This window comes from Hemicordylus capensis, chromosome 2 (genome assembly GCF_027244095.1).
Source record: "Hemicordylus capensis ecotype Gifberg chromosome 2, rHemCap1.1.pri, whole genome shotgun sequence".
NCBI classification, from domain to species: domain Eukaryota; kingdom Metazoa; phylum Chordata; class Lepidosauria; order Squamata; family Cordylidae; genus Hemicordylus; species Hemicordylus capensis.
Genome location: NC_069658.1, coordinates 276536345 through 276663683, shown reverse-complemented (window position 1 = coordinate 276663683; position 127339 = coordinate 276536345). Strand labels below are relative to the sequence as shown.

The 127339-nt window shown below is 44.9% G+C and overlaps 1 long non-coding RNA gene across 2 annotated transcripts; it reads left to right on the top strand.

The window, feature by feature from the left end:
• The first annotated feature begins 62243 nt into the window (after nt 1-62243).
• On the top strand, nt 62244-125255 carry LOC128346166 (uncharacterized). Of its 2 annotated transcripts, XR_008316817.1 has the most exons (5): nt 62291-62325; nt 113650-113701; nt 121254-121340; nt 124060-124174; nt 124571-125255. It is a non-coding gene; the product is annotated as an uncharacterized LOC128346166 (long non-coding RNA). The 2 variants fall into 2 exon arrangements; XR_008316816.1 differs by lacking the exon at nt 113650-113701 and having other exon boundaries at nt 62244-62325.
• Nucleotides 125256-127339: the final 2084 nt, after the last annotated feature.

Below are 127339 nucleotides of genomic sequence, written 5' to 3'. Positions count from 1 at the left end.
CCCAGAATGGGCCCCAAATAGCCCAAAAGTGGCTGGTTGAGACCGGGGTGATGGTGGGGAGAGGGGAACCTCAAGAAAAACCCCTCTCTGAAGCCATGGCAGCATCCCCTGAAGCCCTGCAATAGCAATGAGTCCATCTTTTTTTGGTAAGGAAATAAATAATTTTTGTCCCGCCCGCCCATCCCCTCCAGGAACTGGGCCCAGACTGGTTCGGACTCAAGCCAGACCAGACCTGGCTCTAGTGTGCACAGAACTGAACCGGACCCAGTTTGATTAGAGTTCAGTTCTACTCAAACCAAACTGGTTTTGCTGGTTTTCTGCATACCCCTAGCTGATCCAATCTTATATAAGTAGCTGAGTTTGAATACAAGTTTGAAATATGAGGTCGTGTACAGACTTGCCAGTTTTAAGGTTGTTATTTTGTCTCAGAAACCATTACACATTTGACCCTACATTGTAATAAATAAGAAACCACTGAAACTATTGCACAAGAATAAAGTTATTTTCTTTGGTGTGGAACTTTAAAAATGTTTCAGTTCTGTTTACTTACTTCTCTGCACGTTACAACCTGGGTGCAATACCAAAGTTAGTGTTAGAAACCCAAATTAGGATTTAATTTGGTAGCAGCAGCATGATAAATAAATAAAGGATGTAAAACAAATCAAAGGTTCACAGTCGTATTGTTTATTTTAATATCTATATATTTTAAACCTCGGGTCCTGACAACAGGGGGAGTGAGTGTGGCACCAGGGATGGAACTTCTGGATGCGCTTGTGACAGCGTACATGAGTATGTGATCCTTTTAGAAAATGTCTGAAGAGGGCTATACAGTTCTCTATCCATGGGTTATGTTGTATATTTTTAAATTTATATCTTGCTCCACCCCATTGGCTCAGAGCAAATTTCTGCAGTTTTCTAGATGTTATTAGACCTGTGTCCAAGGGCTCACAATCTAAAGAATTACTGGCTTAGAGAGCAGAAGAGACCAAATGAAAAAACAAGTTGTTCTAGTAAGAACTAATCTGCCTACTTTCTTTTCACAGTCCCTACAACTGGACTATTTTTGAACCACATTTGGTTCATATTGGTTAGACAGTCCACAAGTTAGCCCACTTGCGCCTCAAACATTCATGCATCTTGAATCGGGGTGGATGACATCGTCACAAGTTCTGCCATTGAGGCATCCCTATGTGTCCCTACATCTGTAGCAAATTTGCTTCAAATCAGTTTGGTGGTTCACAAGTTAGGCCACTTGCACCTCAAACGTTTATGTGTCTGCCATCTTGAACTGACCTTGTCTGCCAGCATTCCGCCAGTATTCTTTGACCTTGTCATAGGACATAAAAGTTCAGATAATACCAAGAAGTGTGAGAATTAGTAAACATAGGAACATAGGAAACTGCCATATACTGAGTCAGACCATTGGTCTATCTAGCTCAGTATTGTCTTCACAGACTGGCAGTGGCTTCTCCAAGGTTGCAGGCAGGAATCTCTCTCAGCCCTGTCTTGGAGAAGCCAGGGAGGGAACTTGAAACCTTCTGCTCTTCCCAGAGCGGTTTCATCCCCTGAGGGGAATATCCTCTCCTAGACTCCTTGGTCCGTGTTTCAAGACGGGTCGGGTGGGTGGCCGACATCGCTGCGGACCCCGGGCGCCCGGCGTGGCACCTCCCTGCCCGGCGGCGCGGCGCAGTCGGGGCGCACTGAGGGCAGTCCGCCCCGGTTGGACAGTCGCGCCGGGGGCGGGGGGGCCCGTCCCCCTCTGAGGAGGGCCCCCGCGCCGCCTCCCCTCGGGGGAGGGACGGGGGGCCAGCGGGAGGAGGGCGCAATGGTGGTCGTCTCCCTCGACCCCGGGATGCGGCGAGGGCTGCTGCCCGGGGGCTGTAACACCCGCCCGGGGACCCCGTCCCCCCCCCGCGAGGGGGGGCGCAGGGGCGGGCAGGCCACCTGCCCAGCCGAGGCCTTCCCAGCCGACCCGGAGCCGGTCGTGGTGCACCGCCGTGGTGGAAATGCGCCCGACGGGGGCTGGGGCCGTCCGGGCGGCGGTCCCCTCCCAAAAAAAGACTAGTCAAGTGCAGTAGTGGGAAGGGGGGAAAGAGAGAACAAGTAGATCAATCTGTAACTGACTGTGAACAATCAATTGAAATAACCCACTACCTTCGGACCAGCCCTAGCAATATTTAAAAATGATGCATCCTTTGTGAATAAATGGAAGGCTATAAATAAGAATAAGTGTTCATTAGATCTCATGACCTGGATAACAGAGTATTCCACACAAGAATTCAGAAAATTTGATGATATTAAGGACTGCGAAGAGATTCTCAGTAAGAAAATGGGATTCTTACTGACATGGATTTTCAACACATGTTGAAAACTATGGATAAAAAACTATAGCAGTATTATGAAGAATTAAAAAGCTTTACGTTTAAAAATTTAGAAGAGATGAAGATGACTACATAAAGGGTAAGGTGTATTATGGACAGAAGAATTTAATATTAGAATTTTTTTTTAAACCAGTTCAATTTTGTGATACAGCCAGTATACCATCAGATTTAAATTCCGAGGATAGCAGTGAAATACGAGATCAGAAAAAGTGAGTATTAGCAAACAGTTCTCAAAAAACCAACTAGGCCAGGAAGGCATTTTGAGAAGATCTACCAGAGCCAGGAGAGAAGTTTGGAGAATGAAGGAAAAAGCAACATAGTTTTCAACATTTCTGATTCCAAGTTGACTCATGAAGAACGGTAAGTTTTGTTCCTACTAATTAGTATGATAATTTCAGGACTAGGATAGATATATTTCAATTGATCCAATTAATCAAGTTACAGTATCATTTTGGTCCGTCAGAAAATATGAATGTCAAAGTTTTAAAACCCAGATCAACATTTGTTCCACAAGTACAAGATACCAGCATCCAGACATTCGAAAGAGTTTTCTTGAAACATATTCAGAAATTAGAACAGAAGTAGCATAGGAATAAGGAAAAATGACCTATAAGCAACATCAAGCTATTTCATCCTTACAGGAAAATGCCTCTATAATGATCAAAGAAACAGACAAAGCGGGAGGTATGGTGGTCATGAACAGAGTAGATTAGTGTAAGGAAATAGGAGACACTGTTAAGTGATCAAAAAGAATTTAAAAAAATAGAGGAAGATCCAAGCAAAAAGATAAAAATTTTAATCAAAATTGGTGTTCAAGAAGCCTATGCGTTAGGGTTCATAGATAAACAGACCAAAGACTTTTTGCTAGTGGATGAGTATAGAATGTTTTTTATATCATGCCAAAGTTACAAAAAACAGGTTCCCTCCTCCAGGATGTCCAATAATATCTAGCTATGGATCCTTATTAGAACCATTATCTGAGTATTTAGACTATTTTTTGCATCCTTTTGTAGAAAGTTATATAAAAGAAAGAAAGTCTTGTTTATATAAACAAGAAAGTTATATAAAAGACACTCATTTATCAATATTATCAAAAATATAAAAAGTAAAGAAAAGCTTCTGATGTGTACTATGGATGTTGAGGCTTTCTATATGTCTGTACCACATGAGGGTGCAGCTGTAGATCTACTACAAGAAACCTCCTACCCATTTTCTCCTGGATCTACTAGACATCCTTTTAGAAAAGATTTATTTTAGATATGATCAAGAAAAATATTTGCAGTAGCTTCTTGGGTCATAGCAAATTTATATATGTCTAGGTTAGAATCTAGGAGTATATTGTTTAATCCAGTGATTCTCAAAGTTGGGTCCCCAGATGTTATTGGACTTCAACTCCCATAATCCCCAACCAAAGGCCACTGAGGCTGGGGATTATGGGAGTTGAAGTCCAATAACACCTGAGGACCCAAGTTTGAGAATCCCTGGTTTAATCCATAAAGGTAAAGTGTACCGTCAAGTCGATTTCTACTCCTGACGCCCACAGAGCCCTGTGGTTTTCTTATGGGAGGTATATAGATGATGTTTTCATCTTATTTGAAGATAATGAGCAGGTTTTCCAACAATTTATGATACGGATTAATACAGTAGATAGAATGCCCAACACAGTTCAATGTATAAACTATAATGTGAACATTTAATAGTATTGAAACAACATTGCTATGAAAATTCCTATAAACCTAAATAGGCAAAACAGAGATCCATATGAATATGTCCTTCCCAAGTAAAGTAATAGATGAAGCTCTCCAGGTATATCTTCAAAAAGAAATTTTTTTCATAAAATGCCAAGTCACATCCTCACAATATGATAAAATACTGTTCTCAAATGAAATAAGTTCCAATTGGAGTGTGCCATGGAATCAGAACGTCTTTATGGGAGTACATATGAAAAGTCAAATGCTGAGTTGTCGTTCCACCAGTTATAAAATTCTTTTCTTCATATGAAATAAGTGGAGTGCCAATATGAATCACATACAAATCTCCATAACAATGTTTAAAATGCCAACTGTGATTCTTATTGGCACTTTGATATATCATTTATTTAAGTATCTTTTGATACGATTTTGAAATGTACAAACAATGAAATATTATATGCTATTTTGATTGTATTATTCATATACTAGTATTTTTAAGCCCGTTATGATAACGGGCGCTAGCTTTCTATCCCGTCTTTTCTGTCTCTCTCTCTCTCTCTCTCTTCCTGTCTCTTTTTCCCCCCCTTGTCCCCTCTCTCTTTTTGTTTTTTGTTTTGTTGTTGTCTCTGTTTTTGTTCTTCCTTATTTTGCTTTCACTTTTTTGGGGGGGGGGTGTGTGTGGATGAATAACGGCCAAAATGGCCCATGAGAAGGTGGCCGCCCCCGCCTATCGCCCTCCCACGCGCCCAGCTGCCGGAGCCCACCTTACCCGCTCCAGCCCGAAGGAGAAGAGAGGAACTCGGGAACAGAGCTATTCTCTGTGTTAAGCTGCTGCCCATACTGTCGCAATGGACGCAATAGGCGTCCTTTGCGTCCATAGTGGCAGTTTGAGCAGTGACTTAGCATAGAGAGGAGCTCTGCTCGTGAGCTCCTCTCTTTTCCCTCGGGCTGGAGCGGGTAAGGTGGTCTTCGACAGCTGGGAGGGCGATAGGCGGGGGCGGCGACCTTCTCATGGGCCATTTTCGCCCTTAATCTTTTTTGGGTGGGGAGCGGGGAAGGTGATTTTGGGCAGCTGGGAGGGCGGGTGAGCAGGCGGCGGCGGCTGTGAGTGGGCGGGGGCCTCGTTGGCGGCTTCGCCGCCACCTCGCCCAGCTTCATTTTGGGCAGCTGGGAGGGTGGGTGAGCAGGCGGGGGCGACGGCTGTGAGCGGGCGGGGGCCTCGTTGGCAGCTTCGCCGCCACCTCGCCCAGCTTCCCTGTCCCCCGTCTCGGTCTTCCCCCGTCGCCATTGCCCTCGCCTTTTTCAGGGCGGCCGCTTCTGGTTGCCTCGGCCTCCTCTCGCCGTGCCGCAGCTCATGGCCGAGGCGGTGGCTCTGCCGCCGCCTCGGCCACTTTCCCCCGCTGCCACACACCGGCTAATGGCCGCCCATGGCTGTGGGACACTGGTGTCTGAGGTCCTGTGTCCCTTGGGCTCTTCTGGGCCTGCGCTTCGCGCAGGCCCAGAACAGCCCAGGGAGGCAGGGACGTAGATCCCCAACGTTCCAAAGCCACGGCCACTCACTTAGCCTTTTATTATATAGGATGTATATATCTATACAGAAGAATGGGATTACTCCATTTTTCTAGTGGATGACATCATCACAAACTATGCCATTGAGGTGTCCCTATGTGTCCCTACAATTGTAACCAATTCAGTTCATATTGGTCCAGGTATTGTGAAGTTGATAGGGGGAAGCACACACACACGGAATGCAGGGTGATCTTATAAGTCTCCTGGAAAGTGGGCTAAAAATGTCACAGGCCCACATGCTGCACAAGGCAACATGGCACTCCTGATGAGCTGCTGCTGCTGTGCACATAGAAGCCAGCCCCAATGGGGTTGTGCAAGATAGCAGTTGCATAACTACTTAAAGTAGCAGACCCACACTTCTGCAGCTTTGTTTCCTAGGTAAGTAGTGCTGTGCAGGTCCCCTGTTTTAAGTAGTTGCACAGCTGCACTCTTGTGCAAGGACTGCCTTCCCTGCCACTGCCAGGGCTGGCTTCCACATGTGCAGCAGCACTGGCCAACTCAGAGTGCCGACATTGCCTTGTGCATCTTGTGGGCCATTGTAAACAAAATTGGTTTCAAAGAGTGGGAGAAAGAGCTCAGTCCCAAGTATGGTAGCGGTAGTGTCTCTAGAACTGTGAGCAGGAGATAGAGAGATGTTAGCTCACAGGTTCTGGAATAGTCCTGCTCTTCAAGCAGCAGCACCAGCTACAAAAGGCAAATGTTGGAAAAGGTGCTGCAACATGAAATGTACTGAGTGAGGAGCAGAGCAAAGCTTATAACACTATAACTTGGAGTCATCCGATATAATTGACAATAGAGTCCTGAAAGGCAAACAAAAATGCATCTTTACACACAACATATAATTAGCAAATATAGCATTTACTGCCACAGGCTTAGGTAATGACCAGTAGCTTAGATGGCTTAAAGCAGGGATTTAAGAAATTTGAAGATCGGTCTACCGCTCGCTATAAGTCATGATGGATTCATGTGTGGTCTACAGGGGCAGTATGCCACTGATTATCCACTGCTGAGGGGTCACTGTGGAGAAGAACTTCATGTCCTGTGGGGTACTTCCCATGAGTCTGACCTCTGTGGGAAACACGATGCTGAATTAGATGAACTTTTGTTCTGATCTAAAAGGGCTTTCTTTAGGTTCTCAGGTTGCTCTAGTTTTGTGTTTTTCATTGCATTGTACATCATCTTGAATGTCATCAGACAAAAAGCCACCTAGCACATTTTATACATAAATCTTGGGACATGTGAAACCATAGCAAAAGATAGGAATGCCCTTCAGCGTCTTTTGAAAGCCATGCCCTCATTAATGTGTAACTAGTGTCAAACCAACCTCACATCTGAGTTAAGGAGAAAAGGTGTTCAGATCAGATGGTGTGCCATTTCAGGCAGGCTTCTGATCTTAGATGTGAAGCGTTGACCCTTCAGTGTATGATCGACATCCTAAAGAAACATTCAGATGCATCACCTTTGAGTGTGACAATGTAGTTCCACTTCCACTTTAAGAGAATGGCTTCAGCCTTTCTGAGCAATTATCAGCTATGCCCAGGCTGCTTTCGATAATAATACCACATAACACAGGAATGATAGCGACTCTGATGAGAGAGCTGTAAAAGAAAATAGAACCTCACTTCTGCAAATCGATTCTGCAGGTTTCCAATTTCCCCATTCAGTCTTGCTAGGGGCTGTGAAATTGACCAATGCTATATAAAAATGAAAGTGGAGGAAGAATACCACTAACTCCTACCTTGTAGCAAATGACATTCTTGTAGATTTGTCCTTCTCAGCCAGCGAGCCCTGCTTGCCTGAATCCCTCACTGTTTCATATCACCAGCTGTAGAGGCTGGTTGGATTAGAGTCCAAAATGAAGCAAGGAAATGGTGAGTGGTGTCTAATATAGATATGGATAATTTAATCTCAGGTTTCAGAAAAGAAACTTTTCTTCTCACAGTAGATTACTTTTGTAATGCCTTCTATTTGAATAGGAGGAAGAAGAAAAAATCTAACTAAGGCATGGATTTAGATATATGCTAACCTACAGAACTAAGCATTGCTTTGTTTCTTTATTTCTTTCCTTTGCTGAGGATTAGCCCATTGTTACATAAAACTTCCCCTACCCATCCTTCCCCTGATTTGTTCCTTATTCCATTGTCCTCAAGTTACTGTGCATTGCGACATGTTAATTAAAACCAATCAGCCAATTCTAGTCAACAAAAGATATATCATGTATTATTGCTCATATTAGGTAAGTACTTGGAATGGCCCCACATTTTACAAGACAAGTGTATCTGCCACAGCAAATATAACAAGTCCGAAATACAGCAGTGTTTGTAAACACCCATAGACACATATCGGGAGCAGTGGCCCATTTCCCCTCACAGGTAAATCTCAATTGGAAGTGAGCAATCCCTATAATTTTTCTGCATTTCCATTATCTTGTAAAATGAAACCAAGGGGTAAAAAGAATGATGCAACTACTTGAAATCATTCCATTATTTATTTTATTTTTATTTTTACATTTTATATCCCGCTTTTCCTCCAAGAAGCCCAGAACAGTGTACTACGTACTTAGGTTTCTCCTCACAGCATCCCTGTGAAGTAGATTAGGCTGAGAGAGAAGTGACTGGCCCAGAGTCACCCAGCTAGTATTATGGGTAAATGGGGATTTGAACCTGGGTCTCCTCGGTCCTAGTCCTTTCCCAGTGCCTTTTCCATTATTGTATTTCCATTTCACCTCCATCTTGGGAGGGGATACAATCTGGACTGGAAGACAGTCAAACAAATCTAATGCCAGCAGTGTTGAGATACACAAGCCTTAGCCTTGCTACCTCAGCAAATGATGATAGCAATGTCAATGTGTTACTTACAGGTTCACTGGGACTTGGAGAATCTTCATTGCTGGCAAAAGCTGAGAATTTGCTCAGGGAGAACTACTACTGCCAGGGAGGTCCTTTCAGCTGCCCTCTACTGCTGCCCTGAAAAGCATAGCCATGATGTGTGAAAAAGTAATATTTACTAGCATCTTGCCTTCTGCCACTAAGAGAAGCAAGGACAAACAACAAGTTGTTTGACTGTCGTGGGAAGGAAAGAAAATTGAATTGGAATCTTTCCAGTTGTATGCTCTGATCAAGAGAGGGAAAGGTTCTGCTGGCATGAAATGCACAAATCTGAGTTCAGGATATCTCTTAACTCAGTAAGTCTCTATACTGACTCTAATTTATCAGCAGAGAGGATGCCTTTATTTCTATCAGACCCCGTCTTGCAGACTCTACTGTAAGAGATTCCCATGGAAATAAATGATACTGAACTTCTTACAGATACTGACCCTAATCCACAGGATGGTGGCCTGGATGGGCATGGACTTCCCTACTTGCATCCAAAAAATACATCTAATCACCCTGAGAGATTCACCAGCCTTGCAGCAGCCAAATGTAACAGTAATCAGCATTTTCACCAAGGGGTGATCTTTCCATGAGAAGGGAGTTATTTTACTATTTTATCAGGCTTTTAGTTCATAATGTGTTAAAGTTTTATTGATGGTTATTTTCATTTGTTTTAGATTGTTTAAGGTTTTAATTTATAAACCACCCAGATATTTTTATATGGGAAAGCCAGCATGGTTTAGTGGTTAGAGTGCTGGACTAGGACCGGGGAGACCCAAGTTCAAATCCCCATGATACTAGCTGGGTGACTCTGGGCCAATCACTTCTCTCTCAGACTAACCTACTTCACAGGGTTGTTGTGAGGAGAAACTCAAGTATGTAGTACACTGCTCTGGGCTCCTTGGAGGAAGATTGGGATATAAATGTAATAATAATAATAATAATAATAATAATAATAATAATAATAATAATATACCGCCCTTCCAAAAATGGCTCAGGGTGGTTTACACAGAAAAATAATAAACAAATAATATGGGTCCCTGTCGCCAAAGGGGTCACAATCTAAAAAGAAACATAAGATAGACACCAGCAACAGTCACTGGAAGTATTGTGCTGGGGGTGGAGAGGGCCAGTTACTCTCCCCCTGCTAAATAAAGAGAACCACCACATTAAAAGGTGCAGAACCAACCAGAGGGATGGCGACATTGGACTTAATCTTGAGTGGTGCCCAGGACTTGGTGCAAGATGTCAGAGTTGCAGAAACATTGGGGTAATAGTGACCATAACATGATCCAATTCAGCATATATGCGAATGGAGAATTGTCAACAAAGTCTAACACAGATGCATTGGACTTCAGAAAAGGAAACTTCTCAAAAATGAGGAGACTGGTAAAAAGGAAGTTGAAAGGGAAAGTCGGGAAGGTCAAATCATTCCAGAAAGCATGGAAATTATTTAAAACCACAAAACTAGAAGCTCAGTTGGAATGTGTACCAAGAAGGAGGAAAGGTACCACCAATATCAGGATACCAGTGTGGCTAACAAGTAGAGTCAGGGAAGCTATAAAAGGGAAGAAGTCTTCCTTCAGAAAATGGAAGTCCTGCCCAAATGAAGAGAACAGAAAGGAACACAAACTCTGGCAAAAGAAATACAAGGAGACAATGAGGGGTGCAAAAATAGAGTTTGAGGAGCATATAGTTAGAAATGTCAAGGGGAATGACAAAAACTTCTTTAATATAAATAAGTTTTTAGGAGAAAACCTGCCAGGGAGGCTGTTGGACCCTTAGATGATGAAGGTGTGAAAGGGATTATTAAGGAGGATAAGAAGATCGCAGAGAAGCTGAATGGGTTCTTTGCATCTGTCTTCATGGCAGAGGATACTGACCATATACCCTCTCTAGAATTGAGCTTTTCAGGTTTAGCAGCTGAAGAACTGGGCCAATTTGAGGGGACAAGGGATGATGTTCTAAACTGTCTTGAAAAGCTAAAAATTAACAGATCACCAGGGCCAGATGGCATCCACCCAAGAGTTCTGAAGGAGTTCAAATGTGAAATTGCTGATCTCCTAGCAAAAATATATAACTTCAGGCTCTGTACAGAGGACTGGAAAGTAGCTAATGTAACTCCAATTTACAAGAAGGAATCCAGGGGGAACTGGGGAACTACCTGAACCTCTGTGCTGGGTAAATTGATGGAAAGCATACTTTAGGACAAAATTATTAGACATATAGAAGAAAAGACCTTGTTGAGGGAGAACCAGCATGGCTTCTGCAAGGGCAAGTTTTGCATCACTAACCTTTTTGAGTTCTTTGAGAGTGTCAGTGGGCATGTGGATAAAGGTGACCTGGTTGACATAGTATACTTGGACTTCCAAAAAGCTTTTGACAAACTTCTCCATCAAAGGCTCTTGATTAAACTTACCAGTCATGGGATAAGAGGACAGGTTCATGTGTGGATTGGTAACTAGTTGAAGGACAGGAAACAGAGAGTAGGAATAAATGGACAGTTTTCACAATGAAGGGAGATAGGACGTGGGGTCCACATCCACCAGGGATCGGTATTGGGACCAGTGCTCTATAACTTGTTCATAAATGATCTAGAAGTTGGGGTAAGCGGTGAAGTGGACAGATTTGCAGATGACACTAAACTATTTAGGGTAGTGAAATCTAAAACAATTTGTGAGGAGCTGCAAAAAGATCTCTCCAAACTGGGGGAGTGGGCGACAAAATGAATAATGTGGTTCAATGTAAGCAAATGTAAAGTGATGCATATTGGGGCAATGAACCGCAACTTCACACATATGCTGATCGGATCTGAGCTGTGACTGACCAGGAAAGAGATCTTGGGGTCGTGATGGACAGCTCATTGAAAGTATTGATGCTGCGAAAAAGGCTAATTCCATGCTAGGAGTTATTAGGAAGGGGATTAAAAATTAAAATGCTAATATTATAATGTCCTTATACAAATATATGGTGCGGCCACATCTGGAGTACTGTGTACAGCTTTGTTCACTGTATCTTAAGAAGGATATTGTAGAACTGGAAAAGGTGCAGAAGAGGGCAACCAAAATGATCAGGGGCCTGGAGCACCTTCCTTATGAGGCTAGGCTACAGCATCTGGGTTACTTAACATGGAAAACGAGGCCACTAAAGGGAGACATGATCAAGGTGTATAAAATTTTGCATGGAGTGGAGAGGGTGGACAGAGAGAAATTTCTCTCTCTCACACACACACACACACACACACACACACACACACAACACTAGAACCAGGGGTCACCCCATGAAACTGAAGGTCAAGAAATTTAGGACTGACAAAAGGAAGTACTTTTTCACACAGCACACAATTAATCTATGGAATTCTTTGCCATGGGATGTGGTGATGGCCACCAGCTTAGATGGCTTTAAAAGGGGCTTAGACAAATTCATGGAGAACAGGTCTATCAATGGCTACTAGTCTGGTGGCTGTGGGCCACCTTCAGCCTCAGAGGCACAATGTCTCTCAATACCTGTTGCAGGGGAGCAACAGCAGGAGAGACTTGCCTGTGGGCTCCCCAGCAGCATCTGGTGGGCCACTGGGTGAAACAGGATGCTGTACTAGATATTATTTGTTTGTTTATGTGTTTGTTTATTATCAAAATTTTCTTATATACCGCCTCCTCCAAAGAGTCTAGGCGGTGAAGAACAACAATGCCATTAACAGTTAATTTAAACAACAGCAGCAGCAGCAGCAACTAAAGGGCAAACGCCTGGCGAAACAGACAGGTCTTAAGAAGGGCCTTAAAAGCAGCCAGGGAGGGGACTGAATGAAACTGGGGGCGGGGGGAGAGTGTTCCAAAGAAGAGGGGGCAGCCTTGGGCCTGATCCAGCAGGGCTGTTCTTATGTTCTTATCCCTGGAATGGTGATAAGCCACTCAAGGGCAAAAAACAGGAGAACTTTGAACAACCCACTATTGAAAAATAATATTTCAAAAACAGATGGAGTATATAATTTACTGCTGCAGGGCTGTCTCCAGGAGACACATTCATTACGTTGCACTACAACCTTCCAGAACACTGATACATGTATTTAATTAGTGAGTTTCATATTTAAGGTCTCCACACAACACTTTTGTTATCTATTGGGTCCCCCCCCCCATTCATTCATTTTTGTGTGATGTTCTGGAAGAATCCTTGAGTTCATGCTGTTAATTACTGCTAGTTAACTTGATCAGGGAAAGGGAAAGGGGAAAGAATGGAGATCTCTAGGGGACATTACCCTTCAAAGCATATAAATCATATCACACTGAGCAGTGAGCACAGGATATGTTACATCAGAATCGACTAAAAGTGGCAGGGGGTAATTAATGGGGCAGATACTGGATTGCCATTTCTGATTACCCCATGCCGTCCAATGGATTCAATCTTGCTGAGACAGGCTGGTAGAAACAAGACCCCTGATGAGAAGCAGTGCTGCTAATGTCAAGAAGGCCCTGTCCTTAGCAGCAGGTGCCATTTTATTGGAACCATCTGTTGTTTTAGGAGGAATTAAAAAACAAACCACCACTTTCCTACATGCAAACACACACTTGCCCTCAAAATGTTTAACCTTTGTTCTAAGGCCATGTCAATCTACAATACATGGCAAATATCTTCTAGGGCCTTATTTATTTATTAAAACATTAATTTCCCACCTTTTCATTGTAAGAAATGCTCAGGGCAGCTTACAAACTTAAAACAATCTACATCAAATGTCCATAAAACCACAACTAAAACAGACCCGTTAGCAGCAGCAGAGAGGAGGAAGACCCTTAATCACAAGCCTGTGGAAACAAAACTGTTAACTGCCATCTTCACTCCTGCTAACTTGGCAAAGAGGCACTTTTTAATGTGGTGATTCTCTTTATTTAGCAGGGGGAGAGTAACTGGTCCTATCCACCCCAGCACAGTACCTCCAGTGACTGTTGCTCGTGTCTAACTTATGTTTCTGTGAGCCCTTTGGGGACAGGGTTCCATTTTATTTGATTGTAATTTCTCTGTGTAAACCACCCGGAGCCATTTTTGGAAGGGCGGTAGAGAAATCGAAATATTAATAATAACAACAACAACAAATAAAGGACAAAAGAGAGGGTGCTAAATGTTCATTTAGAATTCTGCAAACAGACAACAGCCAAGAAGAAGGTCCTGTATCCAATTACCACTCCCCCAATATCTGAAGATGGAGCAGGGGGTACCAGGGGGGCAGGCGTGGCTTGTGAACTCTCCTCCGGGGGGCGGCTTCTTTAAGGTAAATGGAGCCGGTGCTCTGTGCGGCCCAGCAGCCCCCGTGGCAGGGAATTGCCTCTGCCACTCACCTGGCTCCCGCGGAGGCAAGCCCCCGCCAGCAGCCAGGTGAGGGGTGGAGGCGATTCCTCGCCATGGGGGTTGCTGGGCCGCACAGAGCACCACTCGGTTTACCTCGGTTTACGCCCCCCCGCGAGGCATGTTTATTAGCCGCGCCTGCAGGGGGATCTGGGAAATAAAGGTCTGTTGCAGGAAAATTGATGGAAAGCATTCTCAAGGATAAAATTGTTAAGCATATAGAAGTACAGGCCCTGCTGAAGGAGAACCAGCATGGCTTCTCCAAAGGCAAATCTTGCCTCACTAACCTTTTGGAGTTCTTTGAGAGTGTCAACAAGTGTGTGGATAAAGACGATCCAATTGACATAGTATACAGTACCCGGATTTTAAAAAAGCTTTCGACAAAGTTCCTCATCATAGACTCTTAAGAAAATTTAGCATTCATGGGATAAGGGGACAGGCTTATGTGTGGATTGGGAACTGGTTGAAGGACAGGAAACAGAGGGTAGGAATAAATGGACAGTTCTCTAAATGCAGGGAAGTAAGAAGTGCCCCCCCCCCCAGGGATCAGTACTGGGACCAGTGCTCTTTAACTTGTTCATAAATGATCTAGAAATAGAGATAAGCAGCAAGGTGGCCAAATTTGCAGATGACACCATTAGGGTAGTGAAATCCAAATGAAATTGTGAAGAGTTCTAAAAAGATCTCTCCAAACTGTGGGAGTGGGCAACAAGATGGCAAATGCAGTTGAATGTTAACATGTGCAAAGTGGCCTTTTTCATTTGGGGCAAAACAACAACACCCAATTTCACATATATGCTGATGGGGTCTGAGCTTTCAGGGACTGATCAGGAGGAGGATTTTTGGGTCATGATGGACAGCTCATTGAAAGTGTCAACTCAATGTGCGGCAGCTGTGAAAAAGACCAATTCCATGCTAGGGGTCATTAGGAAGGGGTTAGAAAATAAAACTGCCAATATTATAATGCCCTTATATGAAACTATGGTGCTGCTACATTTGGAGTACTGCATGCAGTTCTGGTCACCATATCTTAAGAACATAAGAACAGCCCTGTTGGATCGGGCCCAAGGCCCATCTAGTCCAGCATCCTGTTTCACATAGTGGCCCACCAGATGCTGCTGGAATCCACAGGCAGGAGTTGAGGGCATGCCCTCTTTCCTGCTGTTACTCTCCTGCAGCTGGTACCCAGAGGCATCCTGCCTTTGAGGCTGGAGGTGACCTATAGCCCTCAGACTAGTAGCTGTTGATAGACCTCTCCTCCATGAAGTTATTCAAACCCATTTTAAAGCCATCCAGGTTGTTGGCTGTCAACACATCTTATGGCAGAGAATTCCACAAGTTGATTATGCATTGTATTAAAAAGTACCTCCGTTTGCTGGTCCTTAATTTCCTGGCAATCAATTTCATGGGATGACCCCAGGTTCTAGTGTTACAGTATGTGAGAGTGAGAAGAATTTATTTCAATCCACTTTCCCCACACCATGCATGATTTTATAGACCTCTATCATGTCTCCCCGCAATAGTCTTTTTTCTAAACTAAATAGCCCCAGGTGTTGTAGCCTTGCCTCATAAGAAAGGTGCTCTAGGCCCCTGATCATCTTGGTTGCCCTCTTCTGCACCTTTTCCAGTTCGACAATGTCGTTTTTTAGATGTGGTGACCAGAATTGTACACAGTACTCCAGGTGAGGCCACATCATAGTTTTGTATAAGGGCATTATAATATTAGCCATTTTATTTTCAATCCCCTTCCTAATGATCTCTAGCATGGAATTGGCCTTTTTCACAGCTGCTGCACATTCAGTCAATACTTTCAATGAGCTGTCCACCACGACCCCAAGATCCCTCTCCTGGTCAGTCACCAACAGCTCAGATCCCATCAGCGTATACTTGAAGTTGGGGTTTTTTGTCCCAATGTGCATCACTTTACACTTGCCAACATTGAACCGCATTTGCCATTTTGTAACCTACTCACTCAGTTCGGAGAGATCCTTTTGGAGCTCCTCACAATCCATTTTGGATTTCACTACCCGGAAGAGTTTGGTATCATCTTCAAATTTGGCCACCTCGCTGCTTACCCCAGCTTCTAGATCATTTATGAATGAATTAAAAAGCACCAGTCCCTGTACAGATCCCTGGGGGATCCCACTTCTTACTTCCCTCCATTCTGAAAACTCTTCATTTATACCTACCCTCTGTTTCCTGTCTTTCAACCAGTTAGCAATCCACACATGTACTTGTCCCCTTATGCCATGACTGCTAAGTTTCCTCAGGAGTCTTTGATGAGGAACTTTGTCATAAGCTTTTTGGAAGTCCAGATATACTATGTCAACTGGATCACCTTCATCCACACACTTGTTTACACTTTCAAAGAACTCTAAAAGGCTCGTGAGGCAAGATTTACCTTTGCAGAAGCCATGCTGGTTTTCTCCCAGCAGGGCCTGTTCTTCTATGTGCTTTACAATTTTATCCTTGAGGATGCTTTCCATCAATCTGCCCAGAACGGATGTTAAGCTAACTGGCCTGTAAATGAAAAATTTGAAAATCAGTGTTACATTTGCTACTTTCCAGTCCTCCAGTACAGAGCCTGATTGCAGGGATCCTCTCTAATAAAACGCTTGGTGTCCGTCCGTGGACGGACACCAAGCGTGCGTTCGTGCCTGGCCTGTTCTGGGCATGCGCGAAGCGCATGGCCAGAACAGGACAAGGGAGGCACGAAAGGCAGGACCCGGTGGCCATCTTGGGCGGCCAGAAGCGGCCGCCCTGAAGAAGCCGGAGAAGCGGCGGCGGGGGAAACTGACCTTTAAAAAAATTGCTCCCGCAGCCGACGCCGCCAACCGCCCACCCTCCCTCCCAGCTGCCAAGTCCCCCTTACCCTGGCCGACTGCTGTCGGCTGAAGACAGCCCTTAATTTAAGAGGCAGAGAGGAGCTCGCAAGCAGAGCTCCTCTCTGTGCAAAGCCTCTTGCCGAACTGCCGCTTTGGGCGCTTGCGTCCCTTGCGCCCAAAGCGGCAGTTCGGCAAGAGGCTTTGCACAGAGAGGAGCTCTGCTTGCGAGCTCCTCTCTGCCTCATAAATTAAGGACTTCTTTCGGCCGACAGCAGCCGACCAGGGTAAGGGGGACTTGGCAGCTGGGAGGGAGGGTCGGCGGCGTCGGCCGCGGAAGCAATTTTTTAAAAAGTTACATGGCCTCCACCCCGCCCCCGGTCCTGGCCTCCGTCTCCCCGGCCTGGCAGGGGCAAGTTCCTGGCCCGATTTGGCCCTTAAAGGGGGGGGACACAAAGGAGCTGGGAGGGCGGCCGAATGGCGGAGGGAGGGGGAATGGCGGCGGGGGGCCAGGAGCGCCGTTACTAGCGCCCGTTATTCAACGGGCCAAAATTCACTTGTAAGTTATATATTTTAGCAAGGATGTCAACAGTTTCACTTTTGAGTTCTTTGAGGAGTCTTGGATTGATGCCATACGGTCCCGGCGACTTGCTAGTTTTCAGTTTTTCCAGACAGTTTAGAACATCTTCTCTTGTCACTTCTATCTGACTCAGTTCTTTAGCCTCCATCCAGCTCACCCATCTTGGCTCGGAGGCTTCTGGCATTGGACTATAAGCACCTATACAATGAATCTCTTACATGGTGTATGCTATCTTTCTTTTGACTCTTTGACCATCTGGTACAGCCTTCTGTCTGCTCTTTATGTCATTCTGCAAGGTCCCATTCTGCTTTATCTGAAACCTTTGCACTCTCGCACTTTAAAGGATGGTATTTGCTGAACCAGATACTACCCAGCTCCTGTCTGCTATTCCCCAGGCGTCATTTTAAAAGCTGGTCTGCAGCCTTTTTGATTTTAAGAACCAGCAGTCTGGTTCCATCTTGGTTCAAGTGCAGCCCATCCCTTTTGTACAGGCCTTGCTTGCCCCAAAATGTATCCCAGTGCCTAAAAAATCTAAACCCCTCCTCCCGGCACCAACGTCTCATCCACGCATTGAAACCCCTCAGCTCTGCCTGTCTCACTGTATCTGTGTGTGGAACAGGTAGCATTTCTAAGAAGGCTACCTTGGGGGACCTGGACTTCAATACGCTACCTATCAGCCTAAATTTGGCTTCCAGGACCTTCCAACTACATTTCCCCACATCACTGGTGCTGAAGTGTACCATGACAGCTGTCTCCTCCCCAGCACTACCAATGCCTGTCTAGACACTGCGTGATGTCTGCAACCTTTGCACCAGGCAGGCATGTCACCGTGTGGTCGACATGCAGGTCAAAAATCCTTCTTAAGAAGGACATTGTAGAAAAGGTGCAGAAGAGGGCAACTAAGATGATCAGGGACCTTGAGCATATTCCTTATGAGGCAAGGTTACAACATGATATAGGTCTATAAAATCATGCATGGTGTGGCGAAAGTTTATAGAGGGAATTTTTTTCTCCCTCTCGCCTAACACTAGAACCAGGGGTCATCCCATGAAAGGGAAGGTGAAGAAATGTAGGACTGACAAAAGGAAGTACTTTTTCCACACACAAAGTATAATCAACCTATGTAATTCTCTGCCACAAGATGTGGCGACAGCCAACAGCCTGGATGGCTTAAAGAAGGGTTTAGATAAGTTCATCAAGGACACATCTATCAATGGCTACTAGTCTGAGAGCTATAGGCCACCTCCAGCCTCAGAGGCAAAATGCCTCTGTATACCAATTGCAGGGGAGTAGTAGTAGGAGAGAGGGTATGCCCTCAGCTCTTGCCTGTGGGTTTCCCAGAGGCATCTGGTGGGCCACTGTGTAAAGCAGGATGCTGAACTTGATAGGCATTGGGCCTGATCCAGCAGGGCTTTTCTTATGTTCTTATGTACCCACCCTAGGGCTTCCTAATATTGCCCAACATGATGCATAATGTTACATCTCTGTAATGCTGTGCCTTAGAGCTGTTGCAGACTCCTAAGTGCTTTTCAATCATACCAGTTATAAAGCAGTCAATAATACTTGCATTTCTGTAATGTCTTTTGACTGTGCAAAGGATTTCACATGTATTGTCTTGCTTATCATAGCCCTGCAAGGTAAGCATTATTTTTGCCATATTGCAGCCCGGAAGCAGAGTCTGAGTGGCTTGCCTAAAGTTACCTGGTGACTTCATTGCAGAAGACAAATATGAATCAAGGAACTCCTGATTTGCAGCTCATTCAATTGGCCACAATGCTATATCAGCTTTTACTAGTTCAGAAGGGGCAGGCTCATACAGCAGAAAACACTTTTTTCATTCCAGCTCTTACAGTTCCCTATGTATTTCAACAGCTGGGAGACACCTGCAAATGTATTTTTATGCAACTGGTCATAATTTTGGAACAGAATATACACTTGAACTATTTCCCTGAAAGGGCATTAACACAGACTATGTATTCATGTAGGTGCAGCCAGAAGCAAAATATATATGCACACACACCATACAGTACTGCATTTTGACACATCAAGGAGCCTGGCAGAACTGCCCAGGCAAGGCATTCCACAATCTGGGTGCCACCACAGAGAAGACCTTGTCTCTTCTGCTTGTCTGCCTGCCAGTCTGCTGACAATGACTGGACACAGAGAAAGGCATCTTACCTTACCTTTCCGCTTGAAAAGTTTAATACAATACATTATAATCATGATTTTTTTTTAAAAAAAAATGGTTGTGATATAGCTAAAATATGAAATCATTTTATTTTGAAGTTGCTGATGCCACAAAAATCACCCCATATAATTTTTGTGATAACAAAATCTGTTTTGCAAGCATTCTCTCAGATTAGTCCCCCCCCATAGTATCTTCAGAACTATATCCCCCTAATCAGCAGCAGCAGCAGCGTTTTATGAGTGAGAAGCATTACTTTTCAGCATTCATCCTGTATTGCAATCCTCTGCAGCATGGATGGTAATTAGCAGTTTGAAAAATTGGCTCAGTTCTTCATAAGATTCCCCCTTATTAAAATCCTGGCACATCACTTTACCTTAAACCCTATGAATGTGTTCTTTATAACAAGGGCCTTGAACTCCTCTTTGGGCAGAATTCTTTCATATCCTTTTGGAGGGAATACTTTCATATCCTCTAAACTCATACATTTTATGGTAATGAGCAATGGGATTTAGCACTACTTGTTTTGTTCCTAGTCGAATAAAGAGCAGTTTTCCAAATCTAAAATGGCAGGATAAAATGGTCATAAGCCAGTGACATCTGGACCATTCTGAATGTCCTTTAAAAAATAGTAAGAGCTCAGGGTCATGCATTTTGCAAACAATGGCACTACATTTTATCTTCAAACTCCTGTTTTCAGCACAGATGCAAAGGACATCAACCTCATTAATTGTAATAAAACTCAATGGCTATAATCCTTGTTGCTGCAATCTCCTGTCTATCCAGATTCATTGTGTGTTTTCACATCCACAGGTAAATACAATCATAAAACTATAACTCCTGTTTATTCAGACTACTAATGATGCCAGTGTTTTTGATGCTACCCAGACCATCATTCTGATCCAGGGAATCTGGGTGCACTCAGAGGTGCAAAGTAACGCATGTGATGATCATTTCCATTAAATTGAATGGAGGAGCCAAGTGCAGTAGGAAAACCATGCATGTATCAGAACTCTTATGTGCACAATATTTTGCTCGACTGGGGCACATTTGGATAAATGAAGGAGAAAAAGCAATTTGTAAACAGCAAAATAAAACAGATGACATCATTTCATAGGGATTCTTCTCAGTATGTCATTTATGTTTATAATAGATTTGAAGCAGACCATGGCCACATTTGCACATAATACGGAACTGGAGATTCAGGGGGCAGAGGTTTCCTCATCATGGCATCCAAATGCTTGCAACTCCAGTTCTGCGTAACAACCCACCCTCGGATTCAATTTGGTAACTGCAGTCTGAACCCTCGGGTTGTAGTGAGTTTCGTCTCCCCAACCTAAGGTTCAACACAACCTGCATGTCATTCGAATTCAGAACTGCGGGCTGTGTTAACTGTAGCCGTAGCTGAGAGATGAAACTCTTTCCTCCCTCCAGTCACGATTGGCTGTGCAGGCTGTCCTGCATATCAGAAGGAAGCCCACACAACCAGTTCCTCATCCTCTCTGAAGTTAAGCTGACTGCAGAAAAATCGCTCTCCGTGACATACAAATTTGGACAGGAGAGCGGGGAGAGAAGAAGTGGAACCACAGGTCCATTGGACCGGCAGTTCTGCCTTCCCTGAGAATGTGGCTTACATCCCGACTAATATTGCATGCTCCAAATGACGTTTCATGTGCACACAGAGGTGCACCTAGGTAATTTTGGAGCCTGGACCTAAAGGCCTTTGGAGCCTCCCCTCCCCCACCCCTGCATTGGAGGCCCTCACCCCGCCAGTCACACACTGTGATACACACAGCATTTTTAACATGTAGGTTCTTGAGGTCACAAACAGGAACTGAACTCACAAGAATGTAAGAATATAAAACAGGTATATTTATGCAAATATGCATTAGCAGAAACATTTCAACACACAACTTAACATATTCCCATCCCACATATTTCTTTTCGCACTCCCACTCTGTCTCTAAAGCAGAGGGCACACTTGGCCACCTGGCACAGTGGTGGGCTAGCGCCACCCAGGATAGACTATGAAGGATTTGGAGCCCCCCTTTGGGTGTGGAGGCCCTGGACTTCAGCCTGGAAGAGCATCTCTGTGTGCACAGCAAGGAAGAGGTCATTTTTGCCAATTCCCCAGCCTTCTACAGCCCTCTGTGCCTCCCCAAAAATATCCTTGATGGATCTGGGAATTGCAAACCATTATTCAGTGCACACAGCACTAGTCTGGATGTCAGCCAGTATCCGTGACAAGAAAATATAGTGTTTATTTGTGTAGGTTTGGGGCAAGGTGACTTCTTTTTCTTCTTCTTGTTGTTCAAATATTTTATTAAAGCATAATTAATTCCACAGATTTCTAGAAACACTGGTTCCATCCAAAAATAGAGTTCATTGTCCTGTGCAGTGATCTTAAATCCATACACTTGTTCATAATCTTTCCAAAATCTTATAACAGAAGACCATTTCCTTTGAAAACAGTTTAATTTTAATTTATTTTTGATTTTATTTGTGTTCTATGGGTTAACTGACAGTAGAACACTCTTTTTGAAAATGCTCATTTAAAACAATTACCTACTGTTTCACAGCCCATGGAAGTACCCTAGCTTAAATAATAATAATAACAACAACAGCAGCAGCAGCAGCAGTAGCAGCAGCAGCAGCTACCTGTAGTGATGATGATGATGATGATGATGATGATGATAATAATAATAATAATAATAATAATAATAAAGCCCCCAGTGAGGCACTACCTTGGCGTGGTTGTGGGGCTTGCGTGCTCTGAGGAAGGTGAGAGCTATGCCAGAGGTCCAACCATACTGGACAGGTCTCACCAGAGGAACCAGACGAAGAGTGCCTCTCCCAACAACAATATGCTGAGACGTAACTTTAATAAATCTATACCGGATCGGTCGTCGCCTGGGTCAACAAGGACCGCGCCAGGTGCTGGAGTCCCTGGACATCTGGTGGCAAGTGGGCAGCCTTTGTAAAGAAGCAGATGAAACAGTGGACCACCTAATCAGCTGTTGTAAAAAGATTGCACAGACTGACTACAAACAAAGGCATGACAAGGTAGCAGGGATGATACACTGGAAAATCTGCAAAAAATACAAGCTACCTGTAGCTAAACATTGGTGGGAGCATAAAATTGAAAAAGTTGAAGAAAATGAAGATGTAAAAATATTATGGGACTTCCGACTACAAACAGACAAACATCTGCCACACAATACACCAGATATCACTGTAGTTGAGAAGAAAGAAAAACAAGTCAAAATAATTGACATAGCAATACCAGGGGATAGCAGAATAGAAGAAAAAGAAATAGAAAAAATCACCAAATACAAAGATCTACAAACTGAAATTGAAAGGCTGTGGCAGAAGAAGGCCAAAATAATCCCAGTGGTCATTGGCGCCCTGGGTGCAGTTCCAAAAGACCTTGAAGAGCACCTCAACACCATAGGGGCCACAGAAATCACCATCAGCCAATTACAAAAAGCAGCTTTACTGGGAACAGCCTATATTCTGCGACGATATCTATAACAATTGACAATAAAATTCTGGCATCCGAGGTCCTTGGGAAGGACTCAATGTCTGGATAAAACAAACCAGTCAATAACACCTGTCTGACTGTGTAAACAAGAAATAATAATAATAATAATAATAATAATAATAATAATAATAATAATAATAATTCCTTTTTACTGCAAGAAAAGGATGTCAGAGAAAGATGACCAATGAACAAGCAATTCCCTGCTGAAAAAAGAAGAGCACCATGTCAGCTGGCTGTAAACATTCGGGTTTTCAGAAATATGGTGTTTTGTTTAACAGAGTCATTATTGCCTGTTGTGCACATACTGTATTTGGATTTCTCTTTCTCGCTGTAATCTTTGGTTAAAAACGGTTTGCAGAATTTTGAAGCTCTAGAGAACTAGGGTCATCAAGTGAATAAAAACCTGGACTGTGAACCAGGAAGTCCCTTCTCAGCAAGTCAAAAGCCAAAGTCTCAACCTCTCATCTGCAATACAGCAATGATAATATTGGCCTACCTTACAACAGCTGCTGTAAAGATTCCTAAAATAATATATGTGAAGTGGTTTGAACATTTAGAAGTGCTATATAGTGGTTTGAACATTTAGAAGTGCTATATAGTGTTTACCAGAGGAGACAGTGAGATAAGTATATACACTTAGGGCTGCTCAACTTAGGCCCTCCTGCAGATGTTGGCCTACAGTTCCTGTAGTCCCTGGCTATTGGCCACTGTTGTTGGGGATTATGGAAATTATAGGTCAAAAACAGCTGTGGGGGGTGGAGTGGCTGTTGAGCAGGCCTGATATATACACCACTGGCAATAAGACTTATATCATATTGCCTCCAGTACTCTGAAGAACTATCATATGTCTGCAGCCCTGGATTCATGGTTAACAAAAAGATTCTGTACATCTCTACTCAGAAGTAAGCCTTGGTGTGCTCAATAGGGTTTACTACCTGCCCAGAAGGTGTGTGAGATTAGACCAAAAATGCTCAGCAGGCTCTCTTATAATTTCTTTGGGTCTTTCTAAATTCATACTCCAGAGGTAATGCTCCCAGCAGCATTTTTTGCTACCACCACCCACCCACCCACCGCCCTGAAATAGCCACTTACTTTCTCTTGTTCTCCTCATTCCCCCTTCAGCAGCCTGGCTTTGAAACAAATGGATTAATGGTGTAACAGCTCCATCTTTGCAGTGACTGCTAGGGCTGCCCAAGAGGTCAGAGACCTGAAAACAGTCTCCACTGATATTAATAAAAAGAGGGCTCTTGGCAAGGTCTGACACAGAAGCTCACAGCCAATGACCCAGCAAGGTGGAACTGACAAGCATGAGGAAGTACAAATCTCTCATTCTTCAATCTTCCTTCCAAGTCAGATCTCCAAGGACCACATCTATAAATGTTTAAAGTGCCACTTTGGTGCTAAGAGGTCAGGCCTTTCATTCCCCATAATTTCCTAATCAAGGCTTTTCATTTCACATAATTGATGTGCTTTGTTGCTGGGGGGGGGGGGCTAATTAACATAAATTAGAATTTCTCGCTCTTTACAATGCTTTGCCAAGATCAAAATTCCCCAAAATACCACACACACACACACACACACACACACACACACACCTCTAACGAAAGGACCAGACACACACAAAGAAACACAACCAGATTGTCCTAGCACTTTGCACTTAACACCAACCCGTGGGTTGACGAGTCTGAGGCTAATCCTTGAACCCGGGAATTGTCCCACAGACTATCTTCCAACCCAGGTCAGGCAACCTCCAATTTCAGAGCAGAGGAGCCCCTTCCTCTCTCTGGTCTGCCACAGCCACATCCCAGGTAGCTTCACAGGCGTTGGCATGTCAGGAGGGCAGCAGCCGTTGGCCACGCTCTTCAAGCAGGCGTGCCCAGTGCGATCGTACCTTTTTGGCATTGACCACCCACCCACGGCAGGGAAAGGGAATTTAAACTCTTTTAAATGTCATATAAACCCTTCTCCTCACAATTAGGGATGTGCAAATTGATTCAGGATCAAATCGATTTGTATCCGAATCTAGCTGATTCGGGTGATTTGGAGACAAAACAAATCACCCCTGTGGTCCATTGGCTAGATTCGGATCCACATCGAATCACACCTGATTTGATTCAAATTGATTCAATATTTGGATCCCTCCTATTAATTTACCCAGATTCCCAGCAGTTCATATTTTCAAAAGCTAAGTTCTGGCCATTGTGGAAGTGTCGTTATGGTCACTATTTTTCAAGTGTTTGGATTCTTTGGTGTATAGTAACTTTTCCTTAATGAATCTCTATGAGGATTCATTACACACCTTCATTTCTTCTATTCATTTTGACTGTCTTTTGGGCAGTGGAACATAGGAAGCTGCCATATACTGAGTCTATCATATACTGTACTGATAGACCATTGGTCTATCTAGCTCAATATTGTCTTCACAGACTAGCAGCAGCTTCTCCAAGGTTGGCAGGCAGGAATTTCTCTCAGCCCTATCTTGGAGATGCCAGGGAGGGAACTTGGAACCTTCTGATGCTCTTCCCAGAGCCACTCCATCCCCTGAGGGGAGTATCTTACAGTGCTCACACTTCTAGTTCATTCATTTGTAACCATTCATTTGTAACCAGGGTGGACCCTGCTTACAAGTCATGCTTGCTACCACAAAACCAGCTCTCCTCCCATGACAGTGCAAACTGTCAACTGCCATGTGCCAACTACACCCCCCTTCCACCCTCAAGGCAGTGGGGTACTACTCAGTTTATGTTCTAGGATTTTTTCCCCAAGTGTTTAGGTGCTTTGGAGTCTAATAACCTTTCCTCATAATGAATCCCTATGAGGATTCAATACACACCAAAGAGTCTAAGCACCTCAAAAAATCCTAAAATATAAACTGCGTATCCAGAGGATTGTGGGTTGGGGGGTAGTTGGAAAATTCGATGCCACTAATTCCCTACCCCCACCTGCAAAGCAGTGGGGTCAAAATGAACAGAAGAAATGAAGGTGTTTAATGAAGACACAAAAGAATCTAAACATTTCAAAAATACCTAAAAAATAAATTGAGTATCCGTGTGTGTGTGTGTGTGTGTGTGTGTGTGTGTGTGTGTGTGTGTGGTGGGGGTATAGTTGACACATGGCAGTTGATAGTTGGCACTGTCCAGTGATAGTCAAAATGAACAGAAGAAACAAAGGCGTATAATGAATTCTCATTAATTCATTATGAGGAAAAGTTATTAGACACCAAATAATCTAAACATTTCAATATTCCTAAAAATTACAATGAGTACCCTACTGCCTTGCAGGTGGGGTTGGGTGGAGTGTAGTTGGTACATGGCAGTTGACAGTTGGCACTGTCCTGAGACAGTCAAAATGAACAGAAGAAATGAAGGTGTGCAATGAATGCTCATAGGGATTCATTATGAGGAAAAGTTATTATACACCAAAGAATTCAAACACTTGAAAATAATGACTGCACATTCTGCTCCGTAACTCCACTTCGACAAGGGCTAGAGCTTAGCTTTTAGAAAGAAAGAAAGAAAGAAAGAAAGAAAGAAAGAAAGAAAGAAAGAAAGAAAGAAAGAAAGCTGGAGATCCGTGTTAGGGTTAGGATGTCGAATCCCCCTTATTTCCTATGGCAAAAATGTTCAAAATCAGTACAAATTAAAATAATTCATTAAAAATCAACCAAGTGTCCCACTGCCTTGAAATTTGGGCGATAGGTGGCACCCATGGGGACCTACCTACCTTCCAAATTTGGTGCCCCCAGGCCCTTGTTAAGTGTTACAAATCGATCTGAATCTAATCAAATCTGAATCTAATCAAAGCAAATACAAATTGAATCTGGGGTGATTTGGGAGGGGCTAGATTTGGGCACAAAACAAATCAGGGGTGATTTGTTTGGGGTACAAATTGAATCAAAAAAATTGATTTGTGCACATCCCTAATCACAACACTTGCACTGCCACCCTTGCAAGAGCCCCTCAGCCAAGCAGTCTTACACAAACATGATTACTGGTAATGGGGGTATGGAGAGGACACTATTTCTCTGTTATTCCAGGAAAGGATCGTGATGATTTCCTAAGTGGGGATATGTATATGAGGGCAGGCAAAGGATCCTGGGGTCTGGTCCACTGTGACAAAGGATGCTCTTGGAGTGGCAGACTTGGTCAAACCCTCAACACACTCCTGCCCAGGTTGGCTTGCTGGCCAGGGATTAGCCCTCCCATGAGAGGGTCAGTCCACTGGGGACCAGAGGCTCCATGAGATTTGGGTGTCCATAGGAATGCATCCTCATGAATTAGGCCATCTGACTATAGGGGCCCCCACTAATGTGGGCCACCCTGTATATCTGTTTAAGAACTCATACTTCTCACCTTCCACTCACCACTCAACCCCTGCAGACACCCAAGGAGTCCAGGTGGCTCCATGTGTCTGGCCATTTCCCTGTGGGCTCAGTCTGGCAAGATCAAGGATGGCTCCTAGTAGTGTTCCCTTAACATAGATTCCCAGATGTTGTTGACTACAACTCCCAGAATCCAAACCCATTGCAGTTGGGGATTCTGGGAGTTGTAGTCAACAACATCTGGGAATCCCTGTTAGAGGGAACTATGGCTCCTAGTATTTATTTATTTATTTAAAATATTTCTATACCGCCCAAAATTTGCGTCTCTGGGTGGTTTATAATTAACATAATTTAAAACATTAAAAACATTTTAAACCCAATATTAAGAATATTAAAAATATAAATCTAATTAAAAGCCTAGGTGAATAAATGTGTCTTCAGTGCCTTTTAAAAAGTTGCCAGGGATGGGGAGGTTCTTATTTCAATAGGAAGGCTCTTATTTCAATAGTACACATTCAAAATTCCCAGGCTGGGACTGGTGTTGCAGCATATGCAGATCAGCCACCAAGCGGAGTCATGGTTGAGGGGACCCACTATTTTCAGTGAACCCTGGCAAGCCAGGTGGCTGTACTAGGCAAAAATCAACATGCATATATGCCAAGCGACGATGAGATTGCCAGAGTGGTTGCTTTCACTCCTGTCTGCCAGTTGCTGCAATCTGGAAAGATGTTGGTGTGGTACCCTTCCCTGGGGCTTGTGTGGATCTAGCAATGGGGCTGGGTAGCAAAAGCCCTTCAGCCCACATGAGTGTCTCTATGGCCCGCAACACTCATGAGAGAGCGGTCCTTGGGAGAAGGTACATCATCATGCATTATTAGTGATTCCACCCATTGTACCCCAAGAGAGTTATTTTCATAAATAATGCCATAGTGTACATGCTTGCTCTCAAGGAGAAAGGACTGGAGCCCCCTTTCCCTACTAATTTCTACAAAAAATAGAGCAGAGTCACTCAAGAATTCCATGGGCTTCCTTTCAATCCAGACCCTGGGTATCACTTCTCTGCTATGTGTTATATTTGTTGGGAAACAACTAGATTGCCCAGTTCATGATGCCATTGGTGCCATTGCATGTGCTTGATTTGTGGAAACCTTCCTACAAGTGTCTGTCTTGTCATCCCATCCCCCTTTTCTGCAGATTGCCAAAGGGGGAACATGGGACACAATAGAAATGGAACATTCACCAATGTGGCTTTCCCCCTCGACATACTGTTAAGCTCGGGACACTGCATTTGGAGTGGCTGGAGGAGTGCAGAGATCATGGTGGGTGGGGCAAGTTCTCCGAAAGGTGGCCAGTGAGAAGGATGGCAGGCATAGAGCTGACACATTTCTGGGCTGATCTGAGACCCCCCTCTCTATGCAGCCACATCACAAAACCCAGGTTACAGAGGCGTAACCTTATTCTGAGTCATCCATCTAAGTCAGTATTATCTACAGTGGCTGCTATACTGTGCAACACTCAGGTCACATTTGCATGTAATGGGGAACTGGAGTTGCAGGGGCCTGAGGTTTCCTTACTGTTACATCTGAACAAGTGAAACTCCGGTCCCGTCCCTTTTGCAACCAGAGGTTGTGCTCCAGAGATTCCAATTTGAACTCTGTTTGTAGTGAGTTCCACTGCTCAAACCCCAGGGTCCACGGAGCCTTCATTGTGTCCAAATGCAGCACTGGAGGATGCATTTGGTCAGACTGGAGTTGAGAGACGAAGCTCCCCCCTCTCTCCCTCCATGATTGGCTGTGCAGGCTGTCCTTCAAGCAAGAAGGAATCCCACACGGCCAGTTCTCCTCTTCCCTGCAGTCTCAGACGCTCTTAGAGACTGCAGAGAGGACACTTTCCCTGTTGTCCAAATGCGGACAGGAGAACAGGGGGCAGGAGTAGGAGCAGAACCACAGGTTTTGTGTGATGTGTGAATATGGCCTCTGTCTGCCTTGCAACAGAGCATGTGTGCAGTTGCTCAAGAGTACTTGTACACAAGACCGCAGAACTGAGAAAACACAGTTGCATGATAGAAAGCCATTGAAAAAATTGGAAAGCTGATTGAAAAAATTCAATCCAGTGCTGCATTTGGACTTTGTGCGGCATGTCAGCACTGACTGACAGCAGCTTTCCAAGGTTTCAGACAGTAGTTTTTCCCAGACCTACCTGGAGGTGCCAGAGACTGAAACTGGGATCTTCTGCATTCAGAGACTGTGCTCTAGGACCACATTACAGTTCTCTCCCCGAACTGTGATTGAGTGAGTGAGTGAGTGAGTGCCGTCAAGTCGGTGTTGACTCTTAGTGACCACATAGATAGATTTTCTCCAGGATGATCTGTCTTCAACTTGGCCTTTAAACTCTCTCAGTGGTGCAGTCATTGCTGTCATAATCGAGTCCATCCAGCTTGCTGCTGGTCGTCCTCTTCTTCTGTTTCCTTCAACTTTCCCCAGCATTATGGGCTTCTCAAGGGAGCTGGGTCTTCACATAATATGTCCAAAGTATGATAGTTTGAGACTGGTCATTTGTGCCTCAAGTGAAAATTCTGGATTGATTTGTTATATGATCCATTTGTTTGTTTTCCTGGCTTTTCATGGTATCCTCAAAAGTCTTCCCCAGCACCAAAGTTCAAAAGCATCAATGCTTTTTCTATCTTGCTTCTTCAAAGTCCAGCGAGTGTCATGGGGAAAACCATTGTCTGAACAATTCTAATATTTGTAGGTGTAGACATGTCACAGCATCTAAATATCCTTTCCAAGGCCTTCATTGCTACCCATTGCTTCATTGCGAACTGTGGAGAACCTTAAAACAGGAAACTATGGTTTCCCATGATGTCTGCTGCTGCACTGAGCCAAACACTTCATGAAATGCTAACACTGTAGCCTGCTGTGCAAATTGACCAACCATTTGTTGTGGATTTACCATGGCAATTCACAAAGGCAAGAAGCAAGCGACTTTGGTGAGACTTCAATACTGTTCTCCTGAGCTGAAAAGCAGGGGCATAACGATAGGGGGGGCAGGGGGGGCACGTGCCCCAGGTGCCACTTGAAGGGGGCGCCAAAATGCCTGCCCCACCCCCCCAATTTTTCTTTGTTAAAAAAATTTTTTTTAATTATTTTTTTAAAAAATTACCCCCCCCATTCCATCAGCGGTGGGGCGCCACCGGGCAGCCCGCTGCTCACCACTGCCGCGCAGGACCGGAGCAGGCGGCGCCCGCACCACCACCTCACTCACACAGACACAGGGCAAGCCAGCGCACTCGTTGCAAGATCTCTGTGTCCGGACGGGTGGAAGGCAGCTGCGCATGCCTGCACCATGACCACATGACTACTAGCAGCAACTGCTGCTGGGCCTTCGCGTCGTCGTGTGCTGTTTAGTGCTTCGAGCTGCTTTTGCCCACCACCACTACACTGCCTGCACTGTGCTGGCTGTTGCATTCGTCTTGATTGAATCCCAGTGAGTCAAAGTAACTGTAAGTAAACTGACTGCTGCTGCCCTGATATCTCATCGCCGTGTGTGTCCCGCGCGCCCCGCCTGCAACAAGTCCCTTTCCCTTCCCCCTGCCTGCCTGGCTAGCTCTTGCCCCCCGGCTTTCCCCCCTTCTGAACCACAACAAACGACACAAAAGAAGAGCTGGGAGAATTTGCTCCTTAACTCAAGCGGGCTGCTCGCGCGTGCTCTCCACCACCCTCGCCTCTGCCTTTCTCTCTGCTGCTGGGCGGGAAAAAGGAAATGAAGACTCGCAGACCAGAGCAATGGCTTTTGAGGCTGCTGCTGATCTTTTTTCCTTCTTTCCCCCACCCTTTATTTGCCGCCGCTGCCAGCTTCACCTCCTTTCCTGCTGCTGCTTAACTTTGCATTGCTTGGAGCTTCCCTCTGCCTCAGAAGCTCTCAGAATAAGAAAAGGGTTAACTAGTCTCTGCTTGGTGGTGGGGGAAGCATCTACGATTTCGCTACCAGACATGCCCTCCAAGCAGGAGAAGGAGCCTAACTGGTCCCCTGCTGCATTCTTGAGTTCCTGGTCACTCTGCTTTTGAATAACGCCAGGAGCGGAGCTGAATGGAAATGTCTTGCAAACTAGCTGAAGTCTCCCTTGCTTCATCTTCAAGAAACGTAAAAAAGTAGAACAAAACACCTAACTGGTGTGTGTGTGTGTGTGAGAGAGAGAGAGAGAGAGAGATCTGCCACCACACATATACTTGTTGTTGAAGACTCCGTTTGTGTGTGTATGATGTACTTGCTGGTGTGTTGAGTTTACTTTGAAGACTGCTTATAGGCTACTTATAGCTCTAATCTGGTGGTCTGTGTGTTTTTAAAAATCCTCTTGTCTTGAGTTGACTGTAATGGCTTTAGTTTTTGATAAGTTGCTGGTCTTGTTACTGTAGTAGCAAGCATGCATTGTCCTATTTGCATAGCAAATGTCCTCCCTGTTCTTCATTTGAAGCATTAAATTGCTCTTGGGGTATGGCTGAAAGATTCCTGGAAAAAGTAAACTTTATTGGGGGTGGGGCAAGGTTAAACTTTTCTGGCTTCCCATACAGTGAGTGCTGCTTCTGGTATATGTGTTTACTTTGGTTTTTTTCCAATGGAGAGACAATTTTCTAATAAAGTCCTCCTTTACTCTATCACCTTCCTACTTCATGTATGCAGAAATCTGAAAACACTTTCCCCACAAAAAAATCACATTGTCATATTGATTCATATAAAAGATGGTTCTAAAGTTAAGACAACCCCCCAATTTCTAACAGCAGACTTGGAAAAAAAACTATGTTTAGATTCAGGTAAATATGTTTGCTTGTTCCTGCAGGCTTACTCCATTTTTTTCTTCTAAATTTGTATGAGACTGATATCCAATAGTATACAAAATCCTGAATATATACATTCTAAGAGACCCCACTAACTGAGCATCTTTAAAAGTTGTGATTCTCTATATATTTAGCATGGGAAGTGCATCTGACCCTATCCAGCGCCAGCATAGCATCTGTCCAGTGGCTGTTGCTGGTGTCTACCACGTTTCTTTTTAGAGTGTGAGCCCTTTGAAGACAGAGAATCATCTGTTTATCTAGTATTTGTTTTTCTATGTAAACCATTTTGAGAATGTTGATTGAACAATTGTATATAAATATTCGCTGTAATAGTAGCTGTGTGAGTTTGTGGCTTGGTCTCCTATATTCCAAAATTCTTACTTCCCCATACCTACCAGGACACTGAAGGGCTTATAAAATTCAGAACTGGTAGACACTCCATCCCAACACACAAAATCAGCACCTCATAAATTTAACTTAAAATTACCTTAAATTAAGTGTCATTGTTCTCAGTGGAAGGACTTCCTAGTCAGCCAGTATAGCTTTTAGGCAGCTTTAGGTCCTGTGCAGCGTTTTGTCCTAAGACCTTACTGTCTTGCCACCAAAGTAAGTGTTCTGCCCTCTGAACTCAATGAGGATTCAGAAGCAGTGGAAAACTCACTCCACTCCTTTTAGTTCATTTGTACTGGTAAGGCTTTCAACTTGATTTTCTCTTGATTTTTCACCTATGCAAGTGTATATTTGAGGTTTCTATGGGGAAATGCATTATTGTTCAGAAATGAAAGCTAGTTTTAAATGTTCTGGCAGTGTGAGCTAATATTATGGTAAAAGACAAGTTTTCTGAAAGCTGCGTGTCAGATGTTTGGACGGGGTGGGGTAGGGTGGGGGGTGCAATTTCAGTGCTTGTCCTAGGCGCCATTTTCCCTAGTTACGCCTCTGGGTGTGTGTGTGTAGGATCTTGATTATGGAAGTTGGCTGAGTGTCAGGATGGGACAGGTGTCTTGTGTGTGTGCTGCAGTAGTATTTAGGAACATAGGAAGCTGCCATATACTGAGTCAGACCATTGGTCTATCTAGCTCAGTATTGTCTACCCAGTCTGGCAGCGGCTTCTCCAAGGTTGCAGGCAGGAGTCTCTTGCAGCCCTATCTTGGAGATGCTGCCATGGAGGGAACTTGGGACCTAGATGCTCTTCCCAGAGTGGCTCCATCTCCTGAGGAGAATATCTTCCAGTGCTCACACTTCTAGTCTCCCATTCAAATGCAAACCAGGGTGGACCCTGCTTAGCTAAGGGGACCAGTCATGCTTGCTACCACAAGACCAGCTCTCCTCCCCCACAACATAGAAGTATATACTGCATGTTGGCATCTGATGTAGGAATCTGCTTATGGTGGGCAAACATGTGTTATGTATGCACAGTATGGGGGGCGCAATTTCAGTGCTTGCCCCGGGCGCCGTTTTCCCTAGTTACGCCTCTGCTGAAAAGCCAAGACAATTAAATTACTGTATTACCTCATTCTATGTTCTTCATGCTTCAGGCCAAATTCATGCCTAGCTCAATTGGTAGAGTTTCTCATAGGGGCTGAATCTGGCTCAGTAGGGAATCAAAAATTCAAATGATGAGAACTTTTTGAAGTAGCTGGTTCCTAATAATAGGACATTTAATGTGATTACTGATTATGTCGTAGTGATTACAGTCACCTGGCAATGTTTTGACACAGTGCTTTTCTTCCTGTAGCTTACAGATGATGCTATGGATTCTGATGCTGAAGAAGAGCAATTATTTATAGAGGCTGCATTTCCTCTATACGCATTATCAAGTTGCATTGGCCTTATGCATTTCCACCACATGTTTAAATAAGAAATCATTCAAATGAATAAGTACAGAATAACGATTATGAATAAAATAAATTCAAACTATGAATAAAATCCAAGCCTGCGTTTTAAATCTAGAAAGACCCTAAGGAATCTATGTCAAACTTGTTCCTGCATTGAAAATAAATGTAGGCATGTTTTCAACCTGCAGCGAGGCCAGTACTTGCATTATGGGGAGGAGAGGGGGGCCCATCCTCCTTACCTTTGTCCTCCACCTGGGAGGAATATATGGCAGACTTGGAAGGGCTGAGGAGGTGAGCTTATGGTGAACTGTGATTTGTTCAGTCATTGTTCCTGTGTACACATGCAGGTGTGTGCACTGATTCAATCACGGTGCAAAAGGAAATCTTGTTGGGGTAGCAGGACTGCATCAAGATCCCCCTTTTGATGGTGTTTTAATCAATCCACTTTGACACTCATGTAAGCTGTAAAAGGAGGGGGGCATAGAGTGCAGTAAACTGTAGAACAATGGTTGGAACAAAGTCCCGAAATCAAAAGAGGAAGAATAGATTTGAAGCAATCAAAAAGAAGAATGCAGATTATCAATGCATCTGTGCCCTTCCACAAACAAGATCGGATAACAGGCAGCCCCCAAATCCAGGGGGAATTTCAGAGTGGGGAAACTCCAAGTATGAATGCTCTGTTCATTTGAAATTACTCTTCACTCGGACCCCCAGTCATAGCCCAGAATCCTTGACCTCTGGGGCAGCCTGAAGAGCTCTTCCCTCTCCAAAGATGGCTGAACAAACAGAACTTGTCAGGCATGAATGAGGAAGAAAGACAGGAATTTGTTTTATCTTTGTTTACTGAATGTTTTTAATATACTTGCACATCCAAAAGCAGCTGCTTTATTTATTTATTTATTTATTTTAATGTGTTGTATTTTAAATTGTCTGAGGTGCTCCAAGTGTTTAGATAGGTGCCTTTTGTTTTAGAACTCATAAACTGGAAATATGTACTGGAAGGAAACACTAAAATAAACATGAACACTCCTGATTACCTACAAACTAGCTTTTTGTCCATTCAGAATGAGAATTAAGGCCAGGGCGTTTTGTAAAGGAAGATTTAGAACCACAAAATGGTATCTGGGTATAATTTGTGTGTGCAGCATTTGTCACTATAACACATTTTCCTTAGAATGTAAGAACAGCCCTACTGGATCAGGCCCAAGGCCTATCAAGTCCAACATCCTGTTTCACATAGTGGCCCACCAGATGCCTCTGAGAAGCTCCCAGGCAAGAGGTGAGGGCATGCCTTCTCTCCTGCTGTTGCTCCCCTGCAAGTGTTATTTAGAGGTATCTTGCCTCTGAGGATGGAGGTGTCCTATAGCCACCAACTAGTAGCCATTGATAGACCTGTCCTCCTTGTTTGTACACATATACCTTGTAGCCTAGAGTCACATTCCAAGGCATTTCGAAGCCTACACAGAGTAGGAGAAAATGCTCAGAACTGGAAATCTGACAGCACCATTGCAGAAGAGTGTTCTGTTCATTGAGGAAGACTCTGTGGGAGTAGCAGTGGAGTCTGTGGGAAGCATCTTTGGCAGTGGGAGAAGAAATGGCTATTCAGAACTTGGCTTCTTGAGGCCCTTGGACTATTTACTTGACTTTTCTCATTGTTATCAGGCACATTTTACATCACCTAATGTAACTAAACTTTTGTATGACCAGGTTGGGCCCCCATCTACAGAGGCCCATGCAGTTGCAGCATGATTGGGGCATACCATTGCTCCTGACACTGCATGCTACCAACTAGTCCAAAATACTGTTCCACTGGCAGGCAATCAGGCTTTCCTGCTGTTGTCATCCTCTAGGAGACTGGCCTAACGAAGGGAAGGGAAGGGTGTGTGTGTGTGTGTGTGTGTGTGTGTGTGTGTGTGTTGATTCTGGGTGGGCAGATGTGCTAGGAGTACACCTCCCACACACACACACTCCTGTTGTTGCTTGTAGCAGTGGGGATACTGCTGCCACCCAGTAGTTTTGTTTGCTACCACAGTCCACTACTCTTCTCTAATGTTTTTCCCCAGGCCTATTGGAAGGAGAACAGGGGGACGGAGTAGAATGGTGGCACAATGGGAAGAGGAAGTGATATAGCAGCATGGTGCCATTTTGCCTACTTTCCTCTTCCCTGTTCTGGCAATTGGGAGGGCAGCTAAGAACTGAGTGGATGGTTACAGCACCCCCAACATTCCCTGCCTAAAGTGGCCTGCTTCTCCTGGCTTCATGGCAGAGCCATCTCTGCTTATAGCCCATTCATGTGGCTATGTGGGCATCAAGGGGTGGGCATCAAGGGATGCCCATTGTCAGGCATGATCCCATTTCCCCCTCACAGTTCTGAATATGTGAGGGGGAAATAAGTGAGCAATGCCAAAATATAAGTATGTAAAAGCACTGAAATAGTTATTATTTTGAAATAAATGTTCTTATTCAATCACATTTTGGAGACACTGAAATACACCTCCAGATGCTCAGGGCTGGTGACCAAGTTATAGAAGTTTCTGTTCGCTATGAGGAAATAGTTGGTCTTCCTTCCATTCCTTTGAAGTCCCTCCTGGAAATGTGGCAGTCTCATATACAGTAGCAAGGGAAGTGGCTATGGCCTTCAGTTGCCATGAAATTGATGGATTTATTATTTGGGAGATTTGGGAGAAGCCATTATGAAATAATGATTTCATTCTTTACAATTATTTGAGCTATTTCTGTCCTACCCTTCAACACTCCTCTTCCCAAGGAAGCTGAAAAAATATGAGAACAAATTAAAACAACCTGTTCTACAACAAATATCAATAATGAAACAGTGAGGGTAAAGACATAAAATCAAAGCAGCACTAAAACCATACTCAGCAAAGGTTTTAAAAGATCCGGGAAAAGAAGGTGGTCTTCACCCGGTACAAGAAAGAAATGAATTGGTGGCTGGGGAAGAACATTCTGAAGGCGTGTCACCACCATCAAGAAGGCCTTCTCCCCAAGACTTTTTACCTAGCCTCCAAAGATGAGATGATCTTAATATATGGGAAAGTTCATATGGTGAAGGCAGCCCTTCATCTAATATAAAACCCTTTTCTTTAGCATTTAATCTTTCACAGGTCTTTTAGGCAACTCCGTTGCATTATTAAATATGACAGATTGGGCCCAGAGCATTTGGAATGGACAGTGAAACAGTGCACAATATAATCTCTGCACAATCCAATTGTCTACCATGTAGCTAAGCTGTTGTGTAGATAGGTAAAATGTATGCGGTTAGAAGTCTGTGGTGTCATTGCTTTGTAAAGTTATAAACATTCACCCAATGCAAGGCTTATTTCCCTTTCCCCCCTTTGTTCTCTGTCTGAAGCTGAATTGCTGGATTAGTTCCACTCTGTAAATTCAATGCATAACTAAGCATACCTAGTATGACTTGAGGATATCCACTCAGTGGGGAAGTTTGAAACCTAATAGCGGAACAGGAATAAAAGGAACTCCCCTGTGACTAAAGTGCACCCGTGTGTGAAATCCTGAGCTGTCATTTCAGCAGCATGTCAGTATGTGAGCAACAGATTGGCTTTTGGCAAGCTAGGAGTGAGCTGCAGCCAGAAGAAGAGTATATAAAACAATATTGTCACTGGTAGGAATTGCCATGCCAGCCTGAAATTCCCCATCTATTCAGGCCACAAGGTCAGTGGAGTTTGTCCCCTTTGGGATAAAAGAGGCTCGCTGTCTGGTCTTCCTCGATAAACAGTCTTGGCATGTTGATTCTAACAAATATAGGAGCTCTGGCCCTAGAGAAAGAACCAAACTGAGTGAGTTATGAACTTCTAAGAGATGTATTTTCCTCTTGGTGGCTGACATACAGAGCAAGGATGCAGCAATGCCGTGAGAGAGCAGCCTAACAGAACTTCCCAACTAACTGCACCAGTACAATGGGGAAGCAGCAATCTTTGGGGCCCTCCCCTTCCCTAGGAAGTCCACCAGAAAATATGTGCCTGATGGCTGTGTGACCCTCAGACATATATTTATGCAAGTGTAAATGTTTTTTTTTTTTTCAGCAAAGAGAGAAACACAAAAATATCTTTCCCCTCCTCCATCCACACCTGCTCATCTGCACAAGAAGTCTTCAGTGCAAGGACCCTGGAGCCTATTTATGAATGCACAGCCACTGATTTACTACTGTGTATAATGTCAACCAATATTTCAAAGCTTGACATAACATAAATACTAGGCTACTTAGTAAGCTTAAATAGCTCAAAGGTTGTAAATGGTATACAGTTTTGTTAATGCCTTCTAAACATCTGTACATCCAGGTTAATGTAAGTATATATCTCAGAGGCTCTCTAATGCCTAGGATTGCCAACTCTCCAGGACTAGCCTAGAGAATTGGCATTGATATCCAGGTAATTATTGAAAGTGGAGATTTTAAATACTTGACATTTTGAAAAATATTGGGGGTGGGGAATCTCCAGGGACAGCTTCATTCAGAATGATCAACCTTACCAGTGCCCCTACATTTTAGACACCACTTTATATTGCTTTGATTGATTGATAGATTGATCGATCGATATATTCACATTTGAAATATACAATATCATTTAGATATTAAGTGTGCCTCATTTACTTTAATTCATTCAGTCTTTTACTCTGTTGTGAAACTGCACTTGACTTCAGCGCAAAAGCTCGGGATAATATTGTTGTGCACTGGGATCTCCTTTCTGTCTAAGATGGTGCTGCTCCGATATAGGCAGTGGAGACTAGGCTGGAACTAGATGTTATGAGAACTGCATTGTTACTGCAAAAACAAAACAAAACAAAACAAAAAACCAGCAGTCCTTCATCTCCTCTTTTCACTCCTGGTACAATATGACATTTTGTCACCCACCCATCTACCCACATAAGGCAATGAAATGGATGATTCACACTAGGGGGTGTGTGTGTGTGTGTGTGTGTGTGTGTGTGTGTGTGTGTGTGTGTGTGTGTGAGAGAGAGAGAGAGAGAGAGAGAGAGAGAGAGAGAGAGATTATTGTTCCCTTTAAAAAAATCCTCCAAGAACCTTGAATCATTTTTGTAAAACATAGTTAAGAAAATTCATTAATACTATAATTCTTCAGTTCTTTTTGTAATTAAAGTAATACTTCTACCCCTAATCTCCAGAGTCAGTCCTCATAATGGCCTTGGTGCTGCTGAACTTCACATTTCAGTAGCCCACCCTTGGATGACCAAACATCTATAAACTCAGCTCACTGAGTACATGTCCCAGAAGTACATTTGAGTACATGTCCCAGAAGTAAGAACTCATGTTCAGCTAATGTCCTGAGCTAGGAAGCCCTTCAGCTGTGTCTGATTCTTTGACCTAAAGAAACTGCTGAACTGAAAAAGACATTCTTCTAAAGTTGTTTCCTATGGCCTAAGCAATGAGATATGATCGACATCAGTAGAGTTACTGGATTAAGAAGAGTTACTCTTTTTAATGGCCCTAACCTAACCTACTTCTGCTTCCATTACATGTTGTCTTCAGACAAGAGCAAGGCAATGACAAAAACACTGGACACACACATATAAAGTTTGAAGTGACAACTTGCACCTGGTGAGATGCATGATTTGCCACTTCATATATTATATATATTGCATTGAAAGATTACTGCATTCATGTAATATCTGTGGTGGAAGTGGTGGGATGCAAATAGCAAAAACAGAAGCAGTTAAATCAGTGGTGAGTGTGTGTGTGTGTGTGTGTGTGTGTGTGTGTGTATATATATATATATGAATGAATATCACAAGCTATAAGAAGACAACAATAACTGAAGCTGATGTCAATAAGAGTCGGTTTGTAAGAAATCCAATTCCTGAAACTATACCTATTTTGCCATTATGGAATACAGGTGAAACTCGAAAAATTAGAATATCGTGCAAAAGTTCATTAATTTCAGTAATGCAAATTACTGAAAATTACTGAGTCCCTGGTGGCGCAGAAGAGCCCCTGGTGGCGCAGTGGTAAAACTGCCGCCCTGTAACCAGAAGGTTACAAGTTCGATCCTGACCAGGGGCTCAAGGTTGACTCAGCCTTCCATCCTTCCGAGGTCGGTAAAATGAGTACCCAGAATGTTGGGGGCAATATGCTAAATCATTGTAAACCGCTTAGAGAACTTCGGCTATAAAGTGGTATATAAATGTAAGTGCTATTGCTATTGCTATTGCTAAAAGGTGAAACCGATATATGAGATAGACGCATTACATGCAAAGCGACATAAGTCAAGCCTTAATTTGTTATAATTGTGATGATCATGGCGTACAGCTCATGAGAACCCCAAATCCACAATCCCAGAAAATTAGAATATTGTGAAAAGGTTCAACAGCCTAGGCTCCAGGTGTCCCACTCCAATCAGCTAATCAATCCATAACACCTGCAAAGGGTTCCTGAGCCTTTAAATGGTCTCTCAGTCTGGTTCATTAGGAATCACAATCATGGGAAAGACTGCTGACTTGACAGTTGTGCAGAAAACCATCATTGACACCCTCCATAAGGAGGGAAAGCCTCAAAAGGTAATTGCAAAAGAAGTTGGATGTTCCCAAAGTGCTGTATCAAAGCACATTAATAGAAAGTTATGTGGAAGGGGAAAGTGTGGAAGAAAAAGGTGCACAAGCAGCAGGGATGACTGCAGCCTGGAGAGGATTGTCAGGAAAAGGCCATTCAAAAGTGTTGGGGACTTTCACAAGGAGTGGACTGAGGCTGGAGTTAGTGCATCAAGAGCCACCACACACAGACGGATCCTGGACATGGGCTTCAAATGTTGTATTCCTCTTGTCAAGCCGCTCCTGAACAACAAACAACGTCAGAAGCGTCTTACCTGGGCTCAAGAAAAAAAGAACTGGTCTGTTGCTCAGTGGTCCAAAGTCCTCTTTTCTGATGAGAGCAACTTTTGCATCTCATTTGGAAACCAAGGACCCAGAGTCTGGAGGAAGAATGGAGAGGCACACAATGCAAGATGCTTGAAGTCCAGTGTGAAGTTTCCACAGTCTGTGTTGATTTGGGGAGCCATGTCATCTGCTGGTGTTGGTCCACTGTGCTTCATTAAGTCCAGGGTCAACGCAGCCGTCTATCAGGAGATTTTGGAGCACTTCATGCTTCCTTCCGCAGACGAGCTGTATGGGGATGCTGACTTCATTTTCCAGCAGGACTTGGCACCTGCCCACACTGCCAAAAGTACCAAAACCTGGTTCAATGACCATGGGATTACTGTGCTTGATTGGCCAGCAAACTCGCCTGACCTGAACCCCATAGAGAATCTATGGGGCATTGCCAAGAGAAGGATGAGAGACATGAGACCAAACAATGCAGAAGAGCTGAAGGCCGCTATTGAAGCATCCTGGTCTTCCATAACACCTCAGCAGTGCCACAGGCTGATAGCATCCATGCCACGCCACATTGAGGCAGTAATTGCTGCAAAAGGGGCCCAAACCAAGTACTGAATACATATGCATGCTTATACTTTTCAGAGGTCCGATATTGTTCTATTTACAATCCTTGTTTTATTGGTTTCATGTAATATTCTAATTTTCTGGGATTGTGGATTTGGGGTTCTCATGAGCTGTACGCCATGATCATCACAATTATAACAAATTAAGGCTTGACTTATGTCGCTTTGCATGTAATGCGTCTATCTCATATATCAGTTTCACCTTTTAATTTGCATTACTGAAATTAATGAACTTTTGCACAATATTCTAATTTTTCGAGTTTCACCTGTATACTGAAACCAAGTTAGGTACTGGAATAGGATGTCCTGGTTTGGGCTCGGTTTTGCTTGTACTCCATCAGTTGCATCACTCTCTGCACACTAAATCTGTTTTCTGTCAAGGAGTACAGTACACCTGTTGGAGCCCAGTCCTGTTCACTGAAATGTATGTTATTCTCTGAAATGTTGATTGGTTGGTTGGTTGATGGGTACAGTTTCAAACATACCCAGTTCTAAAAAGTGATAATAGTACAGTTCATTTGCCCGGAATAATTTCCAAAGAATGAAGTACTTGCATGTTCTTAAATCACAGCATTCTACATTAGCTCTGCCCCATCAGCATTGTCTGATCTGGAAACAACAAATACACACGTGTGCACACACACACACCATGATTCAAGTGTCAGGACGCATCCTGGGTCAGTTCAGCCTAGGTAGCCCCTTTTTTGTTGACATGAAAATGTCATGTTCTCTTAAAATCTCTACCTACGATAGTGCTACCTGTAACCAGAGGTAGTATCTCTGATCAACAGTTTAAAACATGTGAACAATATGTTTTAAATAATATAATGAAAACACAGTCACGTAATTTAAAGAGCTCTTTACAAATTGAGAAATAGCTTTCCTGGTTTCTAAGCATTCATGATTTAGCACAAAGCGCTTGAACTTTATGGGCTTCAGAACAAGCTAAGAGGCTTTCCAAAGGCCAAGTGAAACCTCAAAAGGGGGAAAAAAGAACTGAATCCAGAGTCAAAATAGTGGAAATACATCTTAGAAGCACTGGGAATTGTTTAAAAAACACCCTTTGATTAGGAAAGCAACAAAAATGCTAATCTGTGATTTAAGAGGAAAGCTTTAAAAGTGGCTCACAAAAAGCATGAATTATTCAGAGGCAGGTTATTGTTTCTTGTCTGTTATTTTGCATATGACTGAAGCTTCAAACCTGGTGCAAGTACACAGATTCCAGTTAGGCTGAAGTGGGAAGAGACATGCAAGGGTCCCCCAACGTGGGTTTTCAATTCTCTCTAGTGCTGAAACCTAGGATGGCTTGCTGTTAATGTACCTGATCAATAAGCCTTATCCAAGCAGTTCCAATCCTGCTTTAATTGCCACTTGCTTTGATTTATACAGGTGTCATGTGAGCTCAGACCTGAAGCCTCTCTTTGTACTTAGGATGAATAAATCTAGCATCAGTATATGAAGAAGGATAGAACCATATTGCCACCCTCAAATCTCTGGATTTCTACCACATGCAATTTTAAGGTTGATAGAGTTATGGCTTAGGGGAGGATTGGGGTTGGGTATCAGACTGTCAAGTAGAGGGAGAAGAGGTAGCAAGACAAAAAGTGAACAAAGCAACTGATTGGCTTTGTTTGGTTGTCTCTCCTCTCCAGATACTGGAAGAGGAAGGGTGGGGGGCATATCAGGCTCACTCTCTCTCCCTCCCTCCCTCTCCAAAGCACTGCTGGTGCATCAGAGGGAGAAGAGAGCCGCTCGCCGCCTCCTCGGCGGTGCGGCTGGTTTGTCCCAGCCCCTTGCCCAGGAGCACGCGGGGCTGGGAGCAGCTTGTGATTGGCCCAGAGCCACTTCAGGGGGCGGACCGGAAGTGCGGAGCCGGCAGTGCGCTGGCGTCGGCTCAGTCCACCTCTCAATCTCGGAGAGGACGGACGTGCCAGACAGGAGCTCCGGCTGGGCCATGAGGCATGTGGCCTGGCTCTAGGGAGCGCCCAGCAAGGGGGGCATTTCCTGGGCTTTGGGGCTGGAGGCCCGCCCGCTTGTGACTTCGCCAGCGCTAACGAGCGCGGGCGAATCAGGGGCTAACTCCAGGCTCCGGGCGCCATTTTACGGGCCCACGCAGCCCGGATCAGCAGTGCCTTGGGCCCGCGAATGGTGGCATCGACAGCTGGCCTACCCGGTTTCCCCCGGCCACCCCACGCAGCCGGATTGGCGGTGCCTCAGGGCGCTTGCATGGCAGCGGCGGTGGCCGGCCTACCCAACTCTTGGGCGGACCCCTCATCAGGCGTCGGGCGCCATTTTGCGGGCCCATGCGGCCCAGATCAGCGGTGCCTCAGGCCCATGAAGGCAGCTTCCCCCAGCCACTCCATGCAGAGTGGAGTGGTCCACCGGCGGAGAGTTGGGCTTCATCACCTGCCTGCAGAACTGGGCTTTCCTCCCCTGCCTGGGGGCTGTAACAGCGGCCCACCCTTAGGGCCCAGTTGAGGGGGCCCTCCTCCCCTCCTCCCGTCCACCGCATCAACCCCCCCGCATGGCCCCCTGGGTGAGAAGGGGGGCAGCAACCAGCGAACGGCGTGGCTGCACCCCCGCCCCCGATGGATCGGCACATGCGACTGCGGACACAGCAACAGAGCGGCAAGCCAGGCCAGGCCCGGCTCAGGTTTGGGGGGAAGTGCTTCGGGGGGTTGGCAGGCCAGGATAAGGTCTGTGAGGGTAGCCTCTGGGAACTGAGATTTCTCCCTCACAAGGCCAGCTAGCTGGGCAGGGGGTGGCTAAGGGAGGGGCCCCGCAGGCTGTAGCTTTTTGGCGCCCTAATTCATCTCTTCCCAGGGTGCAGGCCGCCTGTTCTCACGCAGTTCTGTATTCTGTCATGCGCGCACACACCCGCACGTGCCATGGGTCCTAAGGTGCCATTAGGAAAAGAGAAGGGGGAAAGGCCTGCCCCAGCACCCAGGGGACCCCCAGCCCAACCGGATTCCTCTTCGGAGGACGAGGAAGATATGGAGTTAGGGGCTATCAAGGCTCTCATCACTTGGCTGGTGGCCATAGCTGGGGGTCGTGAGGCATTGCACAGGGATGGTGGGGGTCTATTGGAGGACGGGACTCCCAGGGAGGGGGGCCCTCCCCACCCGCGTATCAGTGCAAGATGACCAGGGCTGCGAAGCGGACTAAACTGATGCAAGGTTTTACCGATCGTTTAGAGGTGCTGGAGGCGGCCACTGCATCGAGGCTGGCTCTGGGTGGTGACAGGACTACGGAAGGACCCAGCGGGGGCAGCGCAGCAGCGACAAGACCTGAGTCAGGTGGAGCCTCTGAAGACCCGGTGTATTTAGTGTAGCTAACAAATGTAGTGTAGCTAATAAGCTTAGATCAGTCAAAGGCATGGAGCAGTTGGTAGTTAGGAAGATTAACAAGGAGGCCGTGTTAGGCCGCTACTAGGCCCTTTTAGTGAGCCCCCCCCCCTCAGTACTCTGAGGATATTTCCCCTGGGGGTTGTGCCCAAGAAGGCTCCTGGCGAGTATAGTCTAATTCACCATCTGTCATACCCCAGAGGTGGTTCGGTCAACGACGGAATACCGGCTGAGCTATGCTCGGTCCGCTACACCTCGTTTGATGAGGCGACAGCATTGGTCCAGGCCTGTGGGCCTGGGGCACGGCTAGCCACGTGTGACATAGAATCAGCCTTCCGGCTGTTGCCAGTCCATCCCAATGACTTCGATCTGTTGGGATTTGCGTTTGAGGGAAAATACTACATCAACAGGGCTCTCCCCATGGGCTGCTCTGTGTCGTGCACGGCCTTTGAGGCCTTCAGCACGATGCTGGAATGGGCGCTACGGAAGAGAGAGCAGCTTAATTCCACAGCTCATTAGCTGGATGATTATCTTTTCAGAGGCCGAGCGGGCTCCAATCAATGCTCCACACTATTGGGCACATTCGTGGCCCTCTGCCAGGAGCTTGGGGTGCCCCTAGCCAGGGATAAGACTGAGGGGCCGGCCACCAGGCTTACGTTCTTGGGTATAGAGTTGGACACCCAGGGGCAGCTGTCATGGTTACCCAGGGATAAGCTGGAAGCTTTGAAGGTACTTTTGAGGACATGTGAACGGGCCAAAAAGGTGATGCTGCGCCAGCTGCAATCCCTGGTTGGGCATCTCAGTTTTGCCTGTTGAGTGGTAGCACCTGGCCGCCCATTCCTGCGGCATCTCTGTGACGCTGTGGCTGGGTGCAGGCTACTGCATTTCCGGATAAGGGTGACCACGGCTATGAGGGAGGGCATGAGGCTGTGGTTGTGCTTCCTGGACTCCTTCAACGGAGTTTCCTTCTGGCGGGTGACACAGCTCCTCGAAGCAGACATCCAGGTGCAGTCAGATGCAGCGGGTGGCCTTGGATTTGGTCTGTATTTGAGGGGAAGGTGGTGCGCGGAGCAATGGCCATGTGATTGGGCGGAGTGGGGGATCACAAGGGATCTCACTTTCCTCGAGCTATTCCCCATTGTGGCCGCTGTGCACATTTGGGCGGACCAGTTTTGCAACTCGGCGGTGCGCTTCTGGTGTGATAATCTGGTGATGGTGCGGGTCATCAGTTGACAGACCTCCAGGGTCATGGGCCTAGTACGGGCATTGGTACTGGCTTGCCTGTGTGACAACATATTGTTTACAGCGCAACAAGTGCTGGGTGCGCAAAACGATATCGCAGATGCTCTATCTCGTTTTCAGATGCAGCGCTTTTGGCAGCTGGCTCCCGACACCTCCCCAAGGCCCAAGAAGATGCCTGTTGGGCTATGGAGCCTTGGAGTGTAGAGGCGCTCAGGGCAATTGAGGCCTCCATAGCACCTAGGACACGGGTGGCCTATAGTAGGAGGGTGGCAGCCTTCCAATACTTCAGGCTGCTAACAGGGATCGGCCAGGCTTGGCCTGGCCCCCCTGAGCACCTGATGCAGTACTTGGTGCACCTCCAGGCAGGAGGGCTTGTGGTGAGCACCATGGCCGGGCACTTGGCAGCACTGGCCTTTTATGCAAAGGCCAGAGGGTTGCCTGACCACTCGGGCGATTTCAGAGTCCAGCACATGCTGGAGGGCTGGGCCAGGGAGATGCCTGCCCAGCCAGACCAGCACCGGCCCATTACACCGGATGCGCTGCAGAGTGCCATGCAGAGACTGGGCGAAGTATGCTCTTCCCCCTATGAGGAGGCCTTGTTCTGAGCGGCGGCGCTGGTGGCCTTCTACGGGGCCTTTAGCGCCAGGGAGCTATTTCCCAGGGGGACACGAGGCAGGGCAGGAAGGGTCATGCAGAAGCATGACCTAACCATGGAGTCAACTGCGGTATCGCTCAGACTCCGCTTCTCTAAAACAGACCAGCAGGGAAAGGGGCAGCTGATCACACTGCATAGGGCTGACGATCACCGTATGTGCCTGGTGCAGGCTCTGGCGGCCTACATGGCAGCCAGGGGGGTAGCCGAGGGGTGCCTATTCAGGCACACCAATGGCAGCCACCTGTCACAGTACCAATTTTGGGCAGTGATGAGGAGGGCCTTTCACGTGGCTGGGGTTTCTACGCACCACTTGTCACCACACTCTTTCAGGATTGGGGCGGCCTCAGCAGCAGCAGGCCTCGGTTACGCAGGCTCCGCAATCCAGAGCCTGGGCCGTTGGCGGTCTGTGGCCTACTGCAGATACGTGCGCTAAGCCCCCTCCCTCATCGTCAGCCCCCCCTCCACACCAGCTGTCTCCCCCCCCCCATGCCTCCCATCTCACACGTGTTCTCTTTCCTGCGCAGGAGTGAAGCCTCCGGCGACGTGGGCCAGGGTCCTTGTCCTGGGCCACTCCTTTATATTCTGGGCTCTCAAGTGGGCACAGGGCACAGATACAGGAACACAGCTGGGCCTGGGGCGATGGGCAAACATCAAGTGGCTCGGGCGGAGAGGAATGCGAAGAGCACAGCTGCTGCCAATGCTGCGGGAGTACCTGGAGCACAACGTGGCGCTGGATATCCTGCTCTTCCATTTTGGGGGAAAGGACTTGGTTAGTCAGTCAGGTATTTTGCTGGTGCGCCAGACCAAGCAGGACCTTGGCGTGGTGCTGTCTTGGTGCCCTGGGGCGGTCATTCTCTTGTCCTACATCACTCAGCGCAGGGTTTGGCAGGGGGCGATCAAGCAGAACAAGGTGGACAGGGCGAGAAGGGGGGTCAACGTGACTATAGCACGCTTTCTGGCTGCAAATGGGGGGGGGGCTGTATCCCACACGATGACATCGTCTTCTCGCAGCCTGCACTCTATCGGGGCAATGGGGTCCACCTGTACGCAACGGGCATGAGGTTTTTCTTGGATGATCTGAGGCTGGGATTGGCAACAGTGATACTGGGGCTGTGGAGTGCTGGTCGTTAAGCTAGGCTAACGCCTGCTTTGGCAGGTACAGTGCGGTGGTGGAACTAAAAAAGTTTAAAAAGGGTGTGGCACCTTAGGTAAGAAGAAAATCGAGGCGGAGGAGCTGATCCCTTGAGGCTTGACAGATCAGGGATGATGCCTGTCTCTCCACAGGCAACACCCTATCTGTATGGCTGTGCAGCGTCGGTGGGGTGTCGTTCTGATAGTGAAAACCTGACCTTAGGTCGGCGAAGAAGGGCACCTCCACTACAGAGCGGAGGAGCGGCCTGGAGCCAAGGTGCTATCGCCACAGTCGGTTAGGTGGGGGCGACCACGGTGTGGCCGGCCTAATAGGCACCGCACTGCAGGGGGACTAACCAATCCCAGCCGTTACATCTTGTAACCTAAACCTCAATAAAGAATTGACCGTTTCTACCATAGCAAGGTCTCCGCGTCTCCTTGGGGGGTCTGGGTACAAAGGCTCTGGTTACTAATTGGGAAGTGTCATTTTCTTGAGTACTACTGCCACTGCAGGAGCTCATTCCCCAAGAGCCACGTTCAGCTGCTGAACTGCTCGTGCAGAGTACCAGAGAGGGAAGAGATGGAACGATTGGATCACCCTTATTCCATTGGCAGGAGAACTGTTGCTGTTCCTACCCCAGCTGAATGGATGAGTTTTGCTGAAATGGGAAGTAGGGTGTGGATCTGAGAAAGAAGGTTGGGAGGGATAGGAGGAATTTAGATCGGACTTGGAAACAAGTTGAGCTATTTTCTGATAGTTTGTAAAATTGTGTCGCTTATTCCCAAGACAATCTGATGTGAACTGGGGTTGGTTCACCCATCTCAAGTTATGCTGATTGTTGCTACCACCTCTATGATTTCACACTGTGCCATTTTGAGGTAAAATGGTTCCTTCTCCTGGTTACTCCTCATCAAGTCTTTTAAACTGACCCATGCTTAAGTTCAAGGTGGGGGCGGGGGGCGGGCGGGTTCAATTTCCTCAAAAATCATTAGATTTCCTAAGTTGATGCTGGTCAGTTGAGTAGTAAAATTCATTTCCTCAGGAGCTAACACTCAGTTACTATGTAGATTTCAAAACTGAAGTGCTCCATAAGACATAGGCCAAATTCAAAAGAAATAGAAAACTGGAGGTCCCTTCACATCTGGTTTCCGAAGCTGCAAGTCCGAATTTGGCAAATGGGCAAAAAGGGATCTTTGGTTTCCCTTGCCAAACTCCACTCTGAACTTTCAGTCAGAGAGGAGTTTTGCCACCCTTAACTCCAGTTTTGTGGTGCCAACATTACATCGAAATGCTGGCACTGCAGTTTGGGCCCCACAGAACCAGAGTTGAGGGAGGAAGTTGTCCCCAGATTGTCCAGCCTGATTGGCTATGAGGGCTGTCCTTCTGTCAAGGTCAGAATCGGTGGTAAAGGAAGCCCATACCACCAGCTTCCCCACCACTCTGCAGACTCGCTGATTGCAGAGAGACAGCTCTCCCTGTCATTCAAAAGTGCATAGTGTTCACCCATTCGTTTTATGTGAGGTGATATAGGCTAAAAGAGAGCAACTAAGCCAAGGTTACCCAGTGAACTTATGGGCTGAATCCCATCCTCTCCAGTCACCGCTGAACACTCAAACCACTACACCACGCTGGTAACACCGCTATCTCAGTTGTCCTTCCACATTTTGTCTGTGAATTCTATTATGATAGTTGGACACTGAGCATCCTCCAGTGTCATGTTAGATTATTATCTGCTGGAGACCACTGAACAATATTATTCTTTGTGCTGCCCCCATCTATTGCCCTGTCCTTAAATTGTGGGGAAAGCCAGCCTATCATCAGGACAGCAAGTGAGAATTCGCTTCTTTTGAATTGTGCTCATTCAGAGTGTCTTGCAAAAGTGTGTATATGGGAGAGAGAGAGAGAGAGAGAATGAACACACACTCTGTGATGAAGCATCCCTAGGTAAAACATCCGATTAAACACACAGCAGTCAAGTAAAAATTATAGGTGACAATTACTGTAACTCGATTAGGAACAATAGCAAATGTGCTTCCCTAAATCACTTTCACAAGCCTCCTAGGAGGCCTGGAAAATGCAGTATATGAGGTTCATTTAATTTCTAATGTCGTAATTATCACTACTGACTAAAGAAAACTGTGACAAAGTCAGGAAATAAATTTAACCCTGAAGTTTTAAAATAAAAAATTCTGTGGTTAACCCAGCAAGCTAAGAATTGTTGAGTCCATCTTATTGGTTTTGCAAACAGTCTGCCCTGCTCTTTGCCCTGTATGACTTCATGACAAAATATCATTCTCTTCTCTGCCCTATCAACACCATTACTGCTGCTACTGCCCTGGGGTTAGTGTTGATGTTACAATTTCATATACACATTCACAACCACAAGATAAAGCACAGGTGTTTTGCAATGTGAGAGTCTGTGCAAGTGTCTTTTTGTGTATTTGGAAACGAGGATCAATTTCAATGCAAAACAGACCAAAAAAAGTGTGAATCTGCATATATCTATCATCTATTTCCAAAAGATCTGGAAATGTTATTATCTTATGGACATATAACCAGAGTACCTGCAGATGAAAGGAAGGTACAGCAAACTCGGGGTAGCCCACAGATTCATTGATTTCACAAAAATCTGAAGAAGAATCCCTAAAGGGCTAACCACCACCACCACCCCCCACCACCACCCCACTGCCCCAATGTAACTCAATGAAGCTGAATGTTCATGGACTCAGAGGACAACAACAACAACAACAAATATTCATATGCTGAAACTTTTCAGCAAAAGTTTCCAAAGCGGAAGAGTGAGAGAGTGAGTGAGTGAGAGAGAGAGAGAGAGAGAGAGAGAGAGAGAGAGAGAGAGGATCCCTGTTCCCAAAGGGCTCACAATCTAAAAAAAAGTTAGCAAACAATCAGGTGAGCGGAGCTGATGAAATTCAGTGGTGAGGAGGGGACAAGGAGGACTTGATCAGAATGAGCAGGAAATTCCTAAGCTTTGAAGAATACTCCCTCAAAACAGTCACAACCCCTTCTGTTCCTGAAGAGGAAAAGCACCTAAAACATTCAGCACACTCAGGTAACACATGCACACCAGCGACATACTGCAACATTTCATTGTGGGTTCACACTTGTTAAACTGTAATAGGCAAGCAGCTATGAAATGCTAGCTAGATGAGATGACAGGGATCCGTGGTGAGATCTTATGCTGCTCAAAGTTTTAGCAAATTGCAGTCACTAACAATAGCCCTATTCATATCAGGAGGACCACAGTGCTGAGGGACAAGAGATAACCATTTTCCCCAACACTGTGTTTTCCTGATGAAAATCTCTCCCCAAAGGTTGTTTTGGGGCTGCAGGGGGCTGCTATGGATTGACGGACATTAGAAAGTTCTGTTAGGTAAATGGACCTCCACTTGAGCAATGCTGGATTGAGCCTGAAATTTTGTAGTCATTGTGGAACCTCACTATTCACAGGCAGTATGCTGTAGCATACTAGGCCAATACCCTGGGGGGAAATGACAATTGCCTTCAAGCCCTCCTTGTTGGCTCCCTGGAGGCATCTGGTTGGTGGGAAACAGGACACTTGGCCAGGACTCCTGGTCTGATCTAGCAGGGCTCTTCTTGTGGTGTTATGTGTCTCTCTCATTGCTAGAGCCACTGTGTGTAAAGGTTACTCAGGAATCTGAAAAGGAAGTGTCCCCCAACCCGCTAAATACAACTGAGCCACCACTTTAAAATAGTATTTAAATTTAAAAGAATTTGAAGTCACCACTTTAAAATTGTAGAATATCTCACCCTTTCAGGGTCCTCCATTGAAATAATCAAATCTTCATATTCTTGACTTTTGGTCTTTCCATTGAAAATTCTGAACGTGACAATAACCCTCCACTTGAATGTTTGCTTTACCAAGCACTGTAATTCACAAGAGCTGTATTGCCTCAAAATGTTCTGCTGTTTAATCTTCCAACAATATTTGTTTAAGATGTCATGATGACGTAGCATAATTACATTTTCACTGGTCACAGTGAGCTGGAAACTGACTGTGACATCTTCTGTGGCTTTATGAGGAAACTTCTCAGCACTTCTGAGCCACAATTCTGCATCAAGGTGAGCTTGAATAGAAAGTGCTCTGCTGCCATCTTCTGGAAACTCAAGTTTCCAGAGTTTAAGAGTTGCTGTCAGACAGGAAAGTGTTGCTCAGATGTCTCCTTCGGCTTCAAAAAAGAGATGCTAGTATGCAGTGAAAAGTGTATGTGTATGACGATGCAATTCCTTCTGCTCTTTTCCTCACCCCCTGCTGGAGTAAGATGAGCAAAACGGGAGGAGGAAGAGCAGCGACAAGGACACAACTGCTGCCGCCGCCATTTGCAATAGGAAGGAGGGGGCACCTCCCTGTGAATAGGACAGGTTGAGGCAGGTGGGCAGAGGCAGTGGTCTAGTGCAGGTTTCTTATGTAATGCCTCCTCCAATCTGGTGCCTGATGCAACTGCCTCACTGCACCTCATTTGTAGGCCAGCTGGCTAAGGCCCACAGTGATGGGAGTAACTGATTTAAATTAACTGGCTTGCTTCAATTTCTAACCAATTTACTCCAATAAACATTATAAAATATTCGGTTCAAATAGATTAAAAAAAAAATCAGTTCAGATGATCGTCCACCAGCACATGAGATCAAGATGGGGAAGCACAGAGAGCTCTTCCCATTTGTCCCTGTCTTAATGGCGTGTGGCAGTGAGCAATCGTCCAAACCAGCCCATCATGCAACATAAAAGATGCTAAAATTCCTGTGCCCTATAAGCTTTATTCTATCTATTATATAGATAGATGATTAGATGGACAGACATTACATGGTAACAATATTTTTCCATCCTTCTCTTTCCAGACATGCTCTATTCCAGTCTGTAAATGAGGACTACACAACCTGTGATCCAGGTTGATCACAGCCACATTTGACAGTCCTCCAAGGCTTCAGTGAACCTCCTGCTTTTCCTGCAAAAAACCCAAAACCAGGGAAAAATCAAGTACCTGATAGGCCATATTATATGCCTGAGGGATGTGTTTCTGTTTTCATCTTGGTGGGTCACAAGGTGTGTAGTCTTGATCTGAATGCTTCAACCATTTTAAAATCACATTAGGTGTTACCCATGTATCTTAGGGCTGGTCTACACATACAGCAGACCATCCACATTCTCCACCACCTGGAATGTCTGGTCAACCAAAGAAATAATCTGGGCAATGGTCCGGGTGATGTGATGAGGCTTTGGGCAATCACAGTGCTTGCCCATCAACTGCACCCACTGCACAGACAACTGCTTGGGAGCAGGAGCAGGTGCCTTGCCACTAATTGAGAGCATACTAGGCCTATTGCTGCCAAAAGGAGTTACCTGGCATGCAAGCCGTTGGAGGATGCTGGTGCACCTACTGTTAGTGTGCAATCAACCACTAGCAGCAGCATTACCACCACTTTCTGGTCCAGCAGTGGGGTTATCCTGTCAGGGCCAGGGGAACTGGTAGGATGAAGGGCAAAGCTATCCCCTCTGACCAGCTGCCCAGGTAGAGGGCCCTCCTGGTTGAAGAGGTTAGGTGAGCCCAGTAGAGGAGGCTGGGGTGCCATTGCAGATGCTTCAGCATCCTCAACAGCGAAAGACACTTAGGGTCTTTCCCCCTGCTGTCCTGTGCCCTGCAGTGGGTGCAAACAACATAGGTTGGGTCACCAGGGCAGGACTCAAAGTGGCACTACACCATGCTGCCATCAGAGCCGGTCCAGCCCCAATTCGGTGGTGGTGGTACTGGGGCTGCTGGTTCCTTCTGGGGGCCACCAACACCATTGCACCCAGTCCAGGTCTTAGAAGGTCCAGGAAGTGGAATGACTTCCTCCTGCTCCTCCTCAGTCTCAGACTGGGAGGTCGCACTGCCAAGGTGGATTGGGGAGGATGATGGATTGGGGAGGTCGATCTGGCTGGGGTAGCAGCAGACACAATTGCAGCCTCCTCTGCTGCCACAGAAAGAGCTTCTTCCCTGACAGGGGAGGAACTCCTCCCGTAATTCTAGCTCAGCCGCCAATGTGGACTGCACTGCAGGACCACCCTTGTCCCGAAAGGAGAGTCTGCTCACAGCTGCAGCAGTGGGGACAACTCAGCAGTAGGCCCTTCTTGCCATCTCCCACCATGACCAGCATCACTCCTCCCTCTGACTGCCACTCTGCTCCTGCCTCTGCCTTGCACCTTACTGAAAATCTTGGGTTTTTAAAGAAATTCAAGCCCTAACTCTGATGGGGATGGAGAAGAAGCACCCTTAAGTCAGGTATTTTTAAAAGGGGTATGAGTTCATGGGTGGTCTATTCATGCCAGCTGCTTCTATTGCTTGCCTCTGACTATAAAGTCCCTTCATGCACCAACCATCTGCAGGTGGGTGGTGCCCTCCCTGTACTGGTTATGCAGGGAGGCCGTGTCAGGGCTGCTGTGTGTGAGAGCAATGTGTGCTAATGGTCTTACAGTAGCACAGGCACTGTGGCTGGCAGTGGATTCTGGGTCAGTAATTCTTTTATGGCCATTTTTGGACTGTGTTTGAAATGTGTATTGTTCTGTGTCAGGAGGGACAGAGTCCCCTTTACTGTGTGCTTCTGCAGTGTTTTTCAAGGCTGGGTTGCAAAATACATTGCAAATTGCAATACAAATCCTGTATGTGCACTCTGTGAGTGCAGCTTGTTCTTACCATAGGGAACAATGGGAAACTCAAAACACCCCATTGTTCCCCATGGATAGCTCTTAGGGACACCAAAGTGGGTTGTGTGGTAGGATGCTAGTGACCACCCAATTCACAAAAGAAATGGGCAAGCGGGTGATTTTAAACAAATTTTTAACCTTTCCCTCAAACCCCCTTTGATGTCCTTAAGAGTTACGCATGGGGAACAATGAGGCATTTCAAGTTTCTCCATTGTTCCCTATGGCCAAACACTTGAAACGTTTCAAGTTTGTTCCATTGAAACAACCAGTTTGACCGCTGTTTTGACTAAATGTTTTGGCCATCTGCATTTTGTTTTGAGCTTGAAACAAAATGAAAAATTGGTTTCGTACACATCTCTAGTCCATACTGTATAGACAGTGCAGATGCTGGTAGACCTAAGGTGTGACTCCGTTAGATTCATATTCTATTCTTTTTATTGTGACTCATCAGAATCCTACCTGTGTGATTATTTTTTTTATTTAATTCGATTTTAATCGAAATAAATAAATAAATAGATAAGATAATTATTTTAAAACCCACAAAAACCCTAATATTTTCCATTTTGTTGAAAATCTTGTCCTTCAGGCCCCTTCACATCCCACAAACTGTCTGTGTTGAGAACGAAGTAAAGCTACATATAAAAGAATGATAATTATTTTATCACCTCCCAGGGTATTATCTCATAGTAAACTGAGCTTCAGTTAATAAGCAGGCAATCTTCAGAAGCAGGGTGCTGCACTTTCAAAGCTAATTTAACTATTCCATTAAAAATGAAAACACATTCAAATTAAAACACCCATAAGATATGAAAGGACAAGAAACTAGGAAGGGAGGGATAGAATGAAAAGAAACACATACACACATCACTTCCAAGAGGAGACATGAAATGCATCAGTAATTTCCCATCAGGATGCAGTTCTCTTAACTGACCATGACAGTTAAAAATGAAATAGAAATTTCAGTATCAAATGGAAACACAAAAGAGAGGTGACCTTTGATCAGATGTCTGTTTGTACTTTTGACAGGGAAATTTGCATCCAGGGAGAATTTATGCTGGACACTTACACGAGGAGTAGATTTCCAGCATGTAAAGGAAGCATGAGGTCAAATCTCTTTTAAATAGCTTGTCGCCGGAGGGGCGGGGGTGAAGGGTGGTGGTGGGGGGTGCTACATTCCCTTAGCTCATTTTAAAGTGGTTGAGATTCCTTTTGGGAAGGCCTTTCTGGGAGAGCCCTGGAACAACAGAGTGTTGTTCTGCAGCCTGTTTTCCAAACTAGCTGAAAGCCAAATCTTCCACAGAAGAGAGATTTTGGGAGCTCTTTTGGAATGGAAATGTTACCCTTGTTAGGGCATTCAGCACTAATCAAATTAATTAGCTGTCTCTTGGCTGCAGAAAACTACCAGGTGCACCACTTCTTGTCTTTGTACCTTATGTATGTACAAATAAAGGTAAAGGTAAAGTGTGCCATCAAGTCGATTTCGACTCCTGGCACCCACAGAGCCCTGGAGGGGTTTACCATTGCATCATCCCACGCAGTATGAGATGATGCTTTTCAGCATCTTCCTATATCACTGCTACCCGTACAAATACCGGAGTAGAAATTCCAAGCACATTGTGTCCGTTATGAAAGGTGCAGGCATGATTAAATCACTGCTTTTCTTGTCAAATCAGAGTTGCAGAAGAGCTCCTCACAGAAGCTTAGCACAATATCCCCCACAGACACACACACTCCAAGATGTAGCTATAATTGAGTGGATGGGTTCAAAGAACCCGGGCCTGCCAGCTCCTGAGCCCACCCCCCCCCCGCTCCACCTCTCCCTATTTTCTTCACTATCTCCCTCACTCCAAGGGGCTGCCAGGGAGAGGAGCGGACACATGGGCCCCCCATTCTCTAGCTATGCCCCTGAGCCTGCTCCTCCCTAAGGGTGTGCATGAACTGACATTTGCAGTCCAGTTCAAATATGGACTGGATTAAAATCAAACTGCTGGTCCATGAACCAGTTCATTCAAAGGGATCCGTTCGACCGCACCGGTTTGGTGGTTCAAGGGGCTATGCTTGTAAAGAGGAATCTGGTGGGGATTCCCCTTTACAAAGAGCTGAGGGGATCCTTGAAAAGTCTTCTAAAGTGTGGTGGGGGGTGGGCTGACAAAAGTGCACCTTTAAAAGTAGATTAGAATTCTTAGTGGCCCAGCAGCCTCCACCACCACTCCGCAAAGCCCCCCGAGTGTAGCCCAAGCACACAGCACTCCCTCCAGCAACCCACCTGCGTGGCACCAGCACAATTCTGGCCTCTGCAGATGTGCAGAAGCCAGAACCACACCAATGCGCAGGAGGGAGTGCTGCATGCTTAGGCTGCGCCAGGAGGCTTTCAGGAGCAGCACCAGCCGGCCACCACTGGGCCAGTAAGAACCTTAATCTACCTTTAAATGCACCCTCTCTCCACTCCTCTCCCGGCCACCCTTTAGAAGACTTTTCACAGAGCCCCCCATCCCTTTGCTTGTAAAGGGGAATCCTCACCAGATTCCCCTTTACAAGCATAGCCCCTCAATCCTGAAACGATCTGCCATGGACTTGGCTCAGTTCAGTTTGATCATGGACCACCGGACCACCTCCGGTTCATGATCAAATACATACACACATCGAGGTGAACCGGTTCAGGATCGAATGGTTTGTACACACCCCTACTCCTCCTCCACTCAATGCATGGCTCAGCTTCTGCTTTTTCTGAGAGCTGACTGCAGGCCAGCGGCCTGAAGGTCTATGCATGAGGTTAATTGCCAGAAGTGATAGAGTACAGCAGCACAGCAGTGGCTCATCTGAAGAAGCCGTGATATGACGGGCAGAAATGCTCTGTTCTTAGCATCTTTGCAGAACACTTCACATACTGCTCTTTGTGTGCAAGGAGCAGGCTTGAGGTCTTGGGGTGCAGCAGGACCACAACCATTATATATTTTTTAATTACGTCTTTGTTTTTCCCTTCCTCAGAAGAGCTCAGAACAGCAAACATGGTGCTTTTCCTGCCCTCCCCCATTATAACAGCCCCACCATATTTCCACAACAATCCAGTAGAGAGACTGGCCTATTGTCACCCAGTGAGCTCTGTTCCTGAGTGGGAATTTGCTTCCATATCTTCCTGATCTATTTATCTTTTTATCTGTCTATTTAAAATACTTATATTCTGCCTCTCCAGTGCAATCCTGCTCTGGAACAGCTTACCCAGGCTACGCCTCACCAATAACCTTTGGCTTATACTGCAGCTCTTTAACCTGACTTACCGGTTTTCTAGAATTGTTACTGTTCTCCTGGTTCTGCTAGTGTTACTGTTGAACCTCTGCATAGTCCTTACCAGTGTGCTGGCTTTGTATATGACACATTTGAACCTAACCTAACCTAACCTAACCTAACCTAACCTAGCCTAGCCTAGCCTAGCCTAGCCTAGCCTAACCTACATCACAGGGTTGTTGTGAAGATAAATATTAGCATGTACACTGCTCTGAGCTCCTTGTAGGAAGAGTGGGATATAAATGTAAATAAATAAATAAATTTGTTGGGAATTATCTCTGGTAAGAGATACACTTCTATTGCAGCAGAGCGCACAGAGGAAAAACACAGCAGAGTCTGCCCAGGCATGTGTGTCTGCTAAAAGCCAAAAGAAACTTGGAGCCAGTTCATAGTTTCAAATCAATATGAGGAGTCTTTATTGGAGAACTCCATTCTAGATAGGAAAGTGGAGAGATAGTATCTCTAATCTAGCTAGCTCGCTGGATGCAGAGAGCTGTTGCATGCATCTCTGCACACATGGTGCAGAGAGAGGCAAGCGTGTGTGTTAGGGAGAAGAAGAAGAAGGAAGAGAGGGAGGGAGGCAGGAAGGAATGAAGTCGCTGAGAGCAGCAATCTACATATCAAAGGGATAGTGTCAGAACAGTAGAGAGGAAGAATAACCAATGTCTTGACCCCAATGTCTTGACCCCTCTGACTCACTAGTCTGTCCCCCTCTGTCACCAAGGCATGAGGCAGTGCATAGTCCTTTAGTTTGGAGAGGACTGGAAGGCTCCCCTGATTGGAAGGCTTATAATCTATGGTAGATGGAAAAGATAGTTACATGAGGAGAAGATTTACAATGAAGACTTGAACTGACTTAGGAAGGTCATTCTGGGAAAGTGGATAAGGTGGTTTGGGAAAGGCTGTAGCCATTTTTGGTGGCATAGAACCAGTTTATGCACTGCCACACTGAAAAATGTAAAAGCAGGCCCTATGTGGCAGTTATAGTATATGAACCAGCCCACAGAATGTCAGACATTTGTGAACATTACATGATGCCACAGCACCTCAGCCAATGGATGAAGGGGAGGATCTTGATAACCAACAGCAGCCTTCTGCGGCTGTTTGTAACTTAAGCTGTTCCTGGACAAATGAAGGTGCAAGCCAAATCAATCAGAGGCTCTTGAGGGCAAAGCCTGAATATTGCATTCCCTGGATGATCAATGCCCAGTGCAAACGTCATCATCTCCAGGAGGCTAGAAATTCAGGTTTAAAACATTCCGCCTACTAGGATCTTTACATGAGCCATCTATTCATTATTGTGTGCTGTTTCTGTGACTGTAAGAATTCAGCCTTTTGAAGAAAATGCTAAACTATCAGAAGCAGGAAAATGCAATGAAGATAAAACCTATTTGGCTGTGGTTCCAAGTTCCTTTAAAATAAAGCTAGATAACAGAACAAAGCAACTCACACAGAATACCATGGCAAGCAAAATGGCACATCACATTTTTGTCTCAATAGATAAATGGAGTTCTAAGAAGTAGGTTTCAGCCTGGTGTGCTTTAGAGGACACCATCTGCAGCATGTAAAGCCAGAAGCATTAGGGACTAGTGGCTATTGTGTCAAGCATAAACATATTACCGATGCTCCAGCAGAGAATATATTACACCAGTGTTAATCATAGAAGACAGTGCCAATCTCATAAATATCCAGATGTTCAAGTAACTCAGCCTTTTATTCAGTAGGCTTAAGCTCACAAAACTGAAAATCCATGTCAGAAATATTTGCTTCCAAATCCCAGTCAATATTGCTCACAATGTACTCTTGTTTGGCTTTTATTTATTTATTAAGAGCAGTAAAGAGGATCACATGACAGACAGCAGAGATCAAATAATGCCCTCCATTGCTCCAAATCATATGGAAGATGTTGGTTGTGAATTTCTTCCTGCAAAAGGAAAAGGTTTATCTTGGAAAAGATTTTTCTCTTTATTAGAGAAACTCCCCAGTGGAAAATAAGAGAATGATCCAGTAAAAAAACCCAGCACTTTTAAGTCTCATTGAGTTCAGAGGGAGAAACTGATGTATTGGGATTAGTTTCTCATTTTATTCAGTGGGAATGTGAAACACAAACATATGCATATCTAAATAATATATGTATGTATGTATTTATAAATAAGTCTCACCGCACTCCCCAGCCTGAGCATTCATACAGCCAGGCGGCAGGCTTTTCATGTGGTCCATTGTGGGACACGGGAGGCTGCAGCCTGCTTTCCCCCCACCCCCTTGCCACTCCCGGGGCCATTGTGCACCAGTTGTGTGGGCACCTGGCCCTGGAAAGCCCAAGAGTGGCAACTGTCATGTGGGGGAAGGCAGGATGATTCCTGCCTTCACCCCAGCCCTCCTCAGGCTCGGTATGCTTTGGTCATGTCCAGGAAATGAAGTCCTTATAGTCTTGCAACCTCAAAGTGCTAAATTTTGCCTAGATTGTGCTTTGAGGCTGTGCCATTTACTTGTTATAGGGCAAATACGTTGCTGAGGTCTTGATTGAAGCCATGAAAACTTGTCTCTAAAAAAACCCAAACCCTTTTGACCCCCAATACACTGAACAGAGCTGAAAATCTCATTTTTAAAAATATCCGTTGCATTTAGCATTTGCAGTGTGAACAGCACAATGTGAAATGTCTCAAATAGCATAGCCCTCTTCCGACATTATAATAAGAGAACTCTGTATGCAAGTACAGGATCCCCAAGAGCACACTCTGAAGCATCATCCCCCACACTGATGCCACCAGAAGCCTCGTCTCCCTGCTGTCCACAGTTACAGTGTTTGTCTGTAGAGACAAAGGCTGGTCAGATTCTTCCCATGATGCATAAAGCTGTAGTACTCCAGCCATTCATTCATTCAGTTTTTATACCGCCCTTCCCAAAGTGGCCCAGCCATTCAATCACAGAAAGAATCTAGCCACAAGTACAGAGTTTGCAGACAGACACTGTAGTAATGGATAGCAGGCAGAGAGTTTGAGTGTGTTAGCGTGGAACAAAGCTTCAGAGCATGCTTTCAGGGATGCTGTACTTGCATACAGTGTCTTCACTTTTCATAACAACTGAAGAGGGCTCATAGGAGAACACATTTCAGATTACGCATGTTGACCAACAATTCAGATTCCAAATTTGGAAACGCTTGTTTGAAACGTCAGTTGAGCTTCCATGACTCAAAGTTGGACTTTATTCAAAAGTGTCCAGATGTGTCAATTTTGCATGAAACGCACCACATTTTGAATTTTTTTTTTCTGTATTTATTTTTAGTTCAGTGGTTGGATGGAAATTGAATGATTGCTTGAAGCCCTTCCCAGGCCACACTGGGATTCAGAAACTGTCCTTCTTGTCTTTGCAGCCAAGAGTGTTGCAGAACCTTCACATGTCAACTTAACCTTCTGAGACAGGTGAGGATCTTGTGTAGAAGATCCTGTGCTCCTTTATGGCGGGGGAAAATGTAAAGTGTCCCTTTTGTTCTTTTTAAAATCATGAAGAATGGGCAAGGATAAGACATGGAGCTTATTTCCACAATGATCAGGGACATATCCTTAAGAAAGCAGTAGTAACTTCTCTGTTAAATAAATACACATTTTAATCCCTCCGTAGCTGCTATTTGATGATGAGCTATAATGCTTCCTGACAACAATGTTGCATCCCATATCAAAGCATCATCTCCTCTCCCAATTGCCTTGCTAGTCAATACATGTTTTGGCTTGTTCTTTTTAGTGCTAATACCACAGAATGAGTACAGTTTCCAGTATTACACTTCCAGAGATAGGTCATTGGAGAGGATGCAGTGTGGTGGCGATGCAGAGTCTGATCATCAAAAAATGCTTAATTTCATCTGGCATCTTATACCCCAAGCCAGCTTGGCTGGAAATGGGAAATCTGCCGCAGCAGCTGTCAGTACCAATGCTTATTGCCGAAATACCCAATAACTGGCAAATACAGAGTTGCAATCTCAAACAAGAAGGAATTATTGCTTTGACAAAAGGGAAGAGAATGAACTGTGACACCAGCAAACCCATGTGACTTTCACTGACAAATGGCTCATGTCAGACTCCTTGGAGACAGTTGATGTATTCATGGTGTATAGAGTAGGCTTCTCTCAAGCATGGATCTCTTATAAAGCTTTGGGGCTGCTCGCTTCCAACATTCATACAGACTAGGTTTAGAGGGGTCAGCCAGTCTGATGTTTCCACAGTTCTATTTAGTCCTGTATTATGTTACTGAAAGTAGCCTGTGCCAGATGCTAATCCAGAGAAAGAAAGAAAAACGTGAGGTAACTACGGAGTTGTTTGCTCTGAATGTATGCCAGGTTGGATTTTTGTGGAACCCTGGAAAGTGATAATGTCTGTGCTTACTGTAGTGTAGCTGCTTACAGAGTACTACGGATCCCAGAGGTCTGTGCAGCAGAGACAGGAAGTGGCAGCAGAGACAGGAAATATCAGCACAAACAGAGACTCAGAGTCAGAGACTGGTAGGAAACAAAAGTCTTAGTAAATACGTTAAATTAAATGTTGTTGTTATTAAAGACCTTAATATAATTTACAACTCTGGAGCTATTTGTTAAAGATTGAACACGAGAGTACTCAGCACTTACCGTCTTGCTATTACTCAAGGGATAGCCTTGTTAGCAAAACAGCAACAAAGTACTCCTGCTAACTGGGCAAAGAGGCACCTTTTTAACGTGGTGATTCTCTTTATTTAGCAGGGGGAGAGTAACTGACCCTATTCACCCCCAGCACAGTACTTCCAGTGACTGTTGCTGGTGTCTGTTTCTTTTTAGATTGTGAGCCCTTTGGGGACAGGGAGCCAACTTATTTATTTATTATTTCTCTATGTAAACCACTTTGGAAACTTTTATTGAAAAGCAGTATATAAATTGTTGTTGTTGTGGCACCTGCACATGAACAATATTTTGTTGTTGTTGTTGTTGTTATATTAGCATAACGTTTTGTGGACTAGAGCCCACTTCATGAAGTGTTATCCTCAGTTGGTAGGTAGGCAAAGGGAGATGAGTGAGAGCTGTTAATGGAACTGCCCCGGGTGATTGGTAAACACTCCAAAATTGCATCCAGGCTTTGTGTGTGAAAATGAGCTCTGGGTAGGACAATTCTACATCAGATTAAATGTATACAAAGTTGTGGACCCAGGTGGACTGAGGCAAGGTTGAAGTTTCAAAAATCAAATGAAGGGTTTATTGAAGGGAGGGGTACAGTGGAAAGAAATGTGTGAATAGAGCAATCCTTTCAAAGGTACATTCAACTGCAAAGAGGCATTTTAGCTTAAAGTCCCAATTGTATGAATTCCCAGGCAGGCTAGAGAAAGAGGCTTAGAGAAGGAAGTGGCTGGAAGAAAAAGGAGCAGGGATAGATATGGGCCCAGCAAGGGGCAAACGTTCATATTGCCTTAGCTTCTACTGGCACAAAGACCTCAGGGCTTATTGAACAACCGAGGGACCTCGTTCCTCAGTGACAGCTTGGTCAGAAGCAGGGGTGAGGAGACCGGAGGGGTCAGATGATAGAGGTGAATCCATGAGGGTGCCTATTCCGTGGAACCCGCTTCCTGTGTTGGCGAGGTAGACTGGGGCAGATCGGGTTAGGCCAGATAGGTGATCTGGAAATTGGCATGAAAAGCTGGACACAGCTTGGTGTGATGGCATGTGAGCAGCAGATCACCCAAACTGCTAGTAACTCCAAGGAGTGTGTGGGTCACAAAGGAACACACTGGATCATGGAATTATATACCCAAGAACATGTCCGGGGGCAACAATCCAATCAGCCTTTTTTTTGACTTGGGTCATTCTGGGGAATTTCAAAGGATCCCATTGTTTGTGTCTGACGTGCTGCACTACAACACAGTGAGTGAATAGGATGGTGCAAATTGAGTGGCTGAATGTGCAGACACAGGGACTCTTTTCAGTTGAAACACCTAATGAACTAATCAGAGTTCTAATGGGTACATTTCTGGGTTCGAATTGCCAACTCCAGCCTTCTTTTGATAAGGAGTGAATGCACATTCATGGAGCTTTATCTGACTTCCCTACAGAGATAATTGGCTTTTAGTTCATTTGAGGCACCTGTGGAGAAGAGGTAAACCAAAGAAGGGTCAATCATGCAGAGAGACCTTTTATGTAGAGTTAACTGTTTCGTGTTAACTTTGGGAATCTACTCAGGTACACCAGAATGGGGAAGGCATGAGGCAACCTCCCTTTCAATTAGTACGGGCTTTTCCCATGACACTCTATGGATGCAAAAGCTGGACTTTGAAGAAGCAAGGTAGAAAAGTATTGATGCTTTTGAACTTTGGTGCTGGAAAAAATGTTTGAGGATACCATGGACAGCCAGGAAAACAAACAAATGATCTGTACTTGAGGAAGAATCTAGATTCTTTCTGTGATTGAAAGGCTGGGGTGCTCCAGCTAAGAAAAATCATTGTCCGAATGATTCTAATCTTTGTAGGTATAGACACATCACAGAATCTAAATATCCTTTCCAAGACCTTCATTTCAGTGCTAGTCTGCGGTGTATTCCTTGACTGCTGGATTCTTTACTGTTGATTGTTGATCCTAAAAGGCAGAAGCTATCCACCAATGTTTTCTTATCAATTTTGAGGCTAGTTGCAAGCAGTAGTGGCCCAAATGACCCCCTGTGGTATAACCACTTATCAGTTGCTTGCTGGTCTTGAAGAGGGAGGAAGCAACAAGCTTGTAGCAACATTTCCACAGCAAGGAAATAAAATAAATAAATAAATAAATAAATAAATAAATAAATAACCAAGAAAACAAGAGGGGAAGGAGAAACTAGGTCTGCTAGGGCTGGAAATCTCCTAGGGTTGGATTTCTGGCTGGCTGGCAGGCAGTGTTTGTGTCTTTGCCAGAGGAGAAACCTGAGTGGGAGATTCATTCCAGGTGAGGGCCCCAGCTTGTGGGAGGCCCCACATTCCTGAAATGAGTCAGTTTGACTGCTGGTGTTGATTACAAGGCTTCGACCAGAGGAAATTTGCTCCCAGGAGCTTTCCTATCAGGAGTTTGCAAACAGATAATGAAGGAGTTTTGCAGGAGTTTAGCTGGAGATTGGTGGGGGAAAGCTGTGGGGAGACACCCAATGCAAGAATGAGGTGGATACTACCCAACCTTTTTTCTTGGAGGACAAAAGTAAAAGCCATTAATTAGCTGACAACTGTACCCAGTACCTAGCTTCAAACCCCATATACTCTACAAACCCCATATACTCTAAATAGCCAATAAAACTAGTTATGAAGGTAGAATACCAGCAGGGGAGGGGCTGCTTCCCAGAGTATTGCACAGAATGTTGCATGTATGACTATCTGCCTGAGGGGCAGAAGTTGTGGGTGTGTGCTCATTGAAAAGAGCTCTTGGCTCTCAGGGAATGAGTTTGTTCCCTTGAAGTCAAGATGGATGACCTGGAGAGGTTCAGGGAGGCAGAGAGGTGTGTGGATGAGACCCTCAGGGATGTGGTAGAGACATCCCACTCACATGCTGATGGCACTTCTGTTGTCATGGAGAATGTAGGTCTCAGGGAAGGAGGACATTGGTCTGAGGAAGAGGGAAACACTCCCTTAGCAGGAACCTCTTCCTTGGGGGATGCACCCATATTCTCTTGCACAGAGGATACTCCTCCAGGGAGTGGGGGCCTCTTAGTAGTAGTGATTCAATCATTAGGGGTATAGAGATATGGGTCTGTGACCTGCATGCAGACTGCACTGTTACTTGCCTGCCTGGTGCGATGGTTGAGGATGTCACGCTGCATCTAGGTAGGCTGTTAGGCAGTGCTGGGGATGAGTCAGCTGTCGTGGTGCACGTTGGCACCAATGATGTTGGGAAATGCAATCAAGAGGTCCTGGAAGCCAAATTTAGGCTGATAGGTAGTGTTTTGAAGTCCAGGACCCCCAAGGTAGCATTCTTAGAAATGTTACCTGTTCCACGCACAGGTACAGTGAGACAGGCAGAGCTGAGTGGTCTTAATGCATGGATGAGACGTTGGTGCCGGAAGGAGGGGTTGAGATTTGTGGGATATATTTGGGGGAAAACGAAGCCTGTACAAAAGAGACAGGCTCCACTTGAAGCAAAATGGAACCAGACTGCTGGCGTTAAAAATCAAGAAGTTCACACAGCAGCTTTTAAAATGACGCCTGAGGGATTGCCAGTGGGAACAGGGTGGTATCTGCTTCAGCCAGCAAAATCCTCTAAGGTGTGAGGGTGAATATATTTCAGATAAACCAGAAGGGGACAGAGTAGAGCCAGGAGTTGAGCAGAAGGAAACACAGGACAGCTTGCCAAATAGGTCAAATCATGGTGAGGGGGGTAGCACACACCAACACCATGTGAGGGACCCAGTGTATAGGGGTCCATCTTTATTTATTATTTCTCTGTGTAAACTGCCCTGAGCCATTTTTGGAAGGGTGGCATAGAAATCGAATAAATAACAACAACAACATCCTAGGTCCTTGGGAAGGACTCGATGTCTGGATAAAACAAACCAGTCAATAACACCTGTCTGACTGTGTAAATAAATAAATAAATAATAAAAAGAACATTACAAATACATGGGCATTCTCCAGGCTGATAACATCGCACACACTGAAGTTAAAAGAAAAAATGGAAGTGAATACATCAGGAGAGTTAGAAAAATCCTCAAGTCCAAACTCAATGGCGGGAACACCATACAAGCCATAAACACCTGGGCTATACGTATTATCAGATACACTGCAGGAATAATAGACTGGACCCAGGCAGAGCTAGAGACGCTAGATCGTAAGACCAGGAAAATCATGACCATCAATCATGCTCTGCACCCCCGCAGTGATGTCGATAGTCTATACCTCCCTCAAAGCTCAGGTGGAAGAGGAATGCTGCAAGTCCATCAAACAGTAGAGGAGGAGAAAAGAGGCCTTGAAGAATATATCAAGGACAGCGAAGAAGATGCACTTCAAATGGTCAAGAACGCGAAACTATTCAACACCAATGAAAGAAAGCAGGCCTACAAGAAAGAACAAGTCAAGAACCGAGCAGAAAAATGGAGAAATAAGCCACTGCATGGTCAATATTTGCACAATATCAGTGGAAAATCAGACATCACCAAGACCTGGCAATGGCTTAAGAATGGCAACTTGAAGAAAGAAACAGAGGGTTTAATACTGGCTGCACAAGAACAGGCACTAAGAACAAATGCAATAAGAGCAAAAGTTGAAAAATCCACAACAAACAGCAGGTGCCACCTTTGTAAAGAAGCAGATTAAACAGTGGACCACCTAATTAGCTGCTGTAAAAAGATTGCACAGACTGACTACAAACAAAGGCATGACAAGGTAGCAGGGATGATACACTGGAACATCTGCAAAAAATACAAGCTACCTGTAGCCAAAAATTGGTGGGACCATCAAATTGAAAAAGTGGTAGAAAATGAAGATGCAATAATATTATGGGACTTCCGACTACAAACAGACAAACATCTGCCACACAATACACCAGATATCACTGTAGTTGAGAAGAAAGAAAAACAAGTCAAAATAATCGACATAGCAATACCAGGGGATAGCAGACTAGAAGAAAAAGAAATAGAAAAAATCACCAAATACAAAAAATCACCAAATACAAAGATCTACAAATTGAATTTGAAAGGCTGTGGCAGAAAAAGACCAAAATAATCCCAGTGGTAATTGACCTTGAAGAGCACCTCAACACCATAGGGGCCACAGAAATCACCATCAGCCAATTACAAAAAGCAGCTTTACTGGGAACAGCCTATATTCTGCGACATCTATAACAATGGACAATAAAATTCAGCCATCCCATGTCCTTGGGAAGGACTCGATGTCTGGATAAAACAAACCAGTCAATAACACCTGTCTGACTGTGTAAACAAGAAATAATAATAAAGTGTCAACTCAGTGCACAGCAGCTGTGAAAAAAAGCTAATTCCATGCTAGGAATCATTAGGAAGGGAATTGAAAATAAAAATGCTAATAATATAATGTCCTTAAACAACTCTGTGGTGCGACCAGATCTGGAGTACTGCATACAGCTTTGGTCACCATATCTTAAGGAGGATATTGTACAACTGGAAAAGGTGCAGAAGACGGAAACCAAAATGATCAAGGGCCTGGAGCACCTTCCTTATGAGGCTAGGCTACAGCATCTGGGGCTCTTTACCTTGGAAAAAAGCCAGCTAAGGGAAAACATGATCGAAGTGTATAAAATTAGGCATGGAGTGGAGAGGGGAGAGAGAGAAAAAATTTTCTCCCTCTCTCACAACACTAGAACCAAGGGTCACCCCATGAAACTTAAGGTTCGGAAATTTATGACTGACAAGAGGAAGTACTTTTTCACACAGCACATAATTAATCGATGGAATTCCTTGCTATGGAATGTGGTGATGGCAACCAGCTTGGATGGCTTTAAAAGGGGCTTAGACAAATTCATGGTGGACAGGTCTATCAATGGCTACTTAGTCTGGTGGTTGTGTGCCATCTCCAGCCTCAGAGGCACAATGCCTCTCAATACCAGTTGCAGGGGAGCAACAGCAGATGAGTGGGCATGCACATACCTCTTGCTTGTGGACTCCCGTGAGGCATCTGGTGGGCCACTGTGTGAAACAGGATGCTGGACTAGATGGGCCTTGTGCCTGATCCAGCAGGGCTGTTCTTATGTTCAGTATTTTGGCAACAAAATGGCAAATGCGGTTCAATGTTGGAAGTGTAAAGTGATGCACATTGGGATGAAAAACCCCAACTTCAGGTATACATTGATGGTATCTGAGCTGAGTGGTATCTGATGGTATCTGAGACTAGGAGAGGGATCTTGGGGTTGTGGTGGACAGCTCGTTGAAAGCGTCGCCTCAAAGTGCGGCAGCTGTGACAAAGACCAGTTCCATGCTATGGATCATTAGGAAGGGGATTGAAAATAAAACTGCTAATATTATAATGCCCTTATTCAAAACTATGGTGCGGCCACACCTGGAGTACTGCATACAATTCTGGTCGCCACATCTAAAAAAGGACATTATAGAACTGGAAAAGGTGCAGAAGAGGGCAACCAAGATGATCAGGGGCCTAGAGCACCTTTCTTATGAGGCAAGGTTACATTACCTGGTGCTATTTGGTTTAGAAAAAAGATGACTGCGGGGAGATATGATAGAGGTCTATAAAATCATGCATGGTGTGGAAAACGTGGATAGAGAGAAATTCTTCTCCCTCTCACATAACACGAAAACCAGGGGTCATCCCATGAAATTGATTGCCAGGAAATTTAGGACGAGCAAACGGAGGTACTTTTTCACACAACACATAATCAACTTGTGGACTTCTCTGCCACAAGATGTGGTGACAGCCAAAAACCTGGATGGCATTAAGAAGGGTTTGGATAACTTCATGGAGAAGTCTATCAATGGCTACTAGTTGGAGGGCTATAGGTCACCTCCAGTCTCAAAGGCAGGATGCCTCTGAGTACCAGTTACAGTGGAGTAACAGCAGGAGAGAGGGCATGCCCTCAACTCCTGCCTGTAGGCTTCCAGAGGCATCTGGTGGGCCACTGTGTGTGAAACAGGATGCTGGACTCGATAGGCCTTGGTTCTGATCCAGCAAGGCTGTTCTTATGTAAGCTCCTTTCCTTAAGGGCAAAATGTTTCTTATGAGCAGGGATTTGAATCCATTTTAGGAAACAGCACAAAAGGACCACATGTATGTAGTATTTGCATTGCAGGAATACCAAGTTATATATCCAAAAATCCCCTAGACAATCACCTTTTTCTTAAGTGCCATGTTGAAATGTAATTCTGGAAACAGTTATGTGCTTAAATCTGGATCTATCAGCCATATCTAGTAAACTGATTGATGGCACCATGTGAACTTTCCCTTTATTTCATTTTCAGGCCTCATTAATGCCCGACAATTAGCAGTATCTCTTATGTACCCCACACTTTTAAAGTAAAAAAGTCTTCACCTTATTTAAAATTCCATTATCTAATTTCTTTCAGTGCCAAACAGTCAGTGCACATGGCCCAAAGTAAAAGAGCACATTTCTTCTGCATCATCCATCTCTCCTTGCCTTTTCCATTAGTCCATTCTCACAATCAGAGAAAGGGCTCAAAAGCTTACTTCCCCTGCAGATGATTCTCGTGATGAGTCTGGGTGCAGAGATCACATGCCCAGATGTACATCTCCTTCCTCAGGCAGCATAGAGGGTTGGGGAGCGGGGAGTGTCTCCCCACCCCCTGGAACTTCCATAATGCCCTGTGCAACTGCGTGGGACATAATAGGGATTTCTCCCGACACCAGCTGAGAGCCCTATAGTCTCTCAGCCCTGGCAGATGATCCAAAAAATTGGGTTATGAGAGTGCTCACTCTTTTAACCCTGTTTAGGAGGGTGGCTGGCTTGGTGGGTTTGCCAACAGGCACTAACAGGATTGGGCCCGATCCTAGCAGTTCTCATGTGCAGGCAAATCTGGGTTTGGCTTCATTAGCATGGTTTTGCCTGTGTGTGAGAAAAGCCTCATGTGTTGATCCATACAGCCATTTCATCCAGTCATGATATCTCATTAATCCAATTCTTCCTTCCAATGATATGCAATTACTTATTAGTCTAGTCTTCAGTGGTTGTTTTGCAAAAGCCATTCCCTTTTTAATTTCCTCATTAGACCTTTCATCCAATATTAATATAATTCCCAGATACTCCAATTTTTCAACTTTTTTCTAGTGGATTATCATCTAACAATACATCACTTGGGGATTGCTTTCAACCTTAGCTGATGTTCCTTTCTTCAAGGTCAGATTCAGGCAAGACAAATGAAAGTGTTTTTTTTCTTCCTCACAGCACATAATACATTTATGTGAATTTGGAGCTAGTAGTCACCACTGCTGTGAGTGGCTTTAAAAGAAACAAATTCATGGAGGATGGTTCTCATGCTAACCATGACAGCTAAATGAAAGCTCCTTGTTTGGAGAAAATATGCTTCCAAATAATAATTGCTGGGAGAGAAACAATGGGAAAGGATTATTGCCTTCGCCTTCACTGGGAGGCTTCCCAACAATCTATACAGCATATAAGTCTCTTATGTGAAAATGATGTGTATGTTTCTTTCATCACTCTGTTAACAGTTCCCTCTTACACTAATTGCCTCTCATTACTATCAGTGGATGACATATAGAGCAATCAAGTGCCAATGCAGCAAGAGAGAACTTCCCAACTACCTGCATCGGAGAAGTGGCAATTTTTTATGCCCCCCCCTTCCCCAGGAAGCCTTCTATGCCATCCAAAAATAGGTCCCTGAAGGTTGTGCAGTCTTTGGGGACATATTTTTGGATGGCACAGAGGGCTTCATGTGGAAGAGGTTTTTTTAAAAAACCTGCCAGTGCAGTTGGTTGGGAAGTTCATTTAGGTTGCTCTCTCACAGAACTGGTGCTTCTTTGCTCTGAATGTCAACCAGTGTTGTTCCTTTGCAGCAAGTGAGACATAAAGTCCTGTTGAATCTGTTTGGCAACTGTAGCAGCAGCACTAATTTGCAATGAGGGTACAAATTCAATTATTCCTAAGTGTTTTCATGTCAGTTGGAAATTTTGCACCATATAGTATCCTAAGGGGTCATTTCATAGGAACCCTAAAGTCATTTCTTCAATACTTGTGGTGTGGCAACACAAGTATTTTGAAGCTGGTCCTATTGCTGTTTTACAAACAAAGATTATAGCCTAAGATATGCTGCACATGAAGGTTTTGCATTTGTATTATACTCTGGTCCTGTATGTGTGCAGGTTTCTTGGTGCAGAAATCCTCCATTCTCTGCCAGTCTGATGGCAGAAAAAGAAAACTACTGCTGAGAGCTGTCCGTGGGAGAAGGGATGTCATCGCACATTGTTCACAATTCTACCCAACACCCCTGTCCCCGCAGACAGTTCTTCTCATGAGTTGTGAAGGAGTATCCCCATGGCCTTCCACTCTCATGAAAGAGTGGGTCAGCTCAGGAACAGCATCCATTGTCATCACAGAGGAGGAATCTTGCCTGTCACTGGAGGCAATGCTGATTCTGCTGCCCAACCCATCACATGAGTAAACCTAGGGATTGCATGCATTCACTCAAGGGGAAGGGGCTGGGTCCCCCTTCCCCAACATCATTGTGCAAAAAATAGACCTCAGCCATTCAAGAATTCCCAGGTGGGGCTGCCTTTTAAACCCAACCCTGGGTATCACCGCTCAGCTATATGTTGCCATCCCAGCGACCTAATGGAGTTGCCCTGTTTCTGTCGCCACCATGATTGCATGTACATAGGAACATAGGAAGCTGCCATATACTGAGTCAGACTATAGGTCCATCTTGCTCAGTATTGTCTACACAGACTGGCAGTGGCTTCTCCAAGGTTGCAGGCAGGAATCTCTCTCACCCCTATCTTGGAGATGCCAGGGAAGGAACTTGGAGCCTAGATGCTCTTCCCAGAGTGGCCCCATCCCCTGAGGGGAATATCTTACAGAGCTCACACTTCTAGTCTCCCTTTTGTATACAACCAGGGCGGATCCTGCTTAGCTTAAGGGGACAAGTCATGCTTGCTATCACAAGACCAGCTCTTATGAACATACATCTTGATCGCTTGATTTCTGGAGAGCTAAACACATAGTTCCTGTCTTGTCATCCTGTCCCCTTTCTCTTCTGACTGCCAGCAGGAGGCAACAAGGGACAGAATGGGAAGAGGGCATGCCCCCATGTGACTTTCCCATTTGTCAGTCTTGGAAGTCTGGGATGGGATGTGGGGACATCTCTGTTGCTGGGCAACTGCTTTATTGGATCGGAGACAGGGGATGAGGCAAGTGTTTTGAGAGGCGGCCAGTGAGAAGCATCATAGGCATGGAGCAGGTGTGATCCCAGGCAGGTCTGGGCCACCCACTCTATGATTATGGTTCCACAAACTGTACAAAACCATGGTTATGGCAGCACCCACATTTGGACGTATCTCTGCTGCCGCAAAACCTCGGGTTCGGGGGGGGCGAAACTCACTACAAACAAAGGTTCAAATTAGAGCTTAGTGAGGGAAAACGCCTGTTGCTTTGACACGAAAACACGGTTGCACGCAGTTGAACATTCACAAATTCCAATCTCTACCCCATTTAACTACAGTTTTGTGTTGTGTGAGATTGTGGCCTATCTCTCTTTGCATAAAGTCTGTCAGTTAAAGCAACCGGCTGTGTTTGTTTGTGATTATTCTGCACTGAGACCCTTCTAGGAGACTGGCCAGGGCCCATAATTTTAATTACTAATCTTTAATTTGTAGGTGGGCAAACACAGCTCTTCAAGCATCTAATTTAATCAGGTTTCCTGGACAGTAGCAATCAATTGTTCAGTAGTCTACTTTATGCTTAATTACTGTTGCATTACATTTTCAAGTGCCAGGCATCCTTTTTTGTGGGGCAGATGCAATAAATCATGTCTGCATGGTGCCAGTAGCAATGCTAAGTTCGAAGACTATTATTCTCTCACACCTGACCTTGCTTACAGTGAGGCCAGAAATTGAACATTTACTGTAGCAGCAAACTATCTTTCAGAGGGAAAGTTGGGGGTGTGTGTGTGTGCCATTTAAGTACTTTGAATACCTAAAAATATCAGCATAGCTTCCCTAAAGCAGAGAATCAGACAGGCTCAATTCAGATATCATGGCAAACTATGACTTTTGCTAACCACAGTTAAGAATCCACATCATGGTTTGAGCTTCTAAAACACAACAAGCAAACCATGGTTTAGACTTAGTTATTGGTTTTTGTTTTCCATCTGCTCAGCACTCAGCTTCATAAATTGTCTATGTGCTATAGCAGCCTCCTGATGTGGAGCAGTGGAACTGTGGCTTGTCAATATTTGTGAATTCAGACATAATGGTAAATCACAGTTAGTGTAAACTGAGGCTCTGCACACGAGCCTTCAGGGGGGTTGAGGGGAGAGTGGGCTTGACCTGCTCTCCCCTCACATGAGCAGGCAGCTTGTCCTGGGCAGTCAGATTGGCCGCCCACACAATTACCGGCTTTGACATGGAACAGTTTGGGGCAGTGGGGATTGGGGGCCTCCTGGCCCCCAGAAGTCCCAGAATGCCCCATGTGAGTGTGCAGGGCATTCTGGGGAACCCCCCCAGCACTGGAAGGCTTGTTGTAGCCTCCCCGTTGGGGATCTACTCATGAGTCACTGTGGTGTGGCAGCAGACGACCAAAAAACTGGGGTTAACCTCGTTAACAGGGGGGTATTTAAGAGGGCTGGCTGCTGAGAGCCGCGTGGCTCCCATTGCAGCATTTTACAGAAAAATGGGGGAATTGGGACTTTGGCATTCCTGAACAGTTGGAGATCCAAGGAGCATGGTAGGGCACTCCCTGCCCCCTTTAGGGGGCATTTTCCACCAATTTTTGTCCTTTTCCCCACCCCCCAGTCCCATTGGCTTAATGCCCTGTTATCCACGGTTCTGTTATCTACAGTTGTAGCAGAGAACCATTGTGGATAACGGGGTTCACCTGTGTAACCACGGCAAATCATGATATATGACCTGACATAGATTCAGACATGAAGGCAGCCATGATTTGACATGACAACTGAACATTATCAATATAATATTCTTTATGGCAATTAGGCAAATGATGTAATTGTTCAGTTTGTGATTCGATGCTTCATAGTGTACACGTGTTATTTAAGGAGCTAAGCTAGCAGAGAAATGTTATTGAAAAAGCACAACCCATTTCTATTGAGAAAGCAGAGGACTCATCTTGTCCTCAGGGGGACAAATCAAGCAATAAGCATCACGATCCATTCCAATGACTTCAAAGGTCAACACACATTGGTGAAAAGTTAATATCTTCTCAAAGTATGATGTGATGAGATAATATGAAAATTCCACATATCACAGAATACACTAGTTGTAGAAACTGGGCTTAAGGCAGAGCTGTTTTCCTCTTTGTCCATCATTTTGGGGTTTCTCTTCCTTCATTTCCAGTATTGGGTAAAGCCCAGTACACACACACACACACACACACAGAGACTTTTTCTTTTAAAAGATTCATTCACCATATTTAACACGGAGGAAAGTTAGAGAGATTCTAGATCATGGTGGGCTTTTTGCTTTCCCATATGTAGATTCTTTGCTCACATTTAAATCAACAGAAGACATTTGCTCTTCAGGAACCTGGCTGCAGTGTTTGTAGCACATGATGGTCTGGATATTGTAGGCTGATCTGTGAGTGGCTGATGGGTCTTGACTTTGGACAAAGATTTGGACCAGATGGTCTTCTGGCATCTTACAACTCATGGTTATCCAAGTCCCCCAAATAGTAACTTTTAAATGTTTCAGGAGGCAATAGTTGTTTGGTAGATGGAACTTTATTCTGCAGTACCCCAACTTTATTGTGACACTTACAATGAATGTGCTCAATTCAGTCACACTGCCTGCCTCTGAAAGAAGGCAAATCAGGAGACACAATTGCTGAGATCAAACGGAGGAAAATGGGGTAAACATTGTAGGCTTCTGCTTTGCAAGCCATTTATGGTTTGCCTACAATAGGTTTGTTCATCTGTTTCAGTATCTTATTGCTTTGGGCGCACACTTCTCTTCTAAGATGCCGTTATACAATTGAACCGAATGTGATTAGCCGCAGCAGATATTTGATTCCATTTTATTTTGGCCACAGATCCCAACCAACCTGAACAATGGCAATTGAAAGTCACAAAACAGATCAGGGCCTGATGCCAATTTGGATGCAGCCCTTTGTAAATCTAGACAGCAGGGCAAATCAAGTGTCCAGATGTTAAGATAATAGCAGTGCTGAGGTCTTGTCTCCAGTGTTCACAATGCCAGCATCCATTAAGATGACTAAGTAAGGACACTGCTGGAAAAATTCAACTCTCTTGGAATGATACAGTTCCAGGTTTCCTGGCAGAATTATATAGGATTAATTTTATTATTGTTGTTGTTGTTGTTTACACATTCAGACAGGTGTTATTGACTGTTTTGTTTTATACAGACATCGAGTCCTTCCCAAGGACCTGGGATGGCTGGATTTTATTATCAATGTTGTTGCTGTTATTATAGATATCATCACAGAATATAGGCTGTTCCCAGTAAAGCTGCATGTTGTAATTGGCTGATGGTGATTTCTGTGGCCCCTATGGTGTTGAGGTGCTCTTCAAGGTCTTTTGGAATTGCACCTAGGCCACCAATTACCACTGGGATTATTTTGGTCTTTTTCTGCCACAGCCTTTCAATTTCAGTTTGTAGATCTTTGTAATTTGTGATTTTTTTTCTATTTCTTTTTCTTCTGTTCTGCTATCCCCTGGTATTGCTATGTTTTTTCTTCAATTCTGCTATCCCCTGGTATTGCTATGTAGCCCCTTAAGCTTGTTTTTCTTTCTTCTTGACTACAGATATATCTGGTGTATTTTGTGGCAGATGTTTGTTTGTAGTCGGAAGTCCCATAATATTTTTGTATCTTCATTTTCTACCACTTTTTCAATTTTATGGTCCCACCAATTTTTGGCTACAGGTAGCTTGTATTTTTTGCAGATGTTCCAGTGTATCATCCCTGCTACCTTGTCATGCCTTTGTTTGTAGTCAGTCTGTGCAATCTTTTTACCACAGCTGATTAGGTAGTCCACTGTTTCATCTGCTTCTTTACAAAGGCGGCACTTGCTGTTTGTTGTGGATTTTTTGACTTTTGCTCTTATTGCATTTGTTCTTAGTGCCTGTTCTTGCGCAGCCAGTATTAAACCCTCTGTTTCTTTCTTCAAGTTCCCATCTTAAGCCATTGCCAGGTCTTGGTGAATTCAGATTTTCCACTGATATTGTGCAAATATTGACCATGCAGTGGCTTATTTCTCCATTTTTCTGCTCGGTTCTTGACTTGTTCTTTCTTGTAGGCCTGCTTTCTTTCATTAGTGTTGAATAGTTTCGCGTTCTTGACCATTTGAAGTACATCTTCTTCACTGTCCTTAATATATTCTTCAAGGCCTCTTTTCTCTTCCTCTACTGTTTGATGGACTTGCAGCATTCCTCTTCCACCTGAGCTGCAAGGGAGGTATAGCCTATCGACATCACTGCGGGGGTGCAGAGCATGATTGATGGTCATTATTTTCCTGGTCTTACGATCTAGCATCTCTAGCTCTGCCTGAGTCCAGTCTATTATTCCTGCACTGTATATGATAAAAGGTATAGCCCAGGTGTTTATGGCTTGTATGGTGTTCGTGCCAATGGACTTTATTTGGTGTTTCTGCCATTGGAGTCTGGACTTTAGGATTTTTCTAACTCTCCTGTCTTCACTTCCAATTTTTCTTTTAACTTCAGTGTGCGCGATGTTATCAGCCTGGAGAATGCCCAAGTATTTGTAATGTTTTTTCTCTTCCATGTTTTTGATGTTGCTTCCATTGGGCAGTTCTATTCCTTCTGTTTTTCTTATTTTTCCTCCATTATTAATGCAGCACACTTGTCTAGGCCAAAGTCCATTGCTGTATCACTACTGAATATACGGACAGTGTTTAGCAGTGATTCAATTTCTGACTGGGACTTTCCATACAGCTTCAGATCGTCCATGTACAGCAGATGATTTATTTTACTTGATGTTTTAGATGTTTGGTATACGAGGCCAGTTCTGTCTAGTTTTTGTGAAAGTGGAGTGATGGCGATTACAAACAACAGAGGGGATAGTGAGTCCCCTTGGAAAATATCTCTTCTAATGCTAACCTGTCCAAGTGTCTCGCCATTGATTGTTAACTGTGTACATGATGAGATGAGTTTTCCCAGTTGTTAGTCATTGTTCAATGTCACCTCCTTGCATAATGTGATTGAACTATTTTGATAGTTGTTTATGAAGGCTTGTTAGGTGTTTAAGCCAAAAGCCATGCAGTTCATCGTCACCTGGTGCAGTCCAATTTTTAATTTTCTTTGCTCTTTCACTTATTAATTCTGGTGTTATTATTAGATCTTGCATTTGTTGGTTACATTTTTTGACCTCTTTCACCCAGCCTGCTTTTTTATTATAATTGATTGGATTGTCCCATAATTTCCCCCAGAATTGCACTGTTTCTTCTTTATTTGGTGTTTCTACATTTCTTGCAGTTTCTCCTTCTATGCTTTGGTAGAAACGTCTCTGATTCAACTGGAATTGGAGATTCTGCCTGTGTTGTGTAATTCTAGCTTCGTATCTGCTAATCTTCTTTGACACTGCTGTTATTTGCTGCTATTATTATTTCTTGTTTACACAGTCAGACAGGTGTTATTGACTGGTTTATTTTATCCAGACAAATAATTTATTCTTTCTTTTCCAAAAGCACTGAGTTCCCCCCATCCATAGGTACTATACATAAAAGTTAGGGGTGAGTGGATTTCCCCTATTCTATATTGTTGGTATTTCATGGATTGATTGATTGATTGATTGATTTTCTATACCACCTAATATAGCAATCTCTATGCAGTGTACAGATTGCCTCAGTCCCCTGTTCTGCTCCAGCTTCCTTTCCATATAACATGGATAAGTTCTAAAATTAGTTCAGGTATTACGTCATGTGTAACATACTATAGATTTCGTTTTATTCATTGCATCTTTGTTGCTGATGCACACAAGTACACCATAGCATCATAATTCCCTTTTGCCAATCTTTCAACAACATGGGCAAGCACTTACGTACACTAGTGACATGAATAGAAAAAAATGCAGATTATTTTTTTTTAAATTTAGGTTGCTATTACACATTCAGTCATTCAGTACCTTTATTTCAACCCAGTGACTCTAAAATAAAATTCAAAACTGTGTTTCTGTCAAACCTGTGCTCAAACTGATGTACAAAGTCAAAATCAATTTGGCAGCAACAAATACGACTAAAAATATAGAACACAGGAAAATATCACAAAACCAGCACAGATAAAAAGTGCAACACCAAACAGGATTCAACTCATGGAGATATAGGAATCTCCACGATCAATCTGGCTTCCGCCCCGGGTATGGGACTGATGACTACGCCAGGAACTAGACAGGGGGAGTGTGTCCCTGTTGGTTCTGCAGGACCTCTCAGCGACATTAGATACCATCGACCGTGGTATCCTTCTGGGCCGCCTCTTGAGTATGGGAATCGGAGGTACTGCGTTGCAGTGGTTCCGGTCCTTTCTTGGGGGGAGGGTCCAGAAGGTGGTATTGGGGGACTACTGCTCGGCTCTGTGGCCACTGTCCTGTGGGGTCCCGCAGGGTTCGGTCTTGTCCCCCATGCTGTTTAACATCTACATGAAGCCTCTGGGAGAGGTCATCCAGGGACTTGGACTGAGTTGTCAGCAATATGCGGATGACGCTCAGCTCTATCTCTCCTTGTCATCTGATCCTAGGGAGGCGGTGGATGTCCTGAATCGGGGGCTGGAGGCCGTGAAGGGTTTCGATGTGGGCTAATAAACTGAAATTGAATCCGGACAAGACGGAGGTACTGTTGGTCAGTAGGAGAGCCAATCGGGATGAGGAGATTTTACCAGTTCTGGATGGGGTTGCACTCCCCTTGAAGGAGCAAGTACGCAGCTTGGGGGTACTACTGGACCCGGCTCTGTTTTTGGAAGCTCAGGTGGAGGCGGTGGCCAGGGGTGCCTTTGCACAGCTTTGGCTAGTGTGCCAGCTGTGTCCCTTTCTCGAGAAGGCAGATCTAGCCATGGTTACCCATGCCTTAGTTACATCGCGGTTGGATTACTGTAACACGCTCTACGTGGGGCTGCCCTTGAAGAATATCCGGAAAGTGCAGCTAGTGTAAAATGTGGCAGCTAGGGTTTTATCTCGAGCTGCCCGGTGGAAGCACATCACACCCATTCTGAAAGAGCTGCACTGGCTGCCAGTTCGTTTCCGGGTCCAATTCAAGGTGCTGTTTTTGACCTTTAAAGCCCTTAACAGTTTATGTCCGGGGTACTTGAGGGTCTGCCTGCACCCAAGGGTTGTTGCTGCTTGACAAGGTCATCTGAGGGGGCTCTGCTCCGGGTGCCGACAATGAAAGAGGCTCGGCTGTCGTGCACTCTGGACAGGGCCTTCTCTGTTGCTGCCCCCAGACATTGGAATGCTCTCCTGGTGGCCATTTGCTCCTTGGACTCCATCACAGTTTTGAGAAAGCATCTTAAATCTTGGCTTTTTATCCAGGCTTTTACATGACTGTTTCTATTGCTGCTTCTATGTGTTTTTATCCATTTATAGTTTTTATGCATGTATTTTATAGTTTTTAAATTAGATTTGTTTTATATTTTTAGCTTAATGTTTTTACTGTCATTTTATTGTATGTTTTTTAACTTTTGTAAACTGCCTTGGGGTTGTTTTTAATGAAAGGCGGTATATAAATTCAACAATAAATAAATAAACAATAAATAAAAATATGAATGACAATTTGAAATGTGCATTGAATGCAATAGATGACATCACCTAGAAGAAAAGTAAAACAGTGATGATCTTCCTGGATGCAGAAAAGGCCTTTGATAATTTGGACTGGTCCTTTTTATTCAAGACTTTGGAACGAATAAACTGTGAGTCCAATTTTCTTTCTTGGATTCAAAGTATTTACCATGAACAGTCGGCAAAGATAACAGTAAATGGGACTCTTTCCAATAAATGCCCTATTAGTAAGGAGAAGAATGCCCTATTAGTAAGGAGAAGCTGCTGCCAGTCTGTCAAGACAATACTGAGCTAGATAGACCAATGGTCTGACTCAGTATTTGGCAGTTTCCTATGTTCCTATGTTTCCTATGTTTTCTTAAGGGCACTAGACAAGGCTGCCCTCTCTCCCCACTACAAGAATGATCCGGCAAGATAATATAATCCATGGAATTAAGATGGCAGATCAAGAACACAAAATAAAATTGTACCTTGATCATGTGGCTCTCACAATTCTTCGACTGATAGATTCCCTGGAAGCAATTATGGAACATATTGACCAATACAGCAGGGTTTCCGGATACAAGATTAATAAAAACAAAACACAGATTATTGCGTGGAATTCGTCTGCTACGGAACTACTGTATCTGGAAGATAAAACTGGATTTCAGTCAACAACCAAGCCTATCAGGTATCTTGGGATTAACGTAACAGGGAATAACAAGGATTTGTTTAAGAACAATGATGTCTCAATGTGGAAAGCCATCTTAGCAGATATAGACAGGTGGGAAAAGTTGAACCTTTCTTGGCTAGGAAAAATTGCATCGGTTAAAATGAATATCCTATCTAGAATGAACTTTTTATTTCAAATGATACCCGTTAAGATAGAAGATAAGATACTGAATACGTGGCAGAGGCACATTAATTCTTTTATTTGGGCTGGCAAGAAACCAAGAATCAAGTTCAAGATTATGCAAGATGCAAAAGAACGGGGTGGATTGGCTGTTCCCAACCTGAAATTATATTATCATGCCAGCTGTTTGACATGGATTTTGGATTGGATCAGAGCACCATACAGCCCAACTATGAACCTGGAAGGGTCAGGCTTATCGGAGGGTGTACACAAGTTCCTATGGACTAAGACAAAGAGAGATAATCAAGAAATAAAATTCCATACAATCAGAAACAGCTTGTTAAGTGTCTGGGACAAATACAGGAATAGAATCAGTCTGGACATATCCCCTCTGGCATCCATTTTAAATATTTTCCTTCATGAAGAAGAAAAACTTAGCAAATTTAGTCTTTGGAGAGGGAAGGCATATAATATGCAAATATTAACTTTTGGGTTAAACCCAAATCTTTTCACACTCTTACTTCAAAATGGTTTACAGAACCTCCATGGCTTCAGTATTTGCAAATTAGTTCAATTATACAGAAAGAAATACAAAAACAAGGTGGCAAGCTCAGAGAACTAACGGAATTTGAAGCATTAATAACTAAAAGCAACCAACACCTATTGGGATTGATATACAAATTGCTGTTAAAGTACAATTTGGAAAAAGAACAGACTAACGGCTGCATGAGTAAATGGATGCAAAACTTAAATAAAACAATTGATCTTCAACAATGGGAGCATCAATGGAGGGTGAACATAAAATTTACAGCAAACAATACTTTACAGGAAAATTGGTACAAAATGTACTTCCATTGGCATATTACCCCTGCTAACATTAATAAGGTGCATAGTAATTACCTGGGAGATTTCTGCAAGTTCAGGAAGCATGTGGGGACTTTCTATCATATGTGGTGGACTTGTTATAAAGCACAACAATTCTGGGGGGGAATTCATGCTATGATGCAGAAAATCTTAAATATAGATTTTTCATACTTACCTGAGCTTTTTTTAAATTATTGAATATGACTAAACCTTCCATACTGGATAAATGCACTGAGTTATTTCTATACATGATTACGGCAGCAAGGATTCTTTATGCTGCAAATTGGCACTCCCCGATACTTCCAACATTGGATGAATGGACATTAAAGATATGGGAGTCTGCTTCAATGGCTAAAGTCACAGTTTACCTTAGGAATAACACCGATGAAACTTTCTGGGCATCTTGGAACCTTTCATAACTTATAACGTAGCGCAAGGCTTACACCCACACCCAAGATTTGGTTTTTGTTAAATCTGAGGTTATCTAGCATAAACCTGTTTAAGTAATTAGGGTATAATTTGCTTTTTGTGTTGTTGTTTTTAGATTTGGAATACTCGAAGAATGGAAGTACTTTAATGTTGCAATTAAACAGATATTAATATCTGTTTGGACGCTTTCCGCAGTGCCCCACCATGTACCTGTATGAAGCTCAAGTCTGTATAATGCATTTCCCCCCCCCCTTTCTACCTTTAAATAAAAAATTCTTATTTGGCGGCGGGGCGGGGGGGGAGTGCAACAGCAGCACTCTACATGGACCAATTCGCTCTCAAAGGCTTGCCTAAGAAGAAATATTTAGGCAAGCTGCTGAAAAGTGGCCAAGGAGGGGGCTTACTGAGCTCCTAGGGGGAAAATGTTCAATAGCCAGTGAATAGAAGGAATAAAAAGCTGTGGCCAACTGCACGACAATCTGGACAACACCATGGAAATAAAAAAGGAGGGATTGCTAGCACCTGGGCGTTGCACTGCAACAAGAGCAGGTAATCTGGAATCCCAAAATCCAGAGAGAAATGTGTGAGCATCCCTAACAGAAGTTTAGCACGCAAGAACATTTGCAGAAGAGGTCAACACTGACACGATAAGCGGCGGATCAGTGGTCCAAAGGGTCTAGTATGCACTAAAGTTACCTATCAAATGCAAGGCCAAGTTCACTCAAAAAGACATGCAGGATGGACATCTGAATGCTGTGGTCAGAACAAGACCAAGGCTGAAGTGGGAGTTTGTAATCTGAGGGAAGAGAAAATTTGGGCAAGGTTAGAGAAAGAGGAACTGAACGGGCCAGAAGGCAAGCAAGGGCAGGACCACCGTGGGCTAAATCAGGCAAGACAAGAGAACAATATTGAGGGGAGTGCTCAGCAGCCAGCCACAGGATGTAAGAAAGGTGTTGCTCACTGGGTTGCTAGGTTGTGCTCTGGAACTCTGAATCCCATGATGCAGTGGGAGACAAGGTAGTCATGACTTCTGCCGCCCATTCCCGCACAAGTCCTGTTCATCCCCCATTCCTGCCTGCCATGTGATATATCTGCAGTCTTGCTCCATCTGCTACAATGGATTAGAGCAGCAGAAGATAGGACTACAGAGGGAATGGGTAGGAGAAGCTTCAGGTGCTTCATATCCTGTTGGATTTGCGGCTTTAAACATTGAAGCTGTAAGATCACTCTCTGGATTGCAACCTAGCAATCCTAGATGCTCAAACAAGAGGCTCTGATTGACCAACTCCTTCTTCAAGAAAGCTCTGAGTGGGCCCCAGGACAACTGGATTAGGGTGATGTCAATTAGTCTGAGGATCATGGAGATATATTTGTAGGCAAAACATCAAGAGACCTGAGGAGAAATTTCCACCATCTTAACAAAGAAACTAGAACAATCTGTGGCCAGATATTTCAACCAGACATTCATTCATTGTATTTCTATACTGCTCCATCCAAAGGCTCTGGGTGGTGTACAACAAGTAAAAAAACAAAGGCTAACACCATTTAAAACAAACTACTTAAAACAGTGTAAAAATTTTAAAAAAACAATTCAAAATAATTTAAAACCAATTAAAATACTTAAAAACAATTAAGAAACCTTGGAAGGCTAGGCCAAGCAAGTAAGTCTTTAGGAGCAACTACAGAGAAGGCTCAGTTCCGAGTAGCCACAAGCCATGCCGGTGGTAACTGGAGACAGACCTCTCTGGAGGTCCTCAGCATACAATGAGGATCATACAAAAGAAGGTGCTCTCTAAGGTAACCTGGACCTAAGCTGTTCTGGGCTTTAAAGGTAATAACCAGCACTTTGTATTTTGCCCAGAAACATATTGGCAGCCAATGCAACTGCTTGAGTACAGGCATAATATAGTCTCTCCGGGTTACTCCTGAGACCAGTCTGGCTGCTGCATTTTGGACAAACCGAAGTTTCCAAATACATACAAAGGCAGCCCCACATAGAGCACACTGCAATAGTCTAACCTGGAGGTTACCAGCTGATGCACCACTGTTTTGAGATTGTTTTCTCCAAGGAATGGACACAGCTGTCAAATCAACTGAAGTTCATGGAAAATTTGTTGTACAGCACACAGGATGGGGTGGTTTATAAATGTAATAAATAAATAAATAAATAAATAAATAAATAAATGAAGCACTCTCAGCCATAGCCTCCACCTCGGATATCAGGGATATGGCTGGATTCAAGAGCACTCCCAGGCTGCGCACCTGTTCCTTCTGGGGGAGTTCCTTCTGGACACCATCCAGCAGAGGAAGATCTAGCTCATCTCTCAAATTCTGATCTCCCACAATGAGCACCTCTGTCTTGCTTGGATTCAGTTTCAATTTGTTGTCCCTCATCCAGCCCATTACTGCCTGTAGGCAGGCATTTAGGCACTGGATGATTATGATGATTGATGATGATGATGATAACGAGAAATAGATTTGGATGTCATCAGCATACTGATAGCACCCTGTACCAAAACCTGATCTCACCCAGTGGTTTCATGTAGATATTAAAAAGCATTGGTGACAGAATGAAGCCCTGAGGGACTCCATATAATAGCTCCCATTTTGAAGAGCAACCATCACCAAGTCCCACCATCTGCCTGAGAGATAGGAGCTGAACCATTGCAAAGCAGTGCCTCCTATCCCCAACTCCTTCAGGTGATCCAGAAGGATATCATGGTTGATGTTATTGAATGCCGCAGAGAGATCCAAAAGAACCAAGAGAGTCACACTCCCTCTGTCGATTCCCTGATAAAGGACATTTCAATTATTCAACCAGACATTTCAGTTATTGTGCCAGAGGATGTTGTGGTCCAAGAGCAAAGATTGGACTGGAGACCCTCAGTTAGCCATATCTGACCTGGAGGAAGTGGCAGTGGAGTGACTTTCTTGTATGAGCCCTGATGGAATTTCTCTTCATCTCTGGGCAGTTTACAACAACGAAAAACAAATTAAAATGAAAAACTTAAAACAATTTAAAACCACAGTCAAGTTAAAAGCCTGGGTGAAAAAAATGAGTCTTTAGGGACTTTTAAAAAATTTTCAGAGATAGGGAGATATTTCAGCAGAGTATGCATTTCAGAGTCTCAGGACAGCAAGAAAGAAGACCCGTCCCTGCATAGCCACCAGGCCAGCTGGTGGCAACTGCAGGTGAACCTCTCCAGATGATCTCAATGGACAGTGGGGCTCATGGTGAAGAAGACATTATCTGAAATACCTAGGGCCTAAGCTGTTTAGGGCTTTATAAGTTATAGCCAGCGCATTGGGTTTTGTCCAGAAATGTATTGGGAACCAGTGTAGCTCTTTTACTATAGGAGTAATATGGTCTCTCCAAGATGACCCAGAGACCAACCTGGCTGCCACATTCTGTATCAACTGCAGTTTCCAGACTATGTACAAAGGCAGCCCCACATAGAGCACATTGCTGTAGTCAAGTCTGGAGTTTACCAGCATATGTATCACTGTTCTAAGGTCGTTCATCTCAAGAAACAGACACAGCTGGTGTATCAAACAAAGATGAAAGAAAGCATCTCTGGCCACCGCCTCAACCTGGGACACCAGGGAGATGATTGGATCCAGAAGCACCCTCAGACTGTGTACCTGTTCCATCTGGGGAAGTGCGACCCCATCCAGAATGGCAAATTAAAATTGTGTCCTGAATTCCGACCCCGTATCTCCATCTTACCTAGATTCAGTCTCAGTTTGTTATCCCTCATCCAGCCAGTCACCACCTCCAGGGAGTCATTTAGGGAGGTTATGCCTTCTCCTAATGACATTGACATGGAGAAATAGATTTGAGGTGCACTTAGGTAATTTTGGAGCCTGGACCTAAAGACCTTGGGAGGCCCTCCCCCACCCCTCAAATTAAGCATTATCATGCTCCGCTGGATGACCACACCATCCGGGACAGACTAAAGAATATTTGGAGGCCCTGGACTTCGGCCCCGAAGTCCAGGGGTAAGAGCGCCTCTGCTGGGGACAGGGAGCCATTTAATTAATTTATTTATATCTATTGAAACCGTGTTGGGAACTTTTTGCTGAAAAGCGGTATATAAATATTCGCTGTTGAATAAATATTCATCATCGTCATCATGCATCCTCCACCCCCACCATCAGCTATACAGCAGCACAAATGATAATCTCCCAAATGTAAGTAAAATGCATTTCATTGCAGTATGTAAAATGCAAATCAGTGTTTACTAGGATCCGTTACTGAGCCAGGCTCCTGTGTTACTAATTCACACAACCCCTTTTTATGGGTAAGCAAAACTAAGAATAACTCCTGCATCCATCTGAATAGCAGACTGGCTCTGTCAAGAATCTCTTGAACAATTATATAAATATTTTAAGTGACAACTGAAAATGTACAACTGCACAGACTTTAGGCATGGTTTCTTCTTTTTAGTCATGTGCTTAAGTGCTGGTTCTCCTCTCATTCCAAATTACTGGCAAGTTGGCAGGAGGGCCATGTGTGTGCATGTGTGATTGATGCTGATGATTTGGAAAGGGACTGGGGTGGGAGGAACAATTGTGATTACTGTCTCTTGTATAGAGTTTGTGACTCTTTACAGCAAAGGGACTGCTGTAGCTCACAATAAACACCAGAGGGCACTGTCTCCTCAGTATGAAAGGATATCAATTATTGTAAGTTACACTTTGGTTGCTATTACAGGCTTCTGCATCAGTGATATGTGTTCACGCACACATATTCATGAATGCACAACTTCCTATGCTCTGAGACAGGGATTCTCAATGTTGGGTCCCCAGATGTTATTGGATTTCAGCTTTTGGTTGGGAATGATGGGAGTTGAAGTCCAACAACATCTGAGGACCCAGCGCTGAGAATCCCTGCTCTGAGAGAACCAAATAAGTAGAGTCAGGCCTTCTAAACAGACAGCACTATTCTAGGTGGCTTACTTAATGGATTCCTTTCATCTGGGAATCTGAATATGCACTTTTGAGTGAAGCATAAGAATTACCGCACTGTGATCCGATCAAAATCTAGCACTTCCCCCAGTGGCTGCCAAAAACATGTCACTGGATAGGAGTTTCAGTCCTTAGCTAACGAGATTGCTATTCAAAGTCACTGGCTGACATGATGCGCAAGGGTAGCAGGGATGGGACAGGCTGGCAGCGCTGCTGCTGTGGAGACCAAAACAGCAGTGAGGATGCCAGTTGCACTGCCAGCATGACTGTAGTTTCTCCCATTGCCATTCCCACTGTAGTTTCTCCTCAGTGGCACTGCTGCTTCCATGTCCGCAGCAGCGCCCAGTACACATTCCCTTGGCCCATCATGTCAGCCGCTATTCCTTAACTAAGGAATTTCAAAGGGACTCCCGCACGAAGCGGCTGCATCAGACGATACAGGATTCTATCCCTTTAGGTTTGAATCAAGACAATTGTTTCTTCTGCCACTGCAGATATTAATTAATTTAGTAAAGCTAGATTGATTGTATTATCAGTAGTTACTGCTGTCCTGAATGATCATTATGATTCTCTCAGATACATTTAAGTTTCACGTGCAGTTGTCATGGACCGCATTCTTGCAGTTCATGGTCATTGGGCCCCACTTGTAAACAGTGGGTCCAAATGACCATGTGTGTGTGTCCTGCCTTTCCACAGGCATTCAGTAATTCTAACAACACAGTTCTAAAATTAAAAAGATACATCAAGATAAAATATATAATTTAAAAACTGATTTATTTTTTTTGTTAAAAGACCAAGAACTCACAAATAATACATGTATATCTGCCAACTGAGGATAACATTCCATGGATCATATGAAATGGATTCTAATCCATGAAAGCTTATGTTACAATAAATGTGTCAGTATTTCAAGTGCTTCAAAATTCTGTGTTGTTTTATATCATATTAATGTACAGATACCCAAGGTAGGTATCTCGGCAAGGGTAGCCTCTCTAGTTGATTGCTAACCTCCTCCTTCTCCCCTAAAACAGTTCCCCATTCCATTAGCATGTGCATGCTAGCTGCCACCATTAGGCTCTCCCAATAATTAGGCTAATACACAACTGAACTCCTTGGTCCCTTGGTCCTTGGAGAAGGAATGCATAGGGACTAGATGCTGCTAACAACATGGCAAGCCCATTCAGTGTAAGGGCTCTCACTGGGTCCATCAACAAGTCTTTTCCATGGAGATACTGCTGTGACTACTGTTGGCACAAGGCCCAGCCGCCTGGTCTGCCCCCAGACGGAAGCAAGGCTAGAACCTCTATTGTGGGTGGCATCCTCAAGCCTTGTTCGTGTTCCTCTTCTCCATCAGTATCTAATGATTCTCATCCTCCTATCTAGCTCTCTCTCCTTTCTCAAAACATCTGTTGATTTTATTCTTTGCAAAATGACGTGACACCATCCTGCTGCACATTTTCCTGTCTCCACATCATTGGCTGCTGCTGAAGGGGGAGGGCAACTCACAATGTGACGGCGTTCCTTCATGCAGTGAGTTTCACAGCTTGCTATGCCAATGCATTCAATAATAATGCATTGCATGAATTATTTCCTGTTGTCTGTTCTCTGCCCATCAGTGTCCTTGGATGATTTTGAATTCTAAACCTTTTTGACGAGGTCTTCCAGCCATGCAAGCTCAATGTATGAAGCAGGAAATGCGATTGTGGTGCCATCACTGTTCCCGACAGCTGTATGTTCATGGATATTTTGGTCATGGAGACTACACATATACAACTTGTAGAAACGAGGAGACTCTCTTCCTCCATGTGTTCATTCTACCATGGTTGGAAGACCATGCAAAAAGCATTCCAGTGTTTTGGAGAAAGAGCATGACTTTACTTTGTGCACATCATTCAGAACTGTAGTGAGCAAGTCTGCTGATTGCTTAGGGCAAATAATTTATGGCATGTCTTGTCCATGGTGCTTCTTCGTCCCCAAAGCACCATGGTGTTTCTTTGTCCAAGAAGCTTCCAGGTGGTCTCCAATCCAGGTACTGATCAGACCTAAACCTGCTTAGCTTCAGCAAGGTAGCTGCATCATGTTTGCCCTCAGAACATAGCCCCAGGAACTAGGCTGAGTGTTGGCACCACCATTAATCTGGTCAGAACATAGAGAGTCAGGTGAGGCTGTGCCTGGACCCTGGGCATTTTCATTTTTGCCAGAATGGTTTCACTCCCTTTGAAAGATGAAACTGATTAGGGCAGAGGGACATTCCAGGGGGAACCAAGGTGAAGGGGAAAGGGAAGTAAACTGGCTGTTTTCTTTTGCCTTGTGCCCTTACTTTTAATAGCTTAGAGGTTTAGTAATCCCTAACTCTTGCACTCAAGTATTAGAGTGCTCATTTAGATAGTCCCTCCACTTTTTAATAAGGAATGAAAAAGCAGTATATGGCATCTTCCTGTGTTCCTAATGTCCCTCTCCATTTCATAAAAACTTTGCTTTCTTAACTTTATTTTTGGATACTCCATTTATTTGGTTGATCAGTGCCTATGCATTCCCTTTCTCCAGCTCTCGTACAGACATATGGTCTCTTTCATGATTTAAAGCTGCGACCCTCCACCCATCCAGATGAGGAGGAAGTTGGGGTGCAGGAACCCAAAATTCACTGCCAGGAACCTGCTACAGAGGACTCCTCAAAAGAGGAGGAAGACAAGGCACCGGAACCCAAATCCTCTGTGCCAACTGGGCCTGGGGACACTGTGCTGCCCTCTGACTCAGACTTTTGAAGAATCTACCAGTGACACTGAAGACCTTTAAGTCTTGGCAGGATCAGAGTCATAACTGAGATCCCTTTAAGCCTTACCAGATCTGTCCCTGGGGGAGGTGTTACCTCCATCTATGTATACCAGGCGATGTAAAAAAAAGCCTTTGGTCAGCCTCAGACCTTTGCTGAAACAACAGCTCATGCTGTGGACTGGTGACTAACCTTAGCCTATTGTATTTCCACCTTCGGCTGGTTTGATGTCTGCTTTTTTAATCATGCTTCTGCCTAGCCCTCTGTAGCTGTTGATTGGCCTACTTGACCTTGCCTGTGCCTCAACTACTGTACCTGTTTGACTGGTTTGACCTTGCCTGCTTGACCTGTTCTCTGCCTAGCCCCCTGTATCTGTTGATTACTCGTTTGACCTTGGACCTTGTTTCTGCCTTGACTATTGTACCTGCTTGATTACTGGTTTGACCTTGCCTGCTTGACTTTGTCTCTGCCTTGCCCTTTGCATATTTGGACTTCTGGTGAGACTTTGCCCTGCTTGACACTGCTTGTGCCCTGCCCTTGTACCAGCCTACAGCCTTGCGGTAAGCACTGTGACTGTCCAGAGCAGTCTCTGACTCTCCCTCTTCCTCAAGCCGCAAAGGCTATTCTGGTGCAGGCAGGCTAGCTTTGATTCAACATACCGTGGTGGGATATCATTCTGCTGGATCAAGTCTAGTGTGGATATTCTCCCAAGAATAAAACTGGGAGCAGAAGTAATTTGAAAAGACCTCTTCTTCTTCTTCTTCTTCTTCTTCTTCTTCTTTGTATGTACATCACAGCAAGGTCTGTCTCTTTATCATAACAAACCTTTCTATATGATACCACAATTCAACTATTTCTCTTTCAAAAACAAAATGCCGGGCTGTGCCATAGATAATATAGGCATAAAAATACCCTTCAGAAATGTACCATGATTTCCCCAGAATATAAACAGCTAGTCTTCTGAATGCAGATTAGCAAAATCTTTCATATCCTGCACAATGGTTAGGCCATTTTTTAAGAAAATCAGTACCTTATAATCATCTTAGGAAAACTGCTGTTTTTCACCCCCTCAGGATATCTATTAAGCAGTTAATAAAAAGAGCTGCACTGATAACAATTCCCTAAGGCAAAGGCTTTCTATTTCTCAAATAAATTGGTTAGTTGAAAAACTGCAGTGAAATTACTGCATTCAGAAAATATGATCCTATTTGTAATGAATGTGGGAATACTTTGGAAAAGGGAACCCACAAATCTTCCTTTTATGCTTCATTTTCTTAAAGTCTTTCCATTCACTGGGGGTGCTGATCAGTGGTGATATATACTGCCCAAGTACTATCTGTATGTTAATTCATTTCAGGTTAAGGTGATTTGAAACAGCATTAAACTGCTTCTCACAACTGAATAAATAAGAATTCTGGATGCTATTTCCATTGCAATATTCATTATAACTCCTGTTATTTATCTTCAGCTTGGTTATCTGAAAACCCACATAACTCAATTCCAAGTGTGCTACCTTTGTATGAATGTTTTTTTATTATCTCAGCTTGCAGTGCATAGACAGCTTTATTGGTAAAGGGCAATGTATCAGTATGTACTAGCTGAACCAGGAGTAGAGTATCTGCACCTCTAGTTCGCCACCACTGCTGTCCCTCACTGTACCCCCCCCATTGCCATCACTGTCTTCTTCCGCCTCTGCTTTCAACCCCCACCCACCAGCCAGCCAGCCAGCCAGCCTCTGCCGCCATTTCCCCCGATGCTTGCCTGCCTGCCTGCCTGCCAGCCAGCCACTACTTCCCCCACCTGCTTGCCCGCTGCTGTGGTTTTCTTCCCGAGCGCCCGCTCTCTTCGCCTGCCCGCTGGCTGACTGGCCAGCCAGCTGCCACCACCATTCACTGCCATTTTGTTTCCCTGCCAGCTGGCTGGCTGCTGCCGCCATTTTCTTCCTTCCAGCCCATTCCCATCGCTATCCGGCAGCTGCTCAAATTCTCACGAGAGCTGCCACACATGGGATTAGCGACAGGTATGCCTAAGAGAAATATATATAAAGATAGATTCCTCTCTTCTACAATCTGCTCTCACAGGCTCCTCCTCCCTCTGCATATGGAATACTCACTGCCCAATCACCATGGTGCTTCTGCTCGCGAACTCTCGCTAGAGCTGCCACACACAGGATTAGCCATGGGTACACCTTAGAGAATTATATAGATAGTAAATAAGCATTAATGGCAGCTGTGGACTATTCCATGCAGGCAAGAAGGCCCAGTCAACAGCTACCCCCTGGGACATACACACTTGCAGGAGCTGAGGCTGAGAACCATACTTGGAATACAACTACCCCATGTGGCATATTTCTGAACTGCAACAGCCTTGTGAATGCAGACTAGGGACAGGACCCACCTACTTGGTGGTTGGTTGCCTCAGGATCATACTCCTTTTTGTTTGACCAACCCTGGTTTGTCTTCTTGGCTTTGATCCCTAAATTTGATCCTGACATTTGACTTGCTTCCTGATACTGGTTTCTGGTCAGATCCATCCCATTCCTCTGCTCTCTCATTCCAAGTTCACTGCTTGGTCCCCCTGGTCTTGATTTCAGACTCTAAACAACCCTACAATGGCTACCCATGGCTCAGCCCTAAGATGCATTTGCATCCTTTGTGCAAAACAAGTGTAGCAGGTGAACTGGCCTTTTAGAGGAATCCTAAACGAGTAGCCATGCTAGGTATATCTACAGTATCAGTTTACATTTGTTTTATATTTTTAACCATGGCTTAACTGTCATAGTTTGCCACCAAATAAGCATGGGGAAATGTAGTTTGGTGGGGGTTCTGAGAATTTTCCACTAGCGATTCCTGCTGGAACTACAGTTCCCATAGTTCCTTAGTGAGAGGAAATGCTATAAAAGCAGTTTGTAGTGTGGGCGTGCCTTTACTTACCGTGTTTCCCCGAAAATAAGACAGTGTCTTATATTAATTTTAGCCCCAAAAAAGCACTAGGGCAATTAGCGGTACATCAGAAATTACTGCTAGGTCTTACTTTCGGGGTAGGTCTTACTTTCGGGGAAACAGGGTATATGTAGCAGGGTGCCCTAAAAGTAAAATGTGCCATCAAGTCAGTGTCGACTCCTGGCGACCACAGAGCCTTGTGGTTGTCTTTGGTAGAATAGAGGAGGCGTTTACCATTGCCAAGCCACCTAATGGCACAGTGGGGAAATAACTTGATTATCAAGCCAGAGGTTGCCTTTTCGAAACCCCACCTATAGGGGATATAGGAAGATGCTGACAGGCATCATCTCACACTGTGTGGGAGACGGCAATGGTAAACCCCTCCTGTATTCTACCAAAGACAACCACAGGGCTCTGTGGGCGCCAGGAGTCGAAACCGACTCAATGGCATACTTTACCTTTTACCTTACCATTGCCATCTCCTGGCCACGCAGTATGAGATGATGCCTCAATTTTCAGCATCTTTCTATATTGATGCTGCCCAATATAAGTGTTTCCCATAATCTGGGAAACATACCAGTGGGGATTCAAACTGGCAACCTTTAGCTTGCTAGTCAAGTCATTTCCCTGCTGTGCCATTAGGTGGCTATAGCAGGTCATACTACCCCAGACTAATCTTGAATCTAATCTCTGTGCCTCTGAGACTCAGCCACCTCAGCAGCCAGCTCTTGCTTTTCAGCTTTGACAACATTCACCTTTACCTCAGAATGTAAGAGGTCTGATGTGAGCAGATGCTGCTCTCTTCTGCATATGCATGCATGCAATATGCACTTGCCTAATGGCTATCCTAGTTATTATCCTAATGGAATAGGAGTCAAATAAAAGTCCCTCAAGATAAGGAACTGCCAAATACCAAATCAAATCAATTGCCATCAAGCCCAGTTCTGTCTACTTGACTGTCAGTGGGTATCTTGATTCCAGTGGGTATCTGGTTTCGAGGAGTGCTCAGGGTCTCGGGAAGAGTTTCTTCCCAACTCGCTTTACCAAGTTCTTTAACACGGATGAAGCGATGAGTTACCTTTTCCATGCAAAAGGTGTGTTCTGCCACTGAACTTCGGCCCCTGTCCTGTGGCATCTCTCTGGATTCTGTCCTCTGTATCCATCCCTAGCACAGCATCCCTCCAGTGGCTGTTGCTGCTGGTGTCTATTTTGTGGGTTTTTTTTAGATTGTGAGCCCTTGGGGCTCACAGTTATATCTATATCATTTTATTTATATCTATGGAAACCACTTTGGGAACTTCTGTTGAAAAGTGGTATATAAATATTTGTACCTCCACTTCCAAATTCTGTGTTTTTTCTGAGCTTGCATGGAATCTCAGAACATGCACGATCCTGCTGGAAGTCATCTCCCTACTAAGGGCCTATACACAACAGCCCTACACTGCACTAATTGTTATACTCTCTCCCCAGGGAACCCTGAGAACTGTAGTTGGGGGGGGGGATTGATTTTTAACAGAATCATCAGCACCTCACCAATGATAATTCCCTGGATTCATTGCGGGAAGCCATAACAGTTAAAATAATTAACTAATAATTAAGTTTTGAACTAAAATAGTTAAAAATTAACCATATAATTGTAGCATAGATATAGCCATATAGATATGGCTGGGAACAGGTAAAGCTAAAAGCCAGTTGTAGCTCCAGCCTTATCACTGGCTCCAGCTGAGGGAACCTCACTCCGGACCCGTTGCCAGACTAGCTTGTTTTGAGGCTGCAGCCAGCACCCTTAAATGTGATTTGGAGCTGTAGGCTCACAGCCTCCATCTTGGATAGCTGAGCTCACAGGATCACAAACTCTGCACATGACAGTATTTGGCAAACAATGCAATTTGGTCGCTTAGCACAAGTAAGCATGGGGCTTGGGTTATTCTACCCAAGGTCAGAATAACAAGTGACTGTAGGGGGTTATCCCCATAGTCTCACTTTCAAAAGAGAAGGAAAGCTAGCAAAGTAGACCCCAAGTCAAGGAGACCCTCACAAGTAACTTCGCTAATCTTCTCCACAAGAAATCAGATAAGCACAGTGCATCCCCATCCCACTACCAACACGCTAATGATTTGGCAAGGACCAGGAGGTGAAATAATTAAAATTCAAAAGACCCATATCTCTCTCTAGCTGGAGACATCCCAGTTGGCAGAGAAGCTTTAAGTGCACTCATTCAAACCCTTCATGTACACTTCACCCAAGCCATTTCAGTCTTTTGTTCAGTGGGTTTACACCCAAGTTGATGAATTCATGCAAATATGAATTCCTTTCTTCCAAGTCAAGCACTCCATTCCTTTGTTCCAAGTCAAGGACCCTCCAGCCAGCGTGCTTGACTTGTTCATGGCCTCAGCGCACAAATTTGCCTATTTGTATCCCAGATCCAAGCACATGTTTAAAATACTTAGGACACCCAGGGAACTCTCAGAACCTATCCCAGACCCAAGGAGAAAGCACCCTGCTCCCACACTTACACAGACCTATACCACGTTGATTCTTCAGCCTGTGAGTGGTCATGCTGCACCACTTGCCTCTTCTTTTTCCAACCTTTCTGCTCTACCCCTGCAAGGAGGTTTGCTTGGATAGTTAGAATACTGTTTTAAATTTTTAAATTGTGTTTTAAATTTCTTGCTTTTAATTTTTTTTGTTTTTATTTTTAATTAATGTTTTACTTTTAATCTTGTTGTAAACCACCCAGAGACGTAAGTTTTGGGCAGTGTAAAAATATGATAAATAAATAAATATTTCCCTGCAAGTGCAGTAAATGCACCAACGGATTGGGACCGGTAATACTTACTTCTATCCCTTTAAAACTCCTCACCACCTTCTTTCATCCTTTAAGCCTACGTAAGCCTTAAGCTGATTCATTGACAATTCAGACCTTAAGCTAAAACGCCTCTTCATGAGATTCTTGATATTATTGCTAGTTAGAATTGTATTGCTTTGTCTAATCACCTTTTTTCTTTTCCTGCACCCCTTTTATCCTTAAATAAATCTGAATGTATTGCACTTCTGCCTCCTCATCATTTTCCAGACCAAAACCTTGCTTAAATTGATACTGTGGTGGACTGCTCCATATAGTCACACTGATTCCCTACATTAGCCCAAAAACCTGATTGGAGTGTTTAGCCAGCACTCTGGAGCAGTTCCGTTAAGTAACTTTTAAAGTAACTGTATCCCTAAGTAATGCACATTATTCTCTGTGGGCAATTGGGAGGCACATGCAGGCCGAGTGTAGGCGTGCAGGTGGAAAGGAGCATCCTGTAGTGTTAGAACAGACTTTATGCCTTCAAACTACAGGTGAGAGATACCACTTCTGAATACTAGTATTCATGTTTTTGGGGTGTGTTTTTTTTTAAGCTCCCTGCAAACAAAAAACTAGCACATCAGGATGAATGATTCTATCCAGCTCTCTACTTGCTGTGTTGGTTTTCTATTTGCAAGGAGGGAGCATTAAAAGCTTCACACACACACACCCCACCCCACTCTGAAGTGGTGCAGCCCATTCTGTCACATGTGTAGATCAGGTTTGAGTCTTGGCATCATCTCACACCTGCACATAATGAGAAACAGTTGCAGTGAAGGGACTTGACTTTGAAAGTTTCAAAGATGACGAAGCCGGCCGTATTATCATTCAGCTCCATTCCTACTGCACAATATTCACATCTACATTTCCCTGACACTTTCCACACCTCTGGCTAGAAATCTGAGCAGTATTCATTGTATGTATTCTGCTTGCATTTTCCTGCGCCACTAGCTAATCTGTGTAGTTAGTAAAACAGATTGCTTACTGTTAGCCACTGTGGGCAGATTTTTCCCATCTGTTTCCATGTTCTAACATCACAAGGTGTATAATGTTGCAAGAATTTCCCCCCATAGAAGTGTTGAATAATGACAGATTAGATTGGTCTCCTTAACAGATCAGATAGGGTCTCACCTTTGAAATACAAGGGAGAGCATGAGACAAGGGTGTTTCTTTAAAAAAAAAAATTCAAAAAAGTCCCCTTAATGAAAGGTTAGACTACTTATCTTTGTAGATTAGCACCCTGTGTTTGCAAACAGCTACCTGAAATGAGCCTCTCAGGCATCGGCTCTTATCAAAAATAGTTGCTCTTTAGGGACTTCAAAGGCAATGAGCGGCCACTTCATTTTAATGAATAAAAATACATTGTGCTGCCCCTTCTGATAATGTGGAACAGTGAAGCAAATGGAGAGGTAGGTGCGCTCTTATCTCAGACACACACACACACACACACACACACACACACACAATGACACCTTAAACAGTTTGAGACTTTTAAATATAATCACTGCAGCAGCGATGATATTAATTCTGACAATTTGACAATTTGTTTTGACTGCTTCCCAGCCAAGCCATTAAAGAAAGAGATGGCAGTAAAATAGTCTTGGGATTCTGGAGTGGAATGGAAAATGAATATTCTTTTTGCAAAGGTTTCCCAAAGGCAACACTGGTGGCCATGGGGCTATTTGGCCTCTCCAGAGAGTGCCAGCTTTCCAGTTGTGTGTGGACATCAGCTTTGCCAGACCAGACCCATGCCTGTTTTTGATGAACCTGCTTTGCAATCTACTCTGTCTCCACAATCAACTTTTCCAGTTCAAATTTATCCTCCGCCACCACTGGGGGCAAAGATAGACAGGCTAAGGAGGGTGGTTGCCAAGGATTGGCCTGGAGCCTCCAGGAATTGGCACCCAACTCCAGGTGACTATATACAGTAAAGCTATCCTGGAGATTTTAATGACTTGATATTTTGAAAATATTGGAAACGATATTGCGGGGTGGGGAGGATCTCCAGGAATAGCTTCAGTTGGAGTTGGCAGCCCTACGGGGAGGTGCGTGGTTTTTGAATCCTGCAATTAGCACTCTTTTGAGAGAGTTGGGTGCTATAATTGGGAAGGAGGAAGGGTTTCTTCAGAGAGAAATATATTGAAAGTCAAGGTGTATCATCAGCAAAATCATGGGGCAATCTCCTTCCTGGACTATATTTACAGGTAGGGATCACATTTTTGAATGCTTCTCATGTTCAGGAAACTGGCACACCAGAGCGAAAGGGTTCTAGTCTAGTCTCTCCCTGATATGCTTGTTTTCTATGTACAGAAGAGTTTGGGGTTTTTGTTGCTTTTTCTTTTTTTCTTTTGCAAATTGAAAAACTTGTTGGTTTAAACATTTCTGTACTGCCTTCCCCCCTTCATAACGGCCAACCAAAGCAGTGCAAAAAATAATAACTCCAGCATAAGTCAAAACCACAGTGTACTCAATCAAAAAACATGGAACCACAGCAGTCAGCAAATCATCACAGCAGAGGGCAACAAAATGTGACTACCCCTCTTGCCTCTGAGTGGTACTGTCTGATATTCTGAATGGGTTGGTTAACTTTGATGGTAAGACAATGGCTGGATGGCAGGGACTGCAAAAGACCGGGGAAGCACACATGTAGCTATGAGCCTGGCAGCCATCATTATTACTCTTCTGCTTTTCCACAAAAAAGTTCACAAAGGGAATTCTATACAGGAAGAATGAGAAGAAGGTTCCCTGTCCCAGAAGGACTCACAATCTAAAGGGAAACTCAAGGGGGACATCAGCAACAGCCACTGGGAGGGATTCTATGCTGGAATGAGTAGAGACAGTTGCTCTCCCCCTGCTAAATATAAGACATCCAACACTTTAAAAGCTCCCCCTTTGCCCCCACCAGCAGGGGTTTAGTGGCCTAAATTGTCACTAACTTATTTTATTCCTTTGAAATATGTGTTGCAATTAACCATTTCTATAGCTTGCTTATTGTGCAAAATGCACTATAGCCCCAGTAGAAAGGTGTGGGCAGGCATGAGAGAAAGAGCCATGGTAGAGGAGGCTAACTCAGGAGTCCTGGGTGGGGCAGGGGGATAAGTGGACTCGCAAGAGTCCAAAACTCAACCTTTTCATATTTGGCAACAGAAAAGCTCAGGCCCTTGAAGAGACTGGACATGCAGCTTCTGGAGCACACAGCTAAAGAGTAGCATGTGCTGAGTGTAGCGTTCATGGCAGGCTTCCTGCTTTAAGCATGGGAGGGGAGGGGTTAACAGCTCTGTGATGTTACCATTTTGGATTTAACCATATGTTTTGGATGTGAGACTGTCATGTAGGGAAGAAGCTTCTGCCTTGAAGTTGCCAGCATGGAAAAGGTGGGAACTGCACTTGGTGCTTTTGGAATTAGTAAAGAATCCCCAACCAGGCAAGCAATGTTCTGAGTACAGTCTGTATAGACAACCCTGATGTGATCAGAATAGTCCTTTGCCACTGACTGAACTGGCATACCCAGAATCCATTCTGCCATATGTTCCTATCTGGTAATGCTGCCTCATCCAATTGGCCCCATGACCCTTCACTCGGAAAATGGATCTACATACCCCTTGACCTTCATGACCCAAGAAGACCTATTCAGTAGCCTCCCCTACCTTTAGTTTCAGTCTGTAACATTGACTTGAGCTTTCCCTGCTTTCAAAAGCAGAACCTGTTGACCGACAATTCTCCCTGCAACTCCTACCTGGGTGCCTCTCCCCCTGCACCCTGGACCTTGTTGATGGCATGTGCTGTGCCCCAACCCTTCTTGGAATCTTGGAACCAGGTGCCTGCCAAGCACCCAGATGCAGCTGCATCCCCTTAGATTACGCACTAGCCTGGCAGCCTTGGAAGCCAATCCAGCCCAGTGCCTTGCCTGACTACAGCAGACAATTGTCCAATCTGAGATCCACGCCACCCTGTTTGAGGTATTTTGTCTCTTCTCAGCAGAAGAGGAGATATATAACCTGTTCTTTCTTTCTCGCCCCCGCCCTCTCTCTTTCAGACACCACTTCCACTTCCACTTCCTTCACAGTACTTGACTTTGGTCATCCCCTGTTCCCCTTCCCTCACTGAAACAGCCTTCAGACACACTGTTACAGCCACGACTCTAGCAGCCACCATTCAATACCTGATTATTGTGGTATTATCTTTTAATTAAAAGTATTACTGTCTTTTGAAAGTCCTGAATGTCTGACTCTATGTGCCAGTGCAGTACAATAACTCTTCTGTATACTGACCTGATCCAAAGTTATGCACACTGGTTGATATGGACCCTGACTTGATAGCTGCCTGCTTCATCAACTGGTCAAAATTGGCTGCCAGAGAACATTCAAATAATCACCCCAGTTTCAAAGAATAACTCCCCCAGGACTGATTTGATGTCCCTACCCAGACACCCAACTAGGAACATAGAAAGCTGCCATATACTGAGTCAGACCATTCTAGCTCAGTATTGTCTACACAGACTGGCAGTGGCTTCTCCAAGGTCGCAAGCAGGAATCTCTCTCAGCCCTATCTTGGAGAAGCCAGGGAGGGAACTTGGAACCTAGATGCTCTTCCCAGAGCGGCTCCATCCCCTGAGGGGAATATCTTACAGTGCTCACACTTCTAGTCTTCTATTCATATGCAACCAGGGCAGACCCTGCTTAGCTAAGGGGACAACTCATGCTTGCTACCACAAGACCAGCTCTCCTCCCAACTAGGTGCACACATGTGTAAAAGACATGTCAGAGCAAGTTTACTACATGTAAACTTGCAAGGGTACTCTTACCTTTCCAGAGACACTTCCCATGCTTCACAATGGTCAGCTTAGAGCATGAGAAGCCACATTGTGCACATACCTGTGAGTTGTCACCATATTGCCCCCTTTTGGACAGCCACGTTCTTATAAGGTACGCGCCATCCCACAATAGTACTGATCGTGCTACAGGTAGAGGCACAACATGCTATCCTGGCTATGGGAACAGAGCCCAAGAAGCGCTCCAGCCATTTTGAAGCAGGCAAGTCATCATTTTCGTATGGGATCATTTTCAATGCCCTGTAGTATCCCCAAAGGGCAAACAATTGGTTCTTTGTCTCCCCAGCCGTTTTTCTTGGTCCTTCAAAAGCCCCCAGAGCCTTCTAAAGAGCTGTTGTCCTTTTCCTGCCACAACGCTAGTGCAACATATCTCACACTTAGAAGCCAGCCTACTCAGTTCCCATTCACAAATTCCTCGGCCTGAAGGAATGCCAAAGAATTAAGTCTCTGTCAAAAGAGCCAGTGATTGAAAATGAAACTGGTGAAGCACTCTCGCCATGCAATGTGAGCAGAGACAATAATGTTTTGTAAGTGTTTTTGTTTGATGTGTAATGACAGGAATTAATCATTTTATTGAACAGAATTGTGCTTTGTTATGTAAACTTTTGTAAAGCCTGCCTCATGTGACCTTTTTCAATTAGGAACAAATTATTTAAAACTGTCGTCTTTCTGGAGGCGGCAGCATTACTCTAGCAACCTCTGGGACTTGGTTGTCATTTTACCCTGAGAGTATTTGCAGCTGTGGAGTTGTATGCACCAAATGGAGATGGAGATGTGAATACATGCTAACGAGCATCCCTTGCCTTTTGCCTGCTGTTAGCGCCTTCACTTTTCTGACTCATCTAGCAAATTGGCAGGTTATTGTTTAGTGTATCTGTCTATTATCTGAAGATACAAAAGAGCAGTTCAGGAATACATATTTTTAGGTTATTGTTTTGAAACAATAGTTTTTCTAGGTTAAGCCTGTAACAATACCTCATTCAAATCTCAGTATAAAAGAAACAGTTTTCTTTGTATGTGAAAAAGCCGGGTGGTGGGGTTTCTTTGGGATGAGGTTATCTGCAAGCAGAAGAATTAATCACTACATTATGGGTGTTTTAATTCAATGAACATAATTCAATGAACATAATTCAATGAACATAATTCAATGAATCATGGTCAATGTGTCCCACCCAAGTCCTGCTACCCCTGGTGGTGGTGGTGGTGGGGGGTGTTCCTGGGAGCAAAGTACATACTCCCAGTAAAGTAAGGTAAAGTGTGCCGTTGAGTCGGTGTTGACTCCTGAGAGTTATTCACACATGGCTTCATGCTACGGTATAAATGTTGAGTGAAGCCACTTTGAATTACACTTGCAGCATTGAAGGAAGCAGCCCCTCCTCTCTGCTCTCGGTTTTTGTTTTTGCAAGTTCACATCACATGCCTCCGTGTTTCCCTTCTAGCCAATGGGCGAGGGGGAGAGACTACTAAAGAGCTATATCTGCATTTCTAAAGAGAGGGTCTCTCTTATTATGCTAATGATTCTACGTCAGTGCCTCTCCCTATTTGCTCCGGCATTTTCAGAAAACATAGCTTTAAATCAGCATTTAAAAAACCCAGAAACACATCAAGATAAACTAGAATTTGCCAAACAAAACCCAACTTGTGTGTGGACTGGGTCCAAGGATCTCAAAGGGAATTCAGGGTAGGTTTGGCTGGGGTGTGAATGCACACACTCTCTTGTGAAGTAGATTTGGGGTAGAAGCCCTGTCTGTAAAGCCTCCTGGCGACCACAGAGCCCTGTGGTTGTCTTTGATAGAATACAGAGGGGTTTAACATTGCCATCTCCCACACAGTATGAAGATGCCTTTCCGCATCTTCCTATATCGCTGCTGCCCGATATAGGTGTTTCCCATAGTCTGGGAAACATAGTCTGGCAAAACATACCAGCGGGGATTCGAACCAGCAAGCTCTGGCTTGCTAGTCAAGTCATTTCCCCACATTGTTTATGTGTCCATAACAAGTTGACTGAGACAATCATGTCATCATGTACATCCTGTCAGCCAGCAGTGGCCAGTATGAGCACCGCCGGTGGAGGGGTGGGGGTGGGCAGCAAGAGGCACCTTTAAGGGTAAATTAATAGGTGCTTACCTCTGCTACCGCCACCCCTAATGCTGCTCTGAGTTGCAGGGCACCGCCCAGCACCCCCCCCCCGAGATTGGCTCCGCAGAGGCCAGGTGAGTAGTGGAGGCAATCGCCCACCGCAGGGGGCGCTGGGTGGCATTCGGCAGCTCAGAGCAGCATTCAGGTGTGGCAGTAGCAGAGGTAAGCACTGATTAATTTACACTTAAGGTGCCTCTTGCCACCCCCCGATGGTGCCCACATTGGTCACTACTGATGTCAGCCATTGTCCATTATTTGTCCCAGTGGTTCATAATCCTCTAAAGGATTGGTAGATTCTGTTCTGTCAGTTCTGTTCTGTCAGCTAAATTAAGCTATCTGAAGGGGTTTTTTTTAAATAACTGGGGAATGGAGAGATTACAGCCGTTCTTACACCTGTGTTATCTAAAGTAACCTTGAACCAAACGGGAGTGCCACCTTAAAGCTAAACATAAGTGAACATTTGAGGAAACACAACAGCCTTCATCTGTTTGCTAAGTTCACTACCCTTCATCAATTTATGTTGATCTTATCAAAGTACTGATAATAGAGTGAATAGACTCAAGCTGCATATATTGTGTTTTACTACTCATTTCTCAGTGTTCAGGGCAGTCTGCAGGCTCAACTTTAGAACGGAGAGCCCTGGAATGGTATGATATGATTGTGGACGTTCGTGTGCTGAGCAGAAGTGGCCATCAGAGGCAGTGGCATTCCTTATAAAGATTCAGTGTGGGGTCCAGAGTCCCTTCATGCTCTTCCTGAAAAGCGTCTGCTTTTAAAACACAAAGAGCCCTTTCTCATGAGCAGTGAGATAGGGCAAGAGGGTTGGCGGGGAGGAAGTCTTTAAAAACTAACCTCCCTGCAGATGATCCAAGGCTCCCTCTTGGGCAGGTGGAGCGCCCACCCAGAAGATTACCAGCTGGTGCTCATAGCTTGGGGGTCAGGGTGCCAGGACGCATCGCCCCACCCCACAGAGTGCAAATGTGTGGTGCATTTGTGGTGCATCCACAGAGTGCAAATGTGTGGTGCATTATGGGGACCCCCTCCCCGGAGCTGGCCAGGTGCATTATGGGGACCCCCTCCCCGGAGCTGCAAGCAGCCATGGCAGGCAGACAATCATAGAAATGGGGTTAGGAGACTTTGTGCTGGTCATAGACTGCCATAAACCTTGATTGAACTGGGTTAGGAGATCACTTGCTCTCCTCATTTTAGAGGGTGGTTGCCTAGGCAGGTTTGCCTCTGAGGTGCCGCTGGGATCAGGCCCAGTCCCTGCAGTGTACATGCACAGGCAAACCCGGGCTGGGCTTCTTTAGCACAGTTTTGCCTGAGCGTGTGAATAGCTTCAAGAATTGCTTGCCTTCAGAATAAGCCCTTTATTGAAGCACCTGTGTTTGATACAGGGCAGGGTTCCCAATCTTGGGTCCTCAAATGTTGTTGGATTACAGCTCCCATCATCCCCAGCCACAATGGGCCATTGTAGCTGGAGGTGTTAGGAGTTGTAGTCCAACAACTGCTGTCTTTGCCTTTGCCCCACCTTTCCTCAGGTGTGTGTGCTGCTACATCTCCTTGGGCTGCTGCTGCTGCTGCTGCTATATAGGGCAGGCTGCCCAAGGGCTCTCGTCCTTGTGGCTCTCTGCCGTGGGGTGAGCTGCCTGGGGGCCCAGAAGATTTCTCTCCTTCTGCCTTGAAGATCTGTTTTCCCTCAATTAAGAAGCCAGCAGGAGTTTACACGAGTCTGGTTCTGGTTTCTAATAAGCCAAGAGGCCATGGTGGGTTAGTCTGGGGAGATGTGTCTGGGGGAGCAAAAAAGTGGATGTGGAGTGGGGGCAGCAATATCACAGGTAGCGGGCAGAGGGAGGTATGGCAGTGGGAGTTGGGCAGGCCGTTACAGGGGGAAACGGTCCAGGCAATTGAGGCCTGTTCCTTTTTCCGGCCCTTCTCCCAACCCTCTGACCCCAGGGAGCTCTGAGAACACTCCCTCGAGGATTAGGGTGCTGCTGCTGAATGCCAGGTCAGTTAACGCAAAAACATATCTCATCCACGATCTGATTGTGGATGAGCGTGCTGACCTGGTATGTGTGACGGAGACCTGGTTGGATGCGCAGGGCGGGGTTGGTCTCTCTCAGCTTTGTCCTCCAGGTTTCCAGATCGTGCAGCAGCCCCACCTCGAGGGTCGGGGAGGAGGCGTTGCAGTCATCTTTCGAGAGACCCTCCCCGTTTCCAGGTGCCCGGTCAGGCAATCTCAGAATTTCGAGTGTTTGTCCTTGAGGGTGGGCCTCCGAGATAGGCTGCGGATTCTGTTGGTGTACCGACCACCCCGCTGCACTTCAGTCTCCCTACCTGAGCTGGTGGGGGTGGTCTCGGAGGTGGCCTTGGGTTCCCCCAGGCTTATTGTTTTGGGGGATTTCAATGTTCACGCTGAGGCCCCCCTAGTGAGTGCGGCTCAGGATTTCATGGCCTCCATGGCAACCATGGGCCTGTCTCAATTGGTATCGGGCCCTACCCACGTGGCGGGACACACTCTGGATCTGGTTTTTGCTGACCGGGAAATAAATGATCTGGAGGTGAGGGAATTTGAGACCACTCCCTTGTCATGGACAGATCATCACCTGGTGGGGTTTAGTTTGACTGCTCCGTCTGCCCTCTGCAGGGGTGGTGGGCCAATTAAGATGGTCCACCCCTGGAGGCTTATGGATCCGCTTGGAATTCAGACGGCCCTCGGGGAATTTCCAATGTCCAGAGCTGGTGACCATGTCAAGGCCTTGGTTGATAACTGGAATGGAGAGATGGCCCAGGCTGTTGACACGGTTGGTCCCAAATGCCCTCTCTGGCTTGGTGGAGCCCGTTCTGCTCCTTGGTTTTCCTCGGAGCTTAGGGCAATGAAGCAACTCGGACGACGGCTGGAACGACGCTGGAGGAAGAGTCGTCACGAATCCGACTGAACACGGGCTAGAGTCCATTTTAGGGACTACGCCGTGGCGGTGGGGGCGGCGAAGCAATGCTTTTTCTCCGCCTCCATTGCGTCTGCTCAGTGCAGACAAACAGAGCTGTTTCGTGTGGTGAAAACTTTGCTCCACAAATCCCCCCGGACAATGGGGGAGGAGTCATCTACAGCTCTTTGTGATCGGTTTGCCTGTCGCTTTGCATATAAAGTCGCTTGCATCCGTGCTGACCTGGACTCCAGAATTTTGGCAGTTCCGGCAGACGTGCCTTTGGTACCATCTGGTCCCGTTGTGTTGGATTCTTTTCAGTTGGTGCAGCCTGAGGATGTGGACAAGATCCTGGGCAGTGTGCGGGCGACTTCGTGCGCTCTTGACCCTTGCCCTTCATGGCTAATAAAAGCTGCCAGGGAGGGGACAGGCAAATGGTTGGAGGTTATTGTCAATGCTTCATTAAGGGAGGGCAGGATGCCATCGTGCCTCAAGGAGGCGGTGGTAAGACCTCTATTAAAAAAACCCTCCCTTGATCCCTCCAACCTGGACAACTATAGACCTGTGTCTAACCTTCCCTTTTTGGGCAAGGTGATGGAGCGTGTGGTGGCATCCCAGCTGCAGAGGGTCTTGGATGATACGGATTATCTGGACCCTTTTCAATCTGGCTTCCGCCCCGGGTATGGGACTGAGACTGCCTTGGTTGCTCTAGTGGATGACCTACACTGGGAACTAGACAGGGGGAGTGCGTCCCTGTTGGTTCTGCTGGACCTCTCGGCGGCATTCGATACCATTGACCATGGTATCCTTCTGGGCCGCCTCTCGAGTATGGGAATCGGAGGCACTGCGTTGCAGTGGTTCCGGTCCTTTCTTGAGGGGAGGGTCCAGAAGGTGGTGCTGGGGGACTACTGCTCGGCCCCGTGGCCATTGGCCTGTGGGGTCCCGCAGGGTTCGGTCTTGTCCCCCATGCTGTTTAACATCTACATGAAGCCACTGGGAGAGGTCATCCGGGGATTTGGACTGAGTTGTCAATAATATGCGGATGAAACTCAGCTCTATCTCTCCTTGTCATCTGATCCTAGGGAGGCGGTGGATGTCCTGAATCGGGGGCTGGAGGCCATGATGGGTTGGATGTGGGCTTACAAACTGAAATTGAATCTGGATAAGACGGAGGTACTGTTGGTCAGTAGGAGAGCCAATCCGGATGAGGAGATTTTACCAGTTCTGGATGGGGTTGCACTCCCCTTGAAGGAGCAAGTACGCAGCTTGGGGGTACTACTGGACCCGGCTCTGTTTTTGGAAGCTCAGGTGGAGGCGGTGGGCAGGGGTGCCTTTGCACGGCTTCGGCTGGTGCGCCAGCTGCGTCCCTTTCTCGAGAAGGCAGATCTGGCCACAGTTACCCACGCCTTAGTCACGTCACGGCTGGATTACTGTAACGCGCTCTACGTGGGGCTGCCCTTGAAGAATATCCGGAAACTGCGGCTAGTGCAAAACGCAGCAGCGATGGTTTTATCTGGAGCTGCCCGCTGGGAACATATCACCCCCATTTGGAAAGAGCTGCACTGGCTGCCAGTTCGTTTCCGGGTCCAATTCAAGGTGCTGGTTTTGACCTTTAAAGCCCTAAACAGTTTGGGCCCGGGGTATCTGAGGGACCGCCTGCTCCCAAGGGTTGCTGCCCACTTGACGAGGACATCTGAGGGGTTCCTGCTCCGGGTGCCGACAATGAGAGAGGCCCGGCTGTCGTGCACTCAGGACAGGGCCTTCTCTGTTGCTGCCCCCAGACTCTGGAATGCTCTCCCAGTGGCCATTCGTTCCTCGGACTCCATCATGGCTTTTAGAAAGGTTGTAAAGACTTGACTTTTTACCCAGGCTTTTACATAATCGTCTTTACTGCTGCTTCTGGGTGTTTTTATCTGTTGTATTGTTTTGTGCCTGTTTTTATATGTTTTTATACTTTTAGCATGATGTTTTTATTGTGTTTTTATTGTATGTTTTTAACTTTTGTAAACTGCCTTGGGGCTATTTTTTAACGAAAGGCGGTAGAAAAATGCAAAAATAAAAATAAATAAATAAATAAACAACATCTTGGGACCCAAGATTGAGAATCCTCAGTTTAGGGGGAATTCAATATGTTGTTGGGGATAACATAACCAAAGAGGATTGATGGGCTCTCCACCACAAAACCAGAGGTCCCTTCACCTCCAGTTTCACCAACTGAACAGCCAAATGCGGCAAGCTGCAGTTAAAGGGGGGAAATGAACCATTTTCCCTCCCCAAACTCCATTTCTTACCTTCAGTTCTCTCTAAGTTTCATTGTCCCAACCTTTGTTTTGGTAGGGCCAGTGTTACATCTGAACACTGGCTCTGCTGTTAGCCTTGTCACAAACCAGAGTTGAGGGAGGAAGTCCAACTCCTCCCTTGCTCTGGTTGCTATTGGCGGTGCGTGCTGTCCTTCAGGAAAGAAGGAAGTCAACACAGCCATATCCCCCACCTCTCTGCAGCCTTGCTGACTGCAGGGAGGCTCTTCTCTCCAACGTCCAAACATGGACAGGAGAGTTGGGGGAGGGAGGCATGGAACCATGAGTCTATTGGACCCACAGTTCCATGTTATGTCTGAATCTGGCCTAAGTAACCGTGTGAAACTGTGTCCTTTCACATGAAGAGTTTTAGAATGAGACTATCATGTTATTCATGACATTCCTCTAGCTGTTCTTAAAAACTAGTACTGTAGTCAAGAATGACACATTAATTATTATGACTGCCATTATTATGATCATGAGCATTCCTGTACTCATGCCCAAGATAGGCTATAACTACACTAAAGTTGTGCCATCGAGTTGGTGTCAACTCCTGGTGACCACAGAGCCATGCGGTTTTCTTTGGTAGAACACAGGAGGGGTTTACCATTGCAATTCTGAGGCTCTCAGAGCATGACACTAGATGATGGGTGGAATGCAGTAAAACCATATTTTCACTTCCCAACATGATAGACTAAAATATGAAGACCACTCTTGCTATAGAATGTGATGGCATATTAAGCTACAGATGCAATGAATAACACAAAGGTTTCAGACATTCAGTTCCCATATAAAGACCAATGTAACCGCTCACTGGGCACGAAAGAGGAGACATGCAGACCCAGGTGTATCAGGATCTTGTACTCCTTGTCTCAGTTTTGCTGGAGACTGTAATCTTGTTATCCTATACATATATGTACATCCACACATACATATGCATAAGATAACATATATAATATTATATACTAGCTTAACCTGCGCAGAGCATCTGCACGATAGTACTTGATTGCTCCCCTCACCCCCTGCCATAGCCCCCCTCACCTCAGATATCTGTCCACCCTCATCTGAGCTGCACTACTACTACTACTACTCAAGCCTTTTTAGTCGCAGCTGCAGCATTGCTGGTGCCTACTGGCCAAGCTGCAGCCCCCTATCCCCAGAGACCTTCCCACCCTCACCTGAGCCCCACTCCTGCTCCTCACCACAGGAGCAGCAGCAGCAGCAACAGCAGCAGTGGTTGACCGGGCCCTTCCTTGCTGCTGCCACCGCCATGGCCGCTCATTCCCTTCAGGACGCTGACAGGTCCAGGCCCATCCCTTGCCTGCCTGCCTCTCTCCGCCAATGACCTTGGTAGCCTCAAACAGCAGCAGTGGTTGACTGGACCCTTCTTTGCTGTCAATAGGCACCGCCATGGCCGCACGTTCTCCTTAGGCAGCTAACAGGCTCCATCCCGTCCCTCGGCCTTCCTTCTTTCTCTCTTCCTCTCCCTTCTTTTTCTCTCTTTCTCTCTCCTCTACTCGCTCTTCCCTTCTGACTTTCTTCCCCTTCCTTCTTTTCTCTCTCTTTCTCTCTCTCCCTTTCTGAGTTAACAGATCTTGTTTCCTCATCTAATTCACACAGCTGCAGTCTCCTTCACCTGAAGGGGCTCTTTCCTCCCTCACGACCCCTCTCTTTGCAGACCCCTGCCCACTATCCTTTTATATAGATATATTCCTCTCCTCTACAATCAAAAACATCTTCCAACCAGTAACAGTCGCATTCCAACTGACCTTAACCATCACAGGCTCCTCCTCCCTATCTGCACATGGAATCCCCCTGCCCAATAACCATGGTGCCACAGGCTCCTCTTCCCTATCTGCACATGGAATCCCCACTGCCCAATCACCATGACGCTTCTGTTCTCACAGGCTCCTCCTCCCTGTCTGTATATGGACTCTCCACCGCCCAATCACCACTGTGCTTCTGCTTGCAAACTCTTGCGAGAGCTGCCACACATGGAATTAGTCATGGGCACACCTTAGAGAATTATATATATAGATGGCTCCCAGTCCCCAAAGGGCTCACAATCGATCATGTCTATCATGTTTCGTTTTTAGACACCAGCAACAGCCACAGGACAGATGCTATGCTGGGAATGGATGGAGCCAGTTGCTCTTCCCCTGCTAAATACAGAGAATCATCACTTTTAAAAGGTTCCTCTTTGCTCAGATAGGAGGGGACATGCTCAAGTCATTTGTGCTCAAGTCATTTTTGTGTCTTCTGTGCACTATAGCTGGCAAATAGAGAAATATTTGTACACATTTTCTTAATCTGTAATATGTATATTTGATGCTGTCAGCAAAGTGTATTCAAATAAGGTGCTGTGTTTATTTTTCAATTCATCTTTTCAATTCATTTCAAATTTACATCTTTAAATACTAGATGGTCTTTGAATATAAGGAATGCTTTTTCCCCAGTAGGTGGCACCAAAGTGCTTATCTAAATTTTAAATAATTTGCCTAGAAATATTACTGCAATCTATTCGTTATCTGCAAACCAGCATGCAATATAAAGTTGGTGCATTCTGATTTTAGAAAATGTTGCTGTGTTTTAAGTTCAGGCAGCCTTATACTTAAATTGACTTTGAATATTAGGCAATAATATTAGAGAACTGAACTTCATCTTGCAGTTTATAGCATATTTCTTACCAGGATCATGGGCCCTTTTGATCAAGGTGCCCGGTACATCTGCATCACATTGGCACATTCTAAATGGAACACTTTCAAAGTGTCTTTAGTCAACTTTTTTAAAGAGCTGTTTCCACAAAACTGAGGATAAGTTCACTTTTTCACATAAATCCAAAATCTGCTCAGATAGGGTTATTGCACCCCAGGACACATTGCACTACCAAGATTACACAGCGAATACATGTATTGGAAAGGTCCATGACTTATGAAGTCATTGCTAAGCAACCAATTGCCAATGTCAACATGGCCCACACTGACACTTGACATGCTTGGACTTCTCCAGCAAGCAAGGCAACAACATCAGACCATTAGATAGACCAGTGGTCTGACTCAGTATATGACAGCTTCCAATGTTCCTATCCCATGATCTTCTACTGGAAGGAACATAATAGGCTTGCCTCTGGCTAACCCAATACCAGGGGTAGATTAAGCTTTTTGCCGCCCATAGGCAAAAAGGCTTTTGCTGCCTTTTAACCTTAAACAAAAAAGGTTTGCCTTCCCCCTCCCCCAAGGAAAAAGGGGGGACTTTCTCCTTACCCACTCAACTCTTGCTGCAGCCACCACTGCCCACAGAGAGGGGCAGCAAAACTTGAGGAGGGGCAAAATTTGCTGCTCCTCAAATTTTTCTGTCATCGGCAAATGCCTACTCTGCCTCTCTGTTAATCCACCACACTGCCCAATACATACCACAAATAAATCAAGTCCCATACTTCTTAATTATCTAACCTAGTGATTACATGGACCTTCAGTGTCAGAAACCCACCGCCAGTAAGTAGCCCACCAAAGAGTGGGTCCATCACTAGGAACAAAGCCAGATGTGTGGAGCTAATAAGATATTAGTTTCTAACATGAGGTGGTTACCTTAGCCAGGGTGGCATGAACTTGTGGTAATGTTACCACAGTGGCATGATTGCCTTCCAAAAACAATTCTGTGTGATGGGATCTCTACACAGCTGACGTAGCATATTTGAGGGGCTGACCATGTGGACTGGCACGATCACATGGAAAGTATTCACACCAGACAGCTGACTCCCAGAAAGATGTGATGCTGATACTAGTGCAGAAACTTTCCATCTGGATCATGTCAGGCCTTTTTTTTCAGTGGGCTTAGACAAAGTCAATATTCCAGTTTCCAATCCATGCAGGGCTGACAGATGAAGTGGTTATATGCATATAGCTTGTCGTATGAGATATGTTAATCTCGTAGTAGTATTAATCCCTCTAGGGGAAGGGCTTGAGAGACTCCATCAGAAAGGCTCCAGGTCTATTATGTAGCTGAAATAAAGGGCTGAGGAATGACAGGCTTGTCTTAGCTCTATCAGTATGATACATATCTGGCATGAAGCCAATTATAGCTAGACTGCCCTGGGTTCAAATTCCCATTCAGTCAGGAAGATCAGTGAGTGACCTTAGGCCAGACACTACCACTCAGCCTACGCTATGGATAAAAGTGAGGAAGGGGAAACATACAAGTTTCCCTGAGCTACTTGGAAAGAAGGGGAGCAAAAAAACATGTAAATTAATAGTAAATTAATAGTAATTTATTTATTCATTCATTCATTCATTCAATTTCTATACCGCCCTTCCAAAAATGGCTCAGGGCGGTTTACACTGAGAAATAACAAATCAATAAGATGGATCCCTGTCCGCAAAGGGCTCACAATCTAAAAGAAACATAAGATGGACATCAGCAACAGTCACTGGAGGTCCTGTGCTGGGGGTGGATAGGGCCAGTTACTCTCCCCCTGCTAAATAAAAGAGAATCACCACATTAAAAGGTGCCTCTTTGCCAAGTTAGCAGGAGTTGGCAGGGGATTAACCAACAAGTTGAGGAACCAAACTAGAATCAGCAGCTTTATAGGACCAGGGATAACCCTAATGACCACTTATGTCTCCTGATCTCTCTTTTGGCGATCTGCCATGGTGGCACTGATGTACAGCTGTAGACCGGCAGCTCCCTTTTCTGGTAGGCTATCACAATCATGCAAAAGTACCTGGGCCTTGCTGCTACACTGTCCAAGATCTCTCAGGGACAGGGGCGTAACTACTATTAGGCAAGGGGAGGCGGCTGCCTGGGGGCCCCCACGCCTCAAGGGGGCCCCCAGAGGCAAGTCACATGACTATATTGTGAAGTGTGTGTGTGTGTGTGTGTGTGTGTGTGTGTGTGTGTGTATATCAGCGAGGGGCCCATTTTAAAATTTTGTCTCTGCACCCACTCCAGCCTTGTTACGCCCCTGCTCAGGGAGACCATATGATGTCACCACATTACAAGTAGATAGATATCCAGAAGAGCTCCAAATGTAATAGATGATTATTTCCTTGCAGTATTTACAGTTTAATGGATGGTGCTTTCCTTGCAGTATTTCCTTGCAGAAGACATTAGTAGGATCAGAATCCTGGATGTGGGCTGCATGACTTTCTAAAATTTGAATGATGTGAATACAGTTCACAAGGGTCAACCATGCTAGTTTTGCTGCTGAAAAACATCTGTGGATGTGTGTGTATTATTTTGGGTTTAATTATGTTTTATAATGGTTTTTGGATTGGATTTAAATTGAGTATTTAATTGGTAAACTGCTTTTAAAAAAGTAAGAAATTAATTAAAATGAAACTTTTAAAATACCAGACATTGCTGTTTTCATAAAAATAAAATTAAAACCATAGAAAAATGGAACATGGCCTAAGTACTCATGACTATGTCAATAAAGGTTTCCACTTTGCTAAATTTGTGCTGGGATAAGAAACAACCATTGCTGAATAGCGGGTTGATTTGCTCTTTCTGGTACTTGCATATGCATATTTATTTATTTTGTTTATTTTGTTTTTATATTTACATCCCACTCTTCTTCCAAGGAGCCCAGAGTGATGTACACGGTTGTATTTATCCCCACAACAACCCAGTGAGGTAGGTTAAGCTGAGAGATAAATGATTGGCCCAGAGTCACCCACTGAGCTTCATGGCTGAATGGAGATTTGAACTAAAGTGTCCCCAGTCCTAGTCCAACACTCTAACCACTACACCATGCTGACTTTATTGAAATCTGACTTTACTGCTGTGATTGCCGCATTTGTGGCAGGCTGTAACAAAGTGTGTTACTAGGGATGTTCTATCACCCTCCGGATCAAAACGCGGAGAGTGACCTGGAGTTGGAGAAGCTAATCAGGGAGGCATTAAAGAGAGACAGAGCGGTAATAATGAGTGACTTCAATTACCCACACATAGACTGGGTAAATTCACAGTCAGATAAAAGAGAGGTCAAATTTCTAGACATGCTAAATGACTGTGCCTTAGAACAGTTAGTCGCAGAACCAACCAGAGAGAAGGCGAACTTGGCGAACTTAATCTAGAGTGGTGCCCAGGATCTGGTGCGAGATGTCAGTGTTGTCAAACCATTGGGGAATAGTGACCATAGTGTGATCCAATTCAGTTTATATTTATGTATTTATTTTTACATTTATACCCCGCTTTTCCTATGAGCAGCTCAGAGTGGTGTACATGGTTATGTTTATCCTCACAACAACCCTGTGAGGTAGGTTTGGCTGAAAGATACATGACTGGCCCAGAGTCACCCAGTGAGTTTCATGGTTGAATGGGGATTCAAACTCGGGTCTTCCTGGTCCGAGTCCTACACTTTAACCATTACACTATGCTATGCAAGTGGAGCACTGCCAAGGAAATCCAACACTGGACTTCAGAAGAGGTAACTCTTCTTTTCTTTTCTTTTGCCAGAGTTTGTTCCTTTCTGTTTTCTTCATTTTGACAAGACTTTCATTTTCTGAAGGAAGTCATCTTCCCTTTTATAGCTTCCCTGACTCTACTTCTTAGCAATGCTGGCATCCTCCTGAACTTGGTGGTACCTTTCCTCCTTCTTGGTAGACAATCCAACTGAGCTTCTATTATTGTGGTTTTGAAGAAATACCATGCTTTCTGGAGTGATTTGACCCTCTTGACTTTCCTTTTCAACTTCCTTTTTACCAGTCACTTCTTCTGAACTCCAGCGCGTCAGTGTTGGACTTCCTTGGTAGTGTTCCACTCGCATATAAGCTGAATGGGTCACTATGGTCACTGTTCCCCAATGGTTCTGTAACTCTGACTTCTCACACAGGTCCTGGGCACCACTCAGGATTAAGTCCATCATCAGCTCTCTGGTAGGTTCCTCAACTAACTGTTCTAAGGCTCAGTCATTTACATGTGTAGAAATTTGGTCGCTCTTTCACTATCTGAATGCGAATTTACCCAATCTATGTGTGGGTAGTTGAAGTCACCCATTATTACCGCTCTGTCTCTCTTTGACACCTCTCTTGTTTGCTTCTCCAACTCCAGGACACCCACCTTTATGTCCAGAAGAGTGTACGTGTTTAGAAAAAAGTATTTATATCTGCAGCACTTAAGCTTTTCCATATTTTTCAATTTCTTAAGCAAGTTTCATGGAAATCCGACACGGATAGAAATGCAGTGAACTGAAAAAAAATATAGCTTGTTTGTTGTTTCATAATTCAGTGAAAGTCTGGACTTTCTGTCTCAAAAGGTCTGAGCAAGACCCACTCTTTCATGTTGCAGCCGACTGTGATTTCCCAATATGAGTTGTGAAAATGAATAAAGGAAACCAGTCAGAAAATAGCTGAAGATGCATATCATTGAAATGTTGGACCAGCTAAACATACAAATATGGGAAATATGAATTTCAAAAAGTGCCCAAGAATTTTACACTTTTGTAAAATATTTGCAGCTGACCATTCCAGCATATTCCAAAGCTTTGGTCATTTTCTGTCTCCTTCCCTCTATGCATTTTTGAAACGTATTGGAAAAGTGAATGCTGCAAATGCCCCTTTTGAGCAAGCTGAAGCTTTTCCATGGGAAGCATTCCCAAAGTCGTCTCATGAATGCAGATTTTTTTCATTGGCACTGAACCTTTGTGGTTAGCAATTCATCACAGCCATGGTTTTCTACAGCTCCCAAGGAGCCATAAAAGTGATGGCTATAGAGAAGGAGAAAGGGCCAGTGGAGCTTGTCATTGTTAATGAGATTATGCTACTATAATCTTGTTCTAAATCGGATTTTCATGCTGTGCACGGTTATCGGAAGGGGGGAAGGGAAGGGAGAGAAATGCAGTTCAGATAGAATGATCCTGGCAGCTTTCATTTCGATTAGATTTAATAAACACTGGCCATAAATCAGGAGATATGATTTAGAAAACATTTAAGTGTTTATTTGTAGGTGGCTTCCAAAACTAGGGAGGGAGGAGAACTGTGAATTTGCCTCAAAACTCTTGGAAAAGAAAAGAACATAAGCCTGATTGTTCAGGAAGAAAGTGGGAACTTGAGCTAAATTACACATACCTTTTTGTAGGTGGGAGAAGAAGGATGTTGCTGTTGGCTTATCCATAACCAGTGCGCAGCTGTGCTGGTTTTTCACAGCGTTACACAACTGTTGTGTTCCCAAATAATATGGCCAGTGTTGTGTTTAAATTCTTACCAAATCCTGTTTATCTTGTTTCAGTTTCTTAGAACAGTCATGTGTGAAATTTTACTAGTTTCTGACAATTGCTGATCACAGCTGCTTCACTTCTTCCTCCCACTCTCAGTTCTCCGCTCTGTCCCCAGCAGCAATTTACTTTCAGGCAGAGTCGGGTGAAAGGAAGAGGTGGTTGCAATCACACATGTCTCATAAAAACAGAAAGTGTGATTCATTTCATAATTCTAGTTCTAATAAAGGTGAGTTTGTGGGATGAAATCTGAAATCAGACCAGAGCTTGGCTGTAACAGGACTGCCTAAGCATTGGCCGGAATTCTGAAGAAGGGATCCAAACTAACCTTACATAAGAATGTAAGAACAGCCGTGCTGGATCAGGCCCAAGGCCCATCTAGTCCAGCATCCTGCTTCGTACAGTGGCCCACCAGATGCCGCTGGAAGCCACAGGCAGGAGCTGAGGGCATGCCCTCTCTCCTGCTGTTACTCCCTTGCAACTGGTACTCAGAGGCATCCTACCTTTGAGGCTGGAGGTGGCCTTTAGCCCTCCAACTAGTAGCGTTGATAGACCTCTCCTCCATGAAGTTATCCAGACCCCTCTTAAAGCCATCCAGGTTGTTGGCTGACACCACATCTCATGGCAGAGAATTCCACAAGTTGATTATACGTTGTGTTAAAAAGTACTTCCATTTGTTGGTCCTAGATTTCCTGGCAGTCAATTTCATGGGCTCACTCCTGGTTCTAGTGTTATGTGAGAGCCTTAGAGTCTGTTCTATATTCTAGAATAAACCTGCACAACAGAAACTAGGGAGGGAGGAGAACTGTGAATTTGCCTCAAAACTCTTGGAAAAGAAAAGAACATAAGCTGGTCATGCTATGGACTAGTTGCAGCCTCCTCCTATTAATTTGGGGCCCCGGGGGGGGGGTTTGTTGTTTGCTGCCTTTTCGGTGAGGGAGGAGGAAACCTTTGTCAAGGCCCATCCTGTGAGGATTCAAACAGCCATCCTGTCAGCATGGGCCTACAGAGTAGGTCTCAAGTGAAAGTAGAAGTCTATTACTATGATCCATTGGTTTATTTTATTTATTTATTTATTTATTTATTTATTTATTTAACTTACTTGTATACTGCCCTAAACCAAGGTCTCAGGGCGGTTCACAACAAAACACGAAACAAAACATTAAAATCAATTAAATGCTAAAAACAGTTTAAGACAAATCAAAAAACATTTTTAAAAGCCACTAGAGATGGGGAGACTCTTATTCCCATGGGAAGAGCATTCCAAAGTCTCGGGGTGACAACAGAGAAGGTCCGTCCCTGGGCAGCCACCAAACAACATGAAGGTAGCCACAGATGAGCCTCCCTTGATGTATGTAGTGGATGATGGGGATCATGCAGAAGGCACTCTCATACATACCGTGGGCTGTTTAGGGCTTTATAGGTTATAAGCAGCACTTTGTATTTTGCCCGGAAACTTATTGGCAGCCAGTGCAACTCCTGTAATATAGAGGGAGAGAGTAGCTCGGTGATGGAGCACATGAGGGAAGAGAGACAAAAGACCATAAACTATTGGGAGCGGGAAGGACTAAGAAAGAGAGTCATTCAGAAGTTCCATAGCAGTACAGAGAAAATAAAGACTACAGTGGAATACACAGAGAGAAGAGGAGCTTAGACAGGGAGAGAATATGCCCCCCAAATATGCTTTGAAATTCCTCAGAGAATATGAGGGGACAGAGGTGGAGCTATAATAGGGCAGATGGGTTCAAAGAACCTGAGCCGCCCAGCTCCTGGGTGCCGCCTGACATGCACCCCTCCCCCCAACTCCAGCTGGTCCTCATTTCCCAGCCATGTTTATTGCTGGGTGCATCAACAAAACACACACCCAACAAGAAAATGCCAGCTTGGAATGAGCTCTGGAGAGCTCGCACGGCCCTTCTGGCTGTGACATCACACACAAGGGGATATTGCGGGTGTACACACTGTTCTCACACACCTTTTTAAAAAAACCCAGCAGGGTTGCCAGTGAACAGGGGCGAGCACAGAGCCCCATTCCCCTAGCTATACCATGAGGGTGGGGTGGGAGGAATTCTGAGGAATTTCTAGTGGACTTTCAGATATTCTCCAGGAATCTCATGTGGGTCTTTTCCCCCAACACAGCAGCTGATTTTGCAAAAATGACCTCCCCACCCCCACCCCCAACATGATTCTCATCTGAAGAGGGCTATTGACTCTTCCCTTTGGTTTGTAAAATAACTTTCAACTGCTTAGGTGCCTTTAGAATTACAAATTAATATTTCCTGACTCTAGCCTACAGAAAGAAATATTTGTCAAGACAAAACTTTTCTGATCTTGAAAAAAGCCTATGATTTTGTTCATAAACTTGGTTCAAAAATTATATTCTACTTGTACACCCTTTTTTTAAAAAAAAATGAACAAACAGAAGTCTCAATTCATTGGGTGTTCCCCCTCCGACTATGCTTCTTAAGGTATGCTGGAGATCTGCTTCCTCTGTAAGCCATGGCCCCATCGCTATTCACATAATTAATATGTGAGTTATTCTTGTGTGAAGAAATGTGAACTGATCATTTGTGAATAGGAGAATAATTCTCTTATGCAATCTCCACCCCCTTCAAGTGAAGAATATTCAACAAAAAGAGTGGTTGGAGTATATTCTAGTCCATGCCAGCAATAGAGAGCAGAGTAAGTCATGGGAAGGGAAATGGTGGGACAGCTGAAAGACAGACATACAGAAAAGTTTGTACAATAGGGAAACAAAGAAAAGAGAGGATATGGAGAGATCTATGGTGGTGCGGAGAGAGTGAAAGGTTCTATGTGGTGCAGAGAGAAATGGCTGCAGAAAGGCCTGTGAGTGGGGAAGCAGAAAGACTGGAGTAACTCAGAGATGGGACTGCAGAGAAGGGGCAGAGATGCAGAGGAACAGAAGAAGAAAGGTTAACAGAAACACAGCTTCAGGGAGACCTATGAGTGAGGCTGAAAAAGTTGAGAGAGCAAGCTACGGGGTGCAAGGGAGAAAGGGAATAGGTTAACTAACAGTGGTCTAAAGTAAATGCTCAATTAAAGTGGAACAGAAAATGCTTTTGCATGGTTGACCTGGCAACACAGCTCTTGTGAGCTGATAAAACATACAAGTGGCCTCACCGCTCCTGCATCTAGGCAATTCCTAGGATTTCCAGCTTTTTACTGGCCCCACTCCTTTGCCTTGAACTTCCGGTGATGTTTTTCCAGGTATGGAAATGAAGTGATATGAAGACTTGCCCACGGAAATATGGGCAGATATCTAGGAGCTATTGCAATCCAAGTAACTCGGAAATAAGTTCATTTTCATGCCGATATTAGAAATCATGCTTGCCATTTGGAGCCTGAATGCTATAGAGAACCCACTTGATATATGCTTTCCTAAAAACCTCATCTTTAAAAACTGCTGCATGCAAACGTATTTGTCTCCATGGGGCGAAATCTTTTGATAAGCACTGCAATATTTAAAGGGAGAGAAGGACTTCAGCTGGCTTTCACCAGGTTTGAGAGCTAGTGTGGTGCAGTGGTTAGTTGGGCTAGAACTTGCAAGAGGTTGGTTCAGATCCCTGCACAGGAATAAAGCTCACTGGATGATTGAGTAGCTGGCCAGACACCATCTCTCTGCCTTATTATACAGAGTTGTTGTGGGGATAAAATGGAACTATATAAGTCACCCTGAGGTCCTTAGAGGAAAGGTGGAATAAAATTGAGTTTTTACAAATGGTTTTTAAAATAAAAACATTTAAATACTGATGTCTGAATTCAGAGATCACTGTATTTGAGACCTCAGGCTGATTTCTGCTAAGGTGTGAACTCAAACAACAGGCTCAAAAAAAATTTCTAGCCTGGAGAGGTGGGAAGAGTTAGCCAATCATGACCTCTATGCTCTTTAATTTTAAGTCCTGTTGGGTGTATTTGAGTTCTCAGAGAGTTCCAGGTTGGGCAGACTGACTGGCAAATAAGTAAATAGGCAAGGAGACTGACTGGTGCTCTCTCTTTTCTGTTCCACCTACACCGCCTCTCTGCTATTTTGTTCCATTTCAGTCTAGAGAAAAAGACATGCCAGCAGCACAAGGGGCTGGGGGGGGGAGGGTTAAACCACCCTGAGATCTGGGGATGCTGTCACTTAGTCCTTGGTGAGTGAATGACTCTGATTGTCATTCACACAATCAGTAACTGTGTTCTACCCAGGTTTGGGGAGCTGTGTGTGCTCCCAATTTTTGGTTGTGTGGAAGGAAGGCAAGAGGAAAACTGGGAAGAAGTGATTGAAGCTATTCTCACGACCAGAGAAAATCGGGCTAAGGGAGCCTAGCTTGATTTCCCCTGGTCATCTGCTGCCACAGGAGATCCTCCCAGATCCTCCCAGCAGCAAACCTCAAAAACTACCCCTCCCCTTAAACGAGGTTAGCAGAGTGAGCTCTCCGCTAACCCCATTTTGTTGTTCATGTGCTGCCATGGCATGGCACAGCGCGGTGCTACAGCAACACATGAGGAGACCCCCGCCAGGAGGCTGAAACAAGCCTCCTGGCCCCAGGGTCTCTCTAGAATGCCCCACACACATCCTGGAACTTCCAGGGGCTGGCTGGCCCCCAATCCCAGCTGCCCCTGCCAGCTCCATGATGGAGCCAGCAGTTGTGTGGGTGGCCGATCCGGCCTCCCAGGGATGGCTCCCTGCACGACCCCAAACTGGGCTTCACACTGATTGTGTGAAGCGCCTCATTGTGTGGAAGTCAGGTAGGGGGGAAAGCTACCCACTTCTACCCAGGTTTTCCTCCTACCTTGCTTCCACACAACTGAAAATTGGGAGCACACAGAGCTCCCAAACCCATGTAGAACACAGTTTTTGATTGTGTGAATGAGCTCACTGTGTACTGTAGTGATTCAGCGGTGAAGGAAATGCACTCTGAGCCTTCTCACGGCCATTTTAACCCATTTCTACTTTTTACATTGCAGGTTTGTGTTCCAGCATTGAAAACAGATGTCATGACTGAGACATGGCACAAATTAGGAACTGCTGGAGAGAGGCCCACCAGTGTCTTGGTATGTGCCATTGGTCCACCCTCTTTGGGATCTGGCTCCTGCCCCTTCCTCCTTGCCCCATAGGGGGAAAAGACCTGGATGGAATGAGAGCAGGGTTTTTGGTCTGTGCCCACCTGTACTCTGCATGGTTTGCTAACAAGGTCAAATGATACAGGCTTCAGATCCTCACCAGAAACAATCTTAAACACATTTGCCACAACATAGTGGCACAAGTAACATGTTCAGCTGTTTCAGCTGTTTCCTCTTCAGCAGCTACTAATGCTGAACTGCAAGCCCTCCTTTAAAGTCACCAAGTCCATTACATAGAAGCCCACTGAAGACTATGGGATCCCTTAGCAGCAAACTAAAGTGATAGGGCAAAGATTTAAAGCAGTTTATAAAGAACTCTGCTGCTTTAAAGTGAATGGATGCTGGGTTACTCTATTTTTTAAAAGAACAAACAAAACCAGAGACTTACAAAGCATTTACCAGGACATGCTAAATATGTTACTAGATGTTGCATTTACAAGACCCTTTCACCAAGTGAAAAATTAAGGGGGAAAGTTGCCTAATAGTGGCTGACATCCAGACTAAATTACTGAGTAGTTTCTAAAATACTCAGTAGTATTACCAGAGGCGCTCTTATCCCTGGAAATCCCGGCCAAAGTCCAGGGCCTCCACAACCCCTGGAGGCTCTCAAATCCTCTTTATTCTGTCCCGGATGGTGTGGTCGCCCGGTTGAGTATGATGTGCTTAATTTGGGTGGGGTGGGGCTCCAAAGGCCTTTAGGTCCAGGCTCCAAGATTACCTAGGTAATTTTGAGTATTACTCATGAGTTACTCTAAAGGACTACTTAATTTCAGTAGGACTTCTGTTGAGAAATTTAGGCAGGAAAGTTACCTCGTTGTGGTTTTTCCATGTCAGAAATGGCAATGTGAATAATGGACTTTGAAATGAGCTGAATTAAGGAAGTGTTAGGATCAGCTCCAACTCTGTGGCAGATTATCCTGCCTTGCCCATTGAATGTGCAAGACTGGGCTTCTATGGAACAGTATGGCCACTTCCATTCAATAGGAGGAAAGTGAAGAGGCTGAAAATGTATCCCTTTGTTCTTCCCTTCAGAAAAGTAAATAACAGGATTGCCAAATGTGTTGGTTTATGATTGAGATAATGTTTTGCACTGCGCAGACGAAGTAAATATTCACAAGCCCCTGAACAATGGCTGCCTCTTGAGAAACAGGACTCATTGTAGTCAGAGCAGGTTGCACAAGTGGAGCACTAAACTTTGAGACCACTTGGTTCCCATGCTAATACGTAAAGCAAAAGCACAAATAACTGAGGTAGGCAACAGTTTATATTTGAATGTTGGTACTAAGAGATTACTAAACGGCTTTCAAAAAGTCCTAGAATAAGTTCTGGTTCTGTAGCTGAGCTGATCCCCTTTCTCTCATTTATCCAACTGTATGATGGGAATATGAATACCAAGTCTTCACACATAACAGCAACAACTAAGTACAGAAGAGCTGCCGGTTGCTGCTGCGCTATTGTTGCTCTGATTGCTGCTGCCATTTTTGTGACTTCAGAAGCCCCCAGGGTAGGGCAGAGAATGTCAGCTACTGGCCTCTGCCCAACTTTGTCAAGCCAACTTCAAATGTTGGTTTTGGGTGTCAGGCTGTGGTTGGTAACCAACATTGCCCTCGCACTCCAAGAAGACACGAGACACATAAGTATGGTGTTATAAAGGGGCCACAATTTTATTTATTGATTCAGAACATAATGCTAAATAATAACAGGGATTGGCTCTCCCCCTCTACAGTGCAGCAGCTAAAGGCCTGCCTACTCAGGGCATGCCTGCCTAAACCATAAAGGGCGATGCACCTTGGCTCCAGACAGCCCAGTGCTCTAAAGCAGGAGTTGCCCATCCTAGCCAACCTAAAGTCAGGCCTCTGCCATAGCAGCACCCCCTGGCAGCCAGCATGTCCAGGGAGATTGGCCTAACAGAGAAGATCGGTCCAAGCCAGAGTTCCCTGAGCCATGCAGCATCTCAGGAGCTGACCTGTCCGATCTGTTAGCCAAATGCTGCTCACTTGAATGTGCTCACCGACTTAAGATGTTATCCCCAACCGCACTGTACCTGCCAAAATTGTGACTGGGAAAAGTGACCTTAACTTACTAGCTAGTGCAGTCCAGTCAGAGGCAGGCAAAAAAAGGGCATGCACCAAAGGCCAATTAGGTGAGCACCCAAAAAATTCCTGCCCGGCCCCAATAGGTGACCAGCTAAGCCCAGACTGTACCTAGGGAAGGGAGGGAGGGTGACTGCTAAGCATGAACCGAGGGAGGGAAACGCTGGAGCTGCCTGTGCAGCTGGAAACCCTGCCCCCATGTTCCAGGCAACCAATAGGCTGCAATAAAGCCTCGTGCTGCTTGTCAGGGGGCCGGGGCAAATGGGCCACACCACCCATTTGGGCAGCAAGCAGCCAGATTCTCCGACACAATGGGTAGCTTCAGACATCACAACAATGGCGGTGGAAGTGGGAGCACACACCCAGTAGCAACCAGCAACAGTCCTGCCCTTAGTTTAGTTACCATGTTATGCATGAAGCCACCCTACCAGCAGCCTCTCAAGTTTGCTGTAAACTTGAAAAGACAAGGTTTATATCAATCACATTTCATACTAAAAAGTGCAATAGAGATGACAAATAAGGAGAAAGCCAGTCTTAGCATTCTTGCTCAACTGCAGCAGTTCCTATTGACCGAGGAAGAAAAGGGAGACAGGAAGTTGAACCTGAGGCGACTGAGAGCATCAGCACATCTGTCCTATAAGCCTATATCGTGGGGCACGTCGTGCATCTGCTGTGAGTATGGGTTGTAGCTTAGACGCACATCTGCTGCACAACAAGAAAAGCATCTATTGTCCTCCAGATCCTCTGAATGCAATCCATTTTGGAGAAAAACTCACCAGAAGTGGGAATAATCCAAAAAAATCTGCTCTTTGGAGCCAAAATCAGAACCCATCTTGGGAGTTGAGATCAGTAGCCCATCCCACATACAGTATAGATTTGGGTGATTCCCTGTGTCAAAGCCATAACTTCTGGCAGCTGTGAAGGCCATCTGATGAAGTTCAAGCTGTAAGATGTTGTAAACCTATAACTCTAAGGGCCCAGGGAAAATATCTGTTTGGAAAATTAACATGTCTGGGGGGTTCACCCTTCCCCAGTGATAATTTGCTATTAAATCAAATTTCTTTGCAGCTGGAAGATCAAGAAGAAGGGATAATGTGGATGTTCAGGGTTTCAGAATAAGCATTTCTGTCCTCAAAAATAAGTGGGAGTTGTATCCTTTTAAAACTGAATGTTTGCCCTTTGTCTATTGCAGTGCAGTATGGTGTGGCTGAAGTATTTTTGTGCAGAATTGCAGACATTGTGGGGAAACATCAACAACCAGCAGCAATAAGTGGACTGATTGATCATACTTCTGTCTTGCTCTTCTGCTTCTAAGCAAGACTGGTTGCTAGCCAGGAGACTGGTTTACTGTAAATCAAAACCCTGATTCTTTGAGCAGGAAAGCCAAGACCTGCAAGTTCAGTGCAAGTCCCATAAAGCTTTGCAACAAAAGAAACCAGAATAAATTTAATTTATTCTGCTTTCTTTTGTAATAGGCAATTAGTTAGTTGATCTAATATACCACTAATGTTGATTTGACTGATCCATTTGCTGTCAAAAAACTCTGTTCAGCATTGCCACAAGTGATGGCAAGTCTCATAACTGTGAGACTATACTGGTTTTTACTGGCATAAAACGCAGAAACTTGTGTTTTTGGCAGTAAACAAATGTGTTAAATAAATAAATAAAATGTGTTACATAAATATGCTGAAGGACTATACTAAAAGCTCTATTATGCTTTTATTTATTTCTCACATTGGGTTGAACAATGAAGTTTGTCAGAACTAAATCCCATTTAAGTTAATTAAATTAAATTAGTCAGAATTGATTTGTCTCATTGATTTCACTGGTGCTTAGACACAGCTAACTGTATACAGGCCATTGAGCCGGGTCTCACAATTAGTGAGACCCGGTTTCAGGAGCAGAGCAGGGAGAGCGGGCTAAGCCCACTCTCCCCGCAGATGATCCGGGCAGGAGCCCTGTGGCCAGATTGGCCGCCCACATGATTGCCGGCTCCATGAAGGAGCTGGCGGGGGCTGGGGGGAGTGGGGGCCGATTGGCCCCCAGAAGCTCCAGCATGCTGGTGAGACCCCCAGAGCTGGGAGGTGCCTATTCACCTCCCCTCCAGGGGGGTCTCCTAGTGAGTAGCTGCAGCGCAGAGCCACGCCACTGCTACTCACGGTTGGAAAAAAACTGGGTTTGCAGAGTGATCAGGAAAAAATGGGTTTTAGAGGAGGGGTACTTGAGCGGGTTACCCACTCTAGAACCACCGGGCTCACAGCCGAGCCCAGTGGTTCTCATGACTGCAGAAAATCTAGCCCAATTTTCTGCAATTGTGAGAATAGCCTCATTGTATGTTTCCCCCCTTCTAAAGAGCTCAGGGTGGCATAATTGAGGGTTATCCCATTTTATCCTCACAGCATCCCTGTGAGGTAGGCTAAGCTGAGTGTGTGTGACTAGCCTAAGGTCACCCAGTAAGCTTCATGGTAATCATACCAAGTCCAACTTTCTAACCACTACACCACCTTTACTCTCATACTGTACTAATGATGTATAAAATAATTCAGTTGTGAAAGGCTGGTAGATTGATATCTACCAATTCTTGTGATCTAAGAATCTAAGTGACTAGTAAGTGAATAGCTCAGATTTTCCAGTCTACCTTGACACCTAGCATTGGTGAAATATGGTCCAGAGATCAGGGATGCAGCAAGGTCACTGGGAGGGGGGGCTATGTTCAATAGCACTTACATTAGGTTCTGCACATCACAGTACTGGATTATTCTGCCCTTTATGTTTGTGTGCTTCTGGGGCCAGCTTGATGCCATGGAGAAGCTTGAGGGCTGTCACAGCCGATAACCCTGTTAACCAGGCCCTCTCTTAACCAGGTCCTCTCTTAACTAGGGTACTCTAGCTGCAGGCAACAGCACTGAAGAAGTAGCATCCACTGCTGCCACTGTTGCCCACCATCACTGGGAAGCTTGCCAGGACCCAGTAGGGAGGCTTACCTAACCTGCCCACCCTCTGGCACCTGCTTGAAATCCTGCTTTAAAGAACTGATTAAGATGGGGAACGGCATTCACCAATCACCATGGTCAATGTCACAAAGAACTGGGTCTCACAATCCATGAGACCCAGTTTCTTCGGGTGAGTGGGGAGAGTGGGCTAAGCCTGCTCTCCCCACTCATGAGCGGAGAGGGAGTCCTGGGCAGCCGGATCGGCCGCCCACACGATTGCCAGCTCCGAGACGGAGCCGGTGGGGGCTGGGGAGCTCGGGGGGCCACGCAGGGCATACTGGGGAGACCCCTGTGCCGGGAGGCGGCTTTTCGCCTCACAGCCGGGAGTCTACTCATGAGTAGGCGCAGCGCGAAGGCGCAGCGCGGCTACTCACAATTGTAAAAAGCAGGTTTGCAGAGCGCTCGCTCCACAAACCTGCTTTTTACCAGGGGTTCCAGACTGGGTTAGCCACTCCAGAACCACCGGGCTCGGCTGCGAGCCCGTTGGTTCTGATGATCAGCAAAAATTGGGCTAGCGGAGGCTAGCCCGATTTTTGCTGATCTTCAGAATAGCCCCAATATGTTCTGAATTGTGGTTAAGGTGAGGAAGGGAGGGAGATCACAATCCATTCCTAGTCTCTCAACCATGCCATTGTTCTTTATCCTTATATAGATATAGTATATCCAGACCTTTGAAACCCAGATCTCTCCTTAGTCAGGATGCAGAACACTTCTTAAACCTCTGCTGGCAGAGTACCCAGACATATCCAGGCACTGTCTAATACAGACAAAAGCCAAGGCGCCACAGACCTTTAGACAAGAGGGTTTTTTCCTGCTCAATGGGTATTCAGTAGGAGCAGGGCTA